The 110,690-nt window shown below is 33.7% G+C and overlaps 5 protein-coding genes across 6 annotated transcripts; 1 reads left to right on the top strand and 4 right to left on the bottom strand.

Annotated features, from left to right (window-relative positions):
- Positions 1-9,617: 9,617 nt before the first annotated feature.
- On the bottom strand, positions 9,618-16,441 carry LOC130614676 (uncharacterized). The gene is made up of 8 exons (XM_057436113.1): positions 15,946-16,441; positions 15,447-15,508; positions 14,532-14,737; positions 13,301-13,527; positions 12,768-12,848; positions 12,383-12,435; positions 10,362-10,528; positions 9,618-10,201 (listed from the first exon to the last, which is right to left on the bottom strand). Exons 1-8 carry the CDS (start codon positions 16,222-16,224, stop codon positions 9,945-9,947), a joined length of 1,332 nt encoding a protein of 443 aa, XP_057292096.1. The 5' UTR covers positions 16,225-16,441; the 3' UTR covers positions 9,618-9,944.
- A 13,147-nt stretch (positions 16,442-29,588) lies between these two features.
- On the top strand, positions 29,589-50,545 carry LOC130613786 (pre-mRNA-splicing factor ATP-dependent RNA helicase PRP16-like). The gene is made up of 18 exons (XM_057435126.1): positions 29,589-30,155; positions 30,555-30,705; positions 33,379-33,503; positions 34,140-34,351; positions 34,937-35,122; positions 36,509-36,667; positions 37,128-37,355; positions 39,234-39,395; positions 39,695-39,841; positions 39,971-40,711; positions 40,978-41,142; positions 41,895-42,043; positions 42,136-42,190; positions 42,889-43,023; positions 43,383-43,508; positions 49,474-49,569; positions 50,229-50,347; positions 50,426-50,545. Exons 1-18 carry the CDS (start codon positions 29,603-29,605, stop codon positions 50,496-50,498), a joined length of 3,582 nt encoding a protein of 1,193 aa, XP_057291109.1. The 5' UTR covers positions 29,589-29,602; the 3' UTR covers positions 50,499-50,545.
- On the bottom strand, positions 44,708-47,332 carry LOC130613787 (glutamate--cysteine ligase regulatory subunit-like). The gene is made up of 3 exons (XM_057435127.1): positions 47,225-47,332; positions 45,196-45,833; positions 44,708-45,044 (listed from the first exon to the last, which is right to left on the bottom strand). Exons 2-3 carry the CDS (start codon positions 45,815-45,817, stop codon positions 44,797-44,799), a joined length of 870 nt encoding a protein of 289 aa, XP_057291110.1. The 5' UTR covers positions 45,818-45,833; positions 47,225-47,332; the 3' UTR covers positions 44,708-44,796.
- Positions 50,546-55,841: 5,296 nt separating the features above from the next.
- Positions 55,842-100,586, bottom strand: LOC130614124 (uncharacterized). Of its 2 annotated transcripts, none has more exons than XM_057435530.1 (33): positions 98,726-100,586; positions 98,500-98,559; positions 98,329-98,411; positions 97,139-97,298; positions 93,464-93,582; positions 89,569-89,866; positions 89,384-89,489; positions 88,393-88,633; positions 88,048-88,210; positions 86,321-86,398; positions 84,126-84,202; positions 83,707-83,875; positions 83,175-83,243; positions 75,400-75,599; positions 73,657-74,869; positions 72,828-73,186; positions 72,412-72,582; positions 72,057-72,163; positions 71,292-71,399; positions 70,368-70,711; positions 69,189-69,457; positions 68,801-69,040; positions 67,902-68,243; positions 66,519-66,773; positions 65,337-65,844; positions 64,365-64,657; positions 63,351-63,581; positions 62,778-62,901; positions 62,373-62,516; positions 61,019-61,991; positions 59,796-60,015; positions 58,567-58,735; positions 55,842-58,403 (listed from the first exon to the last, which is right to left on the bottom strand). In XM_057435530.1, the coding sequence occupies exons 2-33, from the start codon at positions 98,522-98,524 to the stop codon at positions 56,734-56,736; spliced, it is 9,528 nt and encodes a 3,175-aa protein (XP_057291513.1). In that variant the 5' UTR covers positions 98,525-98,559; positions 98,726-100,586; the 3' UTR covers positions 55,842-56,733. The 2 variants fall into 2 exon arrangements, with proteins under 2 accessions (XP_057291513.1, XP_057291512.1); XM_057435529.1 differs by having other exon boundaries at positions 99,093-100,586.
- Positions 100,587-100,726: 140 nt separating this feature from the next.
- LOC130614127 (transmembrane protein 198-like) lies at positions 100,727-104,867 on the bottom strand. Its single transcript, XM_057435533.1, has 2 exons — positions 104,634-104,867; positions 100,727-103,402 (listed from the first exon to the last, which is right to left on the bottom strand). Exons 1-2 carry the CDS (start codon positions 104,857-104,859, stop codon positions 102,762-102,764), a joined length of 867 nt encoding a protein of 288 aa, XP_057291516.1. The 5' UTR covers positions 104,860-104,867; the 3' UTR covers positions 100,727-102,761.
- Between the last annotated feature and the right edge of the window lie 5,823 nt (positions 104,868-110,690).

Genomic DNA, 110,690 nt, shown 5'->3' with positions numbered 1-110,690 from the left:
TATGGCCATCGACAGAAAAAATATGAATTTGCAATGGAACGATAGAGAGTATTATAAAGGCATTATGCAGTATTATGCGATATTACGTTGGTGTGGCCATCGACAGAAAATTTATGTATTTTTTATGAATTATGAAGGTATTATGCAGTATTATGCAGTATTATGCGATATTACGTTGGTTATGGATTATTTACAGAAAATTTATGTATTTGTTATGGAACGATAGAGAGTATTATGAAGGCATTAATCAGTATTATGCGATATTACGTTGGTTATGGCCATCGACAGAAAAAATATGAATTTGCTATGGAACGATAGAGAGTATTATAAAGGCATTATGCAGTATTATGCGATATTACGTTGGTATGGCTATCGACAGAAAAATTATATATTTTTTATGGATTATGAAGGTATTATGCAGTATTATGCGATATTACGTTGGTTATGGATTATTGCCAGAAAAAATAAGTATTTGTTATGTAGCGACAGAGAGTATTATGAAGGTATTATGCAGTAATATGCGATATTACGTTGGTATGGCCATCGACAGAAAAAATATGTATTTTTTATGTGACGACAGAGAGTATTATGAAGGTATTATGCAGTATTATGCGATATTACGTTGGTTATGGATTATTTACAGAAAATTTATGTATTTGTTATGGAACGATAGAGAGTATTATGAAGGCATTAATCAGTATTATGCGATATTACGTTGGTTATGGCCATCGACAGAAAAAATATGAATTTGCTATGGAACGATAGAGAGTATTATAAAGGCATTATGCAGTATTTTGCGATATTACGTTGGTGTGGCCATCGACAGAAAATTTATGTATTTTTTATGAATTATGAAGGTATTATGCAGTATTATGCAGTATTATGCGATATTACGTTGGTTATGGATTATTGCCAGAAAAAATATGTATTTGTTAGGTAGCGACAGAGAGTATTATGAAGGCATTATGCAGTAACATGCGATACTACGTTGGTATGGCTATCGACAGAAAAAATATGTACTTTTATGTAACGACAGAGAGTATTATGAAGGTATTATGCAGTATTATGCGATATTACGTTGGTTATGGATTATTGACAGAAAAAATATGTATTTGTTATGGAACGATAGAGAGCATTATGAAGGCATTATGCAGTATTATGCGATATTACGTTGGTTATGGCCATCGACAGAAAAAATATGAATTTGCTATGGAACGATAGAGAGTATTATAAAGGCATTATGCAGTATTATGCGATATTACGTTGGTTATGGCCATCGACAGAAAAAAATATGAATTTGCAATGGAACGATAGAGAGTATTATAAAGGCATTATGCAGTATTATGCGATATTACGTTGGTGTGGCCATCGACAGAAAATTTATGTATTTTTTATGAATTATGAAGGTATTATGCAGTATTATGCAGTATTATGCGATATTACGTTGGTTATGGATTATTTACAGAAAATTTATGTATTTGTTATGGAACGATAGAGAGTATTATGAAGGCATTAATCAGTATTATGCGATATTACGTTGGTTATGGCCATCGACAGAAAAAATATGAATTTGCTATGGAACGATAGAGAGTATTATAAAGGCATTATGCAGTATTATGCGATATTACGTTGGTGTGGCCATCGACAGAAAATTTATGTATTTTTTATGAATTATGAAGGTATTATGCAGTATTATGCAGTATTATGCGATATTACGTTGGTTATGGATTATTGCCAGAAAAAATATGTATTTGTTATGTAGCGACAGAGAGTATTATGAAGGTATTATGCAGTAATATGCGATATTACGTTGGTATGGCTATCGACAGAAAAAATATGTACTTTTTATGTAACGACAGAGAGTATTATGAAGGTATTATGCAGTATTATGCGATATTACGTTGGTTATGGCCATCGACAGAAAAAATATGAATTTGCTATGGAACGATAGAGAGTATTATAAAGGCATTATGCAGCATTATGCGATATTACGTTGGTTATGGCCATCGACAGAAAAAATATGAATTTGCTATGGAACGATAGAGAGTATTACGAAGGCATTATGCAGTATTATGCGATATTACGTTGGTGTGGCCATCGACAGAAAATTTTTGTATTTTTTATGAATTATGAAGGTATTATGCAGTATTATGCAGTATTATGCGATATTACGTTGGTTATGGATTATCGACAGAAAAAATATGTATTTGTTATATAGAGAGGATGTCGGATAATGAGGGTTCATCCGTCGGGTCCATTTTGTTGGAGTACCCTCAATAAACGTCTGTCGGACTTTTAATATCGATAAAGTATGAATTTTGCTGACGTCAGCAAAGTCCCTAATAAAACAACAACAACAATTTTCTTTCGAAATTTGTATACCCGTTGCCTTCATCTTATAAATCTTGAAATGCTGATCAAGAAAATGTATAGGATCATGTACTCTTGACAAACGGTTACGGAAATATCGTGGTTTAAAGGTTTTTTGATGACGTCATAAACCCGTGCATTCCGAAACGGATTCGGGGACTCGGGTTTGGAAAACTTACCCAAATTGTTCCCAGGTGGTCCCTAGTTACCCACGCGGTGAAAAAACATTGACGTCACCACCTCGTTTCCAAGTTATTTGGCCTCAAAATTTTAAGTGCACTGGAATGGCTTCAGCAATTTAATATAGGTTATTGACGTTAAAGTAGTGTTATTGAAGTCGCGCTGTAACGTCAGAAAATTTAACATATCAGACATGCATTTTTTGGCAACATCAAAGGAAAATGAACACATCCACTTTGCCTGTTACAGAGACACAGAACTGGCGTATTATTATATAGACTAGTCGATAAAGACCCGTGGAAAAATCCACTTAGGCAATAGGACATTGAAAAAGTTGGTTGTTTAAGACGTTTTGCTGACGTCAGCATTGCAAATCCAAAAAAAATTGGCGAAATTTAGTTTATTCGTTGCCTGTGACGTGTAGAGGTTGAAACGCTGATCAAAATAATGTGTAGAATCATATCTTTTCTGTAAACGACTAAGGACATATAAGGGTTTAAAAATTTTGCTGACGTCAACAATGGCCCGTCACAACCCCAAAATTTTTATCAGAAATTTGTATACCTGTTGCCTTTGTCGCATAGATTTTGAAACGCTGATCAAGAAAATGTATAGTATCGTGTACCTTTGATAAACGGTTGCAGAGATATTAGGGTTGTGAAGGTTTTTTGATGACTTCATCAGCCCGTCCATTCCGAAATGGATTCAGGAACCCAGGTTTGAGAAACTTACCCAAATTGGTCCCAGGTTGTCCCAAGTTACCTATGCGGTGAAAAATCATTGACGTCACCACCTCGTTTCCAAGTTATTTGGCCTCAAAGTTTTAGGTCAGATGCAATGTAGAACTAATACATAGAATCATCAAGTTACTTAAGACTTTTCCCCGCCTTAAGTTGCTTCTCTCTTTCTGTCGCAAACCGGTCGAGTTTTTTCTGTCTATCCCGTATCCATTAGGCCTGGGCCGTAATGAGCTTTTCAACGGCCTCGTCGTGCCGTTTACGTTCGGTCACCCCATGCCCTGAGAGCTTGCTAAATAAATAATTGGAACCGCTGAATGCAAGGGCGTTTATAGCCGCCCCAGCCACTATCACAGCTATTGTCGCCATGTCTCTCTTTATTGTGAGATGAAGCGATTGCCCTTTCATATGTTTTCACTTTCCCACATGGGATGGGTATTGATGTAGATGGCTTCATTAATTTAATATAGGATATTGACGTTAAAGTAGTGTTATTTTCGTCGCGCCGTAACGTCAGAAAATTCAACATATTAGACATGCATTTTTCGGCAGCATCAAAGGAAAGTGAAGACATCCACTTTGCGTGTTACAGACAGACAGACAGACACACACACCTAGCGTATTATTATATAGATAACGACTATTTTTAGTGACATGCCCAGAAAAATCGCTTTAGACAACAATTACAATTCTTTCCACTGGGGCCACTGAAGATTTGTGGGAGTAATAATTTTTAAATACATAGGTTGAAAATAGTTTATTGTTTATTAACAATAAAAACATAGAATAAAAAACTATTAGTAAAATTATATAAGGAAAATTAGATTAAGATTAAGACCTTAGCTTGAAATGTTTATTAGAAGCCTCCTTGAATTTTTACAAACTCTGCAAAGTTCTTAACTCAGAAGAAAGACTGTTCCAAAGCCTAGGTGATCGGAATTTAAAGGATCTCCTAAAATATCTGGACCCAATTGGATGCATTGTTAACATATAGTCTGAAGAAACTCGAGTGTTGTGACTATGACTAGATTTTACAAGTGCAACTTTTTCATTTAAATAACTTGAGGCTGTTTTATGGATGGATTTAAAAATAGTAATGCCAAGATTAAAATTTAGTAAATTCTCCAAATCAATATATGGTTTATTTACAAATGTGCTTATATTCTTGTACAACTTATCTGCTTCTATTCAATACAGACTTGTTAGCTTTGCACCATGCAGAAGAACAGTAGTATAAATACGGCATAACAAGAGCATTAACTAATAAATTTTTGGTGTCGGATGTCAAGTTGATATCTTATTTTACTAAGTTTATGATGATATTTACCAACAAGACTTTTTAACTGATTTTTCCAGCTCAAATTGTTATCAAAAACCACACCAAGATACTCCACTTTGCTTTTAGATACCAAAGGAATGCAATCACAACGAATAACTACATGATTGCAAGACTTTAATCTAGTCTTATCACCAAAAAATATAACTTCTGTCTTACTAGTATTTATAGTGAGCTTTCTTAACTTGAGCCAGTTACTTATATCTTTCAAATCCTGGTCTAATGACATTTTCAGTTCTTGGATCGAGTCACAACTGCAAATGATTATTGTTTTATCGGCATAAAGATGGAAAAAGAATGTTGTATGGCCGATGTCAGGTCATTAATGTAAACAGGAAAAAGTACAGGGCCAAGAACAGATCCTTGTGGGACACCATATGATCCCTCAGCAATGACGTCTGATGTGCAGTTGTTTACTAACTTAACCTGTCTTCTATCCGAAAGATAGGATGCTAGCCAAGAGAATGCAGCATTCCGAAAACAATAGCACAATAATTTCTTAAGTAGGATCTTATGATCTACGGTATCAAACGCTTTTTTATAACAAATATAACATACCCACTCTCTATAGATTTATTAAAAAGTATAGTGAGCACCAAACTGAAGACCGGAATTCCAGCTTTTAGAATTTTCACACCAATCATATCTGTGCCAGTGGCTTTATCATCTTTTAATGAAGAAATTAATTTACTGACAATGGATTGGGATATCTTTCCAAAGTTAAAATCACGTTTGTTTACATCAACTTTGATGTCACAAGTCTCTGTTGAAAAGTTTTCAGCTAATGTAGCCCCAATAGTTGCAAAAAATTGTTGAAGTTATTTGCAATCAACCTAGGATCAGATAGATAGATAGTTGTGCAGTGGCTAGCCTCACAAATATCGAGGGATATACCCTGTCTATTATTTCCAGGAGGGGTCATGGCTTAGATGGAAAGTCCTAGAGTATTTAATGCTCATTTTAAGCTACGCAGACCCAATTAGTAGCGCCCGCGCTCTACTAGACAACTCCCAGCAACATCCAATGGCCCACACAGTGTGCCATCTTCCCAATTTGCCTCACATGGCTCGGGTTAACCCGGGGCTATGGTAACATTCACTCGCCCATATTGTCAAGAGGAATCAAACCGCAGTCTCCCGAACATAGTACAAGAGCTATAACCACTAATCTACGGCGCCACTCAGAAACGGTCACCCCAGCATTTGATATTATCTCTGAAGATTTTTTGTTTTGCTTGCCTGGTACTAGCTCTTTTAGTTTTTTCCACAACTTTTTAGGACCTGACTGGGATTCTTTCAGTTTACTAATGTGGTCACTGCTTTTGAGTTTGTTTTTTAACCTGTTAACTTGGTTTCTTTTTTGCTCAAACATTTCCCAATTAACGATATAATTAGTGCGTGATGCCGTTTTTTGAGAAAATCACGCTGTTTGATGTTTTTTATAAGCTCGTCATTTACAATTATTGACAACAGTATTGAATTTATCGCACGCAGCATCCAAATTATCATCATTAATAATACTATTCCAATCAAACTCTCCTAAATCTGCCATAAATTTTTGTTCATCAAAGTTTTTGAAAGATCTGCTTTTGAAAGTCTTTGCAGGAAGCTTGGTCATTTTCCATTTACGAATAATACATATTAGTGAATGATCACTTAAGCCAATGTCAACAACAGAAGAATGACAGATATGATTGCTGTTTGAAGTTACAAGTTGACGAAGAAATAGTACAACGAGTATCAAATGTTATCATTTGTTGATTTCCGCCGACCGCTACGCGAGGTGGAATCTTTAAAATCGCCTTGAGGGATACAGAGAGAGACAGTGCAGCTAGGCTGGATACACAAGGTTGTAATATTTAGACTTTAGGCTAAAATATTTGCGCAGACCCAATCACTGGTATTACATGAAAAGCCAATAGGAAAGCTTCGTTTTGTTTACAACTAATAAGAGGACAGATTGTAAATAATCTGATCTTCACAATTTTTTAGTATTCTACGTTCCCTGGTCAAAGCTTTGGACTATAACCAAAAGCACTTTGAATTCTGGGTTTAGGTTTGGCTTGCTGGTGGGAACTCCAGAGTAGTATATATTATAGCATACATATATATGAGGTAAGAATTATTGTATTTTGATTAGCTAGTTGGTGTCTTTTAGCTGATCTGCACATGCCTTTTGTTTACAACATCGTTGACACTGCAATTGGCCGAGCCGAATGCCCAGGTGTTAACAAAAATTCTGGATTTACGCTGGCATGTATTCGCCGACATGGTTTGTATTGCAGTTGGATGTGACTTAATTTACATATATAAATATATATAAATATATTTATATATGTAAATTAATATGTAAATATAAATTCCTCTTTAAAGGTAACTGCAATTTGTGTATGGGAGGATACAATCACAAACAAAATATGAATTGCTCACATGAAACCGAGTTTTCCAACTTCAGCAGGCAAAGGGTAGTTCATGTTGGGAGAAATAAATGAAATTAGAAAGGCTGATGTTTGAACACCTTCATAGACTAAATATAAGAACAAAATTATGAGTGTAAAACGCTAATAAAGCATAAAAAGTAAAAAGTTATTATAAAAACATGACCCTATTAAAATTAAGCAGGTTTAAACTTGGAAGAAAATATATTTTTTCGTCGTCTGTCTGGTGATATTACACTGAAATTGTGTTTCACGGATGTTGTACAAAATTTTAAAGAAGTAGCTATAATAATAATTAATAATAATTTTTGTATTAGTCTTTCTTACATGTGTTGTGAACACTGTGAATAAAATCATGTATATATACTTTACCTGCTCGTATATATGTTTTCTGTCCTTTAATGTTACATAAAAGAATTTTTATATATCAAAAAATGTCTACAATTTTCTAGATCAATTTCAAAGACATAAAATAAAGCTTTTATTTTTTTAGAGAATACTATATGTAAAATATTTTATTTTTTTATTTATATATAGACATTCTTTTTTTATAAGAACATGAATATGGTAAAAAACCCTTGCAATGTTTTTAACATTTTTGAAATTCAGCCTATAAATATTCTCGGGATGTTCTTAATGTACCGTAAATGACGAATAAGCGCCTGGGCAGGGAGCTTACTGTAATTTATGGTATTACCCTATTTTGATGATAATTGCTACAAAGTGTAGCACTTGGATTTTTTATATTTTTTTTTTATATTTTTATTAAAAAAATAAGTAGTCAAGCTTCACAAAGCCTTAAAATAATCTTAACATGTTCTTAAATTTTGAGATTTTGTTCTTATATACTTTGTTTTGTCCTCAGAACAAAAGATATTTACGCTGGGATTACTTTGTTTTTTCTTTGTTTTTAAACTTGTTAAACTTGGTGCAGATAACATGCATTGCGTTTTTGTTCTCTGAGGATAATCTCACACTATATGACATATTTTAATCCCATACTTATTATTTCTTCAAGTTATCGGGCTTCCTGTTCTAATTGACACGATACTAAACCCCACCCCAAACCAAACCCGACACATGAACCCTCATTACCCGACATCCTCACTAAATAAGCATATTTCCCTGTAGATAGACCATAACCAACATAATATGGCATGATAATCCCTAACAATTCTCCATCGCTACGTAACAAATACATATTCTCCAGCATACTGTGTGGGCCGTTGGATGTTGCAGGAAGTTGTCATCTATCTATCTATCTGGGTATGGTATGGGTTAAGCTGGTGCTATGGTAGCAATCACTCGCCCATACTGAATTGCCGCTAAGGGGAATCGAACCCCATTCTCCCGCACAAAGTGCCAGAGTTATTATCACTAAGCTACGGCGTCATTGAAAACGGCTAACTATTCTGTTACTGGCTAATTATCAGTTCTCCTTGAGTGCCTAATTTGCCTGAAAATCTTTCTTGAACTCACCCAAAGTATCACAAAATATTTTTCTAAGATTTCTTAAAAGACTTGATTTTTAAAAATATCATGAAAAACAACTATCGATTTATCAAATCCGCTTTTTTATTCCGTTTTAACTTGTTAAATTCAATTTGTCAATTTAAAATTTCAAAAGTAATTTCAGAAAAATGCAACTAATCAGACTCTCCAAAAAGAAATCCAAATTTGAGAATTCGAATTGAAAAAGGATAACAAACAGTTAAATTTGTTGAATTCAATAAATCGATTTCGACAAAATAAATCCTGTATTGTCCACAGGTTTCAAAATCATGTATCGCCTGCTTAATATGTTACTTGTTTAACAAAGATATCAAAAACCAGCTTCATTAAATTTATAATATACCTTGTGCATCACATGGCATTGATTTGTATCTTTTTAATAAATTCCCTTTTCAAATCACAAGAGGCAAAGAGAGGTTAAAGAGGCAATAATTAAACCACCTGGTGTCAATTCAGTTTGTGGCAAAATTGTATTCTTGTTTCTTATTTTTAAAACGTACTTTCTTTTTTAGATGAGCTGTTATCAAACCATGCGCCATCAGCATTTAAACAGATCTTCAATAGGAGACTAAATTTAGAAGGCTTAAATACTGAAATATTCAAATGCTAATATGTATTTATTGCTGAATTAATAAACAATGAACTACTTCCTTTATTCAAATGGAGCTCGTTCAGAAGTTATTATATTCGAATTGTCAAGTTTATACATAACAAGATTTGTATTCTGAAATTTCCAAAATTTTCCTGATCACTTTTAAAAATATCCAGTTAAACTGTTATTTTAGAATACTTCATAATAGGTTATAAAAATTTTATTTTTATTTTTTATTTATTGAGTTGTATTTTAACTATGCAGGTTAGTTACAATAATAATTGAGAATTGGGATACTCAGTGATTTGTTTACCCCATAATTCTCCGTTTTCAAGGTCCGCTTCAAATTTCAATATCTTTTAGGCTAATGACGGAAATCTTCAAGTCGTAGGGCTTCTTGTTTTTATTTATTTCCTGTAGACTTTTGTGATATTCTTCCAAATGTTTCTTTTTTATTTTTACATAACTGAAAATTCAATTATAAAGTGTTTAGTTCTGAAATAGATATAAGAGCGTTTTAGACTTTTTTAGTTTGATTTGGAACAATAAATTTTCTTTTTATATTACATTTATTTAAATGAATGCGATGATAAAATACAAGTGTTGAAAATAACATTAATAATCCTTGTTCCCAAGTCTCTTGCCTTTACCCGTTATTGTAGGGTAGGCCAGATAAAAGGCAAAATGTCCTGGCAACGACGTTTACAATATATGTGTAAAAGTTTCATTTAATAATTTCTCTTGACAGAAACTGGTAATAAAATTTTTTTAATTTTCTTTTTATACATCGTGTCCTTCTTCTCTCAGTTCGTTTCTTCTTCTTTCTTCATGTCGTTTAATCGCTTTCTCTACTTGTCTTTGCTTGGCTTCTTCAACGCTACCAACTTTCTTTTGATCATTTTTAAACTTCCACAAGCGGAGGTCGAAACTCCGTTTCGAACACGTGAATGCAAGTATGCACAGCGCCAGTACAAGAACTGTTGTCGGAGCGATCATAATTACCGCCATGACCCAAAACGACTCAGGAATGTCACGCTCTATTGAACAATAAAGATGTAAGGTAACGTTTTTAAGCACTTTTATTTTGACAAAAGGGCTTGAAATTGCTGCAAAATTAAACTCTTTTATAAATATCGGAATACATTTAAGTGGCTTTATTCCCTTTATGTAAAGCAACGCAAAAAACGGAATTAATACCTTCCGGAGGAGGGTCGTCCTCCACCCAATAGTGTACAATCAAATACATGTTTTCATAATGGATCGTGAAATCTCGGTAGTTATTAAGCAAACCGCTCGGCATGTCAAATGTCCAATCGTTGAACAGAATAGTCATGTTAAGATCGTACGTTTTTTTAAATCGATTGCTGAAATGTAAACAGTACAACTACACTATCATGTTTGAAGCCTGCTCAGGGTTTTTTTGCAACCACGTTCCCGGGGCAGTTTGCCTTGTTGATACGTTGACCACTCCTTAATAATACGGCTCAGGGACCACAAAACCCTGGGGACGAGGTGAGTCTTTTTGAGTTAAAAAACGTGTCAAGGGAGACATCGTACTGACATAAATTCGTCATAAATATTTGTTAGCACATTAATTGACGCCATCTTAATTCACGATGACGTCAATTAATGCAATCTGAAGTCTCCACCAATTTCTTTTATTATCACGATTTTTTCTAATAGGTGGCATATCCAGTATAATAACAAGTTAAGGCAAAGTTATCCTTATTTTTCTTAAAAGAAGTATTAGCAGAGGTTTGTTTCAGAAAGCAGAAATTTTTTTGACAACATGCCGTGTATGCATTAGACCTTGAAGAAAGAAATACAGAAGAAGAAACAAATCTTCAGATTCTATTGAAACACTCCACGAGGTTCTGGTAAGTGTCTATATTAAAACTTAATTTGGCGTTTTTTGTATACGCAGTTATGATTGGCTTTGAGTAAACAATTACAGTATTCTCTGATTGGTTAATTTCGGAATGAAAAAGTTTGTTGCTAAAGTAAAAACCCTCTCCTTAAAAATCTGAAAAAAACTATGTAAAAACTTCACACTAAAGCAGCTAGTTTTGCTAATTAGCCGTATTTTCAATGATACGTTCCTGCGTCGTAATGTGGCGATTTCGGAATTCCTGTAGCCATTATGGATTTCACTAGATACGTTTTTATATCCATCGCACTATATACCGTAGGGGCGTGTGTGCGGAAATTCGCGTTTTCAAAAGGATTTTGGTAACTACTTTTACATGACGTAATCTCACAAAATTGATGTTAATATGTTTATTTAGTAAACGAAGTTACGTTAATTTTTGTTTAAAGACTCCTTGCAATAACTACAGAACATTCAAACCGGAGTTTTAAATCTGGAAGAACGTTTCGCTGCTATATAGATTAGACGAGTTGTCCAAAGCAGACGCACAGACACGGACCTTTATACGATATATTTGAATAATCCTTTAAAATGAATGATCATGTATTTCAGCCTTTATCCTTGCCTGACTTAAAATACCAAACTAGTAAATTTCACTGGTGAAATTAATGCATTGACGTCATTGTGTAAAACAAGATCAGTGGAGGTTGTATTAGCCAACAAGTAAAGCCATATTGCATTAGCCATATTTACGGCGCGCGCTTTTAAAGTATAGCCAAACTTGTGTGGGAAAAAGAATTTGAAAGTCGTGCGCTTTGACAGTTTAGTATGTAAACAAGTCGGTGTAAGTTGTATCAAAATGAAGTTTCATTGCAGTTCATCTTTGTGCTTTCACAATTATTTATCTAGGAAGCACTTGGAACCAAAATTGTTAAAACTCCCTAAAACTGGACCTTTGTCCCTATATTCATAAAAAGCACGTGATCCTATACATTATTTTAATCAGCGCTTCAACTTTAATGGAAGAAATTGATTATTATAAACAATGCTTCAATCGAAGAAAGGGATTCAAAACGTAAAAAAAATATATATAATTGGGATTGATCTCATCATCCAAACAGTATTCCTGTAACGGTTTGCCTCCCTAACCACGTGGAACAACCATGTGCTATCGATTAGTATTTGTGTTTTATTTGGAGGAATATTAAGATAAGCAAGTATATCTTAAGTTTGCATTTTTTTATGTATATTATCTCCAGGCTAGCTGTGCATAGCCTGAATGTAAAACTGGGTTGTTTTATCACAATAACATGAAATACCTGGCTATGAAACAAATAAAGAAATCACATACTAGCCATATGAAGTATTTACAACGTGCCCAAGCCCAGTGGGTTTTGTATCAAACTAAAAAATACGAGATAATATAAAAAATAAAATCTATGCTCATTTAGTTTGACTGGATAAGTAGGTCTATAACTCAATCTATTCTTGTTGAATCTGTCGATAGCTTTTAACAAAAAGTATCTGCTCCAAGGTTACATAAATTTCGAGAACTTCTGACCATAGAGGTTTATGTTGTAAATAAAACACGTCCATATACATATTTCTTGAGGGCAAAAGTTTAGTGTATGGAATAGAACCTCCATTGTCAAAGCACTGAACGACACTTAAAAGGTCAAGTTTGTTGCATGCATGTGTTTTCGAAATGTTTGTGGTTGCATAAACTAAAGACTTACCCGGTACCAAAGCGTTTCGTCGTTTTCAATAAGCAATTGTTCCTTTGCGTCAACATAATAAATCGGTTCAAACGAACTATTCTAATAAAAAATTCAATTGTTAATTGATATGGACGCGAACATTTCTAACGTGATAAATATTTAGGGCTATTTAACGCATGCGCAGACAGTATTATTGTTCGATTTTGTTATTGTATACTGGTGACTAAGAAAAATGGGTTTCGCATGCAAGGTGCATCCCCGTGCCGCAAAAACAGTCGCGGTAATGGTTGGCTTCACGGTCATCTTCAGGACATCGTGTTCATCCCACAACTTTTATTCACAACTTTATACGAATGGTTTGTGGATGTTAGTATAATCCTTGAACAAGTTTTGACAGTGTGAATTTGAAATAACATTGCTCAAAACTACCATATAATCTCCATAAGAAAAACCAATCAAATGTGGTTACGTAAATTACTGTAACCTGCTTTTACATTCACTATGCTCAATTATGCTCAAAGAATCAAGTATAAAAAAATTGAATTACTTACTCTACAACCGGCTAACTTGTTGGGCTTGCCACTTATACCGCAAGAATAATTCAAAACAGCTTCTAAATCATTCGACACGCGGACTCTCTCTCCATTCACGGCAATAGGTATGGAATGAACGCTCCAAAGTGAGAGGTAATGTGCTATGATGTCCACGTAAGGTATGACGCATTTACCATATACATTGATCTTAGCTGAACTACCATCGTAATAACATAAATATTCATCTGAAAAAAAAGGAAAGTTAGTTTAGCTACGCCTCTAAATTTTCACCAATTTTACACTCCCATTTCTACTACATATTTTTTATTGACCAACAATTATTGTCAATTTTTTTTTACTGATTTATATAGTTTTCATTTTCTCTTGTTAAATTTTTTCTTGTTCTACGGCTTTAGCCGGTAGACCTTTAAAATGGGCTTCTTTTTTGTCGTTGTTGTTACTATCAAGACTAGTGAAGCACAAAAGGGTACCAGTCTAGTGTAGCGGTACGTAAATTATTATTTTTTGAGTGTTGATAACTACCCTGTTGAACGGTAAAAAAGGTACAAAAACCTATTATTTTTACAAATAAATCATTTTGAATTACTATTTTATGTTGAGTTGGTTTCGCCAGTTTCACCAAGCTACAACGGTCGTTTGTCATTTTTTTTTGTGACCTGCAATCTGATGAAGCTAGATTTGTATTTGCTAACAAAAAGTTTCAGCAGGCTAAAATTCTTTTTAAAAAACGAAATAAATCAAAAATAGTTTTGTTTTTATTGATTTTTACGTTTCATTTAGGTTTCATAAAAGCAATGTTTACAAACTAGAACTCATTTTTCTAATTTCACATTTTTCTTTCGTCTTTTGCTGTGCCAGTTAAAAATAATTAATTATTAATAACGTGATCACTTTTTCTGCGCAATTGGAAAACTAAAGCAAATACTCCCTCATGAAGAATTTGGTATAAATCTGTAATACGCCGTAGAACTTCCTGCTGAAACGGCTGTTTATTGAAAATAAAAAGTTTGAAAATTCCATGAGGTAATTTTTTATTTAGAAATTAGTAGTCGAAATGTGACTAAATTCAAGAATGTTGTCAGTAAAAAGTGATTAAATTTTTTGCGGACTTTTATTATTTGTCGGTTTTTTTGGCTACTTTTTTACCAGTAAGGTAGGTCTGGGGACGAGGTTGTGACTTTTTCTGTAAGTAACGCTGCTATGTAAGCAAAACTTTTCTTGAACAAACCTATTTCCCATTCTCTTCCAGCATTGAAATGTTTTGTTTCATTCTCTGTAAATGATGTATAGTCAAAAAACATTGTCATATTCATTATATGTCCAGCGTCTACAGCTTTTGTTAACATTCCAGGAACGTGATTGATACTTTCTGCCGGATCGAAGGTGTACCAAGATGTGCAAAGCCTGACGGGAACGGTTTTGTTGCCATCGAAACTAAACAAAAAGGTTGCTGTTGTCGACGAGTATGAATTTATAATTTGTTATTAGTTGTTGCAATCAGACAAAGCGTACATTTAATGAACTTATTTTTAATGTGTTGATATTTATAAATCAATTTGGAACCAAGCCTTCCTAGTCCCAATATGAAAATAACCTAAAAACTCATCTGTGACGAAGTTGGAGGATTCGATCAGAGGCTTTCCCCGGTCATTGAATCCTAGTCATTTAGTAGTTCTGTTGATATTTTTTGATAGTTTTTATCGTCCAAGTAACGTAAGATAAGAAAATACAAGGTGAGACAAATCATTCTTTCGTACATTAAAGGCCAAGGAAAGTCGATAAGCTATTTTGCGTGATAATCTAAAAACATAACGCGCAGTTCGGTTTATTCCGCTTAAAAATAAAAATGCGCCTGTATTTTAAGAACTAAAAAAATCGAAAGCTACAGTTTTAAATTGTTTTCTTTTGAAATGGTAATAAAAATAACCATAAATTCAAACAAAAGATTTAAATGACAGAAATGTTAACGACTCATTTGAGAGATGAAGTCACAAAAACACAAAAAAAACCCTGCGGACGAGGGTGGTTAACGACTGTCTGGAAACTAAAGATGGTAGCTGCGAACAGCTACTGGCAAATTTCCTGAATATTTTTACGGGCGAATACCTGTCGATTTTTTCATGACTCATACAAGATTACTTACTCAAAGTCATCAAGCACTTCCAAATATGAGATGATTCCTTTCTTGAATGTTACTTTGTGAAACTAGGAAAAAATAAGTAATCATTTAAATTTCATAAAACTCTGATTTATTAAATTTTTGACCTGTGAATATCATATCCGTGAATTATAAAAAATAGAAAATGTTGGTTTAGCGCCTGCAGGCAAAAAAAATTCCTTTGTTACATCTTGGAGGAAAGAATACGTATTCTTTCCTCCAAGGTTACATTAAAGCAAACGTCACATCCTGTCAACCGTCAACAGATTTTTGACTTTAGCTATCTTAAGTAAGGTAATAAAAATTTTAGTTTTGCTAATCACGATGTTACTTAGGTGATTAAGAAAATATCGACCCTGCAAAAAGACATTTCTGATGCCAATGGCCTTACCAAGTTTAAGCGTTAATACTGATCTTAACAAATAAAAATAACGAAACAGAAAAAATAAATAAATTAATAAATGAATGAATAAACAAAACATACTGTCCCTGTTTTATTCGGTGGTGGTGTGTTAGATGGATTGTAAGCATTAGCCGGAATCGAACGCGAAGGATTAGTTAAAAGGGTAGCTATGCTATCATCCGCAGGGGAATCCTTTTTGTTGAATTCTTTATTTGAAGAAATTGCCTTGAAAGGTGTCGACCTTTGACTTGTACCGTTAATGAACGTGAAAACTCTACCATCGTAATATTCAGGAAAGTTGTGGCTTTTAACAGATGTCGCAAGAATTAAGATTAACAACACTGTAGTTGAGGAATCCATGATTCGCCAATTCTATCCTTCTTAGATTTAGACCGGTCACAAAATGTCACAAGAGGAAATCAAATATTCATTTTCAAATTAAGAAACAAAATATGCATTATTTAATATCAGTGTACATGATTTTGTTTTAAAAGAGAAGCTACCCTTATGAATATTTAAAACGTGATTTTAGCGGGATGAATATCTCGTTTGTTTTCGCAAATGTAACATACCATGAAAGGTTATTCATTACTTTGGAAACCTTACTAAAACTAACGTTAACATAATTTTTTCTTTGACCAACTTTATCCCCAGGGCTCTTAATTTGCCGTAAAACTTTTGGGCCACCGTAAGTATACCCTCGTTAACTGAGACACTCAAGGGACGGAGGAACAATGTACTACTTACCGGGACCTACTTAAGCAAATCTCCTTATAAATAGGTCTTATTTATAAGGAGATTTGCCTTTATAAGGATTTGCCTTTATAAGGAGATTTGCCTTAGAGAGCCTAAGGATTTTCATCAAATAACTCTATATGTCCCAGTTATTTAGTGATTTTTTGAGAGACTTGAGGTATTCATTATAAAAATATGATATTCTTTTGTAATTGTTGTAGATGTCAGCTTCCTTTTTAGTCTCAGCTGCAACATAACTGCACTTTCACGAAAAGAACTCGAGAAAAGTTTGTTTTGTTTACAAAACAATTCTTTTGAACCATTGCAACGTCTTCAGTCACGGAAAAATATACAGTCATTGCATTGAATGTCCCAATTAAGCGAAGTTTTTGCTCCAAGGGACGGAGAAAAAAAGTGTATTATTTAGCAGGCGTCCTACTTATCTGGGAATTCACTTAAGCGAAGTTTTTCTGCTAGAAAAGGGTAGGGAAGTTCAAAGGACGGAGGAAAAGCGCATTATATAGCAGATGTCCTACTTATCTGGGGGTCCCACTTAACGACAGTACACTGAAACACTTTCCTACAAAATGTCTATTTTGTCGCTAACTTACTAACTTATTTTAGATCAAAACATTCACTGTTTTTTATGCATATCTTTTGTTTGCATATGCATAATATATATATAACACTTGTTGTCAGTAATTTTCTTAACAAGATATCCTGATCCACATCGTCATAGAGGCAACTGTGGCACCACTTTCACCCTAAAGTCACAAGAACCAATGTTCTTAATAGGCTAGTAATAAATTAGGTATTAAAAGGAAAAGAAATATGCCAGTTTTGTTTTTAACGAGACGAGATGGAGAATATCAAAAAAGATAAAAATACCGGCAAACATAGCACTCTGATTTTTGCAGCGATATTTCAAATTCCAAAAAAAAAATTGTTATTAAGGTTACCGTAAAGGAAACAATTTTTTTTTAGGTTTTTTTCAAAAAATTCATGACATATAGAAAAAAAAATTCTCTTTCGAATGAAAATATTTGGAACATCCCTTTTTTCTGGAAAAAGCCTTTTCAGAGGTGTTATATCCTTCACACCTTCGAGAAAATATGTGCAAAATGAGTTGAGCATATTTTTTGTAAACATTATGCATGATATGAAACTACTGTATAAATATATGCATAATAATATTTTTTAGATAGTTTACTTTCACCATCGATATATATATATATATATATATATAAATGTTGTCGTATAAAAAATCATCAAAAAAAATCAAAGTTAAGGAGTATGCATATAAGCTTTGAACGCGTGCACGCATATTCAGCATAAAGAAAAAGTTCATACTTCCATCATCTTTCTGCATACTCAGTTCACACATTTTCATAACACCTACGAAAATCTTTAAAAACAAATATCTCGTTAGTAAATTTTTGCATACATGCCTTTACGTTTGTGGTCTCTTTTTCCGAAAGCTTTCTATTGGCTCATTGAAATTTTCGGTAATGGAAAGCTGAATAAATTATGCACAAAAGGTTCCCGGATTTTTTTGTATAAATTACTGATTAGCGAACTATGACGACAGAAAGAAAAAAATATGCATTTTTTTAAATGATTATATATAATTACAAATAATTTCATAACGACGTTGTTACAAAAAAAAAGCCGGGAACCTTTTTGAATTTAATTTATGCTGAATATAATAGTGCAAAAACGAGAAGTCTGCGACCACGCGTTCGGAAAAAGAAGCCATTTTAAAACGTACGGTGAGAAAAAAAATGGTGTGTGTTTATTTCATTATATTTTCATTTTGGAAAATTAACATCTCACGAAAATAACACTATCAAATAATTGAATTTCCGCGCCCGAAGGCGTAGGAAATTCTTTAAAACCATCGTTTTTTTCTTTCGGAGCATTTTTTGAGAAAAAATCGACCCTGGGATTTCACGTTGGTCCGTCACAGATGTAAACTTCGTACCCAAGCTCCTTAACTACTGGGAAGTCTAGTATTGACGCTTCAGGCCAAAATTGGTATTTGTTTTCGACAAAATTCGGCACAGTTAACAAAAAAAGTATGCTGAACATAATGGTGACATAATAATTTTGATTTTTGTCACCTAAATGTCATTTTAGGCCAAAATTGGTCCAAAAATTAGAACTACTTTATTTTTAACAAAATTTGGAACAGTTAACAAATAAAGTATGCTGAACATGATGGTGACATCAATATTTTGATTTCTTCTTACCTAAATGTCATTTCAGGCCAAAATAGGTCCAAAAATTAAAACTACTTTATTTTTAACAAAATTTGGCACAGTAAACAAATAAAGTATGCTGAACATGATGGTGACATCAAAATTTTGATTTCTTGTTACCTAAATGTCATTTTAGGCAAAAATTGGTCTAAAAATAAACTACTTTATTTTTGACAAATTTTGGCACAATTGACAAAAAAAGTATGCTGAAAATGATGGTCACATCAAAATTTTGATTTTTTGTCAACTAATGCCGTTTAAAACCATAAACGTTTCAATCGCAAGACTTTCAACCATGAATGATAGGCTGTATTTTTTGTTAGCAATTTCTTTTAAAATGTAAGTTTATTATGACACGTTTCGTTTTGTTTGCGTTTGTTGTAAGATATAATGTCACTGATGGGCTTTATCTTCAGAGGTTCATGCACCAAACCCCTTCGAATGTTTGGCACAATAACACAACGAATTAGCAGGTTTTCATCAAATATTTTGGTAGCGCGCGGAAATTCTTAGAGCCCCCAGGGCTTCTTGTTCTTTCATCAAACATTCAGAAACAAAAAAAAATAAGAAAAAATATTTAAGTATTGATAAATTATAAGGGTTTTTCTGAGACTACTCATCAAGTGAGTTTTTTCCTTTACAGTAACCTTAACTTAGCAAAATTTTAGAACAAGATCGAGTCGCGTTGTTTTATAACCAACGTAATATTGCATAATATTCCATATAACGGTTAGAATACTCTCTATCGCTACGTAACAAATGTACATTTTCCCTGTAGATAACCATAACCAACGTAATATTGCATAATATTCCATATAACACTTAAAATATTCTCTATCGCTACATAACAAATGTACATTTTCCCTGTAGATATCCCATAACCAACGTAATATTGCATAATATTCCATATAACTTTTAGAATACGCTCCATCGCTACATAACAAATGCATATTTTCCCTGTAGATATCCCATAACCAACGTAATATGGCATAACATATCGCATAATTGTGATAATGCTCTTTATACTATAAATAGATGCATACTTTTCGTGTATATAGACCTTAAACAACATAATATCCCATAACAGTTCACATACACGTTACCATGTATTACTACATCATATACATGTATATTTTTCAAGTAGATAAACCATAGCCAACAGAGAAGCCTTTGTTATACTGTAATATGAACAGGTGGTAGTGTTCTATGCCCATCAATACACCAATAGAAAAGATATTTTGGACTAATGCCCTTCCCGCGAAATGACATATTAGAAGTCCTAAAGCAGACCAATCTAAGGGAAGACTTATTCTACGTTACATTGAACAGGCTGTAGTGTTCTGTACTCATCCATACACAAATAGAAACAGTATTCTGGACAAATACCCTCCGCGAAATGACACATCAAAAGTCCTAAAGCAGATCAATCAAAGGAAGGACGTTTGCTTCACATTAAACAAGCAGTGAGGTTGGATGCACATCCATGCACCAATAGAATCAATATTCTGGACAAATATCATCTCGCAAATGACACGGTGAAAGTCTTATTGGCTTATATCATCCACGTGACCGGGCGCTTTAATTTTAACTGTCTAGATTTTTCAAGCGGGGAATTCTGAGACAGTTAACAAATACAATAATAACCGATTACCCCGTGCCTTACTGAAAATATCGCTCTAAGTCACTTAGACCTTGGTCGATATTTTTTGCTGTACCACCCGAAAAATCGGTTATAAATATTGTTGTATTAGTGAGCGCCCGGCTAAACGGTATATAAGCCATTGTAGTGTAAGACCCGATTAAAGGGTTGTTGGAACTATAAGTGAGACGACAAATACAAAGGCTAATACCACACACTGCACGATTTGTCACATACACATACCAGATTCTGCATTGGACCTAACCTCATCCTCAGGGCATTTTTGCGCGTGCTATTATGTTTTGATCGCCCGCGCTTGTTAAACCAATCAAGAAGCCCGTTTTTATGAATAAAAACCAATCAGCAAATGTTTCGCGGTTTTAACACGAAAATAAAAAGAAACGATAACAGCTAGGTTGTAGTGTTGTACTCTTTTTAATCCTTTTGCCTTGTATGTAAAAACATTTGTAAGTGTAGGATTCCTTGATTTTGGCAGAGTTAAATCCCAGCGAGCGAAGCGAGCCGAGCGCAAATTCAAGCGAAGCCCACTACACATATAAGCGTGCTTAAATATTCCCTTTACTTATTATCCAAAAGTTAGTCAGCTATCTACTAATCACTTCAAGTCAAATTCAAAAGCATTTTTTCCTTTTTGGGAACTTCATAGCACATATTCTTTGACAATTTTGTATGTTTTTGGGCATGTGGCTTTTCGGATAAAAAATGCAAATCGATGGATCTTACAATAGATTATTGTGCTTAAGCATTTAATACTTTATTCCGCGTTTGGTTACTTTCGCAGAATACATCTTTAGTGATGTATGAATATGTCTCTGATTAGCCTTTTTGCTTACAGAGAAAGACTTTCTTTGAATAGACCATTCAAAGGGAGTCTTTGTTTTACTCTGTAAAGTCTTTGTTTTACTCTGTAAAGTCAGAACATTATATCTTACTTCGCACGCAATATTTCTCGAAAGTATCTCTCCAGTGATGTATGCTAAGGTCTTCCCCACCTCTGCTTGTCTACTATATCGTATATATCTTTCCGCTAGGGCATCTAATATTTCAATGTAGTTAAAAAATTCTCGCAAAATTTCCTTTTGTGACTTATGGATGGGTCTCCAGTATTTCTGGTTCGTTACTGAGCAGAACAGAGTTTTCCATCGAATTTATTTGCTCTTTTAAAAGATCTACCATTTATTTTGCGAAATCATGTTTCAAACATCTTAGTTCAAATGATGCATGGATGGGTCTCGCACTTGCATGCTTGTTTGTGGAGTGAAACAAAGACTTCCCTGCCTGGGTATTTCCTACTTTACTTTTTTATAAGGTGTTTTACTTATTCATGATATTTAATTTTCTGCGAGAAATGGATGGATCTCTCATTCGCTTATTTGTTTATTGAGTAGAACTAAGGCGTTATTTGGATAGGTATATTAAGTCATTTTAAAGAATTTATCGCGATATTATTTGACCAAAATATCGTTTCTATTGGTGTATAGATGGATATTTAACACCACTGTTTACTGCGTAGTGTAACGCCTTCCTTTAGATTATCCTGCATTATGAATTTTAATACATGCTTTCGCGGGAGGGTATTTGTCCAAAACATCGTTTACATAGGTGTATGGATGAGTTTTTAACTTCGTTATTCGTTTAGTTTATAGCGTGAAATCTTTTCTTTGATTGGTCTGATTTCAAACCTTTGATATGTCGTTTCACAGAAGGGTATCTGTCCAGAATATCGTTTCTAATATCTTATGGATAGGTATAAAACACTACCACCTGTTTAGTTTATAGTGTAAAATCTTCCCTTTGATTGGTCTGCTTTCGGACCTTTGATATGTTTTTTCGTGGGTGGGTATTTGTCCAATATATCATTTTCATTTGCGTACGGATAGGTATAGAACACTACCAGCTGTTCAGTAAATACTATAATGTCTTCCTTCAGGTTGTCCTGCTTTATTGCTGTATAAATAGGTATATTATAAAATCTTTTATTAGATTGTCTTGCCAAAATATTTGATATTTTAATTGGGAAAATTTTGCGTGTACTTGTTTACTGGGTGGAATAAGGTGTTTTTAAATATGTATGGCAGGATATTCTGTTTTTTTTACAAGTTAGAATACATTTTCTCTTTTGATACTTCTGCTTATCCTATTTATTTAGTAGGAAAGTACTTTCCCACAATCTCCTGTCCAATGATGCATGTATGGGTGTGACACTGGCGTTCTTGATTTTGAAGTAGAAAAACTTCGATAGGTTTGGCCTGTTAGGATATTTATTAATGCATTAATTGTGTATAGAGTCACCTACTACCACCCGAAACTTTTTGTAGAAACGGTCCTAAAGTTTTGCTTTTAACCGTTTGGGTTTAATGATTGTTATGCGACAGTTCTCGTGGGATCCTTAACATAACTTCGTTGTACAGATGCACCTACTGTGTTTCAAATAAATTCGTAAAAATTGCGAAAAGGCGTTTTATGATAGCCAAAAGTTACCTTAGATGGTAATCAAGATATTCCGAAGGCCCTTGCGTTATAGTTTTGCGTATTTAATCAGATCTTTTTTTACTTTCGATTCACAATGAAATTCCCTATTCCAAAAAAGTGACTGAAAATAGTTATACATACTAACTTATACATACTAACTTAACAATAGTTCCTTAGCCTAACAGACATCCCCATTGTAGCTTGTAGTATGTAATACTAGTGCAACCTTTGCCGTGATGCCATGGGAACACTATGCATCTATTTGTAGTAATAAAAAGCATTATTGCAGTTGGGTGTAGTACTATGCCATGTTGGCTATGGCCTATCTACAGGGAAAATATGTATTTGTTACGTAGCGATAGAGAGTATTGTAAGAGTTATATGGAATATTATGCAATATTACGTTGATTATGCTTTATTTACAGGCAAAATATGTCTCTATATGTAATAATAAAGAGTATTAATACAGTAATACGACATATTATGCCATATTACGTTGGTTATGGCCTGACTACGGGGAAAATATGCATCTCTTAGGGTTAGCTGGAATCTTATGCCATATTATGTTGTTTATGGTCTATCCACAGGAAAATATGCTTGTGTTGTGAGGAACTTCGATCCCAGGGCCTGTAGCGTTTTTTGTTATGAGGATGAAACGCGTACGCGTTTCATTCTCATATCAAAAAAACGCTACAGGCCCTGGGTTGAGGTTGGTTGTAAGGATGTCGGATAATGAGGGACGGGTGTCGGTGTCGGGTCCACTTCGCCGGGTGCTAAATGGAGTTGTCGCAGGATCAGGTTATTTTTGACATGTTTTCCCTATAATTTCATAAGAAAAAGAAGGCACGGACATTCGTTTCGTTTTCGATTTTTCCATTTAGGTTAGAATGATTTGCGTTGTTTTTATGTTCTGAAAATCTTACTAGTTCACCCGAGCATTGTTCAAAACAATATAATAAACCAGCTATGTAAAAGCAAGAAAAGTTTCAGTTTACCTGCATTTTTGAAATCTGTAGCTAGCTAGCCAGCTCTTTGCATGTTGCAGAGAAAAATTGATATTTAGCTAGCTATTGTAGCTAGCTTTATATACAGTTAGCTAAGCTATAGAGAAATTCCCCAGGGGCTAAATTATTATCAACGGTAAGCTCTTTTACCTGGGGGAAGCTAGGTTATTTTCAGTCAAATTCTTTACATGAAGTAAAATGTAGTAAATTTAAATAAATTCAAATAAATCAGAAGGCAGATAACAACCTTCTCTTTCAGCAAACTCTATATTAGAATCTAATATAGAGTCTAATATAGAGTTTGCTGAAAGAGAAGGTTGTTATCTGCCTTCTGATTTATTTGAATTTATTTAAATTTACTACATTTTACTTCATGTGGAATAATCTTCCAGACCAAGTGACCTGTGATGGAAGTCTGCTTTCGTTTAAGACTTCCATCTCTAATGTATTTGGCAAATTCTAATGGAGATCACTTTTTAATTTTTTAATTTTGTTTTTTATTCTTTTTCTTTTCAATTTTCACAGATTATAAATGTTACTATGTTTGATTGAGCTGAGGCAGTCTAAGGTTTATCATTTTTTGTTTCTTTTTTGTTCTAGTGGCCCCCAGTGGAAACAATCCACTAACTATAGGTTTTTGTGATTTTCTGGGCTAGCCACTTTAAATATTTATTATTATTATTATTATTATTTATCTTTTTTCTGCAATGCAATTGCCAGAATGGAAGTTTACCGCTGAAAAGTATATATATACATAGTATGTGTCTAGCTAGTTTCATTATGTTTGTTTTGTATTTAATGAATGGTTGTTGCGAAGTAAAATTTCATAACCCCAACACGGAAAGATTTTCTCGTTGGTGTACTACCCAGCAATGTTTAGGCTGTCTGTTCTGTAAAGTGCACAAGTTTCGGTACTGGTGAAAATGTTAATAGGGTACATCCTAGATGTATGGCTTAGGGTATCATGTCATATAGCCATCCAGTGTTCCTAGTAAAAAGAGAAAGTTAGCTACGAAGAAAAGTAAATTCATGAAAAAAACGTACACATAACATGGACAATATGTGCAATATTATGTATACCATTCTCATTACATGATTAACGGTTAGATGTAAGATGTGCGTGTTGTAATGCTGATATTTTGTATTTTGTTTTGTGGAAATGTTGAAAGCTGTCTTGAAACATACAGAAATGAGATTTCAAGTTTTTGTAAACAACGTGGATTAAAAATGGTACATCAAAACATTTGTGGTTTACAATCAAATTTCAATTTGTTGTATGAGTTGGTTGCTAGTAAATTTGGATGCAACGACAATAATAGTGTTTAAATGAGATACCAAACTATACATTTTTAAAGAGGAAGAGTGTTCATGGAAAAGGTGGGGGAGTAGCTGCTTCCATCAAGAAAAATTTAAAATGGGAACGTCCACAAGAGTTGGAAACAGAATTTGTCAAAAGTATCTGTTTACAAATTTTTGAGAAAAATACGAAAGTTTTCTTATAACAACGTTCTATTGTCCACCCCCAGGGTCAAATTATCTTTTAGAAACTTTTAATGAATCGTTAAATGATCTCCTAGCAACAATTGAATCAACTTCTTTAGAGTCAATCCTCTTGGGAGATGCTAATGCCAACTATGCAAAGAAATCGGAAATCAAAGAGTTAAAGTTATTGTTAAATGTTAAAGGCTACAAACAGCTTGTTACTGAACCGACCCGCATAACAAAAAAAACACCATCTGTAATTGACATAATTGCCACCACGTGTCCGGAGGTGATGAAAGAGACTAAAGTGTTTTCAACATCAATATCTGACCATGAAATAATCAGTTGTATTCACAAACGTAACTACATGAGATTTCCAGCAAAAACTACTTGTGTTCAGGATTACTCAAAGTATAACGCTATTGATGTAAAACAATGAACTTCAACAGAAAGATTGGTCTTGTGTTTACAATTCAAGTGATGTGAATAAAGCTGTGAAGAATCTCAATACCACCTTAATAAGACATTTAATAAACATGCACCATTCATTGACAAGTGAATTAAAAGAAGGCCTTGTCTTTGGCTGGACAAAGATATGAAAGCTGTACTCAACAACCGTGACAAAGGACGAAAAAGACTGGAAAATTTATAAGACACTCTGTAAACCATTGTAACAATTTGCTTAAATATGCAAAAAAGTAGATTCAATAGAAATGTACTAGCCAAAAATCGTAACAACGCGGAAGGTTTCTGGAGAGTCATTAAAAAGATCTTTCCAGCAAAAGCCTCAACCAATGCCACATTATCCGGACATTTGAAAAAGTCCTGGGTCGAACGTTTTTCTGAACACTATGCAAAAATAATCAATCCCCTTAAGTCGAAAGTCCTCCGATGTCGTGATTTTGTTTGGCGAGTTCCAGCCTACATTCTAAAAAGAACATCGAAATTGCTCCATTTTACTCCTGTCTCAGAAGAATCTATCCTGAAACACTTTAAACAGCTGAAACGAAAGAACGCCCCCGGTCTGGTTGCTCTACCTCAAAACATGCTGAAAGACTGTGCGAAAACCATATAACAAGCCTCTGATGCACACTATTAACTTGTCACTCAGGAGCAGCACAGTACCATGCATTTGGAGAAAAGCAAAGGTGAAACTAATATTTAAAAGTGATCCAGACAATTATCGACCAATTTCGGTGTTGCCGATATATACTTCTGGAATTCTGGAAAGAACAGTCCATGCTCAGTTCATTCAACACCTTGACTCTGAAAAATTGTTATCTGAATCTCAGTTTGGATTCAGGCTAAAAAGATCGACAGAGCTTGCCTCTGCTATGTTCACTGGTAATATTTGCATTGAGGCAAACAAAAGCATGCTTACTGGAACTGTATTTATGGACTTGTCCCGGACATTAGACACAGACAATCATAGTCAACTGCTTGCCAAATTACCATCGTACGGTATCCGGGACCAAGAACTTGACTGGTTTACAAGTTATCCATTTTAATCCACTCAACTTGTTAAAATCGAAGGAAACTGATCAACTGAGAAGCCAATATTCAACAGTGTTCCCCAAGGCTCGATCTTGCGTCCCTTACTATTCATTTTATTTTTTAATGACATTGCTGATTCACTCTTACACTCACATAGCGTCATGTATGCAGATGATGGAGTAATTTACCACACCAACAAAAACGTTAAGGAAATTGAAAGATGCTTGAATGAGGATCTTATAAAGATTGCACAATACTAGAGGCAAATGAACTTGTTATAAATCTTAAAAAAAGGGAAAACAGGGTCCCTTCTTTTTGAGCAGCGAAGCGATTGAGTAAAGGCGACAATTTTGAAGTAATATATCGATTGTCTGTTATCAACACCTTCTCCAAGTATAAATACCTTAAAAATATTGTGGATGCATTGTTGACACTTAATAATGATTTCCACAAAAAGTACTGAAAGGCCTCAAATAGAGTGCAGAAACTTTGTCCATACCTCACGAAACCTACAGCACTCAGCATCTACAATTCCATGATAATGCCAGTCCTGCCATACTGCAAAATCATCAACCTTAACTAGAACACAACAGTAAAAGCTACACTCAATCAAAGGCAGGTCAGTACGAATCATCGGTGTTTAGCGTGTTCGTTCCATTAATCACCAAATTTATAAAAGATCTGCTAATATTGTTAGAAGCTGTCTTGATAGAAAAATGTGTGCGAAATTTAACAAATATTTCAAACTGAATGCTCACGCTAAATTCACACGTAATAATAACTGTCTCTTCAAACTTCCCCCTGTTAAGTTAGAATTCCCTAGAAATTCTGTCTATTATTTTGGAGCTTATTTATACAATGCTCTTCCTTTAGAAATTAGGAAAGAGTCTTCATTTTTACTTTTTTAAAAACAAGTTGTGCGAATTCTACGAAGGCTGATAGGCTTTCTACTCTGTAGTCTCTATTTTTTTAAATTTCTATGGAAATTGAAGATAATTTTTTGTAAAAATAAAAATAAACACTTTTATTGTTACAAAAGTATGCTCATATCCTACTTGGTTTGAAATGCACAAAAAAACCTCTTTAAAATTTTTGCAACTTCTACACTGTAAAAAGCAAAGACTGGTATTCTGTGGTGCCATGGTATTCTGTGGTCCTTCTATTGGTACATAATTTTATGGTTTTAACTAAAAAATTTCCTTTCTAAAAAGTTATGTTAATAAAAGTCAGGAAAAGTGAAAAACATCAATAACACCAAGAAATGATACCTGTTATATTGGTCTATTACCAGAAGTAAATCAACACATTCAAGGGAGTGTGGAAATTATAGTCAAAGAAAAAATTAAATTGCGTAATGAAAGTAAGGTTAGATCGCGAATTAACATACGCAATTTATCCTGGAGGCATTATTTTCTTCATTAAGAGCCTCTATTTGACAGGTTAGTTAATTTTTTTCCTTGCTCATAATGATTATGCAGGCTTGTCAAGGGGTGAGTGATCGCTCTCACACATGCAAAGATGTGACCAATTCTAATAAATTAACTGCTTCCCCAGTTCCACAAAACGTTTGGCTAGCTGAGCGATCTTGATGTTCGAATTTGCTACTCTGAATTTGTTTTTTTAATAATTTGTTTTTCTAATTTGTTTTTTTTTATTTAGATTAATATGGAACATATTTTAGTTTCAAAAATTTAAAATAATTTTAAATGGAATAATGCCAACAATATATTGCCTGTTCCCTTGTAAGTGCAATTAGTGGCGCTGTAGATTAGTGGTTATAGCTCTCGTACTCTGTGCGGGAGACCGGGGTTCGATTCCTCTTGACGGCGATTCAACATGGGCGAGTGAATGTTACCATAGCCCCGGGTTAACCCAAGCCATGTGAGGGAAATTGGGAAGAAGGCACACTGTGTGGGCCATTGGATGTTGCCGGGAGTTGTCTAGTAGAGCGCGGGCTCTAATTGGGTCTGCGTAGCTCAAAATGAGCATTAAATACTCTAGGACTCTCCATCTACGCCATGGCCCCTCCTGGAAATAATAGACAGGGTATATCCCTCGATATTTGTGAGGCTAGCCATGTAAAATATGCACATCTATCTATCTATCTATCTATCTATCTATGCTGACTTGTTTTATCTGTGTCTCATCAGCTTTCACCTCTGCACCAGTAGAGGATCACATGGCTAGGTAACAGCTGTAATCTGCGGTTACCAATTACAAAGGGACTGTGTTTATGATATCTTACTCTGCATAATTCTTTATTTTGGTCAGGAGTTGGTTGATTAGCTACACTCTTGGTCAACACATGTTCAGACAAGACAGCTAATTTTAAAGTTCTTCATTGCATATAGGTTATTTCTATATTAGATTCACACATTTCAACTTATCAAAGTTCACTTGTCAATGTTTAGTGTGGACTTAGGACTTTGTATTTAGTTAACAATTATTAAAACTTTGTATTTGGATGGATCATTAATAATGTCTCCCTAATCAAGTGGATTTTCCCAGACTAATAAAGTAGTATTACAAAAATCATCAATAAAGTGAACCTACAATGCATAACATATTGAAATTCTAACTAAAACATAACCAATAAGACACTATATTCTTGTACTTTAGAAAAGTAAACAAACATGACTTCAGATGCACCCAAACGCTTAGAAGGAAGCGATGGTGGTGAGGGTGGATTGGTCATTAAAAAGAAGAAGTCTAGTACAGATGATCATGTTTTTAAGAAACCTATTGGAAGTGTTCTAGGTCTGCAAAAACTAGCTGAGCAAAAACGGCGACAATTGAAGGCCGTTAAAAAAAGACATGATAGCAGTGATAGTGATAGCAGTAGTGAAGATGAGGAGCAGTACTCTGAGAGAAAAGATAAACATTATCGCTCATATCGTCCTGAGACACCCTCCAATCCTGGAGGTGTGAGCGAAAGCGCAAGGGAGAAAATTAAGCGTCGAAAAGAGAGAGATAAAGAAGAAAGAAGAACAGGCATATATGCAGAGAGTGATAAAAAGAAATCAAAGTATGAACATAGAGAAACAAGTAGAGAAAAAAGATATAAAAGTAGTCGCAAAGACAAGCATTCTGCAAAGTCTTCATCAAGAAGATATGCAGAATGGGAAGATACTCCAACTTCAAGAGATTCAGTAAATGAAAGAAGAACAACTCCAAGATCAAAATTTGGTAAGAAATAAAATGTCTTTATCATAATAATATAGTTTTACTTTGTCTGTCTGTCAAAAATGGTGGTAGCATATATTCCCTTTTTTTTGTTAAAAACTAAAAGTGGTTAATAAATTGTAAAAAGCATTATAATCAGGGCAAGAAACTTTTCCTTCTTGGGCTAAAAGACAGGCAAGAATGTACGATATCCAGGTGTAAGAAATATGTACAGACTGTCGATTGCCCATGGAATTCTCCACAGGCCAATAATTATTTTTTTAATAACAATGATTTGTTAAGCCTATACGAAGATTGGTGTTTGTTGACATTATTTATTCTATTATTCTAGTTAAAATAAAAGTTGTTCTGCAAGACAAGAAAATTTTGGTTCTTTTAATAAGCATGTAAAGTATTTTTTAGAACTTGACACACCCTCTCGGAGCAATTGGGATGGTGATAATAGTGTTAAATACAATAAATCAGAATGGGACATGCCATCACCAGCTCGATCTAAGCATGGAAGTTACAGTGAGAGAAGTTATCGCAATTCAACAAGAACCGAAAGGAGCCGGTATGTCAATGTATACAACATAATGGGTATTTCTTTGACTTACAAGATTCGGGTCTGGATGCTCCAAATGTACTATTAACCATTGCTTTATTAATCTGGGGCAATTAGGGTCAATCTGGATGAACTCCTGGAGGAGCAGCTCACTTGGAGCATTTAGAGCACTAAGAATTAATGAGTTGAAGCCTTCTTGCTCTAAAAACACAATTCTTTTGCCACATTTTATGTTTGTTGATAAAATCTCTTATAGTAAAAAACTATTTTAAATACTTTGCATTAATTAGAAAATAGCACGGGATCTAAACTACTTATGCAAAAAACAAATTAAATTTGATACTTTTTAGAACAGATTAAGTTAAAGGTGAAGTTCAGTTTGAAAAAAAATTTTTTTTTCATTTTATAATTCTGCGTATTTATATTTCTAAAAACAAGAAAACTTTACTTCATTAAACTCAGAGTTTTGGAAATGTCTGTAATGTTGACACAAACTTCTTAAAAATGCTCCATTTTTAAAAAAGCGCATCAGAAAGAGAAAATCTGGGTTCTAACTCAAGTATGACGTTTCATAGTTCAAAACAAAAAGTCACAACACAGGCTACACAGTTTGCTAAAAGAATCTATTTTTTTCTAGCTTTATTTCTTTTCAAATCTGTCTTCTTTGAAAATAGTCTCAATTTGTAAGCAATGGATCCAATTTGCAGCGATTCAAGCTCCAACGATGATGAAAATGATTTCATACCTGATTTATCTGCTCTCAGTCCCTTAAATTTTCAACCAGAATTTACTTTGGAAAAACTGAATAAATTTCGAACGTGTAGTTTCGAGAGTGATGAAGAAGAAGAAGTTTCTAGGATCGGCAACAATACCTGGTGCCAATGTGGTGGTCACTGTAGAGCGATGGAGTCGTACAGTGAGAGGCTTGTGATGCAGGGATACAAATGAAATTTCTGACAATCATTTCGAAGGTAAAATAAACAAAAAATTAGCCAAGCATAATTTTCTTTTTCGTGTTTAAAACCTTAACAAAACTCTACATATTTCCTTTAAATATTAGTCTTCGCGTTGATAAAAAAATATGCCTACAAGCACAAAAAACTAACTCAAAACTTCTCTCAAGCTTCTCTCAAGCTTTATCTTCAAATCATTCAACTCTCCTTCGCATATATTTATTCTGTATTATTTGCTACTGCCACAAAAGCATCACAAAAAAACACAAAAGTGGTTTTTTTATTCTATTTAGCTTTACAAATCGAATGAGAGAATATGCTTAGAAATCAAAACTTGAGACATGTCTTTGTAGAAAAACAACGTATAACTGAAACCGAAATTCTTGGGATGGTTTTTCTTTGTAAGCCAGTACTAACCGCTGCACTGTCTGCCCTCAATAATTTAAGGGGCGATGCAATGCACTCGGTAAAAGACAAGACCGAAATTTAATATGTTCTTAAAGAATTACACATGTTCTTAAAGAATTTTAGATGTGAAAACACAAACATTTAGCACTGAGAAAGAAAATGCGAACATGGGAAGGAATTATAATATTTTGACATGGTTTTGTTTTGGAAATGGCTATAATAAATGATATTGTGTTGAATTTTCTAAATACTTAAAAGACAAATGTTTGGCTGTTTGGTGAAACATAGCTAACAAACTTAACTAACAAACATAAATAACGAAACTGTTGAATCATTCTGGTTCAAAATGTTGAGAACAAATATAAAATCCAGAGTCTTTTTTTTCTGAGTTTTTCTTTTTTATTATCGCTAATTCGATTTGTACAGTCAATGGTAGCACAGTTTGGCATATTAAAATAATAAAAATATATACACAAAATACTTCTTCATGTGATTACACCTAATCCCCAACACCGAACTTCGCTTTTTGAACTATAGAACGTCTTAATTCAAACTCGACCAAGCCTTCGTAAAAATGTTATTTCAAAAAAAGAGGGTTTCACTTAAAAAGAATTATGGTATCCAGGGTATTACTATTGATTTTGAAAATATAATTTTTGATCAAACTTCCCCTTTAAAGTTACTTTGGTTTTAAAATTATGCAATAAGAATGAGCATATATTTTTAAACCATGCTACAAATTTTGGCACTTGGATTTAAATGTGTTTTTAGAGCACTTGGAACATCAGATTTCCATCTAAGGTACAAATAAATAGCCCCCTAATTGATTATCACCTTCATTGATTGAGACCTGCTAGTTCTTTGTCACTGTCAAACTTTAGAAAGACTTCAACAGCAATGCGAAACATCATAAAAAAGATGGTCAGTTTCCAGTAACATAAAAGTGTTGAGCAACAGTCACTATTATGAAACAAAGCGACACAAGATGTGTTGCATAACAAATCGTGTGAACAAATACACAAATGAAAACACAAATATCTCTGTAACAAGTATTAAACATCAAATATAGATTTTAATGGAAATTAGGCTGAAGAGAGAAATTGTAAATGTCGGTGAGAAATAGGAGAAAACAAAAAACACTATTCAACAAAAATAATAGGGTTTAATATCCATGCTATGATCTCCTTCAAAACTTTAAAAAAACATAACAACATTCCCCAGTGCAATTGAGTTTTAAAGTTTAAGAAAAAGATACAGATTTAAAAAAAAGACTTCATAGGACTTCATTGGAAGAAAAATTAATATAACATTTCTATTATAGATACACAAAGTCGCATCGTCAACGCGAAGATGAAACTCCCAGGTTTACGCCAACACATAAGTATAATGATTGGGCAGATGATAGAAGAAAAGGTGGATGGACACCAAGTGAACGAGGCACTCCAAGTAATCTCCTTTGATTTTTAATTTACGCAATAGTTTAAAAGCATTTTCATTGAATATTAAATTTTAAAGAAAATTTTTTTTATCTTTTTTATCTAAGGGGAACTTTTAGACTCTTTTATTTAATTGTATACTAAATTGCGGTTTGTGAGTGTTTATTGCAATGTCGGTTTTCTGACAATCCAAAATAATTAAGTTTAATTAATAATTGCTAATAAGACATTTTCAAAACGAAAAACTGAGTATTGCAGTATTGGACCTTAATTACATCATGATTCAGACTAAATCAATAGACAATAATTTAATTTTTCTGTAGCAGTTCTTTGATTAAAATAAATTTGCCTTGTATCATAATCAATTTTTGGCGCGTTTTTGATTTACAGGCATTCAGTTCCAGTTCTTTTTGGGGTTCTTATTGATTGTATTTGTATTTATTTAAGAACTTTAAAAGAATGCTCTGATGATGCACCATGATTGTTGTGTTGCATTTTAAACTTATAACTTTATTTTAAACAGAACAGTTGCACATTGTTGCATTGCACATCAATAAACTTTCACATCGCCATTGCAATGTTTATCCTCTACTAAAATCATAGTCTGATGTTAGATACCATAAAGTTTTCAAAAATCTTTTTATAGGAAGGCCTAATGAAGGTTCGTCAGAAGACCGTGAAGAATGGGAAAACGAGCAAAAGAATTTAGATCGAGCATGGTATGACTTGGATGCGGGCTATGATGAAAACACAAATCCCTTTGCAAATGTTTCAGAAGAGTATGTAAAAAAGAAAGAAGATCTACTGAAAAAACAAAATGCAAAAAAACGTTCTGCAAGAGCCAGACAAGTCCAAAAGGTAAAAACAGGCGTTATCTTTCTGAATAAATTTGTAGATAATATCACAATGAGCTACAGTTTAATCTTTTCAATCTTTCATTCCATCACTGAACTTTTTTAAAAAAACATACCCTTTCAACGAAAATTTGGCTATTTCGAAACACTGATAGTAAAAACAGTTTGATGGTCTTGTTTCTTTTAATTTTCTGCACAGGGGGTTATTAAAAAAGTGTATGATAATAATTAAGATTGAATTAAAAAACATTTTTTTGTCTTAAACCTTGCTACGGGATACCTTTTTTAGCATAAATAATACGTGATATTTTGAAATGTATATGTAAAAATAGAAGTTTGTGATAATAATAGTTTGTGATGCTCAGGTGTCCATTTGGATGAGGTTGGTACTACAATTAATGCATGTAATTAAGTACTGAAACTTTGTAACTGTTTCCATCTTGTGCAAGCTTAAATGGTCCTATTAAATTCCAGATAAATCTGAATTTACGCAAACATTTATGCTACGAGGATTAAGAACTTGCCTAATCTATTAGAAACTTGAACAAAAAAACAGTTGTCAGTACTGTAGATTCTATTTACTTTTTAGGATAATGACATGTGGGAAAACAACAGGTTATTGACAAGTGGTGTAGTAACCCGGACAGAAGTTGACGATGACTTTGATGAATCAGATGAAGCCAAAGTTCATTTGCTTGTACATAACATAGTTCCGCCATTTCTCGATGGAAGAATTATCTTTACAAAACAACCTGAACCAGTGATTCCTATAAAAGTAATTTTATTTTTAATTTTTTTTCTTTCTATTTTTCTATTTATTATTTTAGTTTTCCTTTTCAATCAAAACCACAGTAAACTGCAACATTTTTTTTCTTGCTTCTTCGAATGTTTGTCTTGAAGATTTTTTGACTAAAATATGACTTCATCATTCTTTTATCAGTGCCAAAAAACAAATAGATTACTAAGAGATGTTCAAGTTAGTAGGGAGAGGACACCTAAATAAGTACAAGGGCATGTTCAAGCTAGTTTGCATATTAGTGGACTAATGTTGGATATGTCTTGGATATATCTACCATTTTACCCAAATTCCGCTTTTCTAGATATTTTAATAGTTAGCTATAAAAAGTTTTGTAAAGGATTATCTATACACAGAGGAAGTAGATTAAACATGTTTAATTATTTTAAACAACGTTTATGAAAAAAGCATAAGCTTTTCAAACGTTTCATTCATCCTTACTGCTGAAAAATATACCTTTTTAAAATAATTTTAAACATAATATTATTAATTTCGTTCAAAAACTTAGAAAAGACTCTTTGTGTGGTTCTACCCATGTGCTGGCAATATTTAAAATCAATTTTAAAAATCAGCCTATGTAGATGGTACACCATTTAAAGCTAATACTGTAATTTGAAAAAATCTGACAACATGGACCAACTTAGAAATGTATTTTAATTATGTATTTCTAAATTCCTTAAAATAAAAAGTTTTGATGCAAAATTTTAATCTTAGTAAATTTCAAGAAAAAATTATGGTTTCAGAAAGAAAAAAATCAGGGACCATTCAACTCTGAATAAAACCAACAACGTATATGGTAATGAAATAAGCTTTGGGCATGCATATTAACCCAGTATGATAATTGCATCTTACTGAAATGCTACTGGCTTGTAGCCTTGCGGTAGAGCGTTTGCTTACGATGTAGAAGGTCTTGCCGGAGTTCCCTTCTGCTTAGTGCTCCTCGTGAGAATAGGATTGATATCTGAGCTGGTTCTCTAGTTTAGTAATTGCTGTGCTTACATGGTTTTTGTATAGCTCAATTGGGAGCTTTACAGGGTGTAATCCATAATTGTAAAATAAGGGCTTCTAAATCCCAAATGAGAATTTCGTCAAGGTGGTCTTAGATATTTTTTAGGAAAATAAATGGCCCTCGTTTATAACTACTTGTAGAAACTGAAGAGGCTATACTGGGTAAACAATTTTATAATAATAATAATAATAATAATAATAATAATAATAATAATAATAATAATAATAATAATAATAATAATAATAATAATGAAAGAGTTAAATGCTATCCATTGAAACATATTTTGGTTCATCCAGAAATAAATCAGAGTGTTTAAAAGAAATCGTGGTCCTTGAATTACTATTTTATATGTATAGGATCCAACAAGTGACATGGCAACAATTGCAAGAAAAGGTTGTCATTCTGTACGACTCCAGCGTGAAAAGAAGGAAGCCTTAAAAGCACAGAAAAAAGAATGGGAACTAGCAGGAACAAACATTGGTAATATAATGGGTGTCAAAAAGAAAGAAGAGAAGGTATATTCATTTTTATTTAGATTTCTACAAACAGATTGGTTAGAGTTTGTTGTAGTGGCAACTACATAAAGATTAACGAATAAAGATTAACAAAAAATTCTTTATAATCTCCCAAGAAGTTTTAAAATTCTGTAAGAGCAAACACGAAATAAGCACTTACTTTGATCAATGTGGCATGCAGTGCTAAGATTCACGCCATCACAAAAATCTGCGTAAAAAGTGACTTAGAATTGTGCAATGAAGTATGTTTATAGATTGGTATAAATCCTTATATAAACGCCCGGAAATAAAAGAGGCAATCGATTTGTTGCTTTGCTTTGCTTAACTTTAACCCTTTGATAAGGTTTTACCCCAGGGTTTTGATGATTACGTTTTTAAATCGATAAACTATATAAATAGCAATCAGAATATCTAACATTGTTAATAAAAAGGTCGAAATTATAATTTTTAACTGCTTAAGGATGATGATGACGGTTCCGATTATAAAAAAAGTCATCAATTTGCTGACGTAATGTCAGGCAAATCCGAAGCATCAAGCGATTTTGCTCGAAGGAAAACATTGAAAGAACAAAGGGAATATCTGCCTATATTTGCAGCTCGATCTGAACTACTTACCATAATTCGAGACAACCCTGTAGTTGTTATTGTTGGAGAGACTGGATCAGGAAAAACAACACAGTTAACACAGGTGCAGTAATTGTTGGTCACTAATTGTATTTTTTATTTAACCCTATTCACGCCGGGGAGGAAGGGTGGGGGCGGGGGGGGGGGGGGGGGGGCAAAATGCCCTACCTTGCATACTTTTGTTAATAACTCTAGAGCCATTAATGGTAATACATTTTACAGCAGGTGGTGTGCTACACCTATTTTGAAAGGTACTGTTCTAATTATTTTTAGCATTTTGGTATATGGATATTATAATGGACTTAGAATGGTAACATTTATGTTTAATGTCTAAAGCTGTTCAACCAACTTGCTCACTTCGCTTGTATTGCCCTTTGACGCCTGTGGGCATTATTTTTTTATATTTATGGAAGACCTACTTACACCCTTTTTTTACTATCTCGCCTGCGAGGATAGTATTGGTTTCCAACTCGTAACTGACTATAACTATGTCACAAATGGTCAATTGCAGCGTCACAGATTTAAACTTCGTACCTAAACTCTCTAAGTACTTAGAAGTCATCTAAATGGCGTTTCAGTTGGTATTTCTTTTCAACAAAATTTGGCACAGTTAACAAAAAAAGTATGCTGAACATAACAGTGACATCATAATTTTTATTTTTGTCACCTAAATGTCATTTTAGGCCAAAATTGGTCCAAAAAGTAAAACCACTTTATTTTCGACCAAGTTTGGCACGGTTAACAAATAAAGTATGCTGAAGATGATAGTGACATCAAAATTTGGGAGTTCTTGTCACCTAAATGTCATTTTAGGCCAAAATTAGCCCAAAAATTAAAACTACTTTATTTTCGACAAAATTTAGCACAGGTAACAAAAAAAGTATGCTGAACATGATGGTGGCATCAAAATTTGGATTTGTGTCACCTAAATGCCTTTTAAGACCATAAAGGTTTCAATAGCGCGACTTTAACCATGAATAATAGGCTGTATTTTTTGTTAGCAGAAATTTTAGAATTGGGTCGCATTGTCAATGTTTCATAGTTGTGCATTTTCATAGCGAGATAGTTTATGCAGCGCCTTCATCTTGTTTTTTTTTAGTTTTCACTAATATTTTGATGCCTGCGTTGCTGGTCAATAATATTTTTATGCTTTTCTTATCTGATTGTAAGCCTTTCTCAATAAAAAAATGTATAGAATCAATCTTTGAACTATATCTCTAACCAGGTGTCCATGTATATTTGACTTATACATTTTCAAATGTGAATAATATTTGTTATTTTGGCGCCTCAAAGGGTCTTAAACTAAGCCAAAATAGCTAAAATGTTTATTTATTTATTTATTAAAATTAACATTATTTTCAACATTTACAAAAATGACATAAAGATCAATCATAAAGCTACACAACTTCAAAAAATTGCTGACAGTCAGCATTTGAGGCATGATTTTTTGTTGTCATGTGACAGACATCCGTACCAACTTTTATATTTTATAAGTTATCACCTAATACAAGAGAAGTTATGGGTGTAGGGCATTTTTGCCACCCCCTCCCTCCCCCCCTGGGACTATACTCGCCCCCCTATACCCTGGGCTGAATAGGGTTAAGTTTACTCCTTTTCTTTGCAATTTATTATTTTATAACTAATAATTTATATTTCAAATGTTTCAGGAAAAGAAACCTTAATTTAAAAACCTATAAAACTTGTTTATGACATCTGAAACCTACCATTACCTCCACTCACTATTTTTTTATCATTTTTCATCAAGTTAAAATAAGAAACCTTGAATTTAAAACCTATGAACCGTTTTAAACCCTAAATCCCATTTATAATTTCTACTCTCTTCTTAATAAAATGAGTTTCACATCTCTTCCTGCTTGATATCCACTTCTTTGATTGTTGTCATATATAAAGAATTTTTTTAACCCATCATATTTAACATTAGTTTTTACATGAAGAAGGTTACTCAAAAAATGGACTAATTGGCTGTACACAACCTCGTCGTGTGGCTGCAATGTCTGTTGCAAAACGTGTCAGTGAAGAGATGGACGTGAACCTTGGCGAAGATGTTGGATATGCAATCCGTTTTGAGGATGTCACCAGCGAGGTAAATGGTTAGTGTTAAGGAGAAACTTAATGACCCTGAGACTTTAATTAAAAGGGTGTATGTATCTACAGGAGGTAATTAAGAGAGAATTATTTTTTCAAATAACCCATTTTAACCCTAAATATACTAGAAAAGCGCAGTATTTCGGTTTTTTGCATACAATTAATTTCACAAATCTAATATTTTTTTCAATTTTAATTCATTTTTAACTGTTGCTATATGACATTTGATTGACACATGTTATATAACAATTTTTAAGCAAAAATACAAAATTTTTCTTACTAAAACATTTTTTATAGCAAACAGTAATAAAGTATATGACAGATGGTATCTTACTTCGAGAATCGCTTGGTGGTTCGGATCTTGATAACTACAGCTGTATTATTATGGATGAAGCCCATGAGCGTTCACTAAATACTGACGTCTTGTTTGGGTTGCTAAGAGAGGTATGTAGTACTGTGTTACAGACTCAACACTTGAGTTAATCACAAATATTTGAAATCATGAAGTTGTTATTTTGTGTGAAATAAAGTAAAATATTGTGTCAAGTTACACTCGTGTATTGATATTTTTAGGTTGTTGCTCGACGAAACGATTTAAAACTAATTGTCACCTCTGCTACCATGGATTCTACTAAATTTGCTAATTTTTTTGGAAATGTTCCTATATATCAAATTCCCGGACGTACATTTCCTGTTGATGTTTTGTATAGTAAGACAGTATTGGATGATTACGTTGATGCTGCTGTGAAACAATCATTGCAAGTTCATCTGATGCCAGCGGAAGGTGATATTCTAGTGTTTATGCCTGGACAGGAAGATATTGAAGTCACATGTGATTTAATATCTGAACGACTTGCAGAAATAGAAGAAGTGCCACCGCTAGCTGTTTTACCGATATACTCTCAGTTGCCTTCTGACTTGCAAGCGAAAATTTTCGAAAAAGCTCCAGATGGAGTACGGAAGTGTGTTGTGGCGACAAACATTGCAGAAACTTCTTTAACAGTTGATGGAATTCGCTTTGTTGTAGACTGTGGATATTGTAAATTAAAAGTATTTAACCCAAGAATAGGTATGGATGCATTACAAGTGTATCCTATAAGTCAAGCAAATGCAAACCAACGTTCGGGTCGTGCTGGTAGAACAGGACCAGGGCAGGCATTTCGTCTTTACACCGAAAGTCAGTATAGAAATGAATTATTAGTTTCAACTGTGCCAGAAATTCAAAGGACCAATCTAGCTAATGTTGTCTTATTACTAAAGTCATTGAATGTTGAAGATTTACTTGAGTTTCATTTTATGGACCCTCCTCCACAGGTAGAAATTATTAAATTACTCTTTTACCCTGCTGTATATCTACTGGTCAGGTTTTATTTTAAAACGTTCGTTAACAATTAAAGCTGTTATCTTGAAAAGTAAGGTCTTAAAGGCAAGTAAATCCAACTCGTCAACTTTGGTAAGTGGTGATTGTAAAATTTAGTTAAATTATCGGAAATAAAAATTTGGTATCAGAAAAAGTTTTGGTTTAACTGAAATGTGTAAACATATTATTTGTTTTGTTTTTACAAAAATACATTTTTTAGGACAACATATTGCAATCCATGTATCAGTTGTGGATACTTGGTGCAATAGACAACACTGGGGCGCTTACGAAGATGGGAAGAAAAATGGTAGAGTTTCCTTTAGACCCTGCGCTTTCTAAAATGATGATTGTTGCATCTGAAATGGACTGCTGTGATGAAGTGTTGGTAAGACTTTTGTGTATATTGAATTTCACGCCCACTTAGGGCGGACAGCACTGAACAACTATAATATATACTATAATATAGAATCTCCTAGATTATAATTTACTGGAGATTGCTCTGTCGATTAGAATCTTGTTTTGAATGGAGCTGTTTTATTTATGCTTTTGTATTCACTGCATTAACATTGTTTTCGATGAATATTTTTGCACAAATTTTAAAACGCATTTTGATTTTTGAACAGTACGATGAGGAAATTAATTTTTGCGAGAACTCATTTTCTCAATTTACACCGTTTTAGGGTGCTTTATATAGAATACATAAAAAAATAAAGACTGTGGATGTTGTAAATCACATATCTGTATAGCGCTAGCATGACCTTGGTATATTAGAAAGAATCAATGCAAATCGTTTTTCAAGAAAAGAAAAAAATCCAAATTTCGCGAGAATTAATTTTTCGCGTATTTTGCAAATAGCAAATATCTTGATAATTTTTGCGTAAACTTATTTTTGCAAAGTTTATAAAAGCTCGCGAAAGGTAAATATGTTTTAGCAAAGTTTGTCAAAATATAGCAGGATGAATTCATCATACTACTAAGGTGATTGATTAACTTTTTTAATTTTAACAGGAAATAAAAATATAGTGCATGTAAATAGAAAAATAGTAACAATAAAAATAAACAAACCCTTGTTACAAATTAGCTACGAAAACAAAGTTGTAGAAACGAGTTAGATTTACCATGTAATGCGTTTTTTAGACTATTGTTTCCATGTTATCAGTACCGTCGATTTTCTCTCGACCACGTGGTCGCGAGGAAGATAGTGACGCGGCACGAGAGAAGTTTCAAGTACCTGAGAGTGACCACTTGTCGTATTTACACGTGTACCAGCAGTGGAAGTCAAATGGGTATATATGTTTACGAGTTTGTTTATTGTTTGTTTGAATAATTGTTTATAGTTTTTTTTCTGTTCCCATAATCCAGAACTCATTTTGTTAAGGTATTCCTCGACTTGGTGCAAAGAGCATTTCATACATCCTAAAGCAATGAAAAAGGTAGGTCTAACGTTGTCATAGATTTCACGTGATATCTAATGGCAGAAAGATTTTTCTTCACCACGGAAGCTTGATTTAACTCCTTTCCCAACTCTTTAACTGCTCGTTTGTTTACAGGAAATCATTTAAGGAAGGTGTTCTTCAGTAAATGACTTTTTGGTTGAAGTGACAAGATTGATTTCCTAAAAACGCGTTTTTTAGATCGCCCAAATGTATGCACAATTTTTTTTTTTTTTTTTCAACACAATTTGTCCGTTTTCTTAATAAGACGTTCATTCAGGATAAGTTTGTTTACGTTTTGACTTCCTTTTATTTTTTTTTTGCCTCGGCGTTTATTTATTCGCCGCACATGACGTTTATATCGGTATGAATTTCGCTTTATATGTGACGCATTTTAATGTCGCGGTTCCTTAAGGCAGGAGACATTACCGCTCTGTTGCGAAGCCTTTTGTAGCAGAAAGAAAATTAGTATTCAACCAAAGCGTGTAGACACTCAGAAATGAATTTAAATGTTTGTTTTGATGAATCGATCGCCATGGAAAAACATTTGTCTCACGAAAAATTTGAGTTTTATATCTCTATCTTTTCTCTATATTAATAATATCTGTATTGTGTCTCTCTGTACACACAAAAAACGTGGAAACATAAAATGTGATATTTTAAGACGATGATTTAGACTGGTTTTTATATATTTTCAGGTCCGTGAAGTACGTGCTCAGTTGAAGGACATTGCAAAGGCTTTAAAAATGCCGATCAAATCATGTGGTTTTGATCACGATGTTGTTCGAAAAACAATCTGTTCTGCATATTTTCATCAAGCTGCAAGGCTAAAGGTTTGCATCTTTATTTGTTTGTTTTAATGACGACGACGACGACAATAATAATGACAACGAAAAAAACAACGACGATTAAAAAGAATGGATCAGGAACAACGACAACAACAAACTTGAGGCGGTAACAGCATTTACAACAATGTTAGCAACAGCAACAATGACGACAGCTACGGCAAAGACTGTGGTGACAACGGCGACAAGAAGAATGGAAGTATCAACAAAGACAACATTAGGGGCAACGACAGCATTAACAACAATGTTAGCAACGACAACAACAATAACACGACTGACAACTTCAACTGAAACTAGATAAAGCTGCTTTTACATAGAAAGTTAAACTTATAATTTATTATTGTTAGGGAGTTGGCGAATACGCAAATTGCCGAACAGGAATGCCGTGCAATTTACATCCAAGTAGCGCATTATATGGTATGGGTTATTCGCCCGATTATGTGGTTTATCATGAACTCATCATGACTTCACGGGTAAGTTAGTTGCTTCCAAATGTTTGGATTTTTTGATACGTTGCTTCTCCAAAGCATTTCCATTAGTAGCAACAATAGTAGCTTTCCAGCTAAAAGTGAGTTAGGGACAGAAGCTTTCGCGGGCAGAAATTTTCTCGAGAAAAAAAAATCGCCAAATCGAGGGCATAAACTTTCGCGAATTAGTGCTACCAACATGTCAAAATACAACTTTAATAGTGACTTTTATGTATTTTAAATATTTTCTTTCCACTCTGAATCCGTCGTCAGCATTGGCAAAACCAGTCAAAACGAGAAACTCTTCCGCTGTAACAGCACAGAGAGTCAGGAGCGTTATCTTATCGGATTGGTCGTCATCATTCAACATTGGAGAAGTATCACCGAAGGAGTCGACCGACGGCAATTTCTCCAGGCCAAGCTTTAAGCACCCAAAATTCCACCCACTTTCATTACTTTCTTTTCCTTTATCCGTGGTGATGTGATTACAAAAATCGACACCCCATGCCGCGTAAATTGGTTTCAGCTTCGTGGGTTGAAGGGTAATGTGCAAGTCTTTTATCTTTGCACCATCCTTCAGTCCGGGGTGATTAAGAAACAACGACTTAAAATAATGGATATATCGATAAAAAATTGGATGGGAAAAACTTTCGTGAGTCGGGAATATTCTGTAATTTCGCGAATTTTGAATATGCAGAAACATTTTGCAAAAAGGCCAAAAAAAAAACGAAAGTCGCAAAACTTTCTGCGCGCGAAAAATCGATTGCCGAGAAAAATTTGAATGCGAAAAATTTAATTTTCTCATCGGATGGTTTTCATTTCTAACAGAGTTTGCTGATACGTACATTCATTGCCGTTTTTGTCAAAAAGTTTATTTCATTGTAGTTTGAGCAAATTTGTTAATTTCATTTCAAGAGCGGGAAAAAATAGACTACAGTAAAAAGAGACACGCGCATTTAAAGAATCTAAAGAATTTAAAGACGACAGCCTAAAAAAATGGAGAATAAGTAATCGTCTACTGAAATTGTCTGTTTTTGTTTTCACTTAAAACGAGCGCGTTTTTTGTGAAATTTATGCCAAAGTAAAATTTTTCCGCTTAAAATTTAGACCTGAAATCAGTCTTTAAACCAGTTAAGCAAAAACTTTAACAAAAAACTTCTTCTAGTTTAAAAAGGCTATAATGCTGATAAAATAGTAAAAAACAGTTTTGTAGTCAAATATCTTTTCACATAAACTATATACATAAATGAAATAAATAACCGTATTGTACATAAACCCAAGATAATGTTTTTTTTCAGTTGCTATGCCCGTTTTTCACAGCTTCTGCGCCATTTTGTTTTTCATTTTTTGCTTTTATTGAAGTGATATAACCTTTGTTTTTGATGACGCCTCTGCATTTGACCACGATAGCGTAACGTACCACCCATTCTGTAGTGTATGTTCTTGTGTCTTCTGGTTGGATAGTACGGATAAGCTCTTCAACGCTTTCGTCAGGTAGCATGACATATTGATCACCATGTGTATGCAAAACTATTCCAACTTCTAAAACACAAAAGTCAAATAAATAAATAAATTAATACCTTTTGTCAGTAAAAACAATAAGTTCTGTTTTTGATTTGCTAGTGGAGGTTGTGAGTGGTCAGGGTATTTGTGGGAGGGGAGGAGGGTGATGGTTTTTTTATATTGAACCCACCTTTAGCGTATGCCACCAGATCTTCCGGCATATGACAACAGGATGTGAGGTTGACTTGGTTTACTTCCGGCTTGATGCGAACCATCTCCACTAGTGTCTCCAACTTGTCCCGATCCAGATCACAGATGGATATTTGAGGAGCAATACCAGCGTCTCTCAATCTTTCCATTTCTTCCCAAAAAGGCACGATGATGTCTGCGAAGGAGGTCCCTTCTTCCAATGGCGGGAGAGCAAGGTAGATATTGTTGATGTGTCGTAGACCTAACTGATTGAGCGTACTGTCAATGGCTTCTCGAATATTTTTCGGCTTTAATGTTTGAAGAAAAACTTTAGCTGTAACTTTAAGCAAACCACGCTCATTTTCATCCATTTTTTCGGCGTTAGAACAATTTATGTAAAGCTCCCCTGAGTTGATACCACCGTGCCCAGTTGTCCATTTCTCAAGTGTTCGCGTCAAACTTTGGTAGAGCTCGTTTGCAGGAATATCGTTTGATTTGCGAGATTTTAAGTTGCTCCAATTTGCGATATTTCCAGTATGCAGCCATATTGTGCAGTCGCCTTTGTAGTCTTCGCTATGTCCATTCTTAACGTATCCAGTGCTATGACTCACAACTTCAGTCATTTTTCTTTGCTGTTTACTAAAAAAAAATTAAAAATTTGTTATAAGGTATGTCTTTTCGTGACCTTTGAGCTTCTGTATTTGTTCAGAGGACTTGTCATTGCTGATAAAATGTAAACAATAAAACCGCGTCCTTCACATGATAACATCATAAAAATTATGCATTCTCATTGGCTTTTGTTCTTGTTATGACGTCTAAAGCGCCGTGTTGTCTATTTCCCCTTATAATATTCACATTAAAATTGTTTTTCTTGAACCTCTGGTTAGATCATTTTTATTATTTTCCTTTCAAGGAGTTATGTTACCTTAGAAACAAAAACCTGCATCTTTCCAAAGATTTTACAATATGAGAACTTTTTATAGTCAATCCAAAATGCGTTCGTTACACTTTAGGATCGTTTATTTACATAACGTTCAATTATATGGTCAGACTAATTTGTTTACAACTATGCATGGAATTTTTCTTTTCATTAGTAAGAGTGTCGCGTTCTGGGAATTCCTATACACACGTTTTGTGATATACAATAACAACAAAAGAACATGTAAACACAACATCTCGCATTCTTTTGTAGTGTGTCTCACAGTGAAACCGCCTCTCTGCCACAACACATTAAAATTAGCTAATGCGCTTTTATATACATGTAAAGTTTTAAAAGAAAGTCACAAGGGAATTACAACACTATTTCAAAGAGTACCCACACGTTAACATCTTGTACGATTTTACGTTAAATTCAAAACCTAGAACCTAGGACTGTGAGCGAAATTATACGCACGTTTATAGAACACCGAAATAATACCTGTTTTTATCGCCTGTAATGCGTAAAAATGTTTTTTTATCGCTTGAAGTGTTTAGTATATACCTCAAACATAGATTCCCTTGTTTGTAATGCAGAAAGTTTGATTCTGTATGGAAACGTGCTTTTTAGGAAAAAAATTCTTTCACTCCCAACATTTGTAGTTTAAGTATGAATCTTTAAAAAATAAAGATAGGTTTTCTAACAAGGTAATGTTTTGATTTTGCGTTGAAAACAACAGACGTCCTCACACACTCTGGTGTATTGTAATCTACTGTAACCCAAGACCTTATTTTTCCTAAAATTGTTGAAATCTTGAAAAGAAAAGAGTGTTTTTTAAAAACGTCAATTTTAGTGCCTTTAAAGATATACGTTTCCTACATGGTCCTGCTTTTTTTACCACCGGAATGCGTACCCCGTAAACTTTCATAAATATTCGCAAGCAGTTGACTTTTTTGTCAAATGAGAAAAATCAACCTTGCAAGTGCTAACATTCTCGAATAAACCTTAGTCAGTATCCATATTTGTTGTAAAAATAATAATAATAATAAAAACAATGAAAACAAAAATATATAAAAAATAAAAATAGGAAGAAATATTGCTTTGAAACTTTCACCTGGTATTTGCTAAAATATTTCTTCAAGCGGAGAATATTTTTGCTGCAGCTTCAAACCGATTTGCTTTCAGAATGCTCATTAAACTCCTAGGCGAAGACCTGGTTTCTACTCACTATATGATGAAGTGAAAACTTTTTTTTTACGCGTTAGTGTTGAAATGTAAAATTTTAACACGCGATAGAAGAGTTTTGTTTTGTTTATGTCTAAAATTAATTTGAATATTTTGTTAAAATAATTTTAAATTTAGTTGGTTATTGCGTATTACTGCTGATTATATAATTATAAGTCCACGTGCAAACCAGGTCTTATATAACAAGCAGGTGTGCTGATTCAGCGTATTTTAAGCATTTGTGCAAATAATGTTACTAGTGGTAAAAAATGTGAATGACAAATTCAAAAATGCCGCCACAAAACCGTTAGCATGATACTATGAGTGACTTGAAAATAAATTTTTAATACCAACGCTTGTAAAAACACTGTATCAATCAATCAATCAATCAATCAATCAAATTTTATTCACTATTATAATTTATGATGTATGGAATCGTTACGTTTTGCCGGTTTCCGTAAAAATAAGAAATATGATACCGTATCATGAAATTATTTGCTTTGTTTTGTTCCAGTCTTGGTATATTCTTATTTTTTTGACAAATATTAGCCTTATATGTTGTGATATATTCTTAGCATTAATACAGACTAACAGCATATTAACAGTCTTCATATTCTGATAAATTATATTTTTGATTGTGATTTCTAAGTGACTAGCAAAGTAAGTCGTTTTATAAAATTAATCGAAGTAAGACGAAAAATCCATAAAACGAGAGAAATGATTTGTTATTCCAAACAGAAATATGCTTTTAAATACAGAGAATTGACTCTCTTAGTCCTGAAAGTGTAGTAAGTATCAATCCAAAGTCGGTATTCAATGTTTAAAATGAGAAATTCTAACTCTGAAATTGTATAAAAAGTAATTTCAGTTACTTTCGGCGAGATTTAATTTTTGAATATGCCCTTGAATGTAAATCCCTGCTAAATCTATTGAACTTGGTCAACCGCGAAAATTAATATCGCAAAAAATGCAAAAAAAAAAAAAAAATTCGCTAAACTTTCTTCCTGCTTATCTTCGCGTAATTTTTAAGATTTTTCCATTATCTCAAACTTTCACTATTTCGAACTTAAATACAGGGACCATTCTTATACAAATTTTACATCCGAAAAAAAATTAAAAAATGAGTCTAGGCATATTCTTAATATTTTAGCCTCATAATTCTTATAACAAAACGTGTTCTATTTATTCTGGCGTTTTTCCAATACTTAGGCTGACAAAAATAACAAAGTTTCATAATACTTTTTGTTTGTTCTTTTTCTCGAATTATCCATCAAAGATGGTTTACTGGATGTGCTCACTTTCTTCGTTTGTAGATAAAAATAGCACTGTTTATGGACACTGAATTGTTATTTCATACGTTAGCTGAAGGATGAAACAAATAGCCAGCATGATAATAAATAGTATATGTAAAATATTTTCTACTTTTTTTGTTATCTTTCAACCGAAGATTTATTGGTTAATTTTCAGTATGTGTTGAATGATTGGTTACCTATGAATGCCGAGCCATTTTATACAATTTACAGTATTCCCTGTTTAATGGGTGAATGCCGAGCCATTTTATACAATTTACAGTATTCCCTGTTTAATGGGTGAATGCCGAGCCATTTCATACAATTTACAGTATTCCCTGCTTTAATGGGTGAATGCCGAGCCATTTTATACAATTTACAGTATTCCCTGCTTTAATAGGTGAATGCCCAGCCATTTTATACAATTTACAGTATTCCCTGCTTTAATGGGTGAATGCCGAGCCATTTTATACAATTTACAGTATTCCCTGCTTTAATGGGTGAATGCCGAGCCATTTTATACAATTTACAATATTACATGAATTGACTTCCCAACACTTCTATATCATTGTCCTTTCCAACGAATTCTTTCAGAAAAAAATGTCAAAAGGCATAATAATTTATTGCTGTATTTAAAAATATCACCAGAAAAAATAGGTCTTGTAAATATGACAACATGTTGAATGTTTGTATGTTAACATTTTATTCGCGTGTTCATGACTTAAAGTGTTGTTTTTACGATTGGTGCAGGGGGGGGGTCCTCAGCCTGAAATAGCGATTCAACTATTCTGTTTAAAGGAATTTTATTACTGATTTTACAATTAACATATTGGTTTGTTTTATGTTCTAGGAATTCATGCAATGTGTCACTGCGGTGGATGGCCATTGGTTGGCAGAGCTTGGCCCCATGTTTTTTTCTGTGAAAGAATCTGGATTATCGAGAACTGTACGTATATTTCATTGATTGATTTAAATTTAAAACTTAAACTTTGCTTTATGAGCTATAGAACATGGGTTAGATAAAATGACCCTGTTTTTTGCTTTGAAAGAACATCCACAAAACTGTAGAACTAATTTTACAAAGCCACAAGTCCCTATCTAAGCTTAAATATGTTTATAAGCGTTGTGCTTATAGGCGATATGCTTATAAGCATGGAAACCAGTCTCTATTTCTAAGAATTAACAAGGTTCTTAACATTCCTAGTTTTGGATTTTCACAGTAAACAACGCTTTTAGTGTTTTTATTTATATTTATATTTATATTTAATATTTATTTATATATTTGCGATTAAAATGATGTTGTGATGACATCATTGTTTATAATTCTTGAAAATAGAGTTTATATAATTGTTTGTCGTACGTCTACCGGATTTTGCATGTTTAAATATGGTTACGGTTGATACCTCTCGTTACTAAATCAATGTGGCCTATCGATATAGCGATTATAAATGTCGACTATCGACATATTGATATAAATATCGACTTGCGATACAAATACCCGTATATCTACATAGCGATTTAAATGTCGACGTATCGAGCGATATAAATGTCGATATCGATGAATCGACAAAGCGATATAAAACTTTTGATTCGTACTTTGTTTAGGAAAAACGACAACAAGAACTGGAAGAAAAACGTAGGATGGAGAATCAAATGAAAGAAGCGAGCGAGATTATCAAAGCTCGAAAAGAAGAAAAATTATCTAGAATGACTCCTGCAACAAGGTGATCATCTTGCACTATTTAAATACTTTTTTTTTAAATGTCTTTGGTTTTACTTTAATATATTTACATGGTTTTTAGGACACCTATTGCTACGCCTGGCCGCCAGCAGATTGCCACACCCAAGAGAACTCCCTCGAGATTTGGATTATAGCGTTTTTTTAACATTGAATAATTTTAATACATTTGTATAAAGAAAAATGTAGTTTTTTTAAAAGTGAAGTTGTTCAATGCAGTGCCCTGATGTAATGCATCACCATCATGTAATGCGGCGCCATTATGTAATGCACCATTATTGTTTAATGCAGCGCCCTGATGTAATGCAGCGCCATCATGTAATGTAGCGCCATCTATATAATACAGAGACTGTGTGGTGACGTCAATGTTTTTTCACCGTAACTAGGGACCGCCTAGGACCAATTTGGGTAATTTTCCCAAACCTGGGTATCCGAATCCGTTTCGAAATGGATGGGTTGATGACATCATTTAAAAACCTTTAAACCACAATATTTCCGTAACCGTTTGTCAAAAGTACATGATCCTATACATTTTTTTGATCAGCGTTTCAAGATCTATACGAGGAAGGCAACAGGTATATAAATTTCTAAAAGCAATTTTTGTGTTTTCACGGGCCTTTGATGACGTCAGCAGAATTTTTATACCCTTATATCTTCTTTGGCGTTCCTCGAAAACATATCATCTTATACATTATTTTAATTAGCGTTTCAACCTCTACACATTACAATAAATGAAAAAAGAAATTTCTCCAATTTTTTTGGGATCTTCACTGCTGTCGTCAGCAAAACATCCAAAACAAACTATTTTTCCATTGTCAATCTGCTTAAGTGGATTTCTCCACCGGTCTTATCGACTAGTATTTAATAAAACGCTTTTATGCAATGTAGCGCCTTTATGTAATGCAGACCGCAGATGCAAGGCAGCACCATTATGTTAAAATAATACACAACAAAAAAAAACAAGGTGACAACTGACTTATTTTTTCGGTTATTTGTGAACGTTAGCGTTGTTTGATGTTTTTTTGCGCAGAGGTTTCCACACTATTCTGTGGACAGGAATACATATAGTAGCGGAGCTTAAAATGGATTCCAGGAAAAAAGAAATAAGAATTTACTACAAAAAATTTCGATTGTAGGTTTTTAATATTTATAAATATGCTTATTACACAGTTAAGTTCAAATTTATTTATTTATTTGACGAATGTTTTACAAGAATGGCCATTTCAGACATTATAAAGTCTGTTATCAACATGGGTCCTTAAAATAAATACAATAAAAAATATTAGCAACAATAAAACAAGAAAATGTAAATGTACAATAAAAACGGTCAGTATAAATATATAAACAGCAGAAAACACACAAACAAGAGGCTAAAAATCAAAATACCACACTAGAAAAATGAGTTGATCAAGACGAAAAACAAACAAAAAACAAACAAAAAGCCATAAAAAAGACTAAATACGCAGATAATATTTGATATCAGTTGCGACTTAAAAATATTGTATGATTCCCATTTTCTAATGTCCAACAAGAGTATATTGTAATTATGTGCTCCAGTGTAACAAAAAGCACCACGAGCATGTTCCAAACGAAGATTAGGTAATTTCAAGCTATTTCTGTTGTTACGTGGGTTTCTTGTGTGGTTTGTTATTGTGAAGTAATTTTTTAAATTTTCACATCGTTGTCCAAACAACGGCGAATGAAATTACAAGCTCGCATTTCTATCATATTGACAGTATCAGGTGGTGTCCAATTGATTTGCAATAATTGAAGTTGCTCGTCTATGTAAAGATTGGAGTTGAGTAGTTGTGTCCGAGAATTCTTAAGGTGAACAAATCCGCATTATGTTAATACTGGTTGAATCATTGTTTGAAAAATTGCCAATGCAGCTTTTTCTGTAATCAGCGGTCGAATGCGATATAGTAAACGTAATCTACCGGAAGATTTTTGATACGTTAAATCAAAGTTGCTGCTCAAATTCAATGATGGTTCGATAAGTACACCAAGATATTTATACGTGGATGTTACCCTCACAGTTTGGTAGCCGTAAGTTACGTTTAATGAGCTGTTTTGTTTAGAGAGGTTATTTTTCGAACCAAATAACATTGCTTCAGTTTTTCCTGCTCCAAGATTTAAAATTAATTCATTTTCCAAATACCATGCAAGTACACAATTCATGTCGGATGAAAGGTGGGTTTTCTATAATCTCTAAGTCCTTACCAGCAACAAATAAAACAGTATCGTCTGCATATTTGACTACTTCAGAGTGTTTCACGACGGTACAAAGATCATTGAAAAACATAATAAATAGTAGTGGGCCCAAAATTGACCCTTGTGGTACTCCACTATTGACTGGATGTTCATCAGACAAAGAATTTTTGTATTGAACTTGCTGAAATCTACCAAACAAATAGTCTGTGAACCACTCGTGTTCGTCTCCAACAATTCCAAAACTGGTTAATTTTGACAGTAGTTTACCATGACTTAACATGTCGAATGCTTTCGCGAGGTCTAAAAATTTGGCACTGACCACTTTTGCAATCGTTAACGTTTAATTTCACAGTGTCGATAAAGATTGTTGCAGCCAGTTCAGTTGAGCGATGAGGCCTGAAACCGAACTGGTTGTTGTTTATTAAATTGTTACTTTCCAGATATGCAGTCAATTGTTCATGCACAACTTTTTCATTCACCTTGGATGTAGCTGGAATAACAGATATTGGTCTATAGTTATTAACAGATAACTTTGCTCTAGATTTAAAAAGTGGTAATACTTTGGTGCGTTTCCAGTCGCTTGGAAAAGTTGAAGTTTCAAAAGACATGTTAATACTGTGTGTCAGTGGTGAAGCGATTACCTCCATGCAGTCTTTGAGTAACCAGGATGGTAGATCATCTAGCCCAACAGACCTTACTCGCTATTTCTTTATGATATTTCCAGACGGAGTTTGTCAACACAAAAGCAGATCTTTCAAGTGAATTTACAACATTAGAAAAAATCTACAAAACGCATTAGCAATAGAATGTTTATTGGTTACCAATTTCTCGTCGATTTGTATAGTAGTATTCACTTGAGAGTTCGATCTAAGTGGAAATCCGGTGTTTTCCTCAAATAACTGTCGCTGATACGTATTCTTTGCTTTACGAACTTTATTATTAACCTTGTTTGTTAACTTTTTATAAGCGAGAATGTCTGCTTCTAATTTGGTTTTACGCTATTTTCGTAAAAATTTGTCGCGTGAGTTCAACTTCTTCTTGAGATCAACAGTCATCCAATCACATGGCTAAGGGGAATTTTTACGAAGCGAATCGAGCGGCGAATTCGACAGCGAATTGTATCTGAGCATGCGCAGTTTTGTTTGTTTTGATTTTGCATCTAAAACTTCGCATGCTCAGATATGCCGCTTGATTTCGCCGCTCGATTCGCTTCGTGAAAATACCCCTTTACCGCAAACTTTTTTACGAAATAATGGAGCCATGGAATCGTAGGTGCGATATATAATTCTTTCTAAAAAAAATCATGCTCTATTGACGTTCGTTGAATTATAAACATCTTTGTGATGAAAGTGCTTGACAAAATATATCTTTGTCTGGTAGGGTAATTGCTCAGTGTTGGTAACAATGTGAGTGGATGATCATCGTAAAATTTCCATAAACAAAGACTTGCATTCATAATCTTTTAGTTTTTGAATCGTTTGCGAATTCACTGTAAGTTTAGTGTGAATTCATTTTAAACAGAATAAGCTTTAAAGTTTTTGAGGTTACTGTAAAGGAAAAAACTCACTTGATGAGTAGTCTCAGAAAAACACTTATAATTTATCAATACTTTTACATTTTTTTTAATTTTTTTTTGTTTCTTAATGCTTGATGAAAGACTTTTTTGATGGTGTTATTTTCGTGAGATGTTAATTTTCCAAAAAGAAAATATAATGAATTAAACACACACCATTTTTTTTTTCACCGTACGTTTTAAAATGGCTTCTTTTTACGAACGCGTGGTCGCAGACGTCTCGTTTTTGCACTATTACATCCAGCATAAATTAAATTCAAAAAGGTTCCCGGTTTTTTTTTTGTAACACCGTCGTTATGAAATTATTTGTAATTATATATAATCATTCAAAAAAATGCATATTCTTTTCTTTCTGTCGTCATAATTTGCCAATCAGTAATTTATACAAAAAAATCCGGGAACCTTTTGTGCATAATTTTTTCGGCTTTCCATTACCGAAAATTTCAATGAGCCAATAGGAAGCTTTCGGAAATAGAGACCACAAACGTAAAGGCATGTATGCGAAAATTTGCTAACGAGATATTTGTTTTCAAAGATTTTCGTAGGTGTTTTGAAAATGTGTGAACTGAGTATGCAGAAAGATGATGAAAGTGTGAACTTTTTCTTTATGCCGAATATGCGTGCACGCGTTCAGAATTATTAACAGACAGAAGTCAGGGTTACAAGAGAAAGCTTATATGCATACTCCTTAACCTTGATTTTTTTAATGATTTTTATATGACAACATTTATATATATATATCGATGGTGAAAGTAAACTATCTAAAAATATTATTATGCATATATTTATACGGTAGTTTCATATCATGTATAATGTTTACAAAAAATATGCGTAACTCATTTTGCACATATTTTCACGAAGGTGTGAAGGATATAACACCTCTGAAAAGGCTATTTCCAGAAAAAAGGGATGTTCCAAATATTTTCATAGAATATTAAATATGTCATTCGAAAGAGAATTTTTTTTCTATATGTCATGAATTTTTTGCAAAAAACCTAAAAAAAAATTTGTTTCCTTTACAGTAACCTTAATTCCGCAATTTCAATCAATTCTTGTTATTTTTTTGGTGCACAATCCGTATAGGCACACGGCGAGCAAATTTTACATCCCTAAATTTAATCAATTAAAAGGCATCATTAGGGAAATCTCATTGCTGAAATTTAAAAAAACCCATTAACATTTTGCCTAATAATAAGACAAAGCCTAATAATTTGAGTAAAAGTCAAAATGATTTTGGTAATTGTTTTCCCCCTCCAGGAAAAACACTCATGAAGAGAATTCGATACAGGGAAGATCAATCAATTTTGTTTGCGATCAACTTTAAACAATATAATAATTTTTCGAAGTGGTGTACAATTGTCTTTTCATTACCACATTCGATCCCCACAATCGGCAAATTAATCTAAGCAAGTTACAATAAGCAGACCTGATAGACCAGATAGTTTATGTGTCGAGCTTTCAGATAAGGGCTCCTTTAAATTTTTGACAAATACACTGAACATAAAGCACACTAACATGATGGCAGGCTAGCACCTTTTTTGTCAGATCTGTCAATAAGCGCAGTGCCAATCAGAGACAAAGAACACTGGTACTTCTAACTGCTTCCAACAACTTAATATTTAAATGGTTTCCGGCCTTCGTAGTTGGATACGTTTGTAAAGAAATTATTTGAGGCGTATTAATTCTTTGCGCAATGGAAGGACAAACGTATTTCACGCATATTTACATTATAGAATTTTAAATTCCTCCAAAATTAACAAAGAAAAACAGATATTCTAGATTTTAGACACAATATAGCTGAATGTATTCTTTTGTGCAAACCTCAGAATCATATTTTGCGCGTAATTTCTGTACTTTAACAAACTTTCTTGCGCGAATGTGCAAAAGTAATATGAACAGTGTTATTCTTCCTACAACATTTCGTGTTTTCTCAAGATCATAATTTACAGGTGTGAATTTTTTTTTCAACCGCGTCGTATCCTGAAAAAAATCAAAGGAGTATAGGATTAATTAAAAAACAAAAATAAGAGACAAAAAATGATCTGACATAAATTATATTTTGTGAATAAAATGCGTGCGTATGTTGCAACATATTTCACATTCCTCTCTAGTCTTGCTTATAACAGAAAACTTTTCAATTTTAGGTTACCAATTTTGGGATAACAAAAAAAATTAACTTTAAATATCGTTTCGTAAAAACAAGAACTTTCTTTTTCATTCCCTTGCTGCTAATAAACATATTTTAGTTACTTTCATGTAACATCGTTCGTGCTTAAAAAAGTACGACTATTAAGGTCATTTTCACTTAAACAACATTTGAGCGAGGTGAGTGCTTGCGAAAATTGCTGAAAATGTAAGTGAAAATCGCATTACATGCGCTCACAAAAAGAAACGCTTTCAATAAATTATACAAACTTATTGGTAAAAATCTACTTTTTGCGAGCGCGTGCATAACTTTGACACATGCCAACGTTCATAAAGCAAAAAATAAAAAAAACATATAGCGAAATTCAACAAATATTGTGCAATTATTCACATCGTATGTCTCTGGCAGGATTTTTTCGTAAATCTTTGTTTAACTTCGTCTATTACAAGCGAAGACTGTCCATACTGCCTGATATACTGCTTACTTTTTCGTCTCCACTTTTCTCCACACCCTCCTCCTCATTTGCTTCCTCTTCCTCCCAGTTTTCCTTTGAACATTGAACACCATCATCATGAATCCTATCGTAGAGACGTTGCACCGCCATTTCAAGACTCGACATTTTCACGTCCATTTTTCGATACGCTTGTTCGTAATCGTTTGTCCCCTGAGACAAATCGTCGGCAACTGGCGCTACACCAATTACACCCTTAAGGCGCTTCAACACGAAGTCAACGATGGCAATATCGCCGATGTTTTTCACATATTCTTCCTCAAAATCATCATCAATCGCTTCACAAATAATCGCCATGAAAACATTGAACATTATAAACAACATGAAGAGAGAATATGTGATGTAATATATGGGACCCAAGATCGCATGAGAATCCCGAACATTTTCGTAATCTGTCGTTCCAAGTAAATGAAGAAATTGCGCAACAAATGCACGCACGAGGGTTTGGTAGTTTTTGCTTTGAGCACCGAATGATAAATGACCAGCCTGAGCGAACATAAAAAACATAATTCCGTAGATGAAAATAAATGAAATCATTGGAGCATAGAAGGTTTTCATGACCATCCCGACATGATAAAATGATTTCGAGAACTGAAAACATTTCAAGAACTTGATGTTTAATAGAAATGCGACAACTCCGACTACACCTTGCAACATAGAATCAGCTTCGGCCGAATATTGAAAACTGACAAAATCTTTTGGATTTTCTTTAAACTCGCGTATATTTCTCGCCGTGGAGAGCCATCGAAATATAATCAACCCAAACATCATGAGATACAAAGGAAGAAGAATGAATTCGATCAGATTAAAGAAACCTCGGAAATAATCACGTTTCTGTTTAATCATTTTCTTAATTTCTTTTGAAACAAAATAAATGACAAAGATTAGAAACGCGAGCTCGGTTAGGCGACTCGCAGTGTTGGAATTCAACGCGTATCGATAGCCATTAAAGACCTTAAAGTCACTAAACGGAAACGTACCACCTGTTGGTAAAACTTCAATGTACAAAAAGGCAGCTGCAAATAGGTTAACATTAGCGTTATATACAGTAAACTCCACGAACACTGCACGTGTTTGTTTGTCTAGCCAATTATTCGCATGTAAATCAGCAACCACTGACCAACCCGTTTCCTCGTTGTATCCCAAGTTGGCCACATAACCTCCACCGGAATACATTGCAAGCCTTCCAAAGAATGGAAAGCCCTTGAGTTGTTCGGAAGAAAAATGTTCCCATCTGTCCAAACATGATATGACAGTTCCATCGGGGTGTAGAGCTTCCGGTGTGACGTAATAAACCCCTCCGGTACCACCAACCAATTTCCTTGATTTTCTTCTTCGCAGTGAGCCGGCGTTACCTGCCAACATAGCCTGATAAATTGTTTCACTGGATCGACGTTCTCTGATATGGCTTTTTTCTTTGAAATAACTCTCCTTTATGTCTCTTTTATTGACAATCCAGGGCGAGCGACGACGTCTGCTGTTGGTATGGTTTTGAGTTTTCCAGGCAACCCCGTATGTACCTTTTTCTTCCTTATCAAACGAGTAAGGAGCTTCACAATGATAGATAATGGCGGACATATCGTCATCGAGTGGACACGACACTGAAGCAAAAAATAGACATTCACTTGAGCAATGATCATTGCAAACTAACACAAATCGAACACACAACACGAACGAACGAACAAACGAAGGGACAAGCGAACGAAAGAACGAACAGTTAATTGGTATAAATAACAAATATAATAAATACATAATGGAACTGACTTTTCTTTACTCTCTGTTGACGCAATCTAGGGATGCTAATTCTCAGGCTTTCTCTACTCTCAATAAACCCAAAATCTTTTTGTGGCGCATCATTGTACCAAGGACCAGCAAACAAACCTGGCATGACAGTATCTCGAAGCCATGAATATAAAAGAGCGGGGTTGGACACCTATAACGAGTTTCAAAATTTAAAAGTGTTTCTTCTTAAGTAACAACACTCAAGGAAAGAAACTTTTGCAAGTCAAAAATAGCATATTTTAATTTATTTTTCTTTGCGAGAAATAACTTTCGAGAATATTCTATTTTTAAAGTTTTTTGCGAGGATTAACTTTCGCGAAAAGTATACGTGATAATTATTATAAAGGAAGTCTTCCCGTAGTGGGTAAAGTCACCACATGATTTTAAATCGATTCCAACGGTTAATTAGTTAACAACAGGAAATTATTTTACTCTAAAAATATTACAGAATAAATAAAAAATTGCGAGAATAAACTTTCGCGATAATCTTTAAATGTTTCGCAGGACCATGTGAACAGGAAGTCTTTTTTTCATTTAAAGTTTGTAATTGTAGCCAATTATTAGAAATTTATCGAATAAATTTTTTCTTAATTTTCCTCAAAATTGTTATCTTTGGACATAGCATAGCTAATATGGCATGCGATTTTCGGGTGGTTTTGATGGCACGTTTTTTTTTTACGGTCGAAGCCTTCCATTTTTAAATTTGGCCTCGGTTTCAAGTAAAGAGGAAGCGTGATGTAACCAAATGAACCGTTATAGTTAGCTAGTTATTTTTCGTATCATTTTTAAAATTCCAGATGTGCGGCCCGCTAAAGAGTCTTTACTTTGAAATTTTCTTTTAGATGATCCATGTAGGAATGAGGTCATTTCAAGTAGTCTTTACCCCGTGAAAAAATCCATCGTACATATTTAGGTCATCAGATTTTCGCCCGACGTATATATCTCATGCGTTACTATTTCGTGCATTCTTAGCACCAATTCGACTACCATTTTAAATAAATTACGTGTATTAATATAGAAGATGGCTACCATTTTGAATAAATCATAGTATTAATATATGCGATTTTTTTTACTGATACGCAATCCTAATACTGAAAATGACGTCATTTTACGCCTGAGATGCTAAATAAAAAAATTGATAGTACAAAAACTTTATTGTACACACTTGCAGGCGATTCTTTTTAACTTTTGAACAAAAATGAGAAGCCTACCAAAGACAGTTTTAATCCACCGTCAGAGTATTTCGCATCATCAAACATGCTCTTCAAATCTCTCCTCAACATAAACATGTTAGGATCTTTCTCTGAATACGCCAATCGGCTGACCACTAACAGGAAAACGAAATAAATGACAATTTCCTTGATGACCTCCCATGTCATTCTCTCTTTTAGTTTTATCTTTCTCGCACGTGCCAAGGCGCTTTCAGATGGCCTAAAACGGAAAAAAGTTTACGAGAAACTGCGAAAAAAACATCAACACCATAGCAACCAAAATTGCAACAATGTCGACGATGAAAAGAAAGATGGCAGCAAGATTGACAGTAACAGCAACGATGACAACAACGGCGACGGTGGCAACAACAATGGCGATAGACGTGACACGATGGCAACAACAATGGCGATAGACGTGACATAGTGGCAACAACAATGGCGATAGACGTGACACGATGGCAACAACAATGGCGATAGACGTGACACGATGGCAACAACAATGGCGATAGACGTGACATAGTGGCAACAACAATGGCGATAGACGTGACACGGTGGCAACAACAATGGCGATAGACGTGACACGGTGGCAACAACAATGGCGATAGACGTGACAAAGACAAGGACAATAATTACAACAATAACACCGACGACAACAAATACGACGACAACGAGGATAAATGTCCGATTTTTTTTTTCGATTACCATAACACAAAATTACTTGACGAATTTTAAACTAGATTTTTAAACTTTGTCTTTCGTGTCTTATATACTCGTAGATTGTCGAAAATTTCGAAAAATCAAACATATTGTTAAGCGTTGTAGGACTGTGGTGTATGTTAAGAGGTTGTTTTTTTTACATAAAGGACTTGCTGTATCTTGACCCTCATTCCCAGGTTTTTTTGCCTTTTTCATATAAAAAAAAACAAACAAACAAACAAAAAAACCTGGGCGCGAGGGTGACTGTATCTTTTCTAAATTTATTTACAAATTTGTTTATTTTTGTTGTTTCAAATATTTCGCTGAAAAATTAAATCGCCCTTCACGCGCGAAATTTAGCGTATTCGTGTGTTATTTTTTTTGCTAGTCTAGTGAAAGAGTGCTTTACCTTTATGTAAATTATGTAGTTTATTTAGAAACTGAGCATAAGCGCATTATTGACCTGCGCAAATGGAAGCAAAAGTAGGCAAGAAGGGATTTTCGCGAAGCGTTCGACAGCTTTTTACCTTATAATAGGAATCTCATCAGCAGTTATGATATCATCGTCTCCATCTATATCTTCTTCGATTTCTTCCGGCTGGACACTTTTGTCATCTTCATCCGTTTCTGCGTGTTTTTGGTCCACCGGCTTTCTTAAGATCAACGCAAAGAGCACAGCAGTAATAACAGCTTTTATAGGCTGAATGACCAACACGGATTGAAAAAACCCAGCAAACATAGACGCAAGCCATTCGTTAGATTTCTCCTTTCCCCACATCATGCTGTAGAAAAACGTAAACAAAGCCGAACTAAAGGAACTTAAAAATACGATCGTGTACGCCAAATATATGAATTTGTAAGGAAACAAAAATGGTTGATTTTCTTTAGTTGTTTCGGCGCCGGTTGTTTCGTCTTGATTTGCCATTTGCAACATTTCTTCTTCGTGTTTTTCTATTGCTTCTTCATCAGCTTCTCTACTTGTCGATTCTTCATCAACTTCCTTCGCCTTGTTATTTTTCTTCGGCTTAGGTTTAAGTCTTCTAAATATTTCAATGATAAGCATACTCGGCGGAAGCACGATAAAACTCGCTTCAATACCGATAATAATGCCAGTTAAATCAATTATCACATTACCCAAACGGATCGTTTTCTTCGCACCTGGTGCATCACCGGCACCGAAAAACATGGCATTTGTTATCATGGTTAGGAAGATTAACGCGAGACACGATGACAATCGTTGCACGCGTGTAAATGTGCTTTGTTTCGGGCGAGTTAACACGGAAAACCAAATATGACCATCTAGAAGTCCTTTTGCAGCGGTCGATGCGAACACGATGTGGAAACCAGCGAGCTCTTTATCGCTCGCAACAGGGAGCAGCTTCTCAATTTCTCCATCATTTGATTCGACAGCAAGCCACGAATCATTCACAAACGGATACTGCTTTTTCGTCGCAATGTCGGTCATTACAATGTTACGAAGGTACCATGAAGGACTTGGACCTAAAACGATTATGTATAATTGCGTTTAGGAAGTCACTATGTAGATAGATAACAAGTGTTGGCCACACAGTGCCTCTTAAACTGTCAAGTAACCTGCCATTGTGGCGTATATGTAAAAAACAGTACTGTATGTGTTCAACATGCGTAACAAAAAAGTTTCACAAACAAATTCAAATTGATTATGTTTTGTTGCATAAAAGATGGTATGGTATGTATCAAATGTAGCAAACTCGTGTTGCATGTGCACGAAAAAAAATGTCCCTCTACCCTAATAACAGATATAAACAAACACACAAATAAACAACAAACAAATAATTAAAAAGACGACCATATAAAACAACCCTGGAATTAACAATTTAAAATCAATGTGGACGCACTTACCTGAATTATCATGAAAAACACGAATAAAATGCAAATCTCCAATCTCTTTAGGTAGCAAAATACGAAAAGTAGTAGTGGTCCGAGCTTGAAAAAATTTTCGTCCTTCCACTTTTAACGGAATGATGTTCGAATCGCATTTGCTCCCTGGAATAATAAAGTTGAGTTGTTTCGTGTTGTATCTTTAAATGCTTGGAAAATAAAAAACTTTGTTATGAGGTGAAATAGCTACACAAAATATTTTAAAAGTTTTTGCTTCTATCATTTTTTTGGGACGTGTAAAAACACGAGGTATACCACCATATGATAACAATAAAAAATATTTCGAATCAAATGGAAAACACCATGTAATGGTCATTAGAACACAATACAGACCGTGTAACCATGTAAAAATGAAATAGACTTTACCTGAAATTACGATGTATACATTGGCTGTTGTTCCGGCGCCGTGCCCAGCACCTGTGACAAACGTGGCAATGTAACTGGATCTTTTTTTCCTTCCATTTGTACAGTCTATCGTAGCGATTCCTCTCTGCAAAATAAAAAGATGTAGTGTAAACAAGACAAATGGTTTATAAGACCAGAAATGGGGTTATAAGACCAGAAATGGGGTTATCGCATGTATTAAATATCACATTGTTTTACGCAAAGGTAAAATATTTTTTGGAACACGTCACTGGGCTTGTAACATTATTTAAAGTACTTTATTTCAGGAAATTAACAAGTAACTTTTCAACAGCCTGGATATTTACGTTACATTTTAATAAAAGGACTTTATAAACGCAAACTTTCAAATTCGCGTTAATTTTGCTCCTCATCAACTCCTGGAATAAGGCATAGTACAAAATATACAGTTGACGTTACACCACGTGGAAAAAGCGTACATGATCGCCCGTTGTAAAAATAACAGGCTTCGACATTTTTTGCTTCTGTATCACGAAGATCAATTTGGCTGCCATTTAAAACAATAATTCAACCAACCTCAGCCTCATCCTTCTTGTCTTTTTTTCGTGCCCAAATCATTAATATAACATACAGTAGAAAGATTGTTAAAATCACCATCAGCACGCCAAGATTGTCTCCTAAGTTTGCTAAGCCTTCAAATACTTTGTCAAAATCGATTGGGTTGGGAGCCACCAAAACGTCGCCACCAAAATCAGTCAAATGGTTACATACGCACTGTGTTTTTTGAGGAGTTGTTTCAGGACCAACCTTTAAAAAATAAAAGGGGTTCAACTTACTTAAATCTGTAGTATACGTAACATCTTCAGAAAGAAGGGTGAATTTCGAAGATCGTTTTGTAAATTATTTCACTATATTTGATACATAAATTTTCAAACTCTTCAAACAACCGGCTCAGGACTTTAGGTTACTTGACTAGATATGAAGTCTATGCTTTGTAAGGACATCAAGCTGGAATTTAAGGTTAAAAACAATAGGACTATTGTTTAGAACAATAAAGAAATAAGAATAATGACCAGCCAGGTTAATTTTGATATTCTCATAAGGTGGGTAATATAAGCATTGCAGAATTTCACAATGTGTACGATGTCGCAGCGTGGGTATGTTTAAAATAGCGACAAACAGATTTTATTTTGTACACTTTATGTAAAAGCACAGTTTTTTATGACTTCCGCGTTTTTTGCAGCGTACTGGCTTTTCTGAGCATTGTCTAGTTGATGGTGTTAAAAACTTTCAAAAAATGCCATAAATCCAAAAATATAGGGCTGTAGTTAGTTTAATTTATTTAAAAAAGGGTTTTGTCATTTCTCTTCTTAAAGGTTAAAGGTAAGAAATTGTGAAACACTTTTCCATTAAAAAAAGCAATTTGCCTCCGTCTTTATATTTTCAAAATATCTATATCTTTTAAGATTGTCTCGCCTATTCAGAGATCGCCTCGCTTATTCAGAGTAGATGAATAAGAAGATATGAAATCTCACACCAAACCTGTACAAGTATGGACGAGACCGTACAAAAGTGGGCAGTTACACTTACAAAACAACCATTCGTTGACCATTGTAGCGTCGTCTTGTTCCAGAACATACATTTCGCGGTGGAAATACTAATCCCGTATTCGATGGAATCATTATTTGGAACCGGTATCACATTCACCCATTTACCCGGCGGATCTGTTGGTGCGGGGGTAGGTGGCGGGGGCGGAATTACTACACAAAATTCTTCATCCACTCTGGTAGTGTCAATCACGTTGCGCCTTCTTCGCTCCTTTCCTTCTTTTTCAGTATCTTCAGTATCTAAATCTTCGTCAGCTTCAGGGTAGTAATAAAGAGCTGAAGGAAAATTTTATAAAAATTATTTACTTGAATGATTTTTTTTTCAGCATTAAAAGAATTGCCATTGACCTAGTACAGTTCCAATTAGTGTTGCTTTGCGCATATTTAGGTATAATTTGATCTACAGCAACAATTAAAACAGTTAAATTGAGCATTAAAATAAAATCAAAACTTAACAGGTAACAAGGTGATGATGCACGATCCAATTAATCGAATTCGATTTATCGAAATTATATTGAACATTAATATAAAACTGAATTGGCTAAAAACCTTTCGATTAATCAAAAAAGTTGTACCGGTCCGACTCAAGTCTGAGCAAGCCGAAAGCATAAGATTATTACTTGAACATGATCCAACTATTCGAATTCAAATAATCGAATTCGATTAATCGGATCGTGTATCACTGCCTTTACACCACACAGCAATATATTGACATCAATTATTCACAAATAATGCTGCAAAATATTGCTTTAATGTAAAACAGCCTTAAAAATTCACACTACCACAAGGCTATCTGCTGGTGCGTTATTTTTTAAAAAATGGTTTGCAGAATTTATACCTAAAATTTTTCCTCATTTTTCTTCACATAAGAACCTCAGCACCGAGTATTTGGGTGATCAAGTCTTAAAAATACCAAAGGTCCGCACCGTCAAGCGTTGACGTTAAAAAAACCTACCTAGTATATAATCACCATACAGCTCCTCTGTATCACTCAAAAAAATAACATTTACATCTCTATCGCACTTGAATTCGTTTGGATCATCGAGTAAAATATTAATAGGTTTGTCGTTATGTTTTGTCTCGTTTTTCCATCTACATGACGTATTGTCAGGAATTCTCCACATATAATCGTAAATCTCTGGCGTCGGACGGACGTTTTTTCTTAAGTATACGTTAAGTGACAATGAGTAATTCAAAGAGCGTATCACCGCCCGAAAGCTTTCGTTTTTCATAGTGAGCTTTTGATACGCCCACTGTGTGTTGTGTTCCTTTACCGTCATTGTTAGATTCTCTGGATTATCGTTTAACACGTTATTCCTTAAGCTTAGAATGAGTGGTTCCGAGGATTCCTCTATGTCGATTTTGTTACCACCCATAGAATCAAACTCGATACTCGTAAGTTGCGACCTGACATCTTCAGCAGATTTGTCGAAAGTGTAGAAATTCTTTTTGATGTTCTTAGCCTATAATACAAGTGAATTGAAATTACAGAAAAGGATAATAAAGTGATCGTATCAAGAAAAATCACTGTTTAAATACCACAATCAGGATGACTACAATGAAAGTGATCGTATCAAGAAAAATCACTGTTTAAATACCACAATCAGGATGACTACAATGAAAGTGATCGTATCAAGAAAAATCACTGTTTAAATACCACAATCAGGATGACTACAATGAAAGTGATCGTATCAAGAAAAATCACTGTTTAAATACCACAATCAGGATGACTACAATGAAAGAATCGTAAGGTACTCGGGTAACAATGTTTGTGCAGCGAACTCTCGTAACAATATTTGTAATCGTAACAATATTTATGTGTAATGAAATGTCGTAACAGTTTTAGCGTAACAAACCAATAGCAATATTTGTGATTAAACTCTTAAAACAATATTTGTGTAATGACTCGTAACAAATTTTGGTCACGAACCCTCGTAACAATATTTGCGTAACAAATCCTGGTAACAACATTTGCGTAACGAATCGTGGTAACAATATTTCCGTAACGAACTCCGGTAACAATATTTCCGTAACAAAAACTCATCACAATATTTGCGTAACGAACCCTGGTAACAATATATCTGTAACGAATTCTAGTAACAGATGTCGTAAGGGTAACTCGTAAAATTATTCTTACCTTTACAGAAACAAAATTTGCGTGCTTTTCAACATCGTTATTAGATTCTGGCGCCAACATGCTTGCGTTAAACTGTACGCCCACTCCTTCCACACTGACTTTTGAAGATTCCTGTGCCGTCAAAACCTTTCCAAACGCTATGTTGATTGTGTCACTTGTGACTGTTTTCGCTTCGCTTCCTGGTAACACACGTCGACCAAGAATATCGAGTGCTTTATTAAAAACCATGTTTGAGTCATTTATTTGTTTCATACTCTAAATTTTGATATTTTATTATTAAAATATTATTAATTTAGTGGGTCCCACCCACCCCAGTTTCCAATGGTTTTCTTTTTTTTATCGTCTTAAACTTCTTTATTTAAGAACAGCTGATGAAAACACGGTAGTTTTTTTATAAGAACTTAGTTTATAAGTGTAGGACATGTGTCCACCAGTTCAGGAGATATTTCAACTTTTTTACGTTTTTAAAGGCCTGTCAAGATGTGTAATACTTTTAGGTAAACGGTTAAGGATGTAATAAAAATGTGCTTTTTTACATATAATTTTAGACTTCATCTGCTTCGCTGTTTTCATAGTCAGAGAGTAATGGACACCAAATGTCAAAAGTTATGCAATTTTGAAGTAAAAGACAAGGTGATGTGTGCTTTTTAACATTTAAGATTTTATTGGTCTACTTTCAAAAAATATTAAAAGTGAAAAAAAGAAAAGAAATACAAATTGGTTTATCTGATAGCTCTTCGGAAATGAAATGCTTTTTAGCCAGAATGACAGAATTTTGACTTACTCGAGTAAGACTCGAGTTATTAGCCTGAAATATTGGCTGTTTCTTGGCCATTTTGCACCCTAGATGTGTTATTATGTAACTAAATACTGAGAATATTGTCACGAAGTATCTCTCAACATCTTCTTCAGGCTCCGCTTATGGAAAATTGGGAAAACAGCTAAAATAAAAATAGCACATTTGTTCTTTTATGATGGCCAACCGGATGAAACTATTAGCTTCTACTATAAAAAGATTATGTTTGAAAGAATTACTTTTCCCTTGTCATGTCCAACTTCAAAGTGCCCATTTTTCCAAACATTTGTGACCTCTATGTGTAGTTACTTAAATAGTTGAGAGTTCAGAGGCGATCTCGGAAAGAGATGATCAAATTATAGGATTGAGGATTTTATAGGATTGAGGATTTTATAAAATAGAAAAATTCTGGACATTATTTTGTTTGTCCAAGGGTTATTTTTTGGCTGATTATGTTCATAGTGTGTATATTTTATCCTTAACATTTTTATCTAAAAACATATGCCTCAAATTAACGCCCCCACTGTTCGCCTTACGATCTAGTATGTCAGGGGTGAAATTTACATAACAAGACTAAAAGTACCAACCTGCTTTGCGATATCATTTTTGTTATTATTGACAGTCTGTATTGGTTCTAACTGACTGTGATTTTTCGTCACATCAACGGACATGCCAGAAACTTCCAACACTTTCCCAGACATCTCAACCACATTCGTTAAGATGCCTTGTAGCAGCTCCGTACTCACATTGTCGTCTTTATCCAATATATCAATGAATTCTTGACTTCTGTTGTTTAGGATAGACTGGCTATCACATGAAATTTCAGTGGCGTGTTCAGCAACGGAGGCCATGTTTCCAGCAAGAAGCAGCACATCCTCTGTTCGCTTCACTTTCACATATTTTGCCGCTTTAAGCAGTTCATCTCGTAACTAAAAGAAGCAAGTTATATCGCGTTAACAGATTCCATAGAAAATAAAACATTTTGCTTAATAAATCGAGGCAATATGTTCTCTACTAAACGAGAGAAGATGGTACTCCTAGGCCAGTTAGAAATTGATCCATTACAATTACTTTTACGAGGGTCATTTATTTAAAGAGTATCGCTTAAAGAAAAAGGGAGTTTTTTCAAAAAGTTACTGTTACTAGCTTAACCAGTGGTGTATTCGACACTCCAAAAAAATCTCTATTTAATTTATTACACGGTCAAATCCTTAAAGAAGGCGCTCTACATAGCGGACAGCGGACTTTAGTGTTCCTCGTGTCAAACGCTACAAATAGCAGACCGCGGGCTTTGGTGTTCTTTGTGTCAGACGATAAAAATAGCGGGCAGCGGACTCTGTTCCTCGTGTCTATTCTTTAAAAAACATAAACAGTTATATTAATTTAAAATAGTTCGAATGTTCGAAGTCGAAGATGTTTCATTCAGGTTATATGCTGTTATCAACTTTGACTAACCCTGTATATTTAAGTGAAGGAAAATGGTTACCTCTATAGAATTGACCACATTACGGTGATGGCGAGCTTGATCAGATGCGCTCAAATTTTTCTCACCATCCTGATTCAAATTGTTGGAATTATGATTTACCAGTGACGCGTACATAGTGAGGACATTTGACAGCAGAGTGACATCTCCACTCTTTGCATATGTCTGTAACGCCGAGTCATTCGCTTTAACTGACTCAGTTAAGTTCAAGACGTAGTCAGAGATATCGGGAATGATGGATACCTGTATTTATAAAGCTGATTTGTTTACGAACGAAAAAAGTAACGGTAACCCTAACGGAGGAATTTATACGAACGAACGAACAAACGGACGGACGAATTTACACGAACTTACACGTAACAAACAGACGAACGAACGAACGCACGCATACCTTAATGGTGACGTTGCGGACTGTTGTAGCTTTGTATTTATCAGCCACCTCCATAAAGATGGTAAGATTGTATCCATTGTCTGCGTCGCCAAGAGGTGGGAACATGTCGTATGTATTGAGGAAACCATGGTAAAACATTGTAGTTTTTCCCTTATTTTTCGCGTAAAATGTGTACATGAGCGGCTTGTGAGCATCATTCCAGTTTTCACAACTAATTTTAAACGGATCAATGGTCACCTTTCCTTTCGTAATATTTGTGTTGCATACACCTGTAATACAAAAAATACATAACAATATCTATCAATTGATTTTAGAAGACCCCGGATAATTATAGAAGAGCCTTAAAAATGTTAGGAGAAACCTTTACTTGGAGAACAGCAGTAATTTCTAAAGACCTGAAAAGCCGATAGAAAGTAAATGTAGTTATTACTTGCAATATTAATTATATGTAATAATCAATATCGATGACTAGATTATGTACAATTTCATAAAAATTCATCAAAACTTCTGAATGTTTCAAGAAATTTCCATGTGCGTGTACGACATAATAGGATAATCTAGGAGATTGTAGGATAACCCCGAAAAAATATGACTCTGAAGGTAGGTCACAAAATTGTATGATATATAGGAAGGAAAGTGAACAATTGGAAGAGATCATATTTCTCTCGAATTAAGTGCACAACAAAAATTGCTATACAAACTAGATACCACATTTTTTTTAAACATGTGAAATTAAGTTTTCCAATAATTTGAAAATCGCCAAATTGACAAAACTCGCGAAAATAATAACTGTAATAATATATAATAATATAATAACTGTGAAGATTTATTCCCCTAAGATACATAACAAAATTAATGTTACCAACCATATTTTAACCCATTCAAATTGTTTTAAAAAAATTATTATCCGCGCAGTATAAGGTGGAAATTTTCACCAACCAAAAAAAATCTAGAGCTTACTGAAAAACATTACAGGATAAAAAAAAAGGTCCTAATTAAGTAACTGTATTTTTGTCTTTGCGAGGCTTTGTTCAATTTGTTGGTTAAACGCATTAAAGGTTTTTATTGTCCCAAACGAATTTGCAAGTCTGTGTGAAAAGGATTGCACTCTGCGTATTGGTAAGAGCAATATGATACACACAAAAAAAATATTTATTAATACGGAAACACAATACTCACCTCCTTCAGGCGGTGTGTTCACAAAAAATGACATGGTCGATTCGCCATACACAAAGGGAGTGCGATATCCTCGAAAGCTAATTTTATACCATCGACTCTTTTCATACATTCTCGCCTTTGCGCCGTAATACAATGAGTTATTAAGAGAAAGGGAGCTCATTTCGTTCAGTTTGTGAGTTGGAACATCGTCGCATGTTAACTCGTCCCCATGCCCCGTCTTATTGCACAAATAGAGCAACCATTGAAACTCCATTCCGCCGTCACATTCACTGTCACGTGAACATCCTCCAGATAACATATGTTCTTCGTTATAGTTTATCATTTGATGGCAGTTGCTCAAACATCTAAAATAATTTTTGACTTCTTACAAACTCAGAAAGTTCGTCACACATTACAGAGGACTACGAAATGATTTAGTGACTTACACAGAAGTCGATTAAGGCGGCGGTAAAGTTTTTTATTGCTGTAAATTTCAGTTATTTTAACATACTGATGGAGAGTTATGTGCACGCAAGGAGACCCTCATGAATTGGTTTCGCAAATGCTTAATTAAACACAAAATCCTAACAAAATTATGCCAAATCTGTCGACTATTACAACCAACCGACAAAGCTGTGCTGCAGCATATGATGTTAAGAGATAACACAAAAGCTACAATTCCAACCATCTTGTCCTAGGCGGTGTGTTTTGAAGTTCGTCCTCACAAAAACTTATATTGTGTCTGTCTGATAAAACGATATAGGTTCTTTAAGTTAAAATATGCTTATTGCTGTCAGCATGGCTATTTTTCTGAAAATTCTTCTTCGTAGGGGCTGACTTTGATTATTTTGCAAACGAAACATGTTAGAAACACTGCTTATACACAGCTCCAAATAAAAGCACTGACTGCGGAGAAGCAGCTAAATAAAACTAGGATTGCCAAACCTTATTGAAAGTGAAGGCGGTCCACCAAGCGTCACCGTCAAACGCTGTTTAACATGTGATATTCTTTCAATTTCTCCACCTTTCCAGACAACCAAAGTTATTTCCACCCTAAATTATTAAAATATTTAAACGTGTGAAGGATGCCACAAAACATAGAGTTAAGATACAAGATTGTTTTTGTCAACTATTTGTGGAAGCGCTGACTATGTTATATTTATACTTTATACGACATTTAATACGATTTCCTTGCAACCTTTTCAGGTTCTGTTAATCGCAGATCCAATACCTTTAAACAGTCCGTGAAGGCTGTGTTTATTAAAACAAGGGATAATTCTATTATTGGGCATACAGAATTAAATAGAATAAAAAGTATTTCTTCTCCTGCCTCTTCTCCTTCTCCAGGTAGCGAGACGCACGCAATGCGGTATAAAAAGGACGGGCGAACCCGTGGATATTTCCACGGGCTAACGACTATCTATATTATAAGGTCCGTATACGTCTGTCCGTCCGACGGTCCGTCCGTCTGTCTGTCACGCAAAATGGTAGCTTAGCTGCGCAATAGCGAGAAGCACGCAATGCGGTATAAAAAGGACGGGCGAACCCGTGAAATTTTCCACGGGCTAACGACTAGTAATAAAGGATTTGCCCGTCTTTAAAGTACACGCTATTTCGAGTGCCTGTTACATGTCACTTTTTTCGGGGACAGACAGACAAAAAACGGCTATTATTATAGAGATGTCTGTTCGTTTGTATTTAGATACTTACATTTTGTTGATAATCATATCAATTGATTTAAGCACAATCTTTGAATCTGTTGTTTTAGCCTCCAATCGGCCTGGACCAGTTCCGTAGCAACCACCTTTACTAACAAACTAAGTGAAAACGGTTTGAATTATTACTAGTGTAAAAACACCCTTATAAAATTAACGTTAGTCAAGTAACTTTGAAACACAAAGATACGTTATTTCCTCGAATCTTGAAAGGCTTGGCTTACACTGCAAATTCCTTTTCGTTCTCATGTTTTTAGTTGTTTCTTCGACTCCTTGAAGAACTTAATGGGGTATGTTGTCTTTACGAATGTTGTCGAGATTTTAATTTATTAAATCTACACAAAACTTACTGAATGACTGTTCGGGTTTAACAAAAAAGGATAGGTGTATCGTAGACTAGTGATATTTTCGCGTGTGATAACAAAGGGCGGATCATCCAGAGTACGACACAGGAAATAGAATTCCATTCCAGCTTTGCTTTTCGTGTCCGGATCCAACGATCTTGATGCATCGATAAAATACTATAAAAAAGGAGCCAGTTAAAACATGATTAATACTACTGTAGATCTTATTCCCTGACTAACTTTTGAAAGTTGACTAAACAAATTTTTAACTATAAATTATGTTTGCCAAAACAAATTTAAAAATTTAAATTGGTTTGTTCCTTAACCATAACCTAACCTGTCTATATTTAGTTCAATGATTTGAATTGAATTTTTGAATTGATTTGTAAAAAAAATAACTGAAAATTAAAAAGGCCACTCACATCAAACTCATAACTACGCTGCACCTCTTCTCCTCCATCTATGACAGCCAACAGAGGTGTTGCAATAACATTCACATATCCACAAGCTTTCTTATAAAACACTGGATCAATCACCATTTCAACATGAACACATATTCTATACATGCCATACGGCAGTGTGTTAGGTGATATTTGCAGAGTAGTGACTTCACTTGTAATCAGTAAAGATGAGGAGAATTCTTCATCGAAATAATACCCATTGTGTATAATCCACTGAGACTTTGATATCTTTGAGATGCAGTTGGTTTGTTTTTTGGATTCGATGAAATAACTTTGTGACCGTAATACATGAACTGGATATAACTCTGATATCCCTGCTCCTATAGTGCAAAAAATTAATTTCAAAATAGACGTAAAAATCTAAGGGTTATACCTTGGGAACACAAAATTCAGCAAGCACAAAGAATGCCCAGTAGATTTAGGGTTGTTTCGCGAAAGAAAATGGCTATTTTTAGTAAAAGCTAAATTTCGTATTTTTTTAAAAATTTCTCTACTCACAAAAATTAATGGAAAGTTTTCAAAAGTTTTAAATGGTAATATTTAAAAGCAAAAAAAATAAAATAAATAAATTAAAACATCAACCTCAAACCTGATCGTTTAAAGTTTGTAAGATTTCAATGCCATACTAAAATGTCTATTTCCACTCTCTAACCTGACAATGAGATTAAAAGCGAACATAAACCACGACTTTTGCATGGTTTGGAGTGGTATAGACTATTCTACCTATATTCCTTTCTCAGACACGAAACCAAAATACAGTCTGTATTACTAACAGGATGATATAACTTACCAAAAATTTGCACCTCAGGACTCTCACAGTGAGTATCTCTTATATCAACCTGCAATGTCACAATTTCTTCATGAACGTAATTGACAGCAACAAATTTGACATTATATATGTTTACTTTGGAGAAAGTGTGGTTCAACAGAATTTCGTGGATTCCTCTGGTTGCTGATAATGACTCCACCGACCTCCAATTAATAGAATGCTCGCTTGGGACTTTTCCTGCGCATCTAGCTTTAACAACATCAAGAGTTTCATTTATGCTATATAATCCATACTGTGTCGTGTCCATTGGGTCATTAAAATCTAAGAATATACAGCTTTCTTTGCCCATGTCTGTAATATTGAGCTGGAAAACAGATGCAGTTTGATATTGCTGAGCAGAATTTATATGATAGGAGACGTTCATACCATGCGCCATGCAAAATGACTGCTCACTAATAGCAGTGAATGTAGCAGAGCTTGATACTTCAACAGAAACGCTGTAGCAACCCTCCTTTGTGGAATTAAGGAATAAGAACGATTCATTGGTTGATTGTGCACGAATCGTTGAGCTTTGGTGTTCTGTAATTATCCAATTGTAATCATACTTAACACCAGAAAGAGGTGTTAAATTGGTTTCTATCAACACAGGGAAGAGATGATCAAACATGGATGAATAAGTGTAAAACTTCTTCATAGACTTCGAAGATGCCTCAAGTAGAGAAAGAGATCTACTAATCATCATTAAGGATTGCGAATTTATAAAAAACAATTTCAAGTCGTACTGGACACCAGGTGAAAATTTCTCTGATGGAATTTGCAAATGACTAGCATCTGATGAACACATGCCATGGGAAACCACATTACTACCTGCATACAAGACAGCGTATACATTGATGGTGCTGTTGTTATGGTTGGTGTAGTTGACTAGCACGTTTCCATTGACCATCGTAGTGCTTATATTTGACACTTCAATAGGACTGGTCTCATTTATTGATGGCAAAATTGTTGAGCTGTTTTCACTGCAGTGATAACTAACAGATTCATTATTGCTTTGAAAAGACACAGAGAAATAAACTTCAGATTCCAAGCAACTTGTAACATTGCTTGGCGAGCAATTAGCAGAAAACATTTCATCGCCATTTGAAAGATCGACATGACATGGTACATCTCTTGTCATTCTCAACGCAAAATAACAAATGCTTTTACCAACTTGGCAGTATAACAGCTTGTTGCTCTAGAAAATCGAATTTTAAGATTACTTAGCAACATAAAAAAGCTTGTGTTTGTTTATAAAATTAAAAAAAAAAGCCAAAAATATAATAAAATGTATATAAATACATTTTAAATTATTATTCTGAATATTTATACAGAATAGCCACTTCAGTTTCGGAAACAGTTATCAACCTGGGTCCTGTATTTTGAATGTATAGATTAAGTATACACCGGTATTGCCTACCCAATTTCCCTCACATGACATCGGTTGACTCGTAGCTGTGGTGAAGACACTTGCTAAACATGCTCGCACTGTGGACCAAACCACGGACCTTGTAATTACAAAGCTTACATTATAACTACAAAGCCACACGCTACCATTCAATTTGCCATTGATTATTGAAAGAAGAAAAATCGTTTGGAAATTTAGCGCGGATTTACTTTAGTAAATTATAAATTACCTCAAGCTAGTTATGGACTAAATTAGACGAATGGCCAACTAATTAATAATGCTAACTTTAAGTACAAGAATCGGAAACTATGGAAACTTACTTCAATATCCTGCGAAGTAAAATTACAAGCACCAGCTTCTTTTTCTGGGGTTGTTGTGGCTGCTTTTGTTGTTGGTCCTGCTGTTGTTGGCCGTGGTTGTGGACCCTGGCCACTGCCGCTGTTTACTCCAGATGTTGCTGTTGTTGTTGTTGCTGTTGTTGTTGTTGCTGTTGTTGTTGTTGTAGTTATCTCAGATAGTCCTAAAAAAGTTATCGTATAAAAAAGCATGAGTTTCTCATATCAGATAGAGAATTCACAAAAAAAACGGACGGGAGCATGCACAGCTTCGCTCGTTTAAATTTTGCGTTAAAAAATTCTCTCCGTTAAACTTTGTGGCGAAATATTTCGCTGTAAACCTTAAACCAATCAGAAAAAAGTCGTTGGTCACCTCTTTTTAGATATTTTTATTCGCCACAAATTTTATTAAGTCGTCCTGCCTTAAAACCAGAAAAAATTTTGTATTCATGTTTAACTAGCATAAGGGTTTGTAATTGGAACAAGCCTTTAAATTTGTTTTTTTGTTCTTAGACAAGGCCCATTTACACTAGGTTAGAACACACCTAATGCTGATCAATGTATATATAGACACAAAAACGTTGACCTCTCCGCCACAAAACACATTTTGTTCGATATAAACTCTTGCGTATTTTTCTTTCTAATATCTTTCTACGTGTATTTAAAGTGTGACCACGTCGATGGGTAAGCTTTAACTCTCCAAAATAAATATCCATTTATTTAATGCTGGGTGTGTGTTTTTTATTTGTATTCAAGTTATATGGTACCATTTTAATAATGGCTTTACAAACTGAAAGAGGCCAGTCAATTTTTCATTTTTACATTTCTTTGACTTAAAAATTTCAAAAACAAAATTTTCAGGATTTAAAAAAAAAAAAAATTGACTAAATTCCATGGGTTTTTGATGTACTTGCGATTTTTCTGGACCTTTCCAGTTTTCCGGGTTGTTGACCCCCGTAAAATCAGTTAGTATGGCTCCATAAAAAACAGTATCATTAAGAAAAAAACAAATCATTAAGTTTGTTCATACTTTTTCGGGGTTCTTTATACCAGTCAGAAATCAAGGAAGTAAAACGCAGATAGCAAAACAACCTGCCAGATAATGATATCAATCATATGTCATTGATCAACGCTCACTTACCAACGGGCACTTACCAACGGGCACCTATCAAGAAATTTTAACGCGCGAACGTCAGGATACAAAAAACAAACAGTCAAACTGACCAACAAAAAGATATAAACGGGATTTAGGGAAGAAAATTCTTTTCGAGAGTATGTTACGCTGTATTCAACGCAGGGCCCTGAGCATATTACATATTATAATTAGTGCCTTACTGAGGTGAAGTACACTAGAAGTGAAAAAACATTTTTTGCCAATATCAGCATTTCAATTTAACAGAGGAAAGAAAGCTGTTTTAAAAAAATATTGTGTTTTCAAGTTGAGGTTTAGACATTAAAGAAAATAATACACGTTAAATAAAAGCAAAAAGGTTAAATTTTGCTGCTAAATGTTTTGGTTATTTTGTCCGAAAGTGGCATTTACTATAAGGTTCAAATTCCTTGTTGAAGTTAAGTGCCCGCAAAAGAAGTTTGCGCATCTCAAATAATCTTCGCTAAAATAAATTTATTCTCACTAAATGGAGACAAATGTGGAATCAAATGTATTTTGTCACATAATTTACGATAATAAAATAGTCTAGTCAAAATAGAAATCAACCTAGAATAAATTGTTATATTAACATATTGGTATCATTAGAAGAGCAATTTTATGTAGATAAAGATGAGAGTATGCCTCAATTCTGAAACAGGATAAAAAACAAAGAAAGTTAAATAACATTTTATATATAATTTTTATGGACCAATCTTGATTAAAAGTAATGAATAATGAGCCAGGAAGGTAGGTCATTACATACTTATCAAAAACGTTTTTTGTTAGAAAGTGTTGTCTGGTTTGAGTAATATTAAGACACGTGTGTGTCATGTAATGTTTTTACTCATAACTAACTCTGTATAGGTTGGCAATAATACAACAAAAAGGTAACTGATTTTTAAGAAAAAAAATATTTATATTATTGAAGATATTATTTCGGTTTGTCTGTTCAGTATTCATATTACTGTGGAAAGTTTATCATTTCTTGAACATGATAGTTTAGTAGGCGACGTTTCGGGAGATCCTTCTCCCATCATCGGGCAAAGTAAAATGATGTTGCGCATGTATTTATATAATTGCAGAGGATCGAAATTCATAAAAATTAACCAATCAGAAACGAGCTGATAATTACAGTTAATTACGGTAATTAACATTTTCGGACCTGGATGTAGGTAACTACTTCTTCTGTAGGGCTGGTAACCAAATCTCAGGAAGTTGATACGAGATGCTGTTTATGTGTTTGTTACGTTCTACACTGTTGATGGTTTCTTTAATCTTCCTGGCCGTTGTTCTGGATTCTCTGTCAATGATTTTCTTCTCATCCCAATTAAACTGATGACTTCTGCTCCAGCTGTGGTCCGCAATTTCGTTTTTCTTCACATCTCCGTTTCTCACTGCGCGCATATGTTCTTGTACTCGTTGCTTAAACTTTCTTTTTGTTTCGCCTATATACACTGCATCACAATCTTTACACGGGATTTCGTAAACAACATTGTTTTGCTCTTCCAGGTTTATTTTGTCTTTTGGTTTAGACAAAGTGCTTCTTAGGGTGTCTTTAGGGGTAAGAATGCATTTGATCTTGTGTTGCCTTAAAACTCGACGAAGGATCTCGCTGGTACCTGGTACGAAGGGTAGGAATGCTGATGCGATAAATTCCTCTGATGTTTCCTTGTTGTCCCCGTTGCATCTTCTCTTCATTTTATTTTCTACTTGCGTGATGACTTTATGACTGTATCCATTTGTGATTAATGCATTTCTTACACGTCGAATTTCTATTTTCCTCTCCTGTTTGTCACTGACTACACTGTTGGCACGATTCAGTAATGAAGATATGACACTTTCTTTGCAAGATTTCTGATGGTTTGATTCGAAGTTAAGGTACTGGTCAGTGTGTGTTGGTTTACGATACGCTGAAACTGAAATGGAACCATTCTTGCGTTTGACCAAAGTGTCCAGGAAAGCGATACTTCCATCGTGTTCAAGCTCAACAGTGAATAAAGATAGCAGACGACGAATGCATGGTATCATTTGATGTCACATCACTCTACACAAATGTTCCCATAAAAGACACCTTAAACATCATTAAAGACATTATCGAAAACGATGCTGCATTCGGTGAAAAGACAAAGATTCCAGTACCGGATTTTCTGCGTTTGGTCGAACTTGTTCTAACCAAAACATGGTATCTGTTTAATAAGAACTTCTACACTCAAACAGACGGAGTTGCCATGGGAGGCCCTGCATCATCAGTAGTCGCAGAAATATACATGCAAGCACACGAGACAACAGCATTAGTCACATCAGACAGACGTCCAAAGGTTTGGAAAAGATTTGTTGACGACGTATTCGCCATAATCAAAAGATCTCATCTAGAAGAGTTCCATGAACACATCAACGGCCTACATCGACAAATCAAATTCACTGTTGAGCTTGAACACGATGGAAGTATCGCTTTCCTGGACACTTTGGTCAAACGCAAGAATGGTTCCATTTCAGTTTCAGTGTATCGTAAACCAACACACACTGACCAGTACCTTAACTTCGAATCAAACCATCAGAAATCTTGCAAAGAAGTGTCATATCTTCATTACTGAATCGTGCCAACAGTGTAGTCAGTGACAAACAGGAGAGGAAAATAGAAATTCGACGTGTAAGAAATGCATTAATCACAAATGGATACAGTCATAAAGTCATCACGCAAGTAGAAAATAAAATGAAGAGAAGATGCAACGGGGACAACAAGGAAACATCAGAGGAATTTATCGCATCAGCATTCCTACCCTTCGTACCAGGTACCAGCGAGATCCTTCGTCGAGTTTTAAGGCAACACAAGATCAAATGCATTCTTACCTCTAAAGACACCCTAAGAAGCACTTTGTCTAAACCAAAAGACAAAATAAACCTGGAAGAGCAAAACAATGTTGTTTACGAAATCCCGTGTAAAGATTGTGATGCAGTGTATATAGGCGAAACAAAAAGAAAGTTTAAGCAACGAGTACAAGAACATATGCGCGCAGTGAGAAACGGAGATGTGAAGAAAAACGAAATTGCGGACCACAGCTGGAGCAGAAGTCATCAGTTTAATTGGGATGAGAAGAAAATCATTGACAGAGAATCCAGAACAACGGCCAGGAAGATTAAAGAAACCATCAACAGTGTAGAACGTAACAAACACATAAACAGCATCTCGTATCAACTTCCTGAGATTTGGTTACCAGCCCTACAGAAGAAGTAGTTACCTACATCCAGGTCCGAAAATGTTAATTACCGTAATTAACTGTAATTATCAGCTCGTTTCTGATTGGTTAATTTTTATGAATTTCGATCCTCTGCAATTATATAAATACATGCGCAACATCATTTTACTTTGCCCGATGATGGGAGAAGGATCTCCCGAAACGTCGCCTACTAAACTATCATGTTCAAGAAATGATAAACTTTCCACAGTAAAATATTTATAGTTTATAGTATCCTCTTAGGATAACGTTAAAGGTCTGAAGTGATAAATTCTCGAAAGATTTAAGTTACGTCACTTTATAGCAAAGAATCCAATTTGAAAATATATTTTTCTCTTAGCTCTCAAGCCACAAACGGATTCCATGAGACGTGTGTAATATGCAAGGGATCTGAATCCTCTCAAAAAACCTTGCAGGATGGCAGAAAAGTAGTTGACACACTACTGAACTATGTAAAGAAAAGCGCAAAGGACATTGATCCTGTAAAACGAATCGAAGAACAGTTCTCGCTAAAAGAACCCAACATTAAAGTACATAGAAGCTGTCAATGTTTAGCCAATAATGAAAACAGGAAGAGGCCCTTATCACCATTAAAAGAAGCTATACCAGAAAAGAAACGTAAAATATCGCGATCTGCATTTGATTGGTAAAGCCGTTAATTATTTTGTGGTGAAGCCTGCTACAAAAATACAAAAAAACATTAAAAAAATGATTGTCACGAAGTGACCCAATTAGGTTTAAAGACGAAGAGTTGCTGAAATGTCAGAAAAGAGGAAAAGAAGGAGAAGAGGTGGAAGTACGTGTTAGAGGTTGCCACGATCTTGTTGCTACAGATGCACGTTACCACAAGTCATGTTTATCATAATTTTACAACTTGGACTCTTGGAAAATATGGAAAAGAAAACATGAAAAATGTAAAAATAGGAAGACCAGAAGTTTAAGAAAAAAGATGTTATTTCGACCAGCTTTGTGACTGGGCGGATTATACACCGTCACTGAATTACGCAGCATAATGATCGAAATGGTAGATTCAGACTGTCTACACCACCAAGTGGCTGAAGACGAAGCTGAAAGATAAATATAAAGATCACATCTTTTTTGCTAAATTAAAAGGGAAGTCTGACGTTGTGTGTTTGAAAGACACGGCAAATCATTAACAATGCATGGTATGAAGCAAGAGAAAAAGATGATGAAAAAGATTACGAAAGAATAATAAAAACAGCTGCAAAACTGATTCTCGCGGACATACGACCAACGCAGATTGACAAAGAGTACAATCCAACAGAGGAGGAAATATCTGACATCAATATTTGTGAGAAAGTGCAGCCGACAACTTCAAGCAAATTTCTAGAATTAATCTTAAAAGACAGACTCAAAAGGGCATCATTGGGTCATTGTTTAATGATGTGTGCAAGATCGGGGATGCTACCAATACCTTTTGGGCTTTCAGTAGAGCTCTATAATATGTTTGGTTAATAATGGATATTAAACAATGATTTTATCTTTAAATTTCAGTTATTCTTACAACAACAAGACTCTTGGTGACATGCGTTATTCGAAATACATGGAGATTGTTTCAACAAACAAGACTTTAAAGATTGAATCTCTGCCACCATCGAAAAGATCGGCCTCTCAGCATGCACTTCGTGTTTATATTAAGGTAACATAAAATCATTTAGCCTGCGTATTTTTACTTTTCTAATAAAATCAAGAAATCACATCAGACTGTCAGTGATTATCGTTTATTTTTCATATAAATTATTATTCTAACATTATATTCAGGTAAACGATTGGAAAAACCTACACGAGGCTAGTTTGAATCCAGAGGACTGAGGTTGGATTACTCGAATTGACGAATACTTCCCTGTATACTCTAAGGAACCTGTTGCACCAAAAGGATTGCTTAAGTTCATGAGGTGTAATTGGAAACTCGAGACAAAAAAAACCGTGCTCCACAAATTGTTTGCACCAATAAAGGCCTAAGGCTCGAAAAAGACAAAACAGAAGATGAAAACGACTGCGAGAAAAACATTTTCGATATTTTCGACGACTTGTAGTTAATTTTTTCAACTAGTAATAAATTGTCAAGGTTATCATTGAAGAATTTCAGTTAAATTTCATTCAAATTTCCCACTATCGTATTTTCCTTTATAGTTTTTAGCACCCCTTGATTTAGAAGTAAGGCATACTCTCATCTTAATCTACAGAAAATTGCGCTTCTAATGATACCAAATATGTTAATATAACAATTTATTCCAGATTGTACTATATTTCAGGCTAATTTGACTAGACTAAACAGTTGGACGTTGGAAAAGAAAAGCTGACATCAGCAGATTACTTTAAGATTAACTTGTGTTTATTTCTAAAAAAACTATTAGATGGTAAAAGAGAATAAAACCATTGAGCAGTAAGAAGATTGTAAGGACCATAACAAAAAAATAGCGGGACAAAAATCTTGATCAAGTTTATTGAAAGAGGAATCTCTTGTAGACCGTGTAATCACACGATCACATGTTTCCTGCACAATGCACCAATAACAAGCAAGAATTGTCAAATCTGTTTAAACTGCAAGAAATACTTTCCATTGATCTCCCAAATCCCCTGCGGTTCCATTGATCTCCCAAATCCTCTGCGGTGTCAGTGATCTCCCAAATCCCCTGCGGTTCCATTGATCTCACTAATCTCTTATAGTTCTACTAATCTCTTATGGTTCTATTGATCTCACAAATTTTCTGGGTTCCATTGATCTTGCAAATCCCCTGGGGTTGCATTGATCTCACAAATTCCCTGGGGTTTCATTGATCTTACAAACATCCTGGGTTCTATTGATCTCACAAATCCCTAGGGTTGCATTGATCTCGCAAATCCCCTGGGGTTGAATTTATCTCGCAAATCCCCTAGGGTTGCATTGATCTCACAAATCCCCTGGGGTTTAATTGATCTCACATACTGTTGCAATGCGCGCAAGTCAATACAAATCTGGGAATAAACGTTGTGACCTGTGCATATCTGAAAAAGTTTCGTCCTACACTCGGACCAAAAGAAATTATTGAACAAAAGGAACGAGCTGATTAGTAAATGTCTGCATAATTATAAATGTCGTCATTAATAATGTGAAGTAATTAGTAATTTTGTTTCACAATATAGAATAACTAGTCGTTAGCCCGTGGAAAAATCCACGGGTTCGCCCGTCCTTTAAATTTGCCCGTGGCAACAAAGTGGATAAAAATATATCGCATTTGATATTCGTGTCTCCGTAGCACGATTTTCTAACTCAGCGGGGGGTCCGCGCAGAGACAGACAGACGACGGCTATTATTATAGAGATTTCCCATACAGCCTAAAAGAATCTGTATGCATAAATAAAATACATACCTTCGAATGAAAAGTTATATGATTTTGATCCAACATTATTACCCAAAAAGATTGAAAGGTCAAAGATACCTGTAAAAATGATTAAAATTGTATGTGAAACAATGAGAAAATGGAACCATTCCTAAGAAACGAAGCAACAAAAATATAATTTTTATATCACCATAATAAATGGTTTAAAGAGGCTTGTTCACTCATTTCTAAATATTTTCGATTATCATCAATTCAAGTCCAATATGCTTTGGTAATAACAGTACAAATAAATAAAATTTCTGTCTTTTTTACACTCGGTATGATGTTTGACTATTCACATAGCGAACAAAAGAATATAGAAAAAATTTATTTTCTTTTTATCGTTTTTTTAATAAAAAATATATAATAGTGATTTGGGTGTTTCACTTCCCATTACTTTCGCTATTAAGAACTTTCGTTTCACTTTTAACACACTTTCACTTTCATTTTAACACACTTTTTAATTAGATGTCTGTTAATGACAGAATCAATCTTATATACATAATTAGAAGAAAAAATATACCTTTAACCAAATCATAATTTGTTGATACTTCAATGAGTGCAACAAACAAATCACTCGTAACGTTCAAATTAGTTGCAACTGTGACATTATTCAACATGAGGAAACGTCGCTCATTTAACATTATATCAAAGTTCTGGCCAGCAGTTACACCAATAGGAAATTGATATTCCTGAAACAAGAAAAAGAAAACACATTGGATTTGATGGATGCAATAATTTAGGGGCTCTAAGTGTGTGATTTTTCAAGGCGCATTCTAAAATAGGGAAGTGTAAATACATACGTATTTGTGTGTATACATATGAAATATTAACTGAAAAATAAAAACTTTTTCAAATTTAACTAAACTACACTTTAGTAGCTTGACAATAAAATTGTTCTTCCTAGCAGTAGTGTGTCTAATAAACGTGAATATTACTCACCCCGACAGTTGACGAACGCGGTAGAGACAGTCCCCAACCACCTGTAATCTCACCAATGTCAGGTGGGGGTGGAGGTGCTAAATATGAATACATATACTTTATTCAGAACAATTTTTACGCATTAGAATTTAAATGTAATTTCACCATTGTTAAATTATGTGGAGGCAAGAATATAAGTTCCTCGAATTACATGTTTTGCTTTGCTGTTGGAATGTGATGTTTAAAAATAAAATAAAAATCATATTCAGCATCATTGAATCAGAACCTAATACAATATAGAATATATAAAGGACATTAAAGATATATAATTATTAATGAGCAAAGCAAAAATAACTCAGTTCTTTTTCCATGTAATGTTTATAACGTTTTCACTCAAAAATGCGGGTTAACCACTGTATTGATGACATTGTTGTTCTGCCCAAAGCCTTCTTAAATTTCGACTTATATTAATAACTCACAAACCTCGTTTTCAAGCAGAGGTCATATAGTAAAAAATTAAAACCTGTTGTAGCAGATTTGTTTGCAGCACGAATGTGTAAATTTTAATTTTAAGTGAGGATTTTTATACTGGCACACTCATCCTACTTATGTTTTTTTGCAAAAATACCTTATTTAGCTAGCTATGGTAATGTCTGATGTGATTTGCGAATCCCTAAATCAGTCCTCTAACAATGTACAAAAAACTTTTACCTAGATACATGCCAAAGTAATTCTTTTTTTAAAAATATATATATATATATAAGTGTCTATTAAAAATAGCCTTTCTTGCTTCCTAGCTTAAATTTGTTGCACATAGAAATATTTTGAAATATATGCCTTTTTTAACAAAAATAATCATAATTATGGGTAAGAAATAAAATGTTTCTGCTACAAAAAGTACTGAATATGTGGACTTCTTGCAGCAAGTCTCTCTCTCCATTTTTATTTGGTGCCCTTAAAAGTAGTCTGAGAACTAAAAAATCTAGGAACCCAAGTTATTTGACAAGAGCAGAACGCTATGTCACGAGTTTCCAGACTATTCTTTTTCTATTGTGTTGAATTTGCCTTAATTATTAATAATGCCGACTTCTGAGTGTATACTTTCAAGGAGCTTGCTAAATTCCAAAAAAAGATTTCTTTTTTGTGAGGGGACACATTTCTTACACTGGAATTTGAGCTGATGATTCCAAAAGAAGTCAACTAGCCTGGTCAGCCTGATTTTTTTTTCTTCTCAAAGGTGTCCGAACATCAGGGGCTGGCCTGGCCGGGAAGTTAACCTGGTATTGTTCTACTTTGGGATTACACTTCACATGATACGCCAACATAATACAACTTAAAATAAATATATTTTGCTACTCCTGAAAGTTTGACTTGGATTTATTTGCTGGATCATTCCACCCAGAGATGACAGACGCATTTCAATTGAAAGGACCAGCTCCCTAGAAGCATTATTAATGTTGTGTGTAATATTTATTTGTTTAATCTACGCTAATTAGAAAGGTAATATAGTGATTCTAATTATATATGATTTTTACATGGTATTGAACAAAAAGTAATTAAAAATTGGTCAATTTTTTAGACAAATGAGACTAATAAAAAAAAAAATTGTTGAAAAAAATTTAAGGCGTGAGTATACAAAAAAAAGGTATGATATTTTAAAATGCTTTTAATTCACCAGAACTTTATTTTGATATATTAATGTATATATTTTTAGAAAGCCTATATGATTACCTATATAATGGTATAAAAATTATTAAGAAAAAATAAAATTTGAAGGTTTAATAGACACGAAAAAAAAATGACCCCTCTCCTAAAAATGTGATCTCTTTTACAAAACTAGTAATTTCTCAAGTTTGCTGTTTGCTTTTTTGTGATCACAAGACATTGATCTAAAAACGTTTTTTTTAATTTTTTCTTAATGTTTTTTTACTTTTGGAGTTATTTAGTATTAAAACTTTTTTCACAATTTTTAACCTCTAATTGTCAGAAAACTCATCATAATTTTTCGCAACGCGGGTAGCTCATATTCTGGATTTAGACAACAAACTGGACAACTACATATAAAGTACGTTAAAAACAAGATCACTTCAGATTTTTGAGATGACTAGAGAACTTTATACTCACACATATCGCATGATCATTAATTACTCTTTATTCCATGTCATTCATGCATTAAAAAAAAATTTTTAGGATAGATACGTAAACAAACAACTTACGTGGAGCTGGTTGAAAAAAGTAGTCATATGACGTGGATACTCTACCATTACCAGCATAGATTTTTAAAATTCCAGGGTCTAAAAAAAGAAAAAGAAAAATTCATTGATTACACTTGAAGTAACTCCAGAGTGGGCACAGATTGGAAACTTCGTAATTTTTAGAAATTCTAGAAAAATTTAGAATTATTTCAAATTAAACTTAACCGGGTCACTTCGTGACAATCATTTTTCTAATGTATTTTTTGCTAAAATTTTAGGAGGAAATGATGTTACTAATAATCAAACTTTTTTTTGTTTAAATGTGTTAGAAGTTCTTTATTTTCGAATTGCAGTGAAAGTAATTTATCTCTTCTATTGCAAGACAAACATACCCCTCAATTTTCTTCTCACATGGCATGTAATCACAAAAATGTCACTAAGTAAAAGATGTAGCGCAGATTGTTAAGGCGTTTTCGAAGTCCAATTTATTAATACAACTTTTCAGTGGCTTCAACACACCATGATCAAGTACAAATGTTTTTTAAAAAGAATTTATATAAGAAATACATATCATAAATAAATTGGACTTGTTTTTAAAAAGTTACTATTTGAAAAAAATAATGGATGTTATCATAAAAATATTTTAGGAGGAATCAATATTTTGAGTCAAATTGGTTGTTTAGATGATTCTAGGATCTCTATTTCTTTGGGGTATTTAGGAGATGTTACCAGGTGTGGACACCCTGAACTTATCCAAAACAATTCCAGTTTACTTCACTCTATGACCCCAAAAGCTTCAAAATTTTGGTACACCTTAAATTATTATGATACAGACGGATTTGCACAATTGCCGTTTTGTATTTAATATATTGACATAACTTTAAAATATTATTAATATTTAGTGTTTTCAATATGTTATACATAATCTACATTTGTATTCATGCAACTAAGGATATTGTACTCAAAGCATATGTGGTGGCTTTTAATCTAATCCTGATTACCATCAAACATAAACTGCATGTTACAAAGTTTCGGTGTATCTTGTTTGGAAGTCAACCAGGTATATATACAAGTAAGTAACTTTAAGACATCACTACTACCTTAAATGTTTTAGATATCTTGTTCGGTGTCAACACAAGTAGTAAGTATTTATTTTCCTTCTTAAAAGAGATAACCAGATTTGTGGTTAGCCCACCTTTTTTCAGCACTTTGTTTTTTGTAAACAGTCATATAAAGACATTTTTACAGATGCAGGTCCAATAAGATTTGTTGGTGTTCGGTATATTGTGCATTGTCTATAATAAGTTTTTAAAACAGATACTTAATTTCAAAGATATTTACAGTCTTTTTTATAATAGACGTACACACTTTAAAGTTGTTAATGTTGACAACAGACTTAGGACTTAGGCTCTTAGGTTATTTGGTTATATCTGAAACTCTGAATATCTGGTAATAATATTTGGTGACATAAGCATAGCACATGTTCTAAAGTTCCACAAATCTACCACAATAGAACTACAGCCTTTTAGATGCAAAGCTAAAGTTATAAACAAGATTGTACTAAAGTAATTTGTGAATATTTCCCAAAAAAACAGCCAGAGTATTTTGTAACTTTTTATAATCGCACATATTCCTAGCAAATCCAGCATTCCTAGTAAAACGTTAAATTCATTTAAAAACAATAATGAGACGTTGCCTCCCAAGAACAAGGTTTAGTGGGAAAGAAAATAGGAAAAGCTAGTACTTACCATTAATTTCAATTGGAGCTGATAAATTGACTTGCATTACGAACAAATCATTAACATCAATGTCGGTTAAAATTGTTTCATTTAGAATACCAATCAATGAGGTTTCTTCCAAACGAAACGAAACACCCTGTCCTTCAGATAAGGTCCATTCAAAAAAGAAATTCTAAAATTTAATGAGTAAAATTTTGAACAAATGATTAAAAACTGTAAAATCTGTTATCATGTTTCGATAATGATTATTGATATTTTTGTCATTGTGAAAAAGGATGCCTCTGTCATTTATAAAGACTTTATTAGATGCCGTCATTGATTTAGAAAAAAAATAACATGCAAGCATATACACACCATTCGGGACTCGTCTGACACGGATATGTGTTCATGAACTGGAGAAATTACACCAATATTTCTGGGAATATCAGTTGTAAATTTATAGTGTTCCAGGTACATTTGTGGTTTAGTTGATTCCTCTAGTACAAAAATTCTAAGTTCGCCAACAGGAAGGGTATATTGGAAATTGTTTGTGTAGTTGGTGAGTTTAGCAGAAAAAACTCCAGCATCATTGTAAATAAATTTAACAACCGGATTCCTAAAAGTATAACATTTTGTAAAACAATTAAAAATTCTTATTATAAAAACTGTGTCTGTCTGCCTTCTACAAAGTGGATTGTAATTTTCCTTAAAAAGCCTACAAAAGAACACCTATGAAACTATAATTTCTTGAAAAATCTTGACATTCACATTCACATTCACTACAAAGGGGATTGTTAGCATTAGAAAAAATCCACAAGGTAGACGGTCCTTTCAATATCAAGGAAATTCACCAGTCTCAACGAAGAGGATAAACACATATGGTAATTGCCATGTGGTGTACCTGTAGCATAGCTTTGTTCTTGTGCACAAACAGGCAGAATACGGGTATTAATTTCAAGATAGCCATTGCATTGCACTTTAACACCAAATAACTTTAAAACAGGTGGAAATAACTGACATCTCCTGCGAGGGTAACTAGAGACCACCTAGGATCACACTGAGACAGATTTCCTAAAGGTGAGTCAACTCACCGGTTTCGGAACCGACATGATTATATAAATTACTTTAATAAACGTTTTAACCTTTTTTGGCATATAACTGACGTCATCAAAATGTTCAACATCATCAATAAATAATCCATATTTTGCCTACCTAAGTGGATTGTTCCACAGCCTATTAATAAAACTAGCAGCAGTATTTGTGTTGACTTTTTCATAACCCAAGTATGTAAAATTTTATTACTGGTAACAAAATCATTAATCAAAATTATTAAAACACTGCAACATGCAACTTAAGAAAAACATACTTTAAGTGTAGGATTGTCTTAATATCGATTCTGAAATCCACATTTTTTCCACCAACAAATGAAAAATAAGGTAGTTCTTGGGAGTCAGCGTAAACGTTAACAATTTCTACAACAGCATGGTAAAACAACATGTATTAATAATTCTTAAAAAAGATCAAATTACAAATGTAGATGAGTGAGTTTACCTTTAAAAAATACATCTTGTTCTTTCACATAGCTGACTTTTTGCACCTCACTTTCAATACAGGTAAACTGCACAAAATAATATTGTGTCAAAACATTTGTCAGATTAAACAAGAATGGAATGTAAGTAACATTATCAGTTCCAAGTTCCACATTTCTAACATCTAACTGTTTAATCTCATTCGCAAACAGTGAACCATTTAATGGCGCCATTTCGATAGTTGTGCTTGCAGGTGGCTTTGAGTCATTAGAAAATAAAGCATAACCTCGAATAAGTGAGTGGGTAAGAGAAGCAGGCACCTGAAATGAGTAAACAATATCCTCAGTTACATTTTTACAAGGGCCGGATTATGTTGATTTTCAGGATTTTAATTTAGGTAAAAAAAACATTTAATTCTTCATTATTTGGCTTATTGAAAACATAAGCATAGCATTTTATGCCATCTGTTCTTTCAATTTATTGTATTTAAAAATATATATTTAAGAGGTAAAATCTATTTTAGTCAATAAATACAGATACATCACATTATTATTGCACTTAAACTAAACTGCATATAGACAAACTTAGGGGCTGTGTACATGAGTCACGATGACATGACTCCAGAGAAGGGATTTTTGCCAGACACTGGCTCTTATCAATAATTATACCAAAAATCATGTTACGTTTATACAGATTATTTTTGTCCCGGGATAATTTTGACCTGCCCCAGCTAAGTGGGATCCTTGATCAGACAGGACGTTTTCCCTCTAAACACACTGTCCAGGACAAATAGATAATTTCTGCATATTTTAATTGAAAGAAAAAACATCTTGACCAAATCATTCCGGCAAGCCCCCTGTCATGTAAAAAATGCTTAAAATGCATGTGAATGAACAAAAATACATTATAAAATAAACTCAAAATGCACATAAGTAAACTTAACTTGAACATACCCAAACTAAAATAATAAACCTAAATCGAATTTATTACTAAACTCTTTAGGACTACTATTCAGTGCTGTAAATTACAAACCCTATTGCTATGAGCCTTTTTCCTGTGCAATAACATGATTGCTGATGATTGCTGTTGTTATCTAAGATACATCTGCTCATTAGTAGCACTAATAATGTAAGAAAACATTGTGGAAAAGAGGTAGGGATAACTAGAAAAGCCTTTTAATGTTGTGGAAAGGAAATTATATGTAATTTAAAAAACCCCGCAACATTTCAAGATTTATTTGACATAAAAAGGAAAACTAGGACCAATTTTTCTCATGGTAGCAGTCAAGCTCAGTTTCATAAAAATTGTTAAGAAAGTTTTGTAAAACAGTTGCCCTTACAATTCTCTTGAAAGCACATCTTGTAAAACAAAGCGATACAAGAGATGTCGCACAACAAATGTTGTCAAAGCGACACAAGAGATGTTCCACAACAAATGCTGTTGTATATAATTTTTAACAGTTGCACAACAAGTGTTGCACAGGCTTTAATGAAGATTGTTGGAGACCTACAACTTCTAGCTTAAAATCTTTGTGATAACAGTAAATGTAACATTATGCAAACTAACAGCTAAATGTATAAATAGTTTACGCTTTTAAAACAAAAAAAAGACATGTATATATGCACATGTATACATGTACACGTCACTAAGATGCCTGATGAGTAAACAATATTGAATATAGGGCAAGCTTCATCCGGACAAAAAAAGGATTTTAAGCATTTTCTTAGGTCGAAAACTTGAAACTGCTATTCAGTACAACACCCTACAGCTTCATCTAGCTTACCCGCAGCTTCATCTAGCATATCTGCAACACTCTTATCAACACTTATGTTCAGTGCACTGAAATCCAGCACACTTGCATTCTAACATTTCCATTACCAACACCAGTAAACTCCGTCCCTCCACACTTAATATCAGCAAGTTCATCCAGAATAATCTAAATTCTGATACGACAACAGAGCCCTAGTTATATTATATAATATATTATATGAAACCATGAGATTACAAAATGCTTTCTTGTATCCTTTCTTATCTTACGTTACAAGAACACGAAATTTGATTCACTTCATAAATTGATAAATATTGACTGTGAATTTATAATTTCCAAGTGATTGAATCTAACTGGCGAAAAGGGTGCGTGGATTGGAGTTGAAAAAGATGTGTTGTTTATTTTACTAGGTGCCAAGAAGGAGTTCCTCCTTGTGCTTAATTTTTTTGAATTTGTGCACATTTAAGGATAAAAGTGGCAAAAGAGACACAATGTGTAAGGTCAAGGAGATAGTCATCATCATCATTCTTGGCTTAACGTCCATTTTTCATGCTTACATGGGTTGGACGTGGTGTAATAATAACATTTGTCCAAACTGATCTAGACTGTGTTACAAACTCAAATTTCTCTGAATCAAGTTTGTTCTAATTATTCTCTGCAAAGTCTTTCTCAGTCTACCTCTGGGTTTGAACTTTAAGTGTTAACAGTTTCTTACCTAATTATCCTCCTCCATTCTTTCCACGGGTCCCAACCAACTCAATCTTTTTACCCGGATAACATCTTTAATGCTACAGATAGCTAGCTTGCCTCCCTAGACTGTTGTTACACATCCACCTAACCATTCTCATATCATTCCTTTTTAATTAGTCAAGACCTGCCTGGTTTTCTGCCCATGTCTCACTACCATACAACATAACAACACTTACACAGGACTCATACAACCTTACTTTAACTCATTTGACCAGACTGCTAGTCAACAAAGGAAGAACCTTTCTGAACACATTTCAAGCTGAACCTACCATGCAAGTAATAGTGCAAGTAATGGTAAGAAACTTATCTCTCTCCTTAGCATTTTAGTGTGTCTGGAGAAAACAAAGAATATATGCCAAGTTAAGTTTATGCATTTTGAGTTGATTTAAGAATACTTCAGTTTATTCTTTTATAGTTTAAACTGAAATAATAAGCTTATCATACGTATTTAAGAATCACTATAAACAGTTCATAGGATTGGTAAATGGCATAAACAGCAATTTAATTCAGGAAACATTTAAGTGTTCCAATATTGCCGTGTGTAAGAAAAATAACAAAACTATAAAAAACAAGTACTATAAATGATCAATTAAACGTCCTCGTCTAACTAAATGCCCATTTTGATTGAATGTATAGAAGTTGATTCTGTAAATAAATGCCTATTTCAAATAAACACGCCCCCTTTTCTAAAAAGAGTAAATTTTAAAGGTGAGGTGAGGTTTTGCCCCTCTCTTATAAGCCATGCAAAGAGGGAGAAAGGGATTTTGCTTATTGTTATGAAAATGCTGTATTTATATCCAATAGAAGTTTAAAATTTTAAATCTTGTTTTTCTTAAAATGCTTTTCAAAATGGCTGCATTTCTCTTTCATTTCTTGCAGCCTGTGGCTTAACACTTTCCTGTTTTCTCTTTCCCTATACTTTGAATTAAAAACATTTCAGGAATTGAGAAATTAGCCACAACAGTTCTATTAAAACATGTCCTATGAAAACTTCATTTTGTAAATGCCAACAGCTCCAAAGCTTCTGATCGGTCGTCTTTTTTGCAAGTTAGAAGCTTGTCTCTTTTTATCACAAGTTCCAACAAGGAAGATGCTGCGCAGGAATTAAACAAAATAGATAAAGATGATGATATTGACAATGACATTGAAATGTATCACTCAAGCATTGTCTGCCTGCAATATGATTTCTCGTAATATAATTTTAGAAAAGAAAGTTTTGTTTCCTAAACTTGTGCATTTTGAAAAAACACCCCTCTTAACTAAACGCCTCTCCTAAATAAACGCTCCCTTAGATTTTTGACAATTTAAATGAATGCCCAGGGCTTATAATCAATCATTTACAGTATGCAGACTTGGGGAAATATCAATTTAAATGTTAGTAGAGGTTAAAACTTTGTACTATTTGTATTTCTTGGCAAGCGGTGCCATCCATTACATCACCCGTTGTGTGCAGTGTCACAGCCTGTACATATGACTTGTCATGATATATCATCATAAAACTGAAGGGATGTTCACCTTCTAAAAAGAAAAATTAAAGTGGTTATTGCACTAGAAATATATACGTATAGTTTATCTTAACACTAACAATAATAGACCTTAAAAAGATATTTCACTTTGATTTATAACACCAAAAACATTTTGTAAAAAATTACTGAGGTAGGCATGTCTGATCAAAGTTTCTTGCTTGCAACAACATTTTTAGCTATCCTATAATTTAGAGATAATATGACTATGGCAATAATTAACCTGGAAAGCCCTGAATATTTTTACCTGCTGGAATAAAATACAAAGTTGCAAATATGGAGGTCTTGTATCTTGCCAATTGATCTTGGTAGGGAAATTTTGCATTTGAAAGTTAAAGGATTATTTTTTGAAGTATTATTTGAAGTATTAAAATTACTTACCTAGGATGGCCTATTCAGTTCCTATTAGTATTGTTATAAGGAAGGGGCCAGTGAAAGGAGCCTTATGTATATGCACAGCAATTGCTCAACTAGACAACTGTAGATTCAATCCTGTTCTCAACAAAGAATTGCTTCAGGGGCGGATTTAGCTATTGAGTACTGGTGTAAATATACAAGTAAAAATTTGTCTCCAGAAAAGGGTAGCTTGGAAGAATTATTATTATCAGAGGTTGCTTAACACTGAGTTTGATTAGGATGAGGATAATTTGTCTGATGATGAAGTTGTAGAAGGGCCAGCTATGCAGATCAAGACAGAATGGGTAGTGGAGGCTATTAGGAAATTGAAGATTGGCAAGGCTGCAGGAGTATCAGGTATTGTTACAGAGATAGTAAAAGCATCTGGATATATTGGAGTTGAGCTTATTACAAGTCTTGCTAACCAGATTATAAAGGATGGTGCTATTCCGAGTGAGTGGCAGTCGAGTGTAATAGTGAATTGTTTTAAGGGCAAGGGTGATGCATTAAAAAGAGGTAACTATGGAGGTTTGAAGTTGGTTGATCAAGTAATAAAAGTTATTGAAAGAGTGATTGATAAGTTACTCAGAGAAAGATAAGATTTGGTATGTTCCAGGGCGTGGCACTACAGATGTAATATTTTTACTCAGACAGCTTCAGGAAAAGTATTTAGGAAAGAGAAAGAATCTCTATTTTGCCTTTGTAGATTTTGAAAAAGCTTTTGATAGAGTGCCACATAAAGTTATTTGGTGGGCTATGAGAAAATTAGGTGTGGATGAGTGGCTAGTTACAATGGTAAAGTCTATGTACAGCAATGCTAGAAGTCGTATCAGGATTAACGATTCCCTTAGTGATGAATTGAACTCTTTCTGTCTGAGAGACAGAAAGAGTTCAGATGAGCTAAGAAGCAGGCTAAGTATCCATAGAATTAAAGATATTATCCAGATAAGAAAATTGAATTGGCTGGGGCACTTTGAAAGAATGGAGGAGGATAATTGGGTAAGAAAGTGTAGAGGCATGATAGTTCCTTGGGCAAAGCCCAGAGGCAAACTGAGAAAGACTTGACAGGAGGTTATAAGGACAGACTTATACAGAGGAAGCTGAATTTAGATCTAACACAATCAAGATCTAACATAAACAATGATGATGATGATGGCGATGGCGATGATGATGATGATGATGATGATGATGATGATGATGATTACACCTGAAGTCAGAACATAGCAGGATAACACCCGTGCACATGCCCATGGTGTATAAAACTGGTTTTCAGAGTTCCCGCACTCTTAGTGCCCAGATTCGATGGTCTTGTTTCTGTCAGAAAATACAAATTGCTGTTTTTTTGTCCTGTAAAATATTTGTTTTTCAGTGTCTGTGCCAGCTTCACTATTTACACCAGTTGTGCTGGTTTAAGCTTCCCATTTGGCTGGACAAAAACTCTCTGGTGTATTTCTCTGGTGTAGGCAATAGTTTAAAATGCAAACTGTACGGCAAAACGACCCAGGACTACCATGCATGTAAGAATCATGTGAACTTTAAAACAAAGCCTCCAAGAAGAAGTGTAATCTTTGTGAACCTTGTTAAGCGTCGTTGCAAACTTTTAAATTTGATTGGTATATGTTTGTTTACATTATTTCGCAATATTTTTGTATTGTATTTTTACAACGCAATTTGGATTTTTTCTTAGCTAGCTCTTGGTAGAGCTAATAGTGAAGTGAGAGACAATGGAAAAAATATAAACTGATTACATTGGATTAAGAAGAGCAACATTCAATTCATTATTTTGGAAAATTTAGCTATATGCAATTTCAGGTTGTTTTGTTTTTGTTTACCTAATTCTAGCGTTTATCTTTAGAACTACTGTCCACAAAACTAAAAATTTTTGACATTTTCAATAAGGACCAAGCTTATAACATTTTTATCAAGTTTGTTTACATCTTCCATGTTATTCTCAATTCAGTGTAGAACAAATAAAATGTGGACGTCCGGTGTTTGTGTTTATTGTGATATGTGATTCAATGAATTGTGTTTAAAAGTAGAAACTGTCACTGTGTTGCAGTTGCATTCCAGAGAAATTGTGTTTGCCGTTCCGGCTAGTTACAAAGAAACGTGTTGTGTTACATATTGTGTTCCAAATACTGCGTCGTGTTAATCGTGGTGTTTAGCGTTCCATTTATTCGATATAAAAATTGCCTTACAACATTGCTCGTTGTGCTTTGATATAGTGTTTACCGTATATTCAAGTCCTGTTGAGAAGTATAGCAGTCCAACCACAAGTGTGACGGTACAATCAAACATATAGCTGTCATCATTAACAATTACCGTAAGTGCCATACTTAATGTTCAACATTCTATACTGAACAGGTTAAGCAAATTATTAGTTTATTATTATTAGTTTTACAGGATTTCAGTGATTTTTTAAAGTTTTTAATTAAAATTAACTTTGTTTTCAAATAGAGTTTATTTATTTCGCCTCACACGCACATTAAATTTTTTGTTATAATTTTGAAATACTTTAATTGGTTTAAATTATCATGAAATGAAATCAAGCTTTGGTTTAAAAACAATTTAGTAACAGAATTAACTATGAATAATTTGATAAACAATGCCTTTTTTATCTTTGATTTCGCATTTTTGTAAAGAAAATGCCACAAACGCTTCCAACATTCAGAAATGTGTTTTTATTTTTTAGCTGCAATGACAAAAAATGAGTATAGTGGTACCAAATATGCGTCTATTATACCTGAACGCTGAAGAAACACAACTCTGCCCAAGGCTTTATGTATTATTTAAGACATAACTGTAATACTTAATTTAAATAAAAAAAAAAGTTAAATTTACATGACTTAAGTAAAAACGAGAATTTAAGCAGTTTAACAATGACTTCGGGGTTTAATTTTCAAGTTGTTTTGACCATCAACGTTAAACGATGGTGGTCTAGTTGGGCGGAGGTTCAATACGCCCTCCAAACTGCCAGCTGTTTTTATGCCCTGACAAGAAAATAAGCCTCTTAGAGACTATTTTACACCAGTCAAAAAAAACCTAAATTCGCCCCTGTGCTTTGAAGCATTAGTTTGCATTGCTTTCTACTAATTTATTTTAATAGTTATTTTTATCAGAATCAAGACAGAAAAAATAAAAATAATAACTTAAACCTTCAGCATTTATTTCCACAAGAAAAACCATTACATCCTGAATAACATAGCTCATATCTCTAAACAATCCCACTGTTCCCCTTTCCAATTCCCCATTCTCTTTCACGATCACTTCTGTTCCTACACCTCCTCCAACAGAGTTATCAAAAGTAAGTTGCACCTTAAATAAAAACATCAAAAGACACTGCAAAATATACTAAAAGAATTTCCCAGCAAGAAGATAGCTTTTTGACAAAGCACAAATTCTGAGAGTTGGTCAACATTAAGGAAAGTATGATTGACAACTAATTGTTGCATTGTCAAAAAACTCAATATGCTAAGAAATGGAACAATTTATCTAAAATTAATCAGATGAATATACTCATTAATGAAAGGAGGCAACAAAAACCATTAGAGTAAAATAGTTAAAGTGGTATTATTTTAAATTAGATTCAATTTTTAATGCTCACATTTTGGTTTTAGTTGTTTTTTTTATTAAAATCCAGGTCAGACTATTCAAATGTTTTGGAACTAGAAAAAAAAAATATGTATCAGAATTGTATTATACTGATAAAAAATCGTAACTCTTATCAACTAAATCTTGGTCTTTCATAATATATATTTTAAAACGAAGTAGAGGAAAGTAATTTTAGCATCAAAAGCACGTTTATTTTGTAAGCTTTGTTGTTTTGTTTTATATTAAATTAAATCGTCGTCTAAGTAGCTGATTACAAAACATATGCAGGTAGAATGTTTGAAATTAGGTCCGTCATTAAGTTTCTTATAAAGAAAAAAATTCAAATCAATTAATTCTCCGAAGCACAAAACTTATACGAAAAGTTTATTGAAGGTGGATGCATAAATAGCCTGTGGAAAATTTCACATGCTATTTTATGCATCCAACATAAAGAGTAATGGAATTTACTTAAAAGGTCCTTAACACTGTGATTATAGTTGCAATAATTGTTGCTCTCCAATACAAAACACGCAGTTTTTAAACCAACTCAGAGTCAGACATTAAGTATTACAATATAGATGCTAGATGCCGTAGGTTTTGACCAATTCAAGTTGTAGTTAAAAAAACTAACAATTCTATTGTAATCAACTGGTCAAAATTTCATTCAATTAAGAAATGGTCTAGCAAAAGGTGTTAGCATTTTAAAGCCATCAAATCAAATCTCAATAAGGAAAAACTACAAAAAAATAAATACCAATCCATTGCCAACAACTTCTGCCATAAATGTTTGCGCATCATTGCAACACACAAGTGTGACTACAACACCCCAAAAAAATACTAAATAAAAAAATACATATAATTATGATTTTAGTTGTAAGCGGAAATACCCACAGTCGGTCGCTGCTTGCTTGATTATTAAAAATACCTTTTTTCACTTTACAATTCATCATTCGCAACACCAGTTTGTTCAAGCTAATTGCAAGGCCTAAAAAAATAAAGGAAAATTACATTTAACAAAAAAAAAAAAAAAAAAAACTTATATAAAAAATATAAAAGAAATGACTTAATCACATAAATACATCATACAGAATTAATAAATCTTTTTAATACAATTTTGTTTAATTAAAAAAATGAAAATGAAAAATACACACATTTTTGTTACAGGTCAACACTAAATAATTTTTATTTTTTTAGAAAAAAGTACAAAAATCAACAATATGGTAACCTAGAACTCTTGAATCTTAAAGTTGATGAATTATAGGAAGAATATAAAATTGTTAATTCTTTTCATAACAATGAGACAACCTGCTACCTCCACTGGAGTAAATAAAATATTTATAAAAAATTGTAACTGGGCAACAATGACAACTTTTTCTGTTTTAGTTTAAACAATTGACAACTTTCTTAGAGGGTTATCAACTAATATATAAAAAACAAAATGAAAATTAATTATTAAAATATCTTTTGAACTTTGTTACATTCAAGAACACTCCCAGAAAAGTAAAAAAGAAACCTAACCTTTTGATTAGAGCACAATCAATCCTTGTTCTTCTGAAGTTGAAACTGTCTTTTTTTAACATAGTGATCATGTTATAGCTGTGCAACCTACACCTACTTTGTGTAAGATTTTTCAAGCTTTTTTGTGAAGATGAGGGTAACATAAAAACAAAAATAATAAAATTTTATATTTTTCTAGAGTAATTAGGAAGGTTTTAAAGGTAACACTACAAGTAAAAAACAAATTATTTTTGTAGCACTTTATGCATTTTGAAAATAATAATATTGGCTAACCATAACAGATAAATTGAGGAGATTTGAGAAAAAATTTGTTCGAAAGTCTACTCTTGGAGAAAATTGGAGGATAAATAAGGTTTTGAGGTGGCGCAGCAACACTGTACATTCATTTGTATCTTAGTGCTTTTGACATTTTCTCATCCATCCATTATTAATAACAAACTTGAAATTGTTGGTGGCCAGAATCCCAGCCAAGAGACATCAACACACCTGTATATAACCGAATTCATCTATAATGTGAATAAGAAGAGACTGGAAACGATATGTGAATTCAAACTTACTAGGTCTTTTTTTAGAATAAAATTTCACAGGCTAGCTCAAAAAATTTAGAAAAATTAAATTAAAAAAGTTATAAAAAAAGTTAGCTTTAGTAAAAAGGTCTGGTTCACTTTTAAAAAGACAATAAAAAATACAAGTAACATCTCAAATGTTTGCTTCTACTTCATTGGAAATTTTTTTTTCAGTCAAAACAATGAAAAAAAATATAATTATTTTGAAAACTCTAACGAATTTGATCACAGGAAGTGATTGGTGGGTATTGAAATAAAACTGATATCTAAAAGAAAATATATTCTTTAAGAAGTCCCATCCTAAAATAAATAAATGAAACATATTACATCATGTAGTTGAAAACTCATATTATAAAAGGACTTGAACAGTTTAGCAATACAAGATTGCAAGTTTACAATTTAAATGAAGCATTAACACAAATAAAACTGTTAACACAAGGGATACTGTAGAAAAAAAAATGTTCACCTCTAATTATGAAGATAAGATCACGTTGAACCTTTTTAAAAAATTCAGGTGTTAATTTATAACATGTCATTTTAAATAAGACGTAATATAATTATCAACAACATACACAAAAAAATGTAGGCTGCAAAATGTCCATACATATATTTTTTGGGGGTAATTTGGAAAATCTGGATAACTGTACTGAATTTCCAAAATCTTAATAGATTTATTTTGTTGCTGACCCCACCCATCCCTCAACAAGCAAAACCCATTAACAGGGTCTGGAGGCTCCTTATACCTTAATACACGCTGGTATATAGAACTTTGCTCCTATAATAACAAACAAAATAATGTTCTTTTTCACTAATGTATATTAGTTGAAAGTCAGTTTTTGCTTTTTGACACAAACAGGGGAAACCACAACAATCAGGGTTGTAGCAGATACCCAAATTCGAGGGAGGTGCAGGGTAGAAATCTTGAGATTTTAACCTCCTAAATTGGGTAATAATGCATTCTCCATACAAGTAACTTCCATAATTATCATGACCAACAAAGGTTCTGCAACAGGTGTGTGGCATCAACCCCCACCTACTAGACTGCTACAATCCTAAGAAACAAGTAAATCAATTTTGGTTTTGGATTACAGTTGAAATAAAATATACACATATGTCATGAATGACAACTACATACTCCTTACATGCTTTTCTCTTTTGAATAAAAAAATTATAAAGTCAAATAAAAATAAAAATATAGTGCAATAGTCATTAAATATTACCTTCTGAAAAAATGGAAACTATACATCTTGCGAAAGAAGTGTGTGTCATGGGTCTGAACAAATATTTTACAGAGTGATTTTATATTTTAAGTTAGTTAAGTTGTTCTGTTATTCTATGTTAAACAAATTTACCCCACACTGGCTAGAAGTAAATCTGGTCTAGGTTTAGCATATCACCTGTTTCACAGATCTTGATACATGCACAACTCTTCAAAGTTCCAGTTATCCGTAATAAGAAAACAGTGTGCAAAACAAAATAGAACCAAGAAATATTTCACCATAAAAAATTCACAACACTCCTCTAAATAAATACAAAACCAAATTTTAACTAAACAAATATAAATATATTTATAGCACAATAAAATTCAATGCTTTTCTTGCTTTCAATTTTACTTACATTAATTGAAAGTAATTAAAATTGTCATTAATTACAACCTTCTAAGAATTAACAAAGTATCTTAGTAAATAAAAATCTGTTGTAAATAGTGAGCACTTAAAACTAACATAACCAGAAATAGAACAAACATTATTATCTTGTACCATATTTTCTCTTTTACAAGTTTTTAAATTTTACTATATTTTTTATTATATATATATTTAAGCCTTTTGAAACATTCTTGACAACACCAAAATGTATTGCCTGTTGGCAGAAATTATGGTTAAGATAATAATACACAAAAGCGAAAGAAAATCTGTGCAATTTAATAACAAATACTAAAATTCCAATATTTACATAAAAAACACTAAATAGTAGAGCAGTTGCCTGTTTCTAAAACAGTATTACACATTTGTTTGTAGAAACACCCTTTTTAGGTTCAGCCTTATGTATCTAAACTATAAAACAGATTTTCCAAAAAGTTATATAGCCTGATGGCTGATTTATGCATTTAAAATGCTTTGCAGTTAGAGCTCTGTTAATTTTCTCAATATTGGGAGTTAGCATTTATAGCACCTATTACCTGAGCCTTGCATTTCTTAAAATCGTGTTTTTTATAAAACACAAGTGAACAGATACAATAAAAAGAAAATTATTTCAAAAGGTATTTCTTTCAAAAGGTATTTTTGCATGTCCTAAGAAAAAAATTTAAGTAGCCTCCCAATTTCTAAAAGCAAGTTCAGTATTCTCTTCTGCCTTTAATCGTAAAGATTATGCAATTTAAATGCAGTTATCCAGAAAAATGTGTTTGCGATGTATTAACTGTTTAATTCAATTAAAAAATCTTGCGTACAGTAAAAGAATAAATTTTTGGAGAAAACTTGTCCACATTTACTTGTAGAAAAAATAAATGACAGATACACAATATTTTTATTGAATTAAAGTAGTTTGCATAGCGATTCAAAAAATATATATATAAATAACTTCCCGCAGAATACTGGAGAATACCAAGCAGAGTATGATCAACACAATATTGCAAGAAAATTTTCATATTTTTAGGAACATGGCAGCAAGCAAACCAACAGCTATACTGGAAAATATAAAAATTCATTATTTTTGTATTCTATTCTTAGAGTACCTTAAAAAGTCAATTGTCAAAAATTGTGAAATCAAGAACAATTCCAGTGCAAGTCATTTTCTCAAAGCTTTTCTCAAATACATTTCAAGTAAGCAATTTCTCAACCATTGACCACACAATGAGTTACATTTTTCTGGAGTGATTCCTACATTTAAACAACTTAATTTTAGATTATTTAATCTCTGATATTTGGTTGCAACTTTGTATAAAAAAACATTATAATCACAATTAACTATGCTCAACAATCTAGAAGTAAAAACTCAATCTAGCAGTATATCCTTTAAAAATGCTTCACTTTAACTTGAAATAGTACATAGTACTATTTCTTTTTAGAAATAGTACATATCAGCAATTAAAATCGATTTAGCATCACATCCTAATTAGTTGATTCTGATCTTCTTGCATACGTCGTCTTGATCGGCTATGATTCCTGTAAATAAATGTGTATTCTTCCTTTTGCTTCTCTTTTCCAGTTACTAAACATTGAATCAAAAGACCAATTACAAAAAATAATGGCCACAAAGCAAATGCTAGATAAGACCACCAGCAAAGGTCTGCAACTCTGTTGTAAAATATTTTCATCTCCATGTATCGGTACAAGAATAGATCCTCGATAAAGTAATCAATTGATGATGCCATAACAGCAGAAGCAAACAAGCAGCAGGACACAATGTATACCCTGTGTCTCCACCACATGGTGACAAAAACTTGCACAAGCCCAAACAAAGCAACAATAACACATGGCAGCGCCACTGAATTTAACGGAATAAAAGTTGTGTAAACAAGTAAAAACACAAATCCGAAGCAAAAACCAGCAAACAAACCAGTGATAAAGTACCCACAATACAGTAACATCAATGTAAACAAACTTGCAAATAAACCAGTAGCAACAGAGATGAGGATATTCACAAGCAATGAGAACCTAGCTTCAGTGGCAAGAACCATATATGTTAGAATGGAGATACTAGCTAATCCTGTGAAACCAAAAGAAATCTTTCTCCTTCGATAACCTAAAAAAAACATTGCAGGACATTTTTATTATTTCAATTTGGAAATAAGTTGCTGTTTTTTACAGGCAAAAACTATTTAACAGTATTTTCGCACATTTTATATGTGTGCAAAATCTTGCTGAAAAATCCAAAAACTGTGCAAAATTCAGCAGCCTTTTTTGGTCAAATAAATATGGTGAAAAATAATAGCTAAAAGATTTAAAAATTTAAGTACTGACATGGAGAACGAACAGAGTTCAGGCTTCTCATTTTGAGGTACGCAATCGCATTCCTACGGCCTATACCTGAATTACGTGAGGAACAGAAGAACCGCGTACCTCCGTTGACAGATTACTTTTAGATCTGAGCATTATTGAATAATCTTGGTCCTTTTAATCCACGTGCAAGCCTATTCATAGCCAACCTGACCATCCTAGCTAATTTACCGACTCCTGACTTAGTTAAAAGAACTACGTAGACAAAAATCTCTTTTGCATGACCCCAGGTCTTACACAAGAAATCCAGGCTAGCAGTTCTTAAATAATGCGGAGGTGAACACCGACAGAGCACGGATGAAGCATGACTGCAAAACTGCACTTACAGGCAGAACAGACATTTAATCAAGGATGTAATTGTAGATAATTTCTTCATTTGACAAAACAGCTGGGAAGCATTTATTAAAATGACAGTATAGTCATGCATACTATTTCCGACATGTAGAAAAGGAAGTTAAGATTAAGAGTGGTTATACCAGTAGACGCTTAATCATCTTGTTTATGGTTCAGGATTCAAAACAACCTCGCTTTTCTACCGCAAAATGAATGCGCAACAAAGATTAACCTTGGAGCCTGCATCGCATGGTAACATCCTTTACACATGCGTTGGTAAACAAATAAAAAGCTATTTTAAAAATTGAGTACCCGGAGCACATTAGGTACGCTACGCAATTGCGTAACATGGTCAACTGGTGTACACATTTGATCACGTAAGCACATTTTTACAAAATGAGAAGCCAGGAGTTGTGCGTTTACATGGCTTGACATGGTTTGTTGACATTTTGTTTACTAGGTTTTTCCTGTATTTTTGCACAGATAGGAATTCACTTATAGATGTGCCAAACAATTTTATTTTAGACCAGTCCCTTGGTAATAACAGAAATAATCTAAATTCTTAGATACTTAAAAATTAGAGAAAAAAAATTAAACAAATGAACAAATAAAAAAAGAGACAAGATTACAATATATTTTTTTACCTAAGATCAAAATAAAAGCACCCATTGCAAAACAAAGACCAGATAACACAGATTTTGCAATATCATATTGATAATCCCATCTGCAGGAAGGAAGAGGTGCATCTTTCTTGTTCTTTACATCAAAATTGAAGGGTTCTTCTTTTGTCGGCTCACGAAGTTGTTTAGACACCAATATCCCAACGTTTAAAAAGAATGCAATAAAATAGATGCAATTTCTTCTATTCATTGTTTTTTTTAACTAAAAAGCAAATTGGATTAATTAATAACTGACTTTGAAACCTGATTTTTCTTTATATGCATTGAGGTTTGCATTGTTGCAAGTCTGGTAGTTAAAACGCATTTAACATTATTTATGTGTTAACAAGGGTATAATACAGTATATCTCATCATCATCATCATCATTCTCGGCTTAACGTCCGTTTTCCATGCTAGCATGGGTTGGACGGGGTATATTAATGACCCTCTTCCAATCTGATCTAGACTGTGTTAGATCTAAACTCAACTTCCTCTGTATCAAGTCTGTCCTTATAACCTCCTGCCAAGTCTTTCTTGGTCTGCCTCTGGGCTTTGCCCCAGGAACTATCAAGTCTCTACACATTCTTACCCAATTATCCTCCTCCGTTCTTTCCAAGTGCCCCAGCCAATTCAATCTTCTTATCTGGATAACATCTTTAATTCTACGGACACTTAGCCTGCTTCTTAGCTCAACTGAACTCTTTCTGTCTCTCAGACTGGCGTTACACATCCACCTAACCATTCTCATATCATTTCTTTCTAAACGGGCAAAATCTTCCTGCTTCACTGCCCATGTCTCACTACCGTACAACATAACACTTCTTACACAGGCCTCATACAACCTACCTTTTACCTCAATTGACAGGGCTCTGCTAGTCAACAAAGGAAGTAACTCTCTGAACTTTTTCCAAGCAGAACCTATCCTGCAAGTAACACTTCTTCCAACACCCCCTTCACTGCCCAACATATCACCTAAGTAACAGAAGTTCTCAACTATCTCTAACGAGCCACTGTTGTACATCATTAAAGCTGGAAACACTTCATTCTCTATAATCTCACCTTTGCAACGCTTGCATACAAACTGAATATCAGCTCTTAACCTTCCACTAATACTACTGCACTTCTTATGTACCCAATGCTTGCAAGTCTGACAAAAAATTGAGTTACTACCAACCCCTTTCCTGCAAACTCCACAAGGCCACTTTCCAACTACAAGGTCACACTTGGCTGCAATGCTACTAATCATGACTTTAGACTTTTCTGTGTTTACCTTTAGCCCTTTCTTTTTCTAGTCCTTTCTTCCACTTCTCAAACTTTTCAACTAATTCTTCCATTGACTCTGCTATGAGAACCAAATCATCTACATACAATAACTCCCATGGACAACCTGTTCTGAACTCCATCGACAGCGCTTCTAAGACTAGAATAAACAACAAGGGACTAAGTACAGAACCCTGATGTACACCAACATTCACACTAAATTCATCACTAAGTGAATCGTTAATCCTGACACGACTTCTAGCATTGCTGTACATAGACTGCACCATCGTAACTAGCCACTCATCCACACCTAATTTTCTCATAGCCCACCAAATAACTTGTGGCACTCTATCAAAAGCTCTCTCTAAAACTACAAAGGCAAAATAGAGATTCTTTCTCTTTTCTAAATAGTTTTCCTGAAGCTGTCTGAGTAAAAATATTGCATCTGTAGTGCCATGCCCTTGAACAAAACCAAATTGCATCTTATCTATATCAATTCTTTCTCTAAGTAACTTATCAATCACTCTTTATCTCTAGAAATATATATAAACATTTATATACATCCTTAAAATATGAGAAATATAAACAGTTATTACGAACAGAAAACAAAAGTTAAGTCATTTTCAAACTCAAATATATACATACACAACCTTTTTTTAGGAGACAGAAAGGTGTAACAAATCACACTTTAATTACAGAAGTAATTAGAAGTGCTTTCAGGTGTGCTGCCATAATAATATTAATAGTATTTTTAAATTATTGGCATGTGTGGCATGTTATCACACATCTCCACCTAAAGAAAAAGTTTATATCATTCACATCTTGTTTGTTTTGTTTTTGTTATGGCCACAGCTGACAATTACATTTTATGAAACTAAATGATATTTCCAAAGTCCTTTTAATTATTTTTTCTCACCATTAAACATCATAATCTTATATTAAACCATGGGTATTGCACCATAATGTAGATTGTAAAAAAATAATTAAGAGAAAATATGCATACCGTAAATTGATGTGTGAATGAGAGAAGTTTTTTAGTTATTCAAAAATGTGAAAACATAAAAAATTCATACTACTTATAAAATTGACATTTTCAAGAAAATTAGTCATAAGAAAATATATAAGCTTTTTTATACAGCCAACATATTTCATAAACATATCTGTACACAAAAAAGACATACATAAATTATTAACACAATTTCATATCTATGAAAAGTTGATTTACATAAAAGAATTTTCATATCATCTTGCTGCCTAATCTCTCGTAAAATCTATTCTATACACACAAAAAAATTAAATGAAGTATAAATGCAAAAATCTATAGTTTTTTTGTTTAGATAAAAACATGCCAATAAACAGATGTTTGGGGGTTCCAACATGCAAAAATTTCCTGTATGTGACAAAAAAGTATTTTATTAGTATTGTGTATTTTTCAATGGGTAATGACTGTTCCTAAATATTTATGGCACATCAAGGCAACAAACCATTATTAAGCACAAGCAAGAAACGAAACTGTAATGAGAAGAGAGCTAGCTACATGTGCTTTATAAGCATAACTCATCCATACTCATTGCGTCGTAATTTTTTGGAAAATAATATGGTTACTAAAATAAATCAACAAGAGTGTCAAAGAAGTTGAAGGACAGAGGATTTATTATTGTAAAATAATTTTTTTTGTAAATAAATAGTCTCTTACACTAAAGAGAGAGAGAGAAAGATAATAATATATTTTTACCAACAATCTAAGTTACGAGTATCCAGTAAATATATAAAGCCTAGAACACTAATTCATTTTTATTTATACTAGTATACATATACTATATGTTAACTATATCTGAGTATGTTGGGGGCGGCTACCAAAAAGCTAGAAGCTAGGGTTATGATAGTCACCGTGGACAAGAACAATCAGGGACAGGCCTAGGGAAACGCTAGGTTACAAAGACAAAAAAAAAATCTAGAACCATGTAGAGTGTGGTACAAACCATGTAACTATATATAGTAGGTTGCAAGAATATGTTTTTGGAGGCTCTCTTTGAGCATAATAAATGAGGCATCAAAGAATTTAATAAAAGGCATATGAGTTTGGAGGGTGTTCCATGAAATAATAGATTGATGGCGAATTGATTTAGTACTAAATTGATTGGTAAGTGAGTAGATAACTTTCAAAAGACCATTGTATTGTGCTCGAGTGGTGCAGGGGTGGGTGAAGTCAATAGCATATGTTGAACAAATAGGATCAGGAAGTGTTTTATAATACATTTGATGTAGGAGGAGAACATTATTCATATGTACAGTATCAGAAAATTTAAGTATACCAAGATTTCCATAGAGAATGGTAGCAGATGTGTATCTATTGACTAAAGACATTAGACGAATAGCCCAGTTTTGAAGTGTATAAATCCTTTTAACAGAAGCACTTGGTTGACCCCAGATTTGAGAACAATATAACAGATGAGAATGAAAAATAGCATAATAGACTAAGACAAGGACATCACGTGGTACAAAGTGTCTAATTTTGGCTATTGCTCCATTGGCACATTTAAGCTTGACTGCAACTTTATTAATTTGAGAGTTCCAGCTAAGATTAGAGTCTAACAATACACCGGGATGCTTAATGTGTTCACTGTGAAAAACTCTTTTCCCACCAATTTTAAGTTTTACAGGATGATTTAGAGGCTTGTTGATTGTGTTTGAAGATGATGTATTCAGTTTTACTAGCATTGAGAGATATCATATTGGCATTAAGCCATTGCCAAAGGAATTTTAGGTCAAAATTTACCTTTTTGTTAGACTTCTAGCAGAACTATTTGTGTGAAGAAGATTTGTATCATCTGCAAAATGATGCACTTCTAAGAACTTAATTGAAGAGTGAAGGTCATTAATATATATAAAAAAGAGAGGGGGACCTAGTACTGAGGCACTCCATGATTCACAGGTAATTTTTCTGATGTGGTGTTGTTAACAAAAACAAATTGTTGACGCCCAGAAAGATAAGACTTAAGAAAGAGAGCTTTGCCACGAATACCATAATGAGATAGCTTTTTGAGTAAAATATTGTGATCAACAGTATCAAAGGCCTTCTGCAGGTCAATAAAGATACCACAAGCATAATGTACTTTATCTATTGCATCAAGAATTATTTGGGAGATGTTCATAAGGGTGTGAGAAGTAGAATAATTTTTTCGAAAATCAAATTGATGACTATACAAAACCTTAAACTTTTCAAGAAAACTATAAACACGTTTATACAAAAGCTTCTCAAATATTTTGTCAATATTAGAGAGAAGACTGATAGGATGATAATTGGTGCAATCCATTTTTAAGCCTTTATATTTAAAAACAGGAATGACTTTGGCATTTTTAAGATTAAGGGGTATTTACTGGTTGAGAAACATAAATTTGTAAGCTCTGATAGTGGGGAAGATATAACGTTATTTATAGAAGATAAAATTCTGGGAGGAATGCTATATGGACCAGTGCCTTTTTTTGAGTCAAGAGAATTAATACAATCAACAACTTCTTATGGGGAAACATAACTAATGAAAATTAAACTGCAAATGGGGTTGCCAAGAAAGCTAGAAATATGTTTGCTGGCAAAGGGTATTTTAGAACGGATTTTATCAGCAATGGAAGAGAAAAAATTATTGAATTCATTTGAAATTTGACCAGGATTAGAAGGAACAGAACCATTGATGTTCAGGAAGGTGGGAACAAAGTTATTATTTTGTTTTTACATTGGATATATTATTGAGATTATAATTAAAGTATTTCCTATAAAAATTATGCTTACTTTGCCAGCAAAGAGAAACAATCCTATGATACCTTTTATAGTTCTCTTTATGTATAGCTTTCTGAATAGGATTTCTACAATGCAAAAAAGATCTATATAGACGATTTCTAACCTCGATTGAGCAGATGATACCACAGGTCATCCATGGAGAATTGGACATTTCGCTGTTCTTTTTACTTGGGGATTGTTTAAATGGCGCATGAAGATCTAGTAGTTCTTCAATTGCTTGGAAAAAATTATCAAATGTGGCATTAACATTTTGACTAGGTATTTTTAACACATTCCAATTAACCTTATTAAGATCATCATGAAAAGCACATTCATTAAAGTTCCTCCAATCACGGCTGCAAATAGGAGTAGGATTATTTACAAGTCAGTCACTCTGATTTAGTACAAGAAATTGCGCAAAGTGATCAGATATAGAGGTGTTGATATTACCAGATATAGTGTTGGTTTCTGATGATGAACAGAAAATGTTGTCAATTATAGTTTGGGAGAATGATGTAATACGAGTTGGAAGAATGATATGAGGTAAGAAGGAAAAAGAGGAAATAATGTCAAAAAAGTTAGTAATGCTTGGAATCTAATACCCAGTTTTATCAAAAATACTAAATGCAGGATGGCAAAATTATAACAAATACGTCCCTCTTATTTTTAAACTTGTTTCTTTAGCTTTTTGTTACTTGGTCAATATAAAACTCTTTAAGCTCTGTTATTCTTGAATAGCAAGCATTGCTAGTTAAAAAATTTACTTCAATATTTGTTGAACTAACATTCACATTCTTCTGTAAGCGTCAAACATTGTAATGTTTTGTTTAAAAAAATTATTCTATATATAGGGACTTTTGAATTCTGCATAAAATGTTTTCTTTTTAGACAGGACTGTTTCGAATTTTGACATTACATGTTAACAAAAGTAACGCTAGTGGATTATGTTATTATAAGAACATTAAACTGAAATTCTTATTTTTTTATTTTTATCTAACTTGGAC

The sequence above is a fragment of the Hydractinia symbiolongicarpus genome, chromosome 11 (genome assembly GCF_029227915.1).
Source record: "Hydractinia symbiolongicarpus strain clone_291-10 chromosome 11, HSymV2.1, whole genome shotgun sequence".
Classification (NCBI taxonomy): Eukaryota; Metazoa; Cnidaria; class Hydrozoa; order Anthoathecata; family Hydractiniidae; genus Hydractinia; species Hydractinia symbiolongicarpus.
This window is presented reverse-complemented; position numbering and strand designations above follow the sequence as displayed.

Bases quoted from the DNA above. Each gene is read 5' to 3' on its own strand.
- LOC130613787 (XM_057435127.1), bottom strand. From the start codon at position 45,817: ATGACTGAAGTTGTGAGTCATAGCACTGGATACGTTAAGAATGGACAT. The intron at 45,045-45,195 runs GTGGGTTCAATA...TTTGTGTTTTAG, and splicing joins TCTGGTGGCATACGCTAAAG to AAGTTGGAATAGTTTTGCAT.
- LOC130614676 (XM_057436113.1), bottom strand. From the start codon at position 16,224: ATGGATTCCTCAACTACAGTGTTGTTAATCTTAATTCTTGCGACATCT. The intron at 15,509-15,945 runs GTATGTTTTGTT...ATTTTTTCCTAG, and splicing joins CACCGAATAAAACAGGGACA to TTTCACAAAGTAACATTCAA. The intron at 14,738-15,446 runs GTAAGTAATCTT...CTTTTTGTTTAG, and splicing joins GAAGTGCTTGATGACTTTGA to TTTCGATGGCAACAAAACCG.
- LOC130614124 (XM_057435530.1), bottom strand. From the start codon at position 98,524: ATGATGAATTGTAAAGTGAAAAAAG. The intron at 69,458-70,367 runs GTGAGTATTGTG...TTTGTATTACAG, and splicing joins GAACACACCGCCTGAAGGAG to GTGTATGCAACACAAATATT. The intron at 62,902-63,350 runs GTTGGTTGAATT...TTTATTTTGCAG, and splicing joins ACAAGAAGGATGAGGCTGAG to AGAGGAATCGCTACGATAGA.
- LOC130614127 (XM_057435533.1), bottom strand. From the start codon at position 104,859: ATGAATAGAAGAAATTGCATCTATTTTATTGCATTCTTTTTAAACGTT. The intron at 103,403-104,633 runs GTAAAAAAATAT...TGTTTTTTTTAG, and splicing joins TGCTTTTATTTTGATCTTAG to GTTATCGAAGGAGAAAGATT.
- LOC130613786 (XM_057435126.1), top strand. From the start codon at position 29,603: ATGACTTCAGATGCACCCAAACGCTTAGAAGGAAGCGATGGTGGTGAG. The intron at 33,504-34,139 runs GTAATCTCCTTT...ATCTTTTTATAG, and splicing joins AAGTGAACGAGGCACTCCAA to GAAGGCCTAATGAAGGTTCG. The intron at 43,024-43,382 runs GTTTGCATCTTT...TATTATTGTTAG, and splicing joins ATCAAGCTGCAAGGCTAAAG to GGAGTTGGCGAATACGCAAA.